Source organism: Octopus sinensis, linkage group LG5, assembly GCF_006345805.1.
Source record: "Octopus sinensis linkage group LG5, ASM634580v1, whole genome shotgun sequence".
In the NCBI taxonomy this organism is placed as follows: domain Eukaryota; kingdom Metazoa; phylum Mollusca; class Cephalopoda; order Octopoda; family Octopodidae; genus Octopus; species Octopus sinensis.
Window position 1 is genome coordinate 116,680,274 of NC_043001.1, and position 107,500 is coordinate 116,787,773.

Consider the following 107,500-nt stretch of genomic DNA (forward strand, 5'->3'; position numbering starts at 1 on the left):
TTAATGTGATTATTGTCAACAGGCGCAACCTAACAGCTTACTGTCTTGAGAACAGCTAGAAAAGTTCGGTCTAATAACCAGGTCTGAGCGAAATGCTTGGCAGCATTTCGTCCGTCTTTATATTCTGAGATCAAATTCTGCCGAGGTCGACTTTGCCTTTCATTCTTTCAGGGTCGATAAATTAAGTATCAGGGAAACACTGGGGTCGATGTAATCAACTAGTCCCTTCCGCCCCCACAAAATTTCAGGTCTTGCGGCTTTAGTAGATGTTATTATTATTATCATTATTATTATTATTATTATTATTATTATTATTATTATTATTATTATTAGCTTTAGCTCAGGTCCATTTCACCTTTTCGGGGTCGATAAAATAAGTAGCAGTTGAAAACTAGGGTTGATGTAATTGACTTCCCCTTCACCTCAAAACTGCTGGCCTTGTGCCAAATTTAGAAAGAAAATTGTTGAGAAAACAATTAGCTTAAATTTCGTAAATCGTTTCACGTTACCAATTATTCAAACTATTGAAGAAGGAAAGCTACGTGAAAATATAACAACAGAACAGGTTGAATATTTTTGCCTATATGTTGTCACGCATCTTCCCTCCTTCAATCGTTTGAATAATTGGTCACATAAATCTGGACATAATGACAGAAGAGGCTTTAACTTCGAATGAAATGTATAAATTCTTCCTCATACATTGAATACTTTTCTCTTCGTTTGCAAAGTTCCTTGATCTGTGTCTGCGCGCGCGCGCGTATCTATGTGTATAGGTGTGTACGTGTGTGTGTGTATAGACACACACACACACACGCATATATGTATAGACTGTTAGGTGTGATGTACAGAATGTGAATATTGAGAAAAAAAGTCGTCAGAATTTTAGAAAAAAAAATCTTTTTATTTCTTTATTATTATTAGCGCTTTCGTTCACCGTTGTTTACCTGTTGTTATCCGTAGATTTATTGCAGGAACTTCGAAGTGGCGGTTGTGGTAACAGTATTGATAAAATAGATGGAATGTATAACAGATTTAAGTTAGAGTATTTGGGATTAACATTAGATTTTGTCTGTGGTGCTTCATTAGTTCGAACGCACGCGTGTGTAAACGTTCAAGTCTGTCACAGCTTCTTATGCAGAAGTTGATCATTATTTTCGCTAATTTCTCAGTTTTTTCTGAAATCGCTATTTTATTTGTGTTATCGTAACTTTGGACACTAAGAAACAGGATTCAAAATAGAAAGCTACGAGAAAACAAACATAGACTGCTTATTACTGAGAAACACGTGAGAGGTTTTTACAGACAGATTGCAATATACTGAAGGTTGTTCATAAGAATGACGTAATGTAAGAATTATTGAAACAGCTGCAGAAATGAATGGTTTGAAATATCCCTGATGTTATTTTCTATTGTTCACAGTATATGCAACATTATACATGATATATATTTTACGTATGGTGTTAGGTGTTTAACACAGTAAACTATGTAGAGCTTTAATATAATTGATTTATTTTGCATATTCAGTACATCATAACGTTCTGTGTATGTCTACATACATACATACATACATGCATACATACATACATACATACATACATACATACATACATGCACACACGCACACACATATATACGCGCGCGCGCACACACACACACACACACATACACACACACACACACACACACACACACATATATATATATATATATATATATATATATATATATATATCGTCGCCCACGGACTCACATTTTATATTTCAGTTCTGTATTCAATGATATTTTAAAAAAATTTTGCACGTAAAATCATACTTTGCGTGTTTTTAAATCAACTTCTTAGAAACAGTAGCTGAACATCTGTCTGCTCCAATTTGGCAATCAATCGATTTATTTGTTTCACCATTATATATTTTTCCATCTATCTATCTATTTATCTGTCAGCCTGTCTATATGTTCATCTCTTAATCTACCTTCTATCCCCACCTTTTGTCTGACAATATATATGATGAAAGTTGAAATGGATCTTATCTTGAATGCCAGTTGGACATGTTTCGGTCTTACTAAACCTTCTCAGCAAGATATTTATTCCCACCTACTGCTTTCTCATTTCTGACATTTTTTTTTTTCGAAAATCTGTTCATATCTGTGATTTTAACATGTGAATATGATTCTGCTAATAAATAAATAAATAAATAGATAAATATATAAAATTAAGTTTTTAAATATTTTGTGTCTTCTTATTTTGCAGCAACTTTTTTGTATAATTCTTTTTTTTCCCCAGATTTTCACTGATATTTTGTATAATTCTCTTTTTTTTCCAAATTTTCACTGAAATTTTGATTTTTGTAGCCTGAGAAATGAGGTAAAAGGGGCAAAAAATTTATTTTTAATTCAAATTTTTCTTTTCTTTTTTTTTTCAGAATCGTAATCTTCGATTTTAAAACACAAATCCGAAGCAACTTTTGTGTTGAGGAACTAAATCATTTTCCATTCTGTTTTATAAGATTACCAAAACTTGCCATACTTTGGGCCATACCAATTCACGCAGACAGGTTATTGTCACGATAAAAATATTTCCTAAATGACATGGCAATTCTAACAGACGACAATACAATTCAAAAACAAACTGGGAAATCGTTCGCAGAATTTTAGAACTCAATACTGACGCAAAAATATATAGTCGAAGCTTCCACTCATAAAACAGAAACAAGCACTATTAAATAGGATCTTTATATTACGTTGACTTTTAATGCAAATTTAAAAAAGCACATACAAGACCAGATATTTTTGCAGAGAGTAGTGTCAATCTTATCAACCCCAGTACTTGTCTTCTTGTCTTGAGACAGCATTCACCCGGGGTGGGTTGAGCTGGCTTCATTCATTCTCAATGCTGCATCTCTCACAAACGCCGACCAGACCTGGCGATTTGAGGCTAACGACCGCGTGATCTCCAACCATTCCTTATTCCAGCGGCGAACGCCGTAGATATGGGGGACTAGGTTGGGTTCCAGATCAGCCTTGACTGTCATCAGCCAGGTTTTTCGTTGTCCACCACATCGCTTTCGCCAACCCTGAAGGGGAGCTGGGGCAATTGCTTCGTATATTCCTCAGTACTTGACTGGTACGTATTTTATTGAAGCATGTAAAAATGAGGGGTTTGAACCCAGAACGTAATGTAATAATGATGATGACAACGACGACTACATTGGAGTGGGTATAACATCTACAATTTCCCATCATGTCTTCACATGATGTAAGAACGAAAACTGAAATTAGATTTTCACTAGGATGTAATATGAAAAATAACAAGAAAATTAAGATTTTCACTGAAGCATTAACAAATTCAAAATGAAACACTCGTTACTTCCAGTTTTGCCCAGAAATGTTTAAAATGTCATACTGCAGTTGTTAGGTTGACTAGGTGAACTCGGCCATTAAGATTTTGGTGTTTTGACCAGCGGCATAATATTTCAGTTGATTGCTTGTTAGTCGATCAATTCGATCATCTCCAATCTCATAAAATAGATCGAAGTTATCGATTTTGAAGGAAAATCAATAGTAAGAGCCGCCGCGGGAAGAATAAATAAAATAGTCAGCTTATAGTGGGAAAATATACTTGATTGATGTCTGTGATATCTCAGACAGAGAGAGAGAGGGTTCTTTTTTATTCCATTGTTCTAAATAGAAGAATACTGTTGTTGTTGTTGTTGTCGTCGTCGTCGTCGTTTAACTTGGGGTGAGCAGAATGATCGGTGTTCCAACCATGACCACTCTAATTTTTTCAAGAATATAGGTTGAGATTTGATGCAAATGTACATACGTGTGTGTGTGTGTGTGGTATCCTGTCTGATGAATGAGAATGTGAAAATGTGAAATCTGAATAACTAGATGTAGGTTATATATATTATATATATGGAGGCGCAATGTCCCAGTAGTTAGGGCAACTGACTCGCGGTCGTAGGATCGCGGTTTCGATTCCCAGACCGGGCGTTGTGTGTATTTATTGAGCGAAAACACCTAACAGCTCCACGAGGCTCCGGCAGGGGGTGGTGATCCCTGCTGTACTCTTTCTCTCACTCTTTCTTCAGTTGGCCTGCTCGCTTAGCCAGCGGGATGGCGTCATTCGAAGGCTAAAACAATGCGAACGCATTGTGACCAGCGATGTGTAGCAACATCTGATGGTCTGGTCGGTCACGTGATATATATATATATGGTGTGTTGTGAATTTGTGGAAAGGAATCCCATAAAGCTCAACAATTTTGTTTAAAATGGCGAAGAGAAGGTGTTAAAATATATAAGAGAATTATAATTCATGCAGACGATCGTTTCGTACAGCGAAATAAAAATCATGCAAAATCATGGTTGAATAGAAATAATCAAATTGATTATATATAACTGTATTCTTCAGTGTAAGAAGTATAAACAAAATTTTTACAAAGGACTTGAGAAAGGAAATAACAGAATAGGATCTAGGAGATTCATATTTATCTTTATGAGAAAACAAAGATGTGAGTCCAGTTAGATATTAACTAAAACTAAAAGCTGTAAGAGTTATTTGAAAATATAAGTAAAAGAGTTTTCAGAGACGTTCCCTCTATAGATGAGTAAGGAGATTAGAAATTCTAACTCCAAATAAGTGGCGTAGAGTAAATATTGCATAGAAATGTCCAATGGAAAGTCATGGCTATATTTGAATTAAGATATGAGCTGACTGTTAGAAACAATACTAAGTGCGGTGTATATTTAAAAAACTGTCAGGTCATATCTTAATTCAAATATAGCCATGACTTTCCATTGGACATTTCTATACAATCTTTACCCAATGCAACTTATTTGGAGTTAGAATTTCTAATCTCCTTACTAATCTACAGAGGGATCGTCTCTGAAAACCTCTCTCACTTATATTTTCGAATAACCATTATAGCCTTTAGTTTTAGTTAATACCTAACTGGACTCACATCTTCGTTTTCTCATAAGGATAAATCTAGACATGGCGATTTGTCCCCAACGCAGCCTGATAGAACCTTTCCTACCTCCGCAGCTGTGATCGGCCCTTCACATCACTCCGCGAGTCATGGCAGACCAGCCAGGAAGTCCGAAGAGTCCATTTCGCTATCAGACCCACCACTCGTTCCGAACAGCTGAGCGAAATGATGGTGAAGGACCTTACACATTTTGTCGGGTTCGTTAACTGGGCATCTATTTTGGTCGACCAAATACCGTATGGTGGTTTTGTTGTCACATTGGGTCTCTACTACGTGGGCCCATCTCGCAGCGTTGGTTCCCTCTTTCTCATAGCATGTGACTTACCTCTGACAATGCAATCTACGTGCTTGGTATTGAGGCGTTGATCGTGGACCAATCTCACTGCCAGCACGTTAGAAGCAATGCCAAATTTTAGTGACTCTTCTAGGGCTAAATCCCTTTCTATTCTATCTTTTTCTAATGCTAAAACTTTGCTATATCTACGTGACTCAAATTCAAGGGCTCTTTTTAGAGCGTACCACCAGTTATTATTGATGATAGCTCCTGTTAATACCCTTTTCACTAATTCTCTAATGCGGTCACTGTGGGCTTTGCACGCCAGGAATGACGTGTTTAGCTTCCAGTAACCGGAGCCCTGTCCACAGAATGTAAGTCAAGCTTACAGATCACACACTTGTGATCCGTATAGCCGAGTATCTGAAATTGTGGACAACTAACTCTAGATTTATCACCCAACCTAATGAATACTCTAAGCAAGATCTGGAAGACCCCATGCTATTGGTCCATGTCCACATAGAAGCATCCGGGTGATCTATTCTAAACCTGCCACCCAGTTGAAAGCGACTGAGCAGGTTAGTGAGGCAAGTGTTCCTTTTTCTATTTAGAGTTGAGCCAACACAATCCACCCGTGACATCTCAAGGAAAGCCTCTAGGCGTCTGAAGTAGTCGGATTACCCCGTGTCGTTTGGGGCATAGACTGCAACCAGTCTGAAAGCGCTGCCGCTGCTATGCGTCGCGTCAAGAACGACCAGCTTGCCCTCTGGTTCCACAAAGATTTCTCGATTTCTAAATCCAGGCCTTTCCGGAATAAAACCACAATCCCCCCCGCCTCCTCTAGGCTGGCTTGGAGATATGTAAATTTCATAACCATGGAAGAGGGGCGAAAGAGCTTCTGACCCGGTCAGCCTGGTGACTATGACATCCAAATCCTATGATCCGAGATCGTTTAGCAAGCGTGCTTGCTTCCAAAACGATCCCAGGCCACGGACATTCAAACTGCCAAGCTTGAATAAAACCATGAAGAGAGAAAAAGGAAGATGTTTACTTACAGTTAGACGATACAAAAAAGGGCAGGAAAACACAAGGACGGATCATTCGGAGCTTTTTTTCTTCAGTCGAGTTCCAAATCATCGTTGCAGTTTCGGCCGGTTACACTCGAGACTGCTCCAATCTGGCCGGCCCCAAGAAAATCTAAGCTTATAGCACTAGATTCTTCGGAAGAAAGCAAACTGCAACGATGATCTGGAACTCGACTGAAAAAAGCTCCGAATAATCCGTCCTTGTTTTTTCCTATTCTTTTTTGTATCGTCTAACTGTCCGGATGCTTTGTTGTCACCTGTTACATTCTTGTTCCATTTTTTTTATATAGTGGCGTACGTACACTTTTGGTCTCCTATATATATATATATGGGGGCAGGGTAGTCTTCTACCTGGCTGGCTTCTGTTAACCGTCCTGCCCATGCATGCATGGAAGACGTACGTTAAACGATGATGATATGTGTGTGATCCACCTGTAACATTATACAATCTTTTGTTCAGACCCTCAGATCATTCTGAAGTATATAAAGAAAACGTGTCATCATTTGTTTAAACAAATCCCACTTTTTAATGTTCTACCAATTTCTGTCGTGCGTGGAGCCAAAGTCAAAACGTTTCTTGACATATGAATAGATTAATGGAAGAAAGCCTTGTCAACTAAGATACGGAAATTAGTTTTCACAAAACCTGCACCAAAGTTGGGTAAAATGTAATAGAGTGTAAATAAAAGTATGGAATGTCATTCAGATATGCTGGATGCAGCAGGAACGTTGTGTATCGGTGGAACATAGATTTTGTGCATGAGAGCACCAAATGAATGCTGCAGCCTTTTGCCGTGACGCCAGTTTGGTCAAAAGGTAAACCTCAGTCAACAGTGACTATTTGTGTGTATTATATCATTATTTTACTTGTTTCAGTTATCACAGTGGCCATGCTGGAACACCACCTTCAAGGGTTTTGTTGAACAATTTGACCCCCAGGACTGATTTTTTTAAAACCTTGTACGTATTCTATTGGTTTCTTATGCCGAACCGCTAAGTCATGTGGACGTAAACGCCGGTGGCAGGAGACAAACGCAGACACAACTTGGGCAAGTGACTTTTGCTATAGCCACAGGCTGACCAAAGCCTTGTCAGTGGATTTGGTAGACAGAAACTGAAAAAAGCCCATCATATATGTATGTGTGTGTGTGTGAAGTAATGTGTGTTTGCGTGTTTGTCCCCCTATCATCGCTTGACAACCGATGTTGGTGCGTTTATGCCCCCTTAGTGGTTCAGCAAAAGTAACCGATAGAATAAATACTAGGCTTACAAAGAATAAGTCCTGGGGTAGATTTCTTCAACTAAAACCCTTTAAGGCCACAGTCAAATAACTGAAACAAGAGTATATATATATATATATATATATATATATATACACACGATGGGATTCTTTCAGTTTGCATCTACCAAATTTCCTCACAAGGCTTTCGTCGACCCGAGGCTATAGTAGAAGACACTTTCTGAAGGAGCCAAGCAGTGGGACTGAACCCAGAACTATGTGGTTAGGAAGTAAGTTTCTTACCACACAAACAATGTTTCGAGATTTTATTTTGGGATATAAACGGTGGAAGTTCAAACTGCTGTCTTCATTGCTTAATATAAACCAAAGAATAAGTCCTGGGGTAGTTCTTGAGTGGTAGATTTCAGTCACCAAACTGTTAAACAAACCATTTGAAAACCGTTTTTGATTTTCTTTTTATTCAATCCTATTTTAAATTTAAACAGAAGTCAAATTAAGAAAAACAAGGCAGATGTTTCATTTCCTATTTTAAATTTAATTCAAATTTTTATTTATTTTTTTATTTTGAAAACACAATTTTAAAAGCTGTACAGGTATGTCATTATTATAAAAAAATTTTCTTTTTTAAAATCTTTATGATAGTCTTTTATCAATTGTGGGGTTATAAGGGAGGGTTTTCCTTGTGTGAAAATTATACACATAATGAAATGCTACCTGCTTCCAGTCTTAAAAACAAAACAAAATAGCAAAACACGTCATAACTCAAGAAAAAAAAATGGAAAAAAAATTAATTAAAATTTTTTATTGTTTACTTTGTTTTCTTTTTTTTAAGACATGCACAAATTAAAAATCCACAAATGGATCGTACATAACTTGGAAATACTCCTCTAGAGTATTGGAGTTTTAGGGGAAACTGCACTTGTGCTGGAGCCCGTTACTTTCCTCTTACCCACACCATGGGTTGAACTAAACATTACAAGTTACCAATAGCATCATCTCCCTATTGTATCTTATTTCTTTATTGCCCACAGGGGGCTAAATATAGAGGAGACAAACAAGGACAGACAAAGGGATTAAGTCGATTACATCGACTCCAGTGTGTAACTGGTACTTAATTTATCGACCGAAAGGATGAAAGGCAAAGTCGACCGCTCCCTATTGTCCCTATCTACAGTAAGGTTGTCTGAGCTAGTAAGAAGTGTTTTCACTGAGCAGAACAGACTAATGAACATTAAACTTTTGGATTGTAATCCAACACACTATTGTTCCAGTTAGTTAAAATCATTTTAGAGTAACATAGTTCATGTCATTATCATCATCAGCTGATTGCAGCTATTTCATATCAAACAATCAAGTTATATGACCACACATATTTGCTTCCTAAACCAAGGTTTCTTTTTGCTGTTTTCATACAGTAAAATAAAAACAAAAATCACACACTTAAGAAATAAATCCTTTCATCACACAAGAAAATTTTTAATTCTCTCTTCACAAACACATATATGTGTATATGTATATATATATATATATATATATATATATATATAAGGTGGTCCCAAAAGAAGTTTGGACCCATAACAAATTTACTGCTTTCTAAATCAAGGTTTCATTTCATTTTTATATAGTAAAAATATTTTTTAAAAACCCTCATACTTAAGAAATACACATGAAAACTTCCTCTCCCTATACATACACACATTATAAATAATATAGGATAACCTCAAAAGTTTGGATCCATAAGATAGTCATTTCATCATCATCATCATCGTTTAACATCCGCTTTCCATGCTAGCATGGGTTGGATGGTTCAACTGGTGTCTGGCAAGCTCGAAGGCTGCACCAGGCCAGTCAGATCTGGCAGTGTTTCTACAGCTGGATGCCCTTCCTAACACCAACCACTCCGAGAGTGTAGTGGGTGATTTTATGTGCCACCGACACAGGTGCCAGACGAGGCTGGCGAACAGCCACGCTTGGATGGTGTTTTTTATGTGCCACCGACACAGGTGCCAGACGAGGCTGGCGAACGGCCACGATCGGATGGTGTTTGTTACGTGCCCACAGCACGGAGGCCAGTCGATGCGGTACTGGCTACGGCCACGTTCGGATGGTTTTCTTATGTGCCACAAAGATACAAATTCCATTGATGTTCATCTATTTTGATTTGGTTTGATTTTCATATATATATATATATAATGTATGTATATTATTTTCTTCAAACTAAATTACTGTTTCAATAAGAGTCAAAGCTAATAGTAGATAGTCACAGTGGCTTCCTTCCAGAACATACCATATTTGGCAGCTTAGAAAGTGCATTAGTATGTCAGATGCACCTCAGTTTTAGAAGGTCCTTTCTAGAACCATTATATACCATTAACCTAAACTTTGATCTTGTGCTCACAAGATAAGCTAATTTTTTTTAGGAAATTCTATGGAGAAAAAGAGGAACTTAGAAACCATTAAATGTGGTATTTGAGAATAATGAAAGTAACATCCCTGTAAATTTTATAAAATATTATCATATTTATCAACACATAAGGGACTAAAGCCATCTGAATATGGCTAGGGACAGGGCAGGGTGGTGGGGGTGTTACTGTTGCATTTAGCCCCAGGCGAACATCAACGTCGCCATATAGGCTTGACACCTGCAAAGGGAGATAATTCCCCGATGAAGCGGAAACCACACACGGACCTAGGTTTCAAGGTGTATTGCCTATCATCAACGTGTGGTAGGCCCCCGCTTCCTCGACGAACAACCCACTCTGCAGGATATTTATATATAGATTTTCAAGCAAAATACATTTGCTGATTTCGAAAATCTGTTCGACAGCAATAATAATTCTCTAAATGAGATATAGACAGTAACTGCTCCATAACATAAGGGACTAAAGCCATCTGAATATGGCTAGGGACAGGGCAGGGTGGTGGGGGTGTTACTGTTGCATTTAGCCCGAGGCGAACATCAACGTCGCCAGATAGGCTTGACACCATCACGGTGTCCTTTATCCTGCAAAGGGAGATAATTCCCCGACATATTTATGTTTTATACAAAATCATAAAATTGATAAACACACCTTTATCTACTATTTTGTACAGTAGTTTAAGGTTAGTTACATGAAACATTTAGATATGGATTTGTAATCTTGGGATGGGTTGAATAAACAGGATCCAACAAGCTGGAGGACAATGTTGTGTTCCAATGCCTTTGCTTTGGCACGGTTTCAACAGCCAGATGTCCGTTCTAATGTTTCTGTATTGACAAGATTTCTAAAGCTGGATGCACACTTTATAAAGTGTACGGTGTGAATTTTATGTGGCACCAGCACCATAGAGGTTGTCTTTTCCCTGGCAAGAGGAAACCCATCAGGTACATTAGCCCCTGCTTAATTGAAGATGTCTAACTAGACAAACACATCTTACTTACTGTACCCTCCCACCACCACCACCCCCAAAGTCAGACTAACTACTACAATGCATTATCCTGTTCCCCATCATCACCACAAAGAATTTCTAATTGTGTGGTTGTGTGGTAAGAAGCTTTCTTCCCAACCACATGGTTCCGGGTTCGGTCCCACTGCATGACACCTTGGGCAAATGTCTTCTACTAGAGCCTCAAGCTGACCAAGCCTTGTCAGTGGATTTGGTAAAAAGAAACTGAAAGAAGTCTGCCGTATATCTGTATGTGTGTGTACGTGTGTAAGTGTGTGTGTGTGTGTGTGTATGTTTGTGTCTGTCCCCGCCATCAACACTTGACAACTGGTGTTAGTGTGTTTATGTCCTCATAACTTACCAGCTCAGCAAAAGAGACCAATAGAATAAGTGCTAGGTTTAAAAATAAGTCCTGGGGTTGATTTGTTCAACTAAAATCCTTCAAAGTGATGCTCCAGCATGGTTGCAGTTAAGTGGCTGAAACAAGTAAGAGAATATAAGAGTTATCTTTCCCCATTCATTACAGGTGATAGGTAGGTTGCCATACAGCTGAATGGTTAAGACATCCACTTTGTAACCACACATTTCTGGGTTCAATCCCATTGCATGGCAACTTGGGTAAATGTCATTATTTTTTTTTTACATCCTTAGGTCAACCCGTACCTTGTGAATGAAACTGGGTAGATGGAAACTGCATAGAAGCCCATACCTGTAATTAAAATGCCACAGCCAAATTTACTGGTTGACTTGTGGTTGAATGCTGAATGCCAAAGTAAAATGTATATTTGTAAAGACTAATCCTATTAGAGAAAATATAAATTTGAGACCCTGGTAAAACTGAAAAATCTCAATATAATGATTACTATACTACATAATCTCAATAAAATATACACCTCCCAAATTAGCACCTTTATATCAATATATATCAAATGTGGAGATCATTTTCAGTTCTACTGCATGTACAGATTGTCTAAACTGTGTGTTTTGATTTTTAACCAATGAAAATTACGTTGGTCAATATGCTGTTTAGTAAACTAAAGATGGAATTCTTTAAATTGGTCTGAGAGAATTGAATGAAATGGGAAGAGGTTCTTTGTTGAAATCATGGCACACTTGCAAGACATGAAATTCTCATGTGCCAAGATCAAAAAAAAATAAAAAAAAAGAAACCACTCTCAAAAATTCAGTATTAGTTGGTGTAGGTTTTATCTTCAAATGTGTGTTCTATAGAGGACCCACAGTAGAGTGGTCCTTTAAATGAAGACATCAACAAAAAGAGAGATCAGTTCAACTATGCACTTTTACAAGGAAAATTGCTGAGAGTAATTTTGAAGTTTCAGTTTGCTTGCCTTCATCAGACAATTTTATGAAGGGAGGCAAGCTGGAATTTTCAAGTCACTGTTAATCTTTTCCCAGGAAGAGTTCATAAATGTACTCAAATAAAAAGCATTGAGAAATCTTTCAGTTTAATGTCAAATTGTTTTTATATATAACTTGACATAAAAGCAAACATTAATGTATGTATGTGTGTATGTATGGGTATGTATGTGTATATATATATATATATATTAGGTAGGTAGGGTAAAATCCCAAATGTTTCCCCTTGAAGCATATTTGTTTATTCCATCATTACAATCCAGAATGTAGCTGCTGTCTTTGTTGTATCGATGCAGAGTACATATTAAAGTTGAAAATTCTGGAAATATTGTTTGACTGGCACCCGTGCCAGTGGAGCGCTATCACTCCCTTTATCTTATTCTCTAATTCACTTTCCTTTGTTTTCCAACTGAGGAATCCATTTATCTACTCTACAGTAAGACACCTATATCTGTCCCCTCTATTTCAAGGTCCTAGTAAGCAAGAAATTGGATAGGGCCCTATCCCATTCAGATAAATGGTCCCGTTCAATATGTAGAAAAGGTGCAAGCGGGAATTCCATTTGGTGTACCAGGTGCAAGTTATAGACACACAACGGGTGCAGTGGAATAGTATGAAGATTAACAGAAAAAGAAGACCAAAGATACACAGGAAACTGATTTCCTCAAATATCTAGAAATAGTATATTAAATCTCTGAACTGGCACAAAGCCACACCCGCTCAATTCTACTCCCCCAATCCCAGTTGAGGGGTTTTTGTCTTGCAAGATACTAGATGACCCTGTTGGTGCTGGTGCCATATAAAAAGCACTTAGTATACTCTGTAAAGTGGTTGGCGTTAGGAAGGGCATCCAGCTTTAGAAACCATACCAAAACAGACTATGAAACCTGGTGCAGCCCCTGCCAGCTCCGTCTAACCATCCAACCCATGCCAGCTTGGAAAACAGATGTTAAATGATGATATATACATATACACACACACACACAATTTTAATGTTTGTTATATATGAGGGGAAGTCAAAAATCGAAAAGTTTAAAAGTGGACAGACAAGGGTGACACACGAAGAGTCAACCTCCACTACTGACAAGAAGATTCAACAAGCTCAATAGACGGTAATGGTGAACCGGCAAGTTATCATCGATGAAGTAGCTCATTCTCCGCAGATTAGTCATAGTTCTGCCTATCAACTCATCCATGATGAGCTGGGTTTCCATAAAGTTTGTGCAAGACAGGTGCCAAGAGAGCTTAATGCAGAGCACAAGTGCAAAAGTCTTGAGGTCTGCCAACATTTACTCAATTGCTACAACAATGATGGCAAGGAATTTTTAGCTGAATAGTTACAGATGAAACATGGTTCCATCATTTTGAGGCAGGATCCAAAAGAGAGAGTGTGGAGTGGAAACATCTTGGCTTGCCAGCGTCAAAAAAATTCAAGACTCAGTCTTCGGCAGGAAAGGTGAAGCTAACCCTTTTTTGGGGACTCTGAAGGGCCTATACTGGAAGACTACCTGGAAAAGGGGTGTACGATCAACAGCGCAAGATAGAGTACTTTGCTGGCCAACAAACTGAAGCCAGCAATTCGCACCAAATGCTGAAGCCTATTGTTGAATAAAGTTTTGATGCTGCATGACAATGCATGCCCACACACAGCCGTCCAGACTGTTGAAACCATTAGCCAATTGGGTTTTGAGGTGCTGGAACATCCTACAGACCAGATCTTGCCCCTTCCAACTATCATATCTTTGGACTGCTCAAAGATGGTTTACAAGATCGTCAATTTCCTATGGATGAAGATGTGAAGGAAGCGGTGCATAAATGGATGCACGACCAACCAAAACCTTCTTCTTGGAGGGAATATGCAAGCTTGTGGACCGCTGGACCAAGTGCATCGGAAAGGAAGGAGATTATATAGAAAAATGACATACTTGTTTATCCCCTGCTCTTGTGTAAATACATTGAAAAAACAAGATATATATATATATATATATATATATGTAGGTCCCGGGTTGAGTCGGGGTTAACCACAGTAAATAAGGTACTCAATACATAGCAGAGTAAATTAATTTATTATATAGAAGGAGCTTCTACAGGACTAGAACTGTTTCATTCAAAAGAAATCATCAGGAAGCTCTGATGAGCTTCCTGATGATTTCTTTTGAATGAAACAGTTCTAGTCCTGTAGAAGCTCCTTCTATATAATAAATATATATATATATACATCTAATGTAGTATAAAATTTTTTCGAAAAAAAATTTTATCAATGGCCAGCATAATAAAAACTACCTTTAAAGGTTAAATTTATAAACAACTTATAAATAAGGGCAAACGAAAAAATTTCTAATGCCAAATATGCCAAAATTAGGTGTCTAATTTCGGCATATTTGGCATTAGAAATTTTTTTCTTTAGCACTTATTTATAAGTTGTGTGTGTGTATATATATATACCGGAGTAAACACATAAATGTGAAACAAGGTGGAAAAAAGAGTACTCAAATACCAGTGGTAGAGTAATATGCTTTATTTAAAGCAGCAGAAAATTCAACAAAACCTGTTACTCTGAGTTTCCTGTTGCCGTTCATTGGACAGTTTCTGCTAGCAAAAACTGTCCGATGAACGGACACCTTCTTCATCGACAAAGAAGACATCAGTGGAAAAACTATTGGAATCGTTGGAAAGCAATGTTGGTTACATATGTGATGGTTCGTGATGCTACTAGGTCCATTGCCTCCCACTTCCTCAGGGTTGGCACCCTCAACGTTGGCACACTGAAGGGCAGATCTGGTGAGATCGTCGAATTGCTTGGACGGAGGTGTGTAGATATATGCTGTATTCAAGAGGTGAGGTGGAGAGGAGGTTCTGCTAGGTTCCTCACAAGTAAAGGACAGAGGTATAAGATTTTCTGGGCTGGGAATACTGAAGGGGTCGGAGGAGTGGGTATGCTTATTGCCGAAAAATGGGTAGATAAGGATATCGAGGTAGTCAGAGTATGTGACAGAATACTGAAGATTAGATTAGTGCTCCATCATAGTTTAGCAACTATTATATCGGCCTATGCCCCTCAGCCAGGGTTACCCGATGGACAGAAAGACCGTTTCTATGACACCCTACTGCAGACCACCTCATTGATGAACAACAGGGACCATCTCTTTGTGGCTGGTGACTTCAATGGGCATGTTGGACGATATGCTGAGGGCTTCTATGGCGTTCATGGAGGCTATGGTTATGGTTCTCGCAATGAGGAGGGAACCAGGCTGCTGGAGTTCTGTGATGCGAATAGTCTTATGGCTTGCAACACTAACTTCAGGAAACCGACAAGCCACTTGGTCACCTACCGTTCGGGCCAGCATATTAGCCAAATCGACTACATCCTTGCCAGAAAAAGAGAAAGATGGCTGCTTATAAAATGCCAAAACCTTCCCAGGCGAAGAATGTACCCCACAACATAGAATGGTAGTCAGTGACTTTAGGATCAGAACTAAGAGGACGACTAGAAGACGACCAACATGGAGAAGAAGGGTCTGGAAGCTTAAAGACCCTGCAAATGGACAGAGATTTAGAGACATGTTACTTGAAGCCTTCGACGAAATAGAAGGGGGTATAGCTACACATGGGGTAGAAGATAACTGGGCGCTTCTAAGGGACAACCTGCTGAAAGCCACTGACCAGATCTGTGGCTGGTGCAAAGTCCCCACAAGACCCAAAATAACGTGGTGATGGAACAATACTGTTGACAGGGCTATTAGACAAAAGAAACAGGCTTGGAAGGACTGGAAGAACAGTGGTAGCAGGGAAGTGTATCAGACTGCAAGAAGGGAAGCTAGGAGGCAGGTGTATTTAGCCAGAGGGGAAGCAGATAAGAAAAAATTTGCCAATGTCCTGCGCTGTGAGGATGAAAGACTTGAGGTATTTCGTATAGCAAGACAGTGTGTGAGAGAGAATCGTGACGTGGTAGGAGAGAAATGTGTTCGCAAAGATGATGGTTCACTTGCGCTAAATGAGGATGCAAAGAGAGAGGTTTGGAGACGCCACTATGAAAGGTTGCTGAATGAGGAAAATGAATGGGACAAAGAGAGTCTGCCGAATGTTGACCCAACAGAGGGACCAGCAATCCGAGTTGACAGCTCCTTAGTAGTTAAGGCAATTACAAGCATGAAAACAGGGAAAGCCCCAGGCCCATCAGGAATTACTGCAGAGATGCTCAAAGTTTAGAGAGCTCTTACCCCTGCTGGTGACAAAAGGCCTTTCGCTCAAAGTAAAAGGCAGACTGTATGATGCATGTGTACGTACAGCCATGCTACATGGTAGTGAAACTTGGGCTGTGACTGCTGAGGATTTGCGTAAGCTCACAAGAAATGAAGCTAGTATGCTCCAATGGATGTGTAATGTCAGTGTTCATAATCGACAGAGTGTAAGTACCTTGAGAGAAAAGTTGGACCTAAGAAGCATCAGTTGTTGTGTGCAAGAGAGACGTTTGCGCTGGTATGGTCATGTGACGAGAATGGCTGAAGATAGTTGTGTGCGAAAGTGCCACACCCTGGCAGTTGAGGGAACCTGTGGAAGAGGTAGACCCAGGAAAGCCTGGGTCGAGGTGGTGAAGCACGACCTTCGAACTTTAGGTCTCACCAGGGAAATGACCAGAGACCGAGACCTATGGAAGTATGCTGTGCGTGAGAAGACCCGGCAAGACCGGTGAGAACAGTCAAAATCAAAATCAAACCAAATCAATTCATATATCAGAAAGCAGAACCAAAATTGAGGTCGATCAAGATCAGTCGGAATTGCAGCTGTGGTTAAGCGAACCATCCGATCATGGTCGTTGCCGGCGCCGCCCCGTCTAGCCTCCGTGCCGGTGGCATGTAAAAGCACCATCCGTTCGTGCCCGCTGCTAGCCTCGCCTGGCCCCCGTGCCGGTGACACGTAAAAGCACCATCCGTTCGTGGCCGTTTGCCAGCTCTGTCTGGCCCCTGTGTCGGTGGCATGTAAAAGCACCATCCGTTCGTGTCTGTTGCCAGCCTCGCCTGGCCCCCGTACCGGTGACACGTAAAAGTACCATCCGTTCGTGGCCGTTTGCCAGCTCTGTCTGGCCCCCGTGTTGGTGGCACGTAAAAGCACCATCCGTTTGTGTCCGTTGCTAGCTTCGCCTGGCCCCCGTGCTGGTGACACGTAAAAGCACCCTCCGTTCGTGGCCATTTGCCAGCTCTGTCTGGCACCTGTGCGGGTGGCACGTTAAAAGCACCCACTACACTCTCGGAGTGGTTGGCGTTAGGAAGGGCATCCAGCCGTAGAAACACTGCCAGATCTGACTGGGCCTGATGAAGCCTTCCAGCTTCACAGACCCCAGTTGAACTGTCCAACCCATGCTAGCATGGAAAACGGACGCTAAATGATGATGATGATATATAATATAAATTAGAGAAAAAACCCCACTATTATGCAATTCAAACAATGATTAGACATAAACCAAATCATAAATAAAAAATAAAATTTTTTTTTTTAAAGTATAAAAAGGAATAATCAATATATAATATTATTTATATTTGCTTATTATATATTGATTATTCCTTTTTAGACTTTTTGTGATCTAGTTATATGTTTTAAAAAAATATATTTTATTTTTTATTTATGATTTGGTCTATAATTGTTTGAATTGCATAATAGTGTTTTTTCTCTAATTTATATTTTACATATTGTGAAATTTGATTTAATACCAAATTGAATTTTTCCATATAAGTTTGGAGTTATACTCCCTAATATTGTTATTATTATTATTATTATTACTATTATTATATATATATATCCTGTTTTTCTTTTGATAAATATACCCTATCACCTACACCACTAACTGGCATATACAGGTGCTTACAGTTATCAAGTATCCACCCTGAATTTTTTTGGTTGGCGTTAGGAAGGGCATCCAGCTGTAGAAACACTGCCAGATCAGACTGGAGCCTGGTGCAGCCTCCTGGCTTCCCAGACCCCGGTCGAACCGTCCAACCCATGCTAGCATGGAAAACGGACATTAAATGATGATGATGATGATGATATATAAAGTATAGGAAAGAATGGAGCTGAATGAAGATTTAACAAAATAAAATAAAATAAAGGAATTTTGTTAAATCTTCGTTCAGCTCCATTCTTTCCTATACTTAATATATAAAACTTCAAATTTCCGCACTAAGGCACGGATTTTATGCCCTATGGTCGTAACTTCAACCGTGCCCTTTCTGTTGTGAGTTTGCTACCCAGGTATCGGTTATCTTTCGAATTATCCGTAATAAGATAATTCATTGTCTACTTATATATATATATATATATATATGTGTGTGTGTGTATGTTTAAAAAACACTTTTAGAAAGCATTCTTGATACTGTTACAATATTTGAAGAAAGATTTTCTTAAATTAAAAATTATTAATTATATAAAAAATCTTTAAAACAACTGAATAACATAAATCTTTTGGAAAGATGTGTTTGTTACGTGTAAGTGCTTCCAATGTTTACAGCTTTTCAAACACATGTTACTGAGTAATATGCATAGAGTAAGTTCTTTTCCTCTAAAATGGAATATTCTGAATTTTTTATTTGCACAAATGTCTAAGAGTTCACTTCATGGAACCTTTCTTAAAGATGAATCTTTGATTTGTGCAAAGGAGAATTCAAAATATTCCCTTTTCTTCAAAATAAAGACAGTTAATGATCAACTAGAAAAGATAGAAGAAGGATTCTTTATAAGAATTCTAATTTCAAAACTAAACTCACTGCTTTAAAACACAATTTCCTCTATACAGATTATCCCAACACTTATTTGAAAAGCTGTAATCAGCAAAAGTGCTTACACATTATGAATGCTTCTTTCCAAAATATTTGTGTCATTCGTTTAAGATTTTTTTAATATAATCAATAATTTTTAATTTAAGAAAATCTATTTTCAAATATATATATATATATATTTATATATATATATATATATCAGCATAAATATTCACTGTTTTGTTTTTAAAAGAATTACAGAATTAGTTGAGGATCACATATGTAGAATCTGAAAGCAAGTAACTAGAATATTTGGGTTGAAAATTCATATAAACATATGGACAATATGCACTCAAACACACAAAATATGCTTGGACAATTGAAATGTACACGTATATATCAGTATGTATGTGTGTGTGTGTGTTTGTGTGCGTGTGCATGAGTGTATGCATATATGTTTGCGTGTGTGTGTATGCATATATATATATATATATATATATATACACATACACAAACACAGATATATAGATATATATATATAGAAGGGAATCTTTTGAGAAGTAATCACATTAAAAAGACTGTGACAGACACTCAAGATGATATACCAAAGTGAAAAATAAATAAACTCTAAGTGTGTATATTTGTTGCATCTGAGTAAGTAGGCATGCACTAAAATACGTATTTTTTTTATTGATATATGTCATCAAAGAAATGTTTACACATGAACTGGTGATAAAAAGTGTGTTTGTGTGTGAGTATGAAAATATGTAATCAAATGAGTGTGCATGCATATATATGCAAAGGAGCGATAGTAAAGGTGTTTGCCAATGAACGTGATTGAATGTATGCATGCACATATGAATGGAAATGAGAAATGGTGTGTATGTGTATGCATAAGTGGTTATATATGCTTGCGGTCGAAATGAGGAGAGCAACAAGATTAAAAGTTGCATTTTTGTGAGTGTGTATCCATGTATATGAAACTTTGTTTTTATAAGAATGTGTGAATGCGAGTGTATGAGTAACTTTCAATTAAAAAAAAACAGTTTTTAAAAGTATAGTTAAATTTACAGATTGTAGCCTGTATATAAATCCAGTCAAAAGAACCCAAGCCTCTGAATAGGAGTATGTTACATAACCCCTAAACACACAAGTTTTCAATTTGGTCCCCTATACTTGCCGAATTAAATCTGATGCTGGAAGTTGGAATAGTTCGAAATCTATCTCTTGTCGCAAGACACCAGTTAGGACGAATTCTGAATTGAAGACAGCTGAAAATGAGAGAAACCAGAGAATGAAAATAGCGACAATCGAGGAAAATACTTCACAAATTGATATTTAAAATCAAATATTTTTTAAGGCTTTTATTCCAACATCCCTAATGGATAGACTATTACCCATCTGTTTTCATTTTCAATGTTAAGTTGTATTAGGTTATCTCTGTTCACTGAAAGAGTATCAAGGTAATGAGAGTTCGCCAAGCAATACCATTCTGAGCTAAATTGCATCCTTCTTGATCAAGTCTTCCTGCACAACTCTTTGTCACGTTTCCCTACTTCAACTGTCCACTTGATGGTTGTCCTTGCTGGATTCGCCAATGGTAAGCGCAATGTGTGACCAAGCAGCTTCCATTGTTCTAGTTTTATGGTATCCTTCAATTTAATTTGGTGAGTTCTTCTCGTGATTTCACTGTTTGTGACATGGTCACAGCAGGTGATTTTCAGGATATTTCTAAGGTTCTAATGATGGAAAACATTCACCATATTGCAAATCTTGTCTGTATACCTCCATGTTTCATTAATGCCGTAGGAATGACAATAGATGTGTATAGACAAAGTTTAAACCATTCATGAATGGAGGAACATGACCATATGGGTCTCGATTTTGACAAGTCTAGACTTAGCATCGATTTTTGCTTTTCCATTTCTGCCACTGCCACTACCTAGGAATGTAAAACAACTGATAAATTCAATATTCAATATAAACATGATTTTGGAGAAGTGTAGTAAAAAAGTAGTAGTCAGCTTGAAGTCATAGTAGAAGACATGTAGCTCTAGATATGCAAAAATTTGTTTACACCAATTTAGCCAGCAGTCAATAATGAAAGGCATTACCTCTCTATTCACAATATTCTTTTAATCTCACCCTCCACCAAAAACTTGATTTTACTAACACAAGAAATCATGTCAAAGGAGTAAATGAAATAAAATGGTTCAAGTAGGAATCAAACCTGCATCACAGGCCAGCTTGTAGAGATCTGAAACTGAACCAATGACAGAGCCTCTATGTAGTCATTTGACCTGCTAGAAATAGCAATTAAATTCACAAATCAAGCCTCGCCATCTTAAAAAAGGACATATTTGATAATATGATCCTGGGTTCATTGCACATAGGAAGAACAGAGAGGTGGTCATGACTGGATTACTTTTGGTCATACATCCACTCAAAGAGAGGTCAACAAGGGCTAAATAACAACAAGAACAACTGTTTCCAAACAAATAATATAAGGGTCTTACCAAGTCGACGAGCCATAAGGTCCCGGCACAAATGCACATCATTGGGGCATGTAATCACAATAAATGTAGGATTTCCCTGAGGAAGAGAATTTAATAAATTATGAAAATGATAAAATTGAAAAGAGTTAAAAGTAAAAGAAACCTGTGCTCAGACGAGAGAGAAACCGAGAGAGGGACAATGAAACTGAGAGAGAGAGGAGAGAAGCCGAGAGAGGGACAATGAAACTGAGAGAGAGAGAGAGAGAGAGAGAGAGAGAGAGAGAGAAAGAGAGAGAGGTGGATCCCAACCTACCTTGTCATCCCGCAACGATGCAATTTGCTTAGCTGAGAGGCGCCGCTTAATAACGCTGCCACCAGCACTTTCAATAATAGCCTGAAGGTCTTTGGGAGAAGGCACAACACTTGGTGTAATGTAAAATATAAAACCCTGTGGAATAAGATGAATAAATAATTTGAAATGACTGGAAGAGATGAATAAGGGTTCAAGCCTACATGAAGCATCTATCTCATCGTGTTTTAGGGAGGAGTACTTCAGTCTATAAGTGCCTAGAGGAATGAGAAACCAGACCAATAATCTAGGAAATATTTCAGATGATGCAACCCAACAAGATTACCCTGATGGAGTCAAGCTGCTAGAAATAGCAGTTGAATCTCCCACAAATCACACATTATTTCAAGTAACAAAAGGATACGTTAGATTATATAGTGCTAAATGCATTTAAAAACAGAGGACAGTCATTGTTAGAATGTTTGATCATGACTGATCTGGTATAAAAAGAAAATGCTGTACTTTCAGAAGTTTTCATCTCTGAAAGTCAACTTCAATATTGAAAAATTTTCATCAAAGTGAAACAGTGTATGCAAATTTTGCAGTGCATAATTTAGGATACCATTTAAAGAACTGCTCTATGAATATTCCCAAAGTATTCATCACAACACTCTGGGTGTAAACCCATGACTCTCTATTTTAATTCATCTGATCACTATGATCACTCTTTGTGGAGGCGCAATGGCCCAGTGGTTAGGGCAGCGGACTCGCGGTCATAGGATCGCAGTTTCGATTCCCAGACCGGGCGTTGTGAGTGTTTATTGAACGAAAACACCTAAAGCTCCACGAGACTCCAGCAGGGGATGGTGGTGATCCCTGCTGTACTCTTTCACCACAACTTTCTCTCACTCTTACTTCCTGTTTCTGTTGTACCTGTATTTCAAAGGGCCTGCCTTGTCACTCTGTGTCACACTGAATATCCCCGAGAACTACGTTAAGGGTACACGTGTCTGTGGAGTGCTCAGCCACTTACACGTTAATTTCACGAGCAGGCTGTTCCGTTGATTCGGATCAACCGGAACCCTCGTTGTCGGAACTGACGGAGTGCTTCCTTCATGATCACTCTTTGGTGTCCAGAGTTGCCACTCTGACCAACCTTATGCTCTCAGGGTTGCCACACACACTATTGATCCTTACACATCAGTGCACATGAAGAGACAACTTATCCTTCTACTCAACACAGTGTATGCAATGAGCTTAAACCAATGGGTTCTCTATTCTCCAACCCACTAACTTCAAACTGAGACAATCGTTTAATCCATTTGTGTACCACTTAAATGTAAAGCGGCAAGCTGGCAGAAACATTAGCATGCCAGGCGAAACGCTTGGCAGTATTTTGCGTGTCTTTACGTTCTGAGTTCAAATTCCACTGAGGTCAACTTTGCCTTTCATCCTTACTTCTTTTAAATATGTCAGCACAGTAAACTCTGGTGCATTTCTGTTGATAGTAAATACCAACAGAGTTCATTGTGGATAATAGTAAACTTTTCCAGCACCCACTAACAGTTGTCTGTTGCAAACATTGAACTAGGAACCGTCAGTAATATCTTTTGCTTGTTTCACTTGCCCTGGTTTGCCTTGGAGGTTTCATGAAAAAAAATTGTCATTACTGAACAACCTACAGACCTACCCAACTCTCTCTTCCTAATTGTGTAACCTGAACTGGTGCACAATGTACCGCATGCCTGACACAAAAGGATGCATGCTAGGGAAAGTATGGATGTAAAACTGAAGTAGATTGATGCTGATCTCCCTTACTGTCTTATTCCAATATCTTTTTGTGATCTAGTTATATGTTTTTAAAAAATATATCTTATTTATGATTTGGTTTATGTCTGTCATTGTTTAAACTGTATAATAGTGGTTTTTCTCTAATTTATATATTATATATTTATATTGTGAAATTTGATTTAATACTAAACTGAATTTTTCCCTGTAAGTTTGGAATTATACTCCTTAATATTAGTATCATTATATATATATATATATATGAGTGACTTGTCGGTAGTTAAGCACATTTGGCTAATATCAGCTCCCAAACATCCAACTAACGCTCCACATTTACACATGTATTCTACATTAGCAACAAATGTAAAAAATGCTGAAAGAAACCCCAAAAAGCCCAAACACATAATGAAAAGAGAAACAAAATCAAGTGGTTACCTTGAATAGAGGACGAGTCCTGGCTCTTTGCAAAGAAAATGTCAGGTCACACTGCAAAGCTTTTTCAGCCTCTCCATCTTTCAGTACATAGAGTTCTTCATCTGGGTGAAAGAAATAACCAACAGGAATTAAAATTAAAATATGTACATACAAGAAATCTGCATATTGTTTATAAAATATACCCACAGTTACTTGTAAACTAATTGAAACTCAATAATTTTGAGGGTGGCTGAATAAGAACTGGATTCAAATATTCTTTTCTACTCTAGGCGCAAGGCCCGAAATTTTTGGGGAGGGGTGGCCAGTCGATTAGATCAGGCCCAGTATGCAACTGGTACTTAATTTATCAACCTCGAAAGGATGAAAGGCAAAGTCGACCTTGGCAGAATTTGAACTCAGAACGTAAAGACAGACAAAATACTGCTAAGCACTTCGCCTGTTTCTGCCAGCTCGCCACTTTACTGGACTCAGATGTCAAAGCAACATGATGCAACCCCAGAGAGGTAAAGTGGGGTCACCAGAAGGGAGGTAATTAACAGTAAGAAAAAAAAAAAAAAGAAAATTAAATCTGCAAGGAAAAAAAACCTTAACCTTTTCATTACTGTATTTCTGTTGAGATGCTCTCTGTTTCTTTCAATTACTTTAAATATAACAAAGAATTTAGTAAAATAACTTAATTATCATTCAGTTAGTGTTAGGAACATTAATTGTGATTAAGGTTTGGTGAAAGATTTTAATTCAAAACTTATGAAAACAAGACATTTGTACTCAGAGCCAGAGCTGGTTTCAGCCGGGTTGATAACAAAAGGGTTAATAAAGATGTAAAAAAAACTATAAAAAAGAAAAGGCTAAAAGGGCATCATTTATTTATAGCCGTGGTTAACAACTCATGACACATTTGAAGAATCTGTAATCCTTGGTGAGCCCAATCTTTTTAAGAATTAACCTTAAAATTTTTAAAAAATACAATTGATATTTTTCTTGTGCAAATTTCCTTCAGTTTTTAACAGTAAATGTATCTAATTTCTTGTGGCTATGGTCTATTATAGGTGTAAAAATCCATGTACAATATGTGTGTGTGTGAGAGAGAGAGAGAGAGAGAGAAACATACATTTCCGTTGGTAGGCCTAACTTTTATTTACCCTTTTTGTCACCACATTTCTGTTGAAATACATTGCATTATTTCAATTAATTTTGAAAAAAATGAAGAATTTAATAAATAATTTTGCTAATGTTCAGAATTTAAATTTATATATTTTAATTCAGATCATTTTAAAATAGGAAGCTTGAACCACACAACCAGCAGTGCTCTCAGGTGAGTTGGTATTAAAAGAATTAAAAGCCCTCTAAGACCATAAACATGCAGTGTTGTACATCTGCTACAAGAGTAGATAAGTTGCTGAAATCCAATACATTACTTTTGAATATTTCATTTTACATTTCATTATCTGACACAAGATCACCTCCACCAGTGTCCCCTCCCCTTTCAAAAGATCTTTGTCTTGTAAATTATTTGGTGACCCGGCCAGTGCTAGTGCCATGTAAAAAGCATTCGGTCCATACTGTAGAGTAGTTGGTGTTTGGAAGGGCATCCAACTGTAAAAACCACGCCAAACCTGACCTCGCCTGTGCTTGTGCCACATAAAAAGCACTCAGTCCTCTCTGTGGGGTGGTTGGTGATTGGAAGGGCATCCAGCCGTAAAAACCATGGAAAAACAGACACAGAAGTCTGGTGCAGTCTTCTACTTGGCCAGCTCCAGTCAAACCATCCAACCCATGCAAGCATGGAAGGCAGATGTTAAATGACGATGATGATGATGATGACCCAACAAATTACTTTTTAATATTTCATTTTACATTATGGTGGTGTGCTGATAGAATTGTTAGCACACTGAGCAAAATGCTTAGTGGTATTTCGTCTGTCTTTGAGTTCAAATACCACTGAGGTTGACTATGCCTATCATCTTTTAGGGGGTCGATAAAACAAGAACCATTGATAGCTGGGATCAATGTAATCAACTTCCACATTTCCCCAAAACTTCAGGCCTTGTGCCAAAATTTGAAACTAATATTTTATTTTACATAAAATTTACTGATAAATGATGAGAAAAATAATAAATAATAAAATTACTGTTTTTCTTAATAAAAGTAGGCAGAGAAAGTATGTAGATGTTACAAATACAAATATGCACACACACACACAAAAATTGCATGTTATGTTGACAAGCATATGAACTGATTTAGGAGCCTGTGTGTGGTCACTTGATCTGCAAAGAATAGAACCCAAATCTCCCTCATATCACATCCTATGTCTTTAAAAAGGATACACTGAACAATTTACTCTCTGATATATCAAAAGCTGAGACAATCACAGCTGGAATGTCTTTGATTGTAGGTATTCACAATCAGGGCTGATCTGAGGCAAAAGAACAACTTTACACACGAACACATGCACAGAAAAACACATGTTTGGATACACACATGACTGGTACAACCATCTGGTTCTCCAGCCCTCAGTGAAAATCGTCCAACCCATGCTAGCATGGAAAGCGGACGTTAAACGATGATGATGATGATGATGATGACAGACATGCATATATATAAACATGCTTGCAGGTGCACATATCCATATATATACAAACGTGTATGCACACATGTACACATACACACACACACACATGATGAAAGACAATTTCAGAAAGTTGTGAAACATCTATAAACAAGCAGTTACAAAAGTTGGAACTTACCAAGGAATTTATCTTTGGTAATGCTGTCTTCAAGCCAGTCTTTGTTCACAATATATTTACATACATTAATTGCTATAAAGAATTTCACAGTTCTACATAGGGACTTAGCAACCAGGTGAGTACATTGGCGTGGATTATCAGTAACACAGCCACCTAACTTCTCCACCATCTGCAAAAGAAAGGAATGTTTTGGTTTAATTACTCTTTTACTTGTTTTAGTCATTTTGACAGCGGCCATGCTGAAGCACCGCCTTTTAGTTGAGCAAATCGACCCCGGGACTTATTCTTTGTAAGCCCAGTACTTATTCTATCGGTCTCTTTTGCCGAACCGCTAAGTGACAGGGACGTAAACACACCAGCATCGGTTGTCAAGCAATGCTAGGGGGACAAACACAGACACACAAACAAACACACACACACACACACACACACACACACACACACACACACACACACACACATACATACATACATACATACATACATATATATATACGACAGGCTTCTTTCAGTTTCCGTCTACCAAATCCACTCACAAGGCATTGGTCAGCCCAGGGCTATAGCAGAAGACACTTGCCCAAGATGCCACGCAGTGGGACTGAACCCGGAACCATGTGGTTGGTTAGCAAGCTACTTACCACACAGCCACTCCTGCGCCTATGTTCATAACTTTTTCTTCTTTGTTTTTCAAAACAGGTAAATTGGTTTCACATGTGGTTGGATGTAGCTTTCTATTGCTAACAATTAAGTATGAAGTAGGAGTAATCAAGGCCCCAACCCAGTTTTTTAACCAGTCAGGTGAAGGAGAACAAGCAGAGTTATTGTGTAGAGAAGTTTCTAAATTTCAATAAGATTATATGCAGTGAGAGAGAAGAGCATCCAGACGTTTATATTTGAGAATTATCATGTAGCCCTACATGGGGTTCCTCTGAAAGATTTCTAGAGTCATGGTAATGTTGCTTGACAGGATGGACAGCTCAAAGGTCAGAGAGTATCTCCAGGTCAAAGCTGCTTCTTCTCCATATTTAGAAGTCAAAGCTCCAATTGTTAGAATGTTGCAACAAAGGATTCTAAGACATATTCTACAAGCCAAACGAACAAGCAAGACAGCTACAGGTAGACCACAGGTGAAATGACTCAATATCTGTAGTCTCGCTTGGTCATGCTTGGGAATCCAGCAGGAAAGTCTAATAATGGTTGCATCTAATATAGAGGAGATGTCTGAGGATCCATTCATCCATGTGTGCATCTGCAAACTTCTTATCTACCTACTTATATGTATATATAAACATATATACATTATGGGCTCCAGCAGTTTCCTTCTGCCAAATTCTACAATTGAGTGTAAGTCACTTACTTGCCCAAGCTTCTACACTGTGAGACCGAATCAAGAATCACATAGTTGCAAAGCAAACATCTTAACTATACACACATTTCTGCTGGTAGACTACATCAGGCATTGTATATGATTGATGTTACTAAACCTATCTATATCCACAAGAAGCTGAAATACTATGGAGTCCAAAGATTATAGACCAGTATTTTTTTAAATTGCAAAAATATAATATATACTGGTTTCAGTTACTGGGTATCATCAATGAAATGCTATCAACTTCAATGTTTTTAGTTGATAATATTGCTCCCAGTTTTTTTTGTCAGGTATGTGACTCTATCATATTTCATTAAAAATAAATGGTGAACAAAGAGAAAACTCACTGACCCTGCAAGGTATTTTTGTCACATGTATTAGTTCTGTTCGCTCCACATGTAATATAAACATGTGTGTATGTGTATACATATGTATACCACAATCATCATTTTAATGTCCACCGTTCCATGTCTGTATGGATCAGATGGAATTCAATGAGGCAGATTTTCTGCAGCTGGATGCCCTTCCTGTTGCCCATCCCCATATATATATGTTTGTTATGTACAACAGAAGCATTATAAGTTTAAAATAGTAATCTGTGTATCATACATAAAGCAGATAAAAATTGTCCAGCAATGGTGGTGGCATTGCTAAATGCACCCAAATAAAGTACAAGTCCAGAGCTGTGGATTGGTAGAGATTTAGAGTGTCAGATGAGATACCTTGCAGTATCTGTGCTGACTGTGAGCATTCTGAGTTCAAATACCCTGTAACACTTCTGGCAGGAATTGTGCCAACGGACAAATAGCCGCAGCAACAACAGAAAAACCAATGGAAACATTGCTTCCTTGGTTAGATTGGGAGATCAGTGGTAATATGAAACAATACAATACACTAAAAAGCGAACATCAATATTGAAATGCGTTCTGAGTTCAAATTCCGCCTAGGTCGACTTTACTTTTCATCCTTTCAGGGTCGATAAATTAAGTACTAGTGACGCACTGGGGTCGATGTAATCGACTTAATCCGTTTGTCTGTACTTGTTTGTCCTCTCTATGTTTAGCCCCTTGTGGGCAATAAAGAAATAAAATATTGAAGGCGACAAGCTGGCAGAATCATTAGCATACTGGGAAAAAATGCTTAGCAACATTTCACCCATTTTTACGTTTTTAATTCAAATTCCAAGGTCAACATTGGTTTTCATCCTTTTGGGGTTGATAAAGTAAATGCAAGTTGAACACTGGGATTGATGTAATCAACTATCCCACTCTCCCAAAATCACTGGCCTTGTGCTAAAATACCAATATTTAGCCTTACAATAATCAACCTGCTAAATATAGCAGCCAAAATTCCATTAAACCACACACAACATTCTTAAAAAAGGAAGGACATAGATAATGTATCTTAGTATACATTATGTGGAGGCACAATGGCCCAGTGGTTAGGGCAGCGGACTCGCGGTCGTAGGATCGTGGTTTCGATTCCCAGACCGGGCGTTGTGAGTGTTTATTGAGCGAAAACACCTAAAGCTCCACAAGGCTCCGGCAGGGGTTGGTGGTGATCCCTGCTGTACTCCTTCACCACAACTTACTCTCACTCTTTCTTCTGTTGGCCTGCTCGCTTAGCCAGCGGGGTGGCGTCATTTGAAGGCTAAAACAATGCGAAGTGCATTGTGACCAGCGATGTGTAGCAACATCTGATGGCCTGGTCTTAAAAAAAAAAAAGTATACATTATACCTGAATAAAAGACAAGATAGGCACAACTAGAACAGCTTACATCAAAGGGGTCTGATAATTCAGGTCTGACCTGAGGTTAAACAACATAATATAAGGTGTGTCAAAAGTAATACTCACCCCACGGAACCTTCTCACAGTATTATTCCCAAAACCAGTAAACAATATTTTGGGGTTTGTAGTCACAGATACAGCTTCATTCATTAACCTAAAGGAATACAAATTATATTGTACATATATTGGACAGGTCAGATAGTAAAGAAAATCAATATTAAGAACCAATTTAGGGCAGGGAGATGGCAGAATCATTAATGTGCCAGGAAAAATATTTAGCAGCATTTCTTCAGACTTTACATTCTGAGTTCAAATGTTGCCAGAGTTGATTTTAGGGGTCAATGAAATAAGTACCAAAGAACATTGGGGTTGACATAATCAACATATCCGCTCCCCCAAAATTGCTGGCCATGTGCCAAAATTTGAAATCAATATTAAGAAAACAATTAGGTTTAAAATAGCAAATAACATATCATGTCCAATACTATTTTCAAATTGTTACTATTTCAATTAATTTTAATTTACATTCAGAACCCAACTGGGTTGTTCCATATCCTACTGGGATCAGAGAGGACAGTGTAAAAGGAGGCAGCATGTGATTTGTGGGAATGTCTAACATGCTCAACTAGGAATAGCAGTCTAATTTCCTCAAATCGCACTCAACATTGAATAATGTTGTATGAGATACAAGGGCTGAGGTCTGGGAAGCCAGCGGCTGTACCAGGCTCCAATCTGATCTGGCAAAGTTTCTACAGCTGGATGCCCTTCCTAACGCAAACCACTCTGAGAGTGTAGTGGATGCTTTTATGATGTTTTAATGTAGTTGTGGACTTATAGTATATTCATTTACCAACTGTTCAAATCACCAACACATAATCCAATGAAGTCTCTTCTTAAATAACTTCTACGACTCTCTGTATAATATATGGCTATGCATACGACACTCTTCTTCTATCTCCAGCATGCATGCGTATCTATACATTTCAGAACCATTTTTTCATGGGGGGTATTCAGATTCCACCACAACATCTCCCCTTTTTAAGCTTGACTTTCCCTGAGAGTCAATACTTTTATTTATCATCATCTTTCTCCCACCACCTTTTGTTTTCCTTTTTACTTCCTCAGGGAGAAATTGGAACATTTTTTTCCCTTTTTGATTCAATTTTCAACATTTCTGTCTGTTTTCTTTTTCTAGTTGATGTACATGCTGGTTTAACCGTTTCTTGCAGTACCGGAACATCAATCATGTCATATAGAATTTCCATCAGCTCTTTCTGCCTTACTTTTTCATTTGGTTCCGATGTCTCTTATGTTCCCATGAAAGCCCTTTTACCATATATGTTACTCTCTTAAACATTTAGCTATTTTTCCTACTTCCCAACTTTGTTTGCCATTTTTATATTTTTAAAAATCACTTTGTCACCTATATTGAAATACTGCATTTTATTTTCAGTGTTTCTCTGTATTTTTTGTTTTTTGTTTTCTTCCCGTTAGTAGTTTATCAAATACTGATTGGACTTTCCTGGCAAACATTAGTTCGGCTGGTGACATACCCAACTCTGTGTTGGGGTTAGGTGTTATTCTGTAGACATGCAAGAATTGTGTCACTGTAGTATCCAGTAATAATTCATTTCTGGTTTTCCTCATAGCTTTCTCCAATGTGTCTACGAAATGTTCCAGTAGTCTGTTAGATCTTGGATGGTATAGCAGGGTGGTAACATGCTCTACTGAATGCATTTTACCAAAGTTTTTAAACTCCTTTGCCATGAACTGCATTCCATTATCAGACACTACAGTGTCCGGGACACCAAATCCTGCAAAAAGCTCATCCAAAAATTCTATTGTTACTTTAGAGGTTGGCTTTCTGCATTTACATATTTCCAGCCATTTCATGTAACTATATAAAACTACAAGATAATACACACCATTTAATGGCCCTGCAAAGTTTATATGCAATCTAGACCAAGGTATGTCCGTCTTTGGCCACGACTGAATTTCCTCAATTGAATTAGCTACTCCATCCGCAGAAAACGAACCTGACATGTTCTTTGGCTGCAACAATAATTCTAACAACAACTGCTGAGTTTACTGTTGTTGTTGTTTCCATTGTTCTTGTTGCAGCTGTAAAAGTTGCTGTTGCAACTGTTGTTGTTGTTGTTACTGTACCACAGAGGCTAACAGTTCTCCCATGCTAAGAACTCTGAATGTCTCACTATTATGAAGCAGGTGGTTTTACATTATTTTTCGTTGTGTGAAATTCGAAGCCACACCTCCACTTCTGTGAAGTGCATGGAATTAGAATCTTTATCACCACTTTTGCATGTAGTTTGAATCCTTGTCGCCACTGTTATGATGTATTAATGTAGTTGCGGACTTATAGTATATTCATTTATCAACTGTTCAAATCACCAACGCGTAATCCAACGATTTCCGTGCCGGTGGCACGTAAAAAGCACCAATCCGATCATGTCTGTTGCCAGCCTCACCTGGCACCTATGCTGGTAGCACGTCAAAAGCACCCACTACACTTACGGAGTGGTTGGCGTTAGGAAGGGCATCCAGCTGTAGAAACTCTGCCAGATCAGACTGGAGCCTGGTGCAGCCTTCTGGCTTCCCAGATCCCAGTCAAACCGTCCAACCCATGCTAGCATGGAAGGCGGACGTTAAACGATGATGATCTCTTCTTAATGGCTTCTACGACTCTCTGTATAACATATGGCTACGCAAACAACACTTTTCTTCTATCTCCAGCATGCAAGGATATCTATACATTTCAGAATCGTTCTTTTATCCTTTCACGGAGGTGTCTGGACTCCACCACAACAGAAACAGACCCCACGTAGTGGTTAGTGCAAGGCCTAGAAGTGGGTTAAGGGGCACACAATGATAGGAGAGATAGGTAATGAAAGAAGAGATGTGGGAGTCGTGAGTAGTCTGAATGGAGGCAACACAAGACCAGTCAGCCAGCAATTGGCGGAGAGGCCATTCTAATAGCAGGAGAGAAAAAGAGAGAAAGTGGGGAGAGAGAGGCTATCCATCTGTGGACTAGAGACTGAAGTGCAAAACAATTTCATGTCATTCAGTCAAATGGGTTTTCTTTAGACACAGTCAAGAACGTGTGTATGTGTAGCAGCAACACTGTCCCGGATGTGTGAACAGTGTTCCATTGTAGGTTTTACATGAGCTTTGTAGAGAAGTAATTATCAGCAGCTGAATTTATTTTCTGGCTCTCAAGAGGAAAGCCAGTTTTTGACTTGCAGACTTTGCTATGTTGAATATATACATTTTCTAGAAGAGATCTTCAGGGATAGTGGGGCCTTACATCTGAAGTACTGCATGATAGAACTGAACCCATGTCATATGGCTACATGTGTGTGAAGCAAACTCTTAACCACAAATCAATCAAATCACTTAACACTTTATCATTTAAACTGGCTATATCTGGCTCAAAAATCCCACCTATTTGGTGTTCAGACTGGCCAGATCTGGCATCTCACACCAAGCCTACAATGTCATTCTGAAAATAAACAATCAATCATAAAAATCTTGATGCTATAAAAATAATGTATGATTAATTCAAAACAATATAAATAAATAACAATTACATTTGACAAAATAATCTGAATGCTAAAGGGTTAAATCATTTCACAAACCTTGCTTTCTTTTTGGCAGGTGCATCAATATCGGATGAAAGAGAATTAGATAATTCATCTTCAATAGTGTTCTCATGAGAAATCACATTCCTTTTGGGGACAGAAGTAAATTTCTGTGAAAGAAAAAAGTTAAAAAACATGAATTAAAAAAACCAAAAACCTCATTTTTATAAGTAATAATTATTTCTTTTTTTGGACTAAGAAATCAAATCATCATCATCGTGACATCCATTTTCCATGCTGGCATGGGCTGGATGGTTTGACTGAGGTCTGGAGAGCCAGCGGCTGTACCAGGCTCCAATCTGATCTGGCAATGTTTCTACAGCTGGAAGCTCTTCCTAATACCAACCACTCTGAGATTGTAGTGCCAGTCAAGTGGCACTGGCATTGACCATGCTCGAATGGTGCTTTTTATGTGCCACGGCACAGTAGCCAGTCAGGGGGTTCTGGCATCGGCCATGTTCAGAGGGTGCTTTTTACGTGCCACCAGCAGGGGGGAGGGGGGCAACTAGGTGGTCCTGGCATCGATCATGTTTGGATAGTGCTTTTTACATGCCACCGGCATTGGAGCCAGTCAGGGGGCACTGGCATCGATCATGTTTGGATAGTGCTTTTTACATGCCACTGGCATTGAAGCCAGTCAGGTGGTTCTGGCATCAATCACATTTGGATAGTGCTTTTTACGTGCCATCGGCATGGGAGCCAATCAGAGCCAGACAAAGAAATCACTATTTAATCTTAATAGAGATGTAGGGTTGGCTTATAGAATCAACTTCAGTATTGATGAAACATAAACAAATGAAACTGGTCCTGATAAAATAGATGGCAATAGAGTCAATGAGTGCCAAGTCTAAGAAGCAGATCTCTCCAGCAAAGCAAGTTATCATAAGTTAAGTATAGAGACTTGCCTAATAAGTTAACCCTACTGCCAGAGATCAGATTCACTTCCCATCACATTCTAATTTTAAACAATGTAAATTCAGGCGCTTGCCTCCCTTACTATATTTTCTTATGAAATTAAAAATAAAACAAACTATTTCTTCAATGAATTTCAAACATTAGGTTAGGCTTATATATTAGACTTATTTCCAGTTTCCATAGTGTTAAACAAATAAACAGCTGCTGTCCCTTTGCTGGAATTAATGTAAATTTTTTTTTTTTTTAAGGTTGTTTTAAAAATAAAATAATCCTCTGAATGCATAGAGCTTTTGTGAACTAATGCTACATACTTTAGCTTTGTGAGTTCATTACAGTTTGATAAGCAGTCTCTTTCTTACATTAAACTTCATGTCAGCAGTTTGCAATAACCTTCCTATTTATGAGACTCCAGTAAGGTGGAATTCTTTAAGGAGGTATCTGAACTCAAAATGCAAAAGAACCTGAAAAGATAACACAGGACGCTCTGTTCAACACACTAACAATTCTGCAATTCCATTGACCCAGACTGTATTTTCAAAATTGAAATCAATCAACATCAATGGAAATTGTAGCTGTGATACCAGTGCCGGTGGTACGTAAGAGAACCACCTGAACGTGGCCATTGCCAGCGCCACCCCGACTGGCCTCGTGCTGGTGGCACGTAAAAAGCACCATCCGATCGTGGCCGTTTGCCAGCCTCATCTAGCACCTGTGCCGGTGGCACGTAAAAAGCACCCACTACACTCACGGAGTGGTTGGCATTAGGAAGGGCATCCAGCCGTAGAAACATTGCCAGATCAGACTGGGCCTGGTGCAGCCTTCTGGCTTCCCAGACCCCAGTTGAACCGTCCAACCCATGCTAGCATGGGAAGCGGACGTTAAACGATGATGATGATGATGAATTTGACATTAAGAAAAGGCATTCAGTAAAATAAACTATGACAAAAGCAGGCATAGGAACCCAATGCAGTCCTCTGAGTCACCAGCTCCTGTCAATCCATCCAACCTATGCCAGCATGGGAAATGGATGTTAAATGGTGATGATGAAGATGAAAGGATAAAGGTAAAGTTGACATGAATGAGTTTTGAACAGAGTTGGAACAAATACCATAAAGCATTCTAGCAAATGCTCTAATGACTCTGCAAACTTGCTGCCAAAATTAAAAATAAAATGAAATAGCCCTTACCTTCCAAACATCTCGAGATATTTTAAGTGGGGTACACCAACCGACTGAAAAAGTAAAAATAAAAGTAATCTATATATATAAAACTGAGAATGTGTGTCTGTATGTGTGCATCACTAAAACTCGAGAACTACCCAACAGATTTAATTCAAATTTTACACATGCCTTACTTAGGGACCATGCAGTGTCATGGGCCCCAAATATTTTCAACTTCTGGCTTAATGTGAGCCTGGAGCAATCTCTAATCTTTTACACTGTTTCTGTATTACGTGTCAAAAGTGAAACAATAACATCTCTATTAATACTTTCACTTATTATATGGTTTCAATTTCAGTTACTTTCATTATTTATCTATATATATTAGTTTCATTTCTATTACTTACAATTTGTATTTATATACATGTTGTATGTATATGTATTTATGTATGCATGTATGTGTGTGTGTGTGTGTGTGTGTGTGTGTGTGTGTGCATATATGAGTCCAACCCATGGTAGCATGGAAAGCGGACATTAAATGATGATGATGATATGTATATATATTTCATCATCATCATCATCATTTAGCGTCCGTTTTCCATGCTAGCATGGGTTGGACTATTTATGTTTATGTGTATATATATATATATATATATATATATATACATATATATATATGCATATACGAGTATATATATGTGTGAGTATGTATATATATATGACAAAAGCAGTGGAAATTTGTGAGAGGGTTCTCTAAAAAATTCAATGAGGAAGGCTGTCTGTGCAGGACAAACAGATTGGACGACCACTGACATCGGAAGAGACGGTCAAGTGGGTTTGCCAAAAACTCTTGTGAAGCCCCAAGAAATCCATAAGAAGAACAAGTCTGGAAACCCAGATTCCTGCAACGACAGTTTTGTGCATCCTGAGGAAATGCTTGCTAATGAAACCCTACAAGCTGCAACTTGTTCAGGCAATAACAGCAGATGAGAAACAAAAGTGCAAACAATTCTGTGTTGATATGCAAGAGGGACTTGAGGAAGCCGACTTCAAGGAATGTCTTATTTTCAGTGATAAGGTCACATTTCATAGGAATGGCAAAGTCAATGAGTTGATATTCACATTTGGGGCGAAGAAAATCCCCATGAGCATGAGAGGGACTCACCAAAAGGGAATGTGTTCTGCACCAGTTTTTGTGAAATCGTTCATGAAATCCACATACCTTTGGAGGAATAAATCTTATGTTGCTCAACATTAATCCTGTTTAGTTTCATTTGCTTTGACTATGTAGTTTCTGTGATATTTACACTTCAAATGATATAAAATTTTTCGAAACACCCTATATATATATATATATATATATATATATATATATATATATATATATATATATATATATATATATATACATATATATATATACATATATATATATATATATATACATATATATATATATATATATATATGTATGTATATGGTGCCCCACCATTGCTTGACAACTGACATTGCTGTGTTTACGTTCCCATAATTTAGTGGTTCGGCAAAAGAAACTGACAGAATAATTACTAGGCTTACAAAGAATAAATACTGTGGTCAATTTTTTTCGACCAAAGGTGTCGCTCCAGCATGGTCGCAGTCACAATAAAAAAACTACGCCATTTTAATCCTGAGCAAGGCCAGGTATCTCTGCTAGTATTATACTAAATTATAATTTTTATCATAGAAAAATGTCATTAAAAAAAAATGTTATTTTAGACTTTATACTTTTTTAAACATTTCTTACCCATAAGATGAGATACTCTGTTAAGATCTAATTTGAAAGGGTCTGATAGATTTAACTGAAGATATTTGGAGGGCACAGGGAGTCTTAGTGCATCAAGATCACCCAACACCAAATCTATCAACCACTGAGGATTTACAACTGACACTCGCCATTCTTTTGCTTTCTCAAACTTCAATCCTTCAGGCCTAAAACAAAAACAAATAAGAAAATATATTCGTTAGTTATAATATCTTGTTATTATAATTTAGGTTATTATAGTTTTTGTTATTATAATTCTGGTTATTACAATATGATTTTGTTTTCATGTTCAGCAGAATAATTTACTAATTAATATCAACATACCAAATTTGTTTAATCAACTGTGTGTGTGTGAGAGAGAGAAAGAGAAATTAAACAGATTTAGGCAGTTAGAACAAGGCACCTCAACTTCTGAGCAAGGACCATGACAAAGACCCACTCTCTTCAGTGTAGCCTTTGGAGAGATTGGTGAGTGAGCAGAAGACAGTAGAGCAGAGAGCTCTTTTAGTCCTGTCACAGTCAGGACTTGACAACTGCTCCAGTGCTGGTACTGAGAAAAAATGCATTTAGTACACACTCTAAAGCAGGTGGCTTACGAGTGAAAATAACACAGAATTGAGAGGCTATCTTAATTCTGCCTTACCAAGGACTAATGAATCACTACTCTAGTGCTGGTACCACAAGAAAATTCACACGGTACACTCTGTAAAATGGTTGCTGGTAGGAAGGGCATCCAGATGTAATGAAAAGTAAGAACACTAGTCTATGAGAACAGTGAATGTAAAATAATTATGATAAATAGATTTAAAATCACAGTATAGTAATGGTTGGAATGCCTTTAATTATAGGTCTACTGCCGGTGGCATGTAAAAAGCACCCACTACAGTCTCAGAGTGGTTGATGTTAGGAAGGGCATCCAGCTGTAGAAACTCTGCCGGATCAAGATTGGAGCCTGGTGCAGCCATCTGGCTCGCCAGCCCTCAGTCAAAATCGTCCAACCCATGCTAGCATGGAAAGCGGACGTTAAATGATGATGATGATGATGATGATGATGAGCTAGGTCTGACTTAGAACTAAACAACACATTCACATAAACACAAAGAGAAAGTGAAGAGCTACTAACTTTTTACAAATCAATACAGAATTACAATGTGTTAAGTAACCGGTGTACTTGGCGCCAATGGCATGGATCATCTGCTTCACCCGCTGTCGCTCTTCTCCATCAAAGTTGGTCAAAGTAATGATCTTTAATACAAACAGAAACCATATCTTAGTCTTGATAATAAAACATCAAATATACTTAATGAATAAAATAAATGACTAAATGAATTTTCTTTTTTCTGGTGAAGATATGCATGAAGCTTTTTAAAAAGTTATTTATTATTATAGTAATTCCTTGACTATCGCAGGTGTTACGTTCCAAAACCCACTGCAACAGGTAAAAATCCGCAAAGTAGAAACTGCTGTGCATTTTTTTAAATTATAATTATAATTTGTATATATTTATTTTATTATAAATGCAAAACACCACACACACGCCTTGCGAGTTTCTTTTTCCATACAGTATGTGAGAGTCATTGTTCACTCATCTACGGTACACTACGTATTTAATATAATTTGATTAATGCAGTGTAGTACAGTACTGTATTTTTATTTATTAATTTATTAATTTTGAGGCGTGAAAATGCTTATTTTACCACAGAAATAATTAAAATCTAAAAAAATATAAATATCCATCAGCTGCAGAAACCCACAATATACTGAGGAGTCTGCGATATAAATTTACATATTTCACCCTTTTTGGATAGACATGTGACTGGTGACGAAACATAGATCTTCTATCAAAATGTGAAATGTTGTAAACAGTGGCTTGGTAAAAGGAAAAAAGTTCAACCACAATCAAGAAGGGAACTTCATAGAAAAACGGTTCTTCTCTCTAACTGGTGGGATTGCAAAGGAGTAATTCACTTTGAATTGTTACCACCTAATGCAACAAGCAATGCTCAAGTCTACTATCAGCAATTAGAGCGTTTGAACCAAGCTTTGAAGAAAAAAAGACCCGCTTTAGTGAATCGAAAAGGAGTGATATTTCATCAGGACAATGTGCGACCCCACACTGCAAAGATCATATCACAGAAGATCGAAGAGCTTGGTTGGAAAAAAATTCCTCATCCACCTTATTCTCCTGACCTTGCTCCTTCAGACCACCATTTGTTTCATAGTTTACAGAATCATTTGGGGGGACATAACTTTTGCAAGCCAGGAGGAGGTCGAAACTGACATTTCTGAGTTCTTCGCTTTGAAACCAAAAGAGTTTTACATTGATGGGATTAAAAAGCTTGTAAATAGATGGAAGGAAATCATAGATAATCAGGGAAAGTACATTGAAGATTAAATTTCAATTAAATATAACATTTGATCACTTGTTTTCTTTATTCAAAATTCAGACAGAACTTATGGGATGACCTGATACTTATGCTCTTGTAGGCACTAAATTCACAAACCTTTATTTCTATAAAGAGGATTTGGGTCAAACGCACTGAACAGCTGCATCAAATTAAAGCTTTGAGAGGCCAATCCCAGTCAGAGCACATTAATATAAGCATGAATGAGTGAAAAGGATGTCTGATATGGCACTAGCAATAAACAAGGATGGAACTGTTTAAAACAGGAACAAGTGGTCAGGTTATCATTAAAATAAGTTAATTTTATTTAGTCAAGATAATATTAGTAAGATATTTTTTTAATAACTTCTATTGGGTGGGACTGCAGACCTAAATACTTGAAAAGAAAACCAGAACAAGTGTTAAACAATGGAGTGTTATTCCTAATGTTAGCAGCTTTGATGTGATGCTGAAAGTAAAGAGATCTTTATTTTTCAGTAAGGTTCACTTAAAAAAAAGGGGTACATGAAGCAATGTGCTTTGCTTTTAGAATTAGGGTTTTAAACTATTACTTCAAATTTTTATCAATGTCATTTAAAATTAATTCCCACTTAAACGTGAATGTTTTGTGAGAACCAACTTTACTGCAGTGGATGCCATGAGAGAAACTCTCATATAGGCGTTTGGTGCACTAAAAACCTATATGAGAGTTTTCTCATGGCATCCACTGCAGTATAGTCTGTTCTAACAGAACATCCACATTTAAGTGGGAATAAATATTATCTCTCGGTATTAATACTGCCTCTGCTGCTAATATATATCATTTGAAATTAAATATATTTAAGTATAACCTCAAGCAATTAGTAATTTGAAATCAGGACTTTATGGGTATAGGCATAGTTGTGTAGTGAAGAAGTTCACTTTGCAACTGGATGGTTTCTGATTCTGGTTAATTGCTTTCAATCATAAATTCAGGTCAACCAAAATCTTGAGGGTGAAATTTGGTAGATAGAAACAGTATGAACGTCAGCTGGGGTATCCCTGTTCTTGAATGGTAGACTTCATCTGCAGCCAGGTTTAATACCACAAACTGACCTATAAGGGGCTTTTAGTGAAATCTAGTATGCTGCAAGAATTTGGGCCACTTTCCAAAGATAACTTACTTCCTTTTTCCTGCTGACTAAGCTTTTAATATAAATTCTAACAAAATTTTAAGAAATAAACTTTAACTGAAAATGTGTAGTAAACATTGCTATCTCTCATTTCCCAGCATTCTGTTGTAAAATATATAATCAAACAATTTAATAGAATGTTCCAGTCCATGCTTAAGTAAAAAAGATTGAACAAATGTCAAGAGACGGATGAGGAAACAAAAACATATTCCTTAGACAGTTTTGTTTGTTTTGAGAATTGAAGTTCTGTATAGCTGCCCTATACAGAGAGCAGCAACTGGTGTTAGTTGATAGGTGTACTGACCTTCTAGCCCATTTCTCACCACCAAAATTAATTAATGAGATGCTGTTATCCAACCCATGCTAGCATGGGTTGGATAACATTTCATTAATGAATTAACTGTAATAATTAACTGTAATTAATTAATTAATTAATTAATTAACTGTAATAATTAACTGTAATTAATTAACTGTAATAGCTATTGTGTGGGCAGATGGAATGAACTAACAAGAGTTAAGTATTTTGTTTTGTAAGTTAACTGTGTTGCATTCAAATCCACAATTGGGTGAAATTTTGGAACGAAACTCCAGAATTTAACCCACAACTCACACAGCTTTAAAATAAAATAGCACATTGCCTAAAAAGAAAAAAAAGCACAACAAATTGCATCAAGTCAAAAGACATGCATATACACAGTTACTGATCCACAAAGAACATAAAAAGGCAAAACATGCAACTCAATGATATCAGTACGACATACTACAATTCATTTAGAACAAATAACAATGCATGTGGTCAAAGAGTGTAATGACAGAGACAACTTGTAATATATTGCTAAAAAACGTAATTAACCCTTTAGCATTTAAACTGGTCATATCCAGCCAAAATATGTTCAAACCTGCCAGATTTGGCCTCTCACACCAACCCTACAATGCCATTCTAAAAATGGAGGGTTCATCTCATCAAAATTTCAAAGCTAAGAGATAATGCATGGTTAATTCAAATCAAATAGAAAAGAATAAGCATTATATTTGATGGATTAATGTAAATGCTACGGGGTTAAGGATCTCACATCAGTAAATAAAATAACAACAACACATCAACAACTGTAAATTGGGATCAGAGAAGCCACTTACTTGGTTACTGCAAGGTTTCTTATCACCATAAATGATAGGTAAATGCATCACTTGACAAGGAGGGAACATTTTCTTTTTAACTAAAACATCATTTAACCAGTATGCAGTTACAACTCTCTTCTGATCTCGGAGAGCCTGTCAATAAAGGGGACAATAAATATACATATTCAGTGAGCAGAAGAAAAAACAAAAATAATTTAATTCATTTTATCAATCCCGAATGATGAAAGCACAGTCGACTTCAGCAGAATTTGTACTTAGACCGTACAGGGCAAAAAGAAACGCAACAAAACATTTTGTCCGACGCACTAACGATCCCTGCCAGCTCTGTCTTAATAACAATAAAGACTTATGTACCGTACAAGAATTTTGTTTGTATTTTATACAGGAATACAAAAATATATCGATATATCAGTAAACAAAATACAACACAAAATGAAGAAAGTAAATTCACTTAAAGTCTTCAAAAGTTGGCAAGATGCTCTCCATTTAAAGAGGAAAACTGATTAAAAAATTATCAGCCGAGACAGTGAGCAGAAGAAAAAATGAAAATAATTTAATTAAGTTTTATTAACTGTTTAGATTACATTTTATTATACATTAATATCATCATTGAAATGTCCACTTATCCAAGTTTGTATGGGTCAGACAGAATTTTGATGAAGCTGATTTTCTGCAGCTGGATGCTCTTCCTGCTGCCAACCCTAACCTGTTTCCAGGTGCAGAAATTTTTTTCATGATCAGACACGTTTTCACAGAAAATTGGAAATGAAGGATACAGCTTGCATGGTGGAGACATTTGTTTCCAACTATCACGCAATGTCAAGGCAAGGAAACAATCTCTTTCTCACACACACAACGGGCTTCTTTCAGTTTCTGTCTACAAGTTCACTTACAAAGCTTTTGCTGGCCTGGAACTATAGCAGAAGATATTTGCATTCAGGAGCCATGCAGTGGGATTGAACCCAGAACCATGTGGCTGAGAAGCAAACTTCTAGCCACACAGTCACACCTGTGCCCTTAGCCACACCTGCACCTATCAATATTTTATAAAATAAAATATTAAACTCTAGTATATTGGATTCTAATAAATTATCGACTCTTATAGCAGTTGTGTAACATGGCATATTATACTGTAATATTCCACCGAGTCCGCCGAGATCGACTTTGCCTTTCATCCTTTAGGGGTCGATAAAATTAAGTACCAGTTACGCAGTGGGGTCGATGTAATCGATTTAATCCGTTTGTCTGTCCTTGTTTGTCCCCTCTATGTTTAGCCCCTAGTGGGTAATAAAGAAACATATTATACTGTAATATGGGTTCTTTTCCTAAAGACAATTTAGGCCCCCAAATCAAAATGGCCTATTATACAAGTCAGCATATTATGCATGGACTTGCATAGTAATTAATAACAATTTTGAAATAGTGGACTTAAAAAAACTGAAACATAAAAGTGATATTTTAGGGGACACAAATAAAAATACTCTAATGCAACTTACCAAATGGAAAACATCACTCTGCTGACTGGCACATAAAACATGAGTGATACGATTGGAGTAGGAATTGTCAACTTGGCCACCCCGCTGTTCAATAATCTGAAAAATAGAAAATAAAATGTAAATAAATTACATGGGAATTATACAAGATACAATGAATGGATGTGTTAAATAAATAAATGTTATCATTTCTCATATCAGGGATAGCATGAACAGAACCCAAATGCCCCAGTTTAAAAGCATCGGTCAACTGACTTTGAGCAAATCATTTACTTTCCTTTATGTGCTATGAATGTAGACATGTGATATATTTTCCCATTTATTTATTTCCTACAGACACTGATCATAGCCCCTACTAATTTTTAATTAGTTGTAGAGCACTCTCAGAGAATAAATGCTTCAATTCAGACCTGGATGAGATGGTGAAATATTATTTTTGGATGCTGAGCCTCAAAGAGGCGATGACAAGTGACAGAGACTTTTGGCAATTTGTTGTGTTTAAGAAGACACGTCAAGCTAAGTAAAACTATAGTCATGGCCAGTTCCGGTGGCACATGAAAGGGCTCCCATGCCAGTGACACATGTGAGGCACCTGTGTCACAGACATGTTGAATGCACTTCTGCAAGTGACACATAAAAGACACCCAGTACACTCTACAGAGTAGTTGGCATTAGGAAGGGCCTACAGCCATATAAACCAAGCCAAAACAGACAACTGGGGCCTGGTGTAGCTCTCCGGCTTACCAGTTCCAGTCAAACTGACTAACACATACCAGCTTGAAGAATGGATACTTTGTTTCACTTGAGGCTGTTTAGCAACCTACCTATGATCAAAGACATTCCAGCCATAACAATCTTCTCTAATTTTAAGACAGTGTATATAGGATTACATTATCAAATGTAGCCTTCCCTTTTGAAGATGGTAGGCTATGACAAGGGCTACATAGCTGTCATTTTGGTAGATTGAATGACCACATAGAGGCTCCTTATTGGTTTGTGTTTGTTCAGTACTTCACTGTTCTGGGTTTAAACTCATCAACGTTTCATAAATTGTGGATTAGTAGTATACTAATCTACAATGGTTGATTCAGATGTATTTTCTCTCTATTCAAAAAGATCAGTGTATTTGAACAGAAGAAATTATCATTAAGTTAGGATTATATATTCTCTCACATGTGTAACAATGGTGTCCTTAACAATATCATTTAACTATTAATAGCCCAGTCAACTAAGCTGCAAGTAGGTACCATTGTGTGATATAATCTTTTACTTGTTCCAGCCATTTGACTACGGCCACGCTTGCACACTGTCTTGAAGGCATTAATCAAACAAACAGACCCCCAGTATTTATTTATAAGCCGGGTACTTATTCTATCAGTTTTTTTTGTTTTTTTTGCTGAAGTGCTAAATTATGGGGACATAAACAAACCAACACCCGTTGTCAAAAGGTGGTGTGGGACAAACACAACACAAAAACACATGCACATTATATAATGGGCATCCATCAAGCCAATTCAATGACAAGCCATTGGTTGGCCCAAGACTGTGGTTGAAGACTGCCATGGGGAACTGATGCCAAAACTGTATGGTTGCTAGGCAAGCTTCTTAACCACAAACTGTATGGTTGCTAGGCAAGCTTCTTAACCACAAACTGTATGGTTGCTAGGTAAGCTTCTTAACCACAAAGCTATGCTTGGGCTTATGTAAACAGAAAAAGAAAAGAAAACAAACATTTAGGAAGGAAAATATTACTTGTTTCCAAATTCCAACTGGTTCAGATCCCAGTATTTTATGATAATCTGTGATATAAAAGACACATCCTAACAAAGGGAGATCTGCAGTAACTGAAAATAAACAAAAAAAAGAAAATTAAAACATGTAATGGGTAGTAGTAGTAGTAGTAGTAGTAGTAGTAGGAAGGAGGATGGGGAGGAGAGGAAGAGGTGTGATGGGGGGGGGAAGAAGAACAAGAATAAGAACAAGGAGGGGGGAATGGGGAGGAGGAGAGGAAGAGGTGTGATGGGGGAGAACAAGAATAAGAACAAGGGGGGATGGGGAGGAGGAGGAGGATGGGAAGAACAAGGAGTTGGGGTGGGGAGGAGGGGGAGGCAGAAGAAGAAGAACTGCAAGTATATGATAGGTTTTTTTTTTAAAGTTTCTGTGTACCAAGGCTTTGGTTATTGTAGAGCTACAGTAAGAAATAGTTTCCCTAAGGCCCTGTGCAGTGGGACTGAACCTGAAACCACATGGCTGAGAAACGAATTTCTTAACCACACAGCCAATGCCTGTGTGCATAAGTGACTGTGTCTATGTGCACACACATGCATGTAGATGCAGACGTGTTTGTGTGGATAGTGTCCACTTTATAACAATGTGGTCTTGAGTTCTATCTCACAGTTTGGCACTAGAGGCAAATGTCTTTGACTGTAGCCTAGGGCCAATTAAAAAGCACAACTGTCTATTACAAAAGTTAGTTCTGAACAATTTATGTCTCTCACTTTTCATGGTTGTGAAATATTTTTTTAGCAAGATTTGATCTCCAGTTATGCCTGGCCTCTGAACTCAGTGAGGGAGCCATCTTTTCTGTTTTCATAATTTCTCATAGTGTATCATCCCTCCTCCTTACTCATACCTATTAGGCTTATACTGAACATGTCACCCAATCCTTCAACTTTATAATTACATTTGTCTAAAAACCCTTCACTTTTTCAGTCATGTTTTCAATTGCTGCTAGCTTTCAAGCGAAATTTATTATTGCTTAAACTGTTTCCACTCAAGAGCATTATCTTGTTTTCTTGCTTTCTTGGACTAACTGATGAAGATAAAACAAAAAAAATTTAGTTACTCATTTTGTTTTTATACTTTTCTATATTTTTGCTTTTGTTAAAACATTTCATGTAAAGACACAGAACATAAGCACTCACACTCAATCCTGCACAGGCACATCCCGCCATGTGTGTACAACACACACACACACACACACACACACATGCATATGGTCACAGTTTAATGACAGAAACCAGTACAAAAACAAAAGAATATTCACCATCAACTTTCAATGATGATGATGATCATCATCATTAATATTACAAAAAGAAGTTAATAGACACTCACTCTTATCTCCTGGGTCATGACCCCAATACTGGGGAGTAGCAGAAGCTTGGTTAGTTTGAGCCACTTGTGGGGTACCATAGGCTGGCATACGAGGTAGAACATTCAGCCCTAACATTTGGCTGATCTGAAATAAAAACAAGCAACATTCCAAGAATGTATAGACATAAACATAACAGGTTGAGCAGATCCAATTTATGAATCTTCATTGAGATATACCGTAAATCTTCGAGTATAGTCTGCCCTTGAGTATAATACGCAGGGGATTTTTAGGGGGTTGTACCTCTGAAAAACCTAAATTTTGTGTATAATACGCACTCCTTCTCTAACATGAGTCATGCGTAATTAAACCAGCGGCACCTAGTCGAACAAACACTTCCACACATGCATAATAAAATAATGGTGATGTTCTTAACTGTTATATGGGAATGTAAATATGTTTGAAAATTGTTTTTGTTCCATGTTATTGTGTGTTCTGAATACTTTTATTTTAATAAATATTGCTTACTGTAAGTTATGGATGGTTCTTTTATGACTTCATTGCTTTCAGGCTTAGCTTAAGGTATTTTCGCGCCCGACATCACAAAATGCATCTGAATAAACATCAGCAAATAGAGACTCGGACATTGCTTAGAAAATATTTTTCATTTTTAACCTCGTATATAGTACACAATAGGGATTTTGCCCTTTAAATTTTGGGGAAAAAATGCGGATTATACTCGAGGATTTACGGTAGCTAAATCACTTAACAGAAAAGTACAGCAGTTAGACCAGGCTAAAGTGCTACAACTAAGTTCTGAGTTTGAGACTACAAACTCTTGAATAAAAATGTCCAACATGGGCATCGCTGTGCTTCATTCAAAGATGGAAAGATTGCCTTCAATGCCTACTACTTATATAAAATTCTTTATTATATTGAGCAAGGAAGGATCAATATAATAAAGAATGTTGTTCTTTATGAAACCAAGGTGACTCAGAATTACAAAGACAAAGATAATCTGATGGTAACTGTGAGGGGAGTTGTGATACTGGTCTGAGACTTTGGATTATTTTTTTCTAATTTCTCAAGAAAGTGGCATAGCTGTTAAAAATGTTCTGCAATCATATTTCATCAAATTACATGTTGGACGAGATTTCCAAGACTGCAACTCTTTTGTGATATAAAATATACATGTGCATGTGTGTGTGTGTGTGTAGTTATACATACCACACAAACACACATACCACACTAACACACACATAAGCCCTCATATCAGAGAAGCTCTATCATCATTTTTACATCCATTTTTCTGCATGCTAGCATAATTCAGACAGGTCTCATCCCATCTTGTAGCTCTAGTTCCTGTCACAATTTCTCATCACCTGACATATGTAGTAACAGTAAAATCCATGTTTTGTTTCCTTTTGGCATGACTTTTTTATGGTTCTGCGACTGCAGTTTACCAAGCCACTAACACCAGAGAGGCTTTCTGTGGAAGGACTAAAAGGAACCCCTCTACCATAATTTTTATTTTAGGAAAGTTAACTTAAAATAGAGTCCCATCACATCTTGAGAGAAAATTTGTTAATCGTCTGTCATAGAAGACATTATACCTCTACAAAGAACAGAATTAAATTTAGCAAAAACATGGTGACACTTACTTTACTCATGCTTGGTCTTGGTGATACAGATGGCTGTGTATCAATGCTATTTGTTATGTTTTGTAGCGTCTTCCTACAGGTAGATGGCATAGCAGTGGACGGAATGGGGCTTGTGACAGTACTGCAGGGGGCCGATTGCATATTGTTTGCACTTTCAACAGAACCAGTAAGTTTCGTTGCCATTGTCTGTCCGGCAACAGGTCGGTTGTTTGGTGTAACTGCCCTATGATGGTTGGCCCCTGCTTGTAGGCGACTGTTTACCATTCTGGCTAGAGCCAACTTTGCAGATGGTGTCCCGGGACGGGACCCATTCAATTTGGTTGCTTGAGCAGTAGAATCCCAGCTAGTGCTCGTGTTTGCAGTAGGAGTGCTTGCACTGGTGCTAGGTGTCACAGTAGGAACTGCGCCAGTAGGACTTTTATTATTACTTGCGGTAGCGATGCTTTTGGGCACTAAAGATGCCAGCAGTTCTTTCTGATTCTCTTGGCTAAGAATCTGAGCAATGGTTTGGCGCTGGCTGCCAGTTGATTTCGCTGTGGAAGGTTCTGTTCGTGTTAGAGCATGAGTAAGAGGAACAGATCCAGACTGTTGCAGCAATAACTGCTGTTGCTGTTGTTGCTGTTGCTGCTGTAAATGTGATTGTTGTTGCTGCAAATGCAGCTGTTGTTGCATCTGATGCTGCTGTTGTAGGCGCTGCAACTGCTGTTGCGCTGTTGATTTCTCTTCAAAGAAATGTGCAGGCATCGATGGCGTGAGCTGCTGCTGCTGCGGCCCTAGATGGGGCATAGGTGAATGCAAAGGAGGCGTAACCACAGTTGGTATAGTATCCGTATGCTCTGGATGATCGGGGATAACGGGTGGGGGTGGTGGCGGCGGAGGAGGAGGAGGTGGGGGTTCAGGCTTTGGGTAGACAAGAAGCCGAGGGTGATAGATGACCTCATCTTGCTTGGCCTGCTTTGACAGTGAATCCGTAATCCAGTCTGGACTGACAATTTTAATTTTACTGGGATATTTCATGGCCGTGTCATATTTCACCTGAAGTAATAACGAAAACAGAGAAACAGGATAATTAAAAATTAATAAACGAATAAAAAGAAAAAGATGAAATCACATACAGTAAATGTTAAGTGGAATACCAACATATATATGCATACATGACAATAGATGCAGGTCTGGTAATATAGTTAATAATTTGCTTCCCAACGAAGTGGTTCTGGGTTCAGTCCAACTGTGTGGCACCTTGGGCAAGTGTCTTCTACTATAGCCTCAAACCAACCAAACCTTGATTTGGTAGATGGAAACTGAAAGAAGCCTGTTGTATATATTTGCATGTACTCTTGTCTAGACACCAGGTGATGGTTGTAAACAAGCATGATCATCATCATAAAAGCAAAGTTGTTTGTTTCCAGTCTTCCTTGGGAAAATATTACTTTCCTTGAAAGCTAGTGGAGAGTTGGCAACAAGAGGGTCATCTGGCCATAGAAAATCTGTCTCAACAAATTCTGCATGACACAATGACACACAGTTAAATGCGATGAATTGGCAGCATCATTAAAGCATCAAACAAAATGCTTTGGCTTACTGTGCTCTGAGTTCAAATCCGACCAAGGTCAACTTTATCTTTCATCCTTTCAAGGTTAATAAAATGAAGTAATCAGACCAGGATGATGGATCAGAGTAACTGCTAAAGCACGGGAAAAGATACTCAGTGGTATTTATCTATCTTTATATTCTTAGCCAGCGCCGCCTTGATTGGCTTCCGTGCTGGTGGCACGTAAAAAGCACCATCCGAATCGTAGCCGATGCCAGCCTCGCCTGGCACCTGTGCAGGTGGCACGTAAAAAGCACCCACTACACTCACGGAGTGGTTGGCGTTAGGAAGGGCATCCAGCTGTAGAAACACTGCCAGATCAGACTGGAGCCTGGTCAGTCTCCTGGCTTCCCAGACCCCGGTCAAACCATCCAACTCATGCTAGCATGGAGAATGGATGTTAAACGATGATGATGTTATGTGATGGATTTAATTTGTCTCATGGATTAACACCACCAACTAGTTCTTGGATGTCTTTAGCACAGTCTGCTCTGCTGCAAGCATTTAACCCTTTAGTGTTCAGATTATTCTGTCAAATGTGATGTTTGTTTATTTAAAATGGTTTGAATTAATCATGTATTATCTTGTAGTTTAGAGATTGCAGTGATGTGATTTTTTTAGTTTTAGAATGACATTGTAGGGCTGAGGTGAGAGGCGAACTCTGGTCAGTTTCAATATAAAACAGGTTAAATATTTTGGCCGGATATGGCCGGTTGGAATGCTAAAGGGTTAAGCCAAGTCTTTGGTTGGTGAATAACTTCATCCCTCTTGCTGACAACCACAGAGGCTGTGGATGATAACTTTCCCACTACAAAAGATTGAAGAAAGAAAAGGCTAGACTTATAAGATCAGAACACATATCTTGTTTACTTGAAACACATTTCATTGTTTTAGAAAACTAATAAGCTGTCAAAATATACCTTTCTCACTGTATATCACATTCTTTCACTAAAGACAATACTGACTACATGGTCATTTCCTAAATTTTTATTGTTTATTTCTGAAGTCAATTCGAGTTAAAATAATCATAAAAAGCCAGTTGAGTCTGTCTCAGTCTTTCTCTCTCTCTCTCTCTCTCTCTCTGTAACAGTTTCTGTCATTTTCCTCCTCAATACAAGTCGCTCTTGCTCCTGTTATTATTGTTTACCCCACCCTCAAGTTAGTCCTGATCAAACACATTCCAGTTTTGACAATCTTGTCTTCTATTCAGATATAGCAATTAAATATAATCTACAATTAAATATAATCCTTTGTTTAAATCAGTAAATTGTCTTTTGCAAGGAAATTTTACTGCTACACTGATGTTCCTTTTGTTCCTTCATTAGTTGTCACTTTTTGACACCAAGCAGAACCCCACCTCTATCTCTTTCTCTCTCTCTCACACACACACACACACACACACATTTTATTATCTAACAATCAAGTCAAGTCATTTACATAGCAGTTCTGCTCTGGATTTACTATAATTATTATTATTATTATTATTAATATAATTATTATCATCATCATTATTATCATTATTACCCACATTTTTCACTAATCTTGAACTTGGTCTTTTGAGCTGAAACTGAATTAACTCTATAGCATTCAAACCAGCCATAACCAGCCAAAATACTTGACTTATTTTTATGTTCAAATTCAACAGATCTGGCTTTTTGCACCTATTCTACAATGTCATTCTGAAAATAAACAATCACATCATCAAAATCTCGAAGCCACAAAATAGTGCACAATTAATTCAAACCATTGTGAATAAAAATGCATTACATTTCACAGAGTAATCTGGATACCAAAGGCTTAAATATTGGTGCAACTTCCAATCAAGCACTTCACTGAGATCAGTAATCCTCGTGGCATTCATTTACTCACCAACTTACACCCTAATCATTGGGGAAAGCCCAGCAGGAGACCCAGTTTAATTGCCGACCACCCAACCATGAACAGGTAGCCATGGATTACATAATTACCACTAGTAAGCATCCATCAGGCTGGGGTGGAATTGGTTCCTACTTAACAATGTTCCGAAGTAAAATGTACAATTTGAACAATAAAGAACTGAATAGGTTTTACTTACCCCAGCAGTGGCTGGTGTTATCAGATGAGTGCACCGATTATCTAATTTACGCTGGATATATCCTCCATTGTAGACAACAGCTGGCCAGATTTGTTTCATGTCTTCTTCACCAACCTACAAAATTATTTGAAGAATTTCCATTGGTCCAATGAACCTCCTTTCTCTAATCATAAATCATCATTATTATAATTATGCTTCTTTGTTTTTGTTATTTTACTGCTTAGATGCTTTCAGGCAACCCTGCAGCATATCATATTATACTGATTTTGAAATTGTTTTGTAAAACCTTAGCGTTTAATAAAGAAAGCATTCAAATTCGATGACTGGCGTCTGTGATAGCAGGGTGCAAAGAGCACCATATGAGTGTGATCATTGACAGAGCGGCTAACCAGCTTCCGTGCCAGTGACACTTAAAGGGCACCATTCAAGCATGATCGTTACCAGCGTCACCTTACTGGCACCTGTGCTCGTGTTAGTAGGGTGCCAAGAGCACCATCCGAGCGTGATCATTGCCAGAGCAGCCAACTGGCTTCCGTGCCAGTGGCACATAAAAGGGCACCATTCGAGCATGATCGTTACCAAAGTTGCCTTACTGGCACCTGTGCTGCTGGCATGTGTAAAAGGATTCGAGCGAGGTCGTTGCCAGTACCGCCTGACTGGCCCCCGTGTCGGTGGCACATAAAAAGCACCCACTACACTCTCGGAGTGGTTGGCGTTAGGAAGGGCAACTCTGCCAAATCAAGATTGGAGCCTGGTGCAGCGATCTTGTTCACCAGCCCTCAGTCAAAAATCGTCCAACCCATGCTAGCATGGAAAGCGGACGTTAAACGATGATTATCATTATTATTATTATTATTATTATTATTATTGAGCTGGCAGAAATGTTAGCATGCCAGGCAAAATGCTTAGCAGTATTCTACCCATCTTTACATTCTGGGTTGAAATTTCATTGAGGTCGACTTTGTCTTTCACCCTTTTGGGGTTAATAAAATAAGTATTTGCTGGCCTTGTCCCAAAATTTGAAATTATTATTATTATCATCAGGAGAGTAGCAAGCTAGATGAAACACTTGGCAGTATTTTGTCCAGTTTTACATTTTGAGTACAAGTTCTGCCGAGATCAACTTTACCTTTCATCCTTTTGGAGTCAATAAAAACTAGTCAAGGACTGGGGTCGATATAATTGACTAGCCCTCTCCCACAAAATTTTAGGCCTTGTACCTATAGTAGAAAGGTTACGTCTGACCTCCACACATACTAAGATAAATTGAAGACATAATCAAAATGTTAAACATAATGAAATACTGTTACTAAGTCCTATAAATTTCTACATCAAAATAGAAATCAACATTTATAAAGTGTAAAATTTATACAGGTTCTGCTCATAGTAGTGGTAGTCATAGTAGTAGTTTCTAAGGCAAGAAATTTGTTGGGCAGGTGGTTAGGCACTTAAATCAACTCCAGCACTTGACTGCAATTTTATTTTATTAAACCCAGCACCAACTCCTGCCACCACCACCACCACCACCACTACCATCATCATCATTATTTTTATTATTATCATAACTGTTAGGAGTCACAGAACATTAGTTAGTTCTTGATGAAATGATTTTTGTGACCAAGTTTCCTAGATTAGAAATAAAGGTTCTTAAGTTCAAACTGGGCCAAGGAACCTGTGTATTTGTAGAAATATGAGGTTTAAGGATGGTTTGAGAAGAGATTGATCAAAACATAAACAACTACACAAAAGATGAGATTATTATTGAGAAAATTCAGTAACAGTTTAAACATTTGTATCTCACCTGTGAAAAGCAGGCAACAATACCGGAGAAAACAAGGTCTTCAGGAGCAAACCTGTCTTTACTAAGAAGAGCTTAGTTAAGGAATAAAGATATTTCACATAGCAACTGTACCAATAAATGGCTTTCATTATCCAGCAACAAAAGTATCTACAGAAAAATTTCACAAAGTTTCTCTGCTATTGGACCGATTCCCTACCAAAAACTCTGGCTTTAAAACAGTGCTTCTGTTGGTTTGGCCATGCATTCCGCTGTCCATAGACGAACTTATTCAAAATGTAATCATGCCAGAACCCACCTGGGATGGCATAAATAGCAAGGTGGAGATATTTGGTTTTTGCATACACGGTGTCTGCTATTGGAATGGCAACTGTCTGATGATATTTGCATCTGACATTTGTGATCGTTGAGTGTGGTTGGCTTCTGTTTTTGATGCAGTTGATTGATAAATTCATTTACCCAGACAAAGGAAACACCCATGACATTTTTGAGAGCTTTCAGAAACTGTTTGGAGGAGGTAGGGGCGAGGAAGAAATCACAACTAGTAAGTTTATTTTCAGAGAGGATAACCTATATTTTAAGGACCAAAATATAATTGAGATTTTCACAAAGAGAGCTCCCATCACAGTTGCTCAACATGACAGAAATAGCAACTAAATCTCTCTCAAATCCCACCCTGCCGTTTTACAAAAGGAAGGACACATTTAGTAATACAGTCCTAGATATATTATGTGTGCATCAAAAACAGAACATATTTGGTCATACAGCATGTTCAATCAGTGGTGATCTGTACTGACAACATTAGTAAAATGTCTCAGTCAACTCTGTACAATAAATCTGTTTAATGACAACTGATTTAGATTAACCAACAACTGAAGGGGAGGAAGAGGAGCTTTTGAAATATTTTAAAATTGGTTATTTCATCAAACATCTCATAGCTTTTATTTTCTAACCTAACAAAAAAAACAATAAAAAGAAAATGGAAATGTGTACAATTAAAAGAAGCCATTAATTAAAAATAATAAACATGGTAACCTTTATTGTAGTAATATAAACAAAACAAAATTAAAAAACAGCAAGGAAAAAGTGTAAACTTATATTGCAAGCTTATTTTATTCATTTACTTAACTTACACTTGTAAGTTAATTAGTGAATTAATTGAAGGATTTATTTTCACAAATGACTAACAAAATATGAAATTAATAATTTAGTACTTGATATAAAGGATACGCTAATTGTTTTCCTGCTTTCACAGACAAAAGGACCCAGCTGCTCTGTAAAACAAAATATCAACAACATCAACAATAGCAAAAATATGGGAAAAAAATAGTAAAATAGCAAAAAATACAATTATTGAGTCTGGAAAGAATCAATCTCTTTCAGTTCCTTATTAATTTAACACACTCACTGGTCTGATTTCCACCAGACCGGTGAGTGTGTTACATTAACAAGGCACTAAAAGAGAATTACTCTCTCCAGACACAATTAAATATACTCCAATACACAAATTCACATAAAGAATCTTGCAAACCAAATACAAAAACGAAATACAATTATTGACTTTAATGAAAAGCTTTGGATTAGGTATAACATCTATACTATAATGGAAAAAGTTGCTTATTAATTAGGTATATAACAATTACTAAGTGTACTAAAAAAATGGAATTATTAAAGGATTGACCGTCTGCAAATATTTTCATAAATTCTTGTTCTAAGAAATTTCCTATAATTTTGATTTCTCAAGTTTACTTCATTTTTTAAACTCCAATTTCTTGCAAATTTAAATATTCATTGCATTCTCTGTGGAGTATTCCGTTTTCATTTGCAAAGTCTCTCATTTTCTCATTTAAGTTTTAATTCGCTATTAATGTATACGTAATCATGGCCAAAGCCAGTGCCGCCTCGACTGGCTTCCGTGCATGTGGCACGTAAAATGCACCAATCCAACTGTGGCCGATGCCAGCCTCGCCTGGCACCAGTGCAGGTGGCACGTAAAAAGCACCCACTACACTCACGGAGTGGTTGGCGTTAGGAAGGGCATCCAGCTGTAGAAACATTGCCAGATAAGACCGGAGCCTGGTGCAGCCTTCTGGCTTCCCAGATCCCCAGTCGAACCGTCCAACCCATGCTAGCATGGAGAACGGACGTTAAACGATGATGATGTAATGTAAAAACATTATTTATTGAATGAAAATTTTTTAAAATACCCATATAATTTTTGAATACAGGATAGGTGTGAGAAGAACCTAGAAAGTTGGCTAATTACTAATAGAAGACAAAGAGAGAAAAAACAAAAAGTTACCGACACGTACTTGAAACTCGCACCTTATTCACAGTTTCCAAACACACCTTCAATAATTACACACTCATGCACACACAGATACACATACATACAAATGAAAGGCAATGAATGTGTGTGCATGAGTGTGTGTGTGGGGGGGGGGGCTACTCACTGACAAAACTTTGTGCTGCATCACTTTTGTGAAGTTTTGTGAACAGATCGTGGTTTCAAAGTGATGAAAATATTTTATCACAAATGAAGTTTCAATGAAGTGGAACTAACGGTATTTGTGCGTTCATCTGCCGTTACGTTGTGAGTTCAAATTCCGTCGAGGTCGACTTTGCCTTTCATCCTTTCGGGATCGATAAATTAAGTACCAGTTACGCACTGGGGTCGATGTAATCGACTTAATACCTATGTCTGTCCTTGTTTGTCCCCTCTGTGTTTAGCCCCTTGTGGGTAGTAAAGAAATAGGTATTTGTGTGTTCTTGAATGGTTTACAAACATCTTCCATACTGCAACTGTTTTTGCTTCAGCACACCATCTCAGATCAGGTCACTTGCTGTACAAGTACACATCTGTCATTTTTTTAAATCACCATGGATAAATGCCAGCAATGACCTTCTCAGGCTCTCCAATATTTTAATTTCTAAACAGAAATAACTGGGGCAGGGAGTGGGTTTGCAAAGAATTCATAATTTCTCAAATTTTCTTTTTTATAGCCTATAAATGTATTTATGGGGGGAAAATATTGAAAAACATCAATACATGTAAGAGTGATATAGAAATGAGGAGGGTTGTCCTTGGATGAGCTAGAAACAACAGCTAAATCGCCCTTAAATCACTTTTCCCTCTGAAAATATTAACAATTTTTTTTACCAAAAATGCTTTTCCCATGGTTTTGAAGTGCAAAAAAAATTGGCCAAAATAGGTCCAGAGTGGGATGATGAGGGAGATGCACCTCCCGCAACCAACTCCATCATTTTGAAGGTTGTGGTTTAAAAAAGGAAACAGGAAAATCCTCAAAAAAATTTCCCCCACAAATTTCTTTATGCTGTTTGAAAGGGATTTGTATAAATTTTCATTAAAAGATACCCATCTTCCTGAAAGTTATGAGGGAAAAAAGTCAGATCATGTGAATTTTCTGAAACTTCTCTCTCCACCCCCTCACAAAAATTCTTTCTCATAAATCCCTATAAACTCTGAAGTCACAATCTAAGTGGTATTTATAGAAGATTTTGTTAAAAAGTATCCATTTTTCTGGATGTTATGAAGCAACAAAGTTGGAGGCATATACATCTGTAGTAATGCCCTTTTATTTATACGACATTTTTCATTTCATGTTTATCTCATCAACTGTTTGTAATGTTCTCTCTCTCTTTCTCACACACACTGCAAAGCTTACAGATAGGCTGCTGAATTGAAATCTCTATGTTGCATTCAGATGAAGGTAAAACTTGACAAACTGCTTCCCCCCCCCCTGTTGTTGTTGGACTACCATGATGTTTGTTTAAAAAAAGAGGGATTATGACAGTGATAAAATAATGAAAGCAATATTTACTAAGCATGTGAGCACTATCATACAAAGAAATAATTAGACGTAAAATATAAAAATTATTAGAAATGGGAATCAAATATAAAAATATCAAGGGGCTAGCAGAAAACTGCCATGAGGGCAATCTTTCTGCTGGTACATGTAATGAAGATATGGTATTCATAGCAATATACTGATGAATGATGGCTGTGTGATTAAGAAGGAAGTCAGCCCCACTGCATGGCACTTTGGGCAAGTGTCTGCTATTATAACCCAGGGCCAACACTGCCTTGTGAGTGAATTTGGTAGATGTAAGCTGTGAGGAAACCTATTCTTAGTGAAAAAAGTCTTTTTGCCCAGCCTGACTTGTCTGAAGAAGCAGTTGTATGTTGTGGAAATTCCAAAGTACCAAGCCACTAGACTGGCCTAATTAACTTTGAGTGTGTGTGTGCACGTGCACACACTTGCACATATGCGTAAATGTTTTTATTTCTGCTACTTCGCATGAGACCATCTGAACAAAAAATGATGTCGTGCTCACATTCTCTGTGAACAATATATTCTGTAGCTCCACACTTTTTTGAGTCTAGTGGAATAAAAATAAATCTTTAACTTAAAAGACAGGTTGACGGTAAGAAGAGCATGCAACCATGAAATAATACCGCTAATAAGTATCTCTCTAACCAATTCCAGTATGGAGAAATGAAGATAAAAATCAATAAATGATTAGATAAGCCACCTTTGACATATATCTTCATGTTTTTTTTTATGGGATCATAATTCTGCAATACAGCATTCTTGTTCAGTTTGATTCTGAGAACCCCAACACTTTGAAATAGGTGTGTCTTCCTAAGTCTTCATTGTTGTATTAATCCTACTGCTCTAAGCATGTTCCTCTGTAAATGGAAATTGGGAAGCTTGGAAATCTCTGCCTCATTTGGATTAAAGGGTTAAGTAAAGTAATGTGCTGATACAGACCCACCAAGTAGTACCTTGGGCAAGGGTCTTCTACTAAAGCCTCAGGTCAACATAAGCATTGAGACTGGGTTCGTAGACAGAAACTAAAGGAAGTCGAATGTGAGTGTGTGTGTATCTTTTTTCTTGACACCATATGACAGTTATAAAAAACATCACTGTTATTCAAGTGGTGTCCTTGTTTCCAAAGTTCCATCCCATCAAAATATGTCTAACCATAAGAAAATACTAATTTGCTAGGAGACAAGTGGTTTGTTAAAATTTCATCTCGTTAAGCTAATGGACTCCCGGTCACCTATATGCACGTGTAGTCTGCTCATTGTTTGTTGATCAAATTCCAGCTTTTTATGTAGGTTGCTTAGAGAACCATTTGAATAAGGGTAAACCTCACTGCATGTGTGCATATGTGTATGTATGTATATATATATATATATATATATATATATATATATATATCATCATCATCATCATCATCATTTAACATCCGCTTTCCATGCTAGCATGGGTTGGACGGTTCAACTGGGGTCTGGGGAGCCCGAAGGCTGCACCAGGCCAGTCAGATCTGGCAGTGTTTCTACAGCTGGATGCCCTTCCTAACGCCAACCACTCCGAGAGTGTAGTGGGTGATTTTATGTGCCACCGACACAGGTGCCAGACGAGGCTGGCGAACGTCCACGCTCAGATGGTGTTTTTATGTGCCACCGACATATATATATATGCTAGCATGGAAAACGGACGCTAAACGATGATGATGATGATGATGATGATATATATATAATGTGGAGGCGCAATGGCCTAGTGGTTAGGGCACGGGACTCGCGGTCGCAGGATCGCGGTTTCGATTCCCAGACCGGGCGTTGTGAGTGTTTATTGAGCGAAAACACCTAAAAGCTCCACGAGGCTCCGGCAGGGGGTGATGATCCCTGCTGTACTCTTTCACCACTCTTTCTTCTGTTGGCCTGCTCGCTTAGCCAGCGGGGTGGCGTCATTCGAAGGCTAAAACAATGCGAACGCATTGTGACCAGCGATGTGTAACAACATCTGATGGTCTGGTCGGTCACGTGATGATGATGATATATATATATATATATATACAGAGAGAGAGAGATCATCATCTTCCTCATCATTTAGTATTCATTTTCCCTGCTGGTATGGGTCAGACAGTTTGACTGGAGCTGGTAATCCAGAAAACTACATCAGGCTCCACATTCTGTTTTGGCTTGGTTTCTACAGCTAAATGCCCTTCCTAATGCCATTCACTTTACTGAGTGTACTGGATCTCTTCTACATGTCACCAGCACAGGTTCCCCTTTTATGTGTCACTGGCATGTGTGCCTTTTGCATGTGTCACCCTCATAACCTAGCAGTTCATAAAAGAAAGTGACAGTATAAGCACCAGGCTTCAAAAAAGAAAGCACTGGGGTTGATTCATTCGACTAAAAATTCAAGGCAGTGTCCCAGCATGGCTGCAGTCCAATGACTGAAACAAGTAAAAGGTAAAAAAAAATATATATCAACCGCATAGTTCTGAGTTCAGTCCCACTGCATGGTGCCTTGGGCAAATGTCTTCTACTATAGCTTTGGGCCAACCAAAGCCTTGTGAGTGGATTTGGTAGAGGGGAAACTGAAAGAAACCTGTCATATATATATATAAATATAAAATATTAGGCGGCGAGCTGGTAGAAACGTTAGCACGCCGGGCGAAATTCGTAGCAGTATTTTGTCTGTCGTTACGTTCCGAGTTCAAATTCCGCCGAGGTCGACTTTGCCTTTCATCCTTTCGGGATCGATAAATTAAGTACCAGTTACGCACTGGGGTCGATGTAATCGACTTAATCCGTTTGTCTGTCCTTGTTTGTCCCCTCTATGTTTAGCCCCTTGTGGGTAGTAAAGAAATATATATAAATATAAACATGTATGTGTCTCTGTGTGTGTGCTTGTATTTGTCCCCCTCAACATTGCTTGACAACTGATGCTGGTGCAGTTATGTCTCTGTAACTTAGCTGTTCAGCAAAAGGGACCGAAAGAATAAATCCTGGGGTCAATTTGCTCAACTAAAGGCGGTGCTCCAGCATGGCCACAGTCAAATGACTGAAACGAGTAAAAGAGAATATATACGTTGACCAACTGTCATATATTATGTTGGTGTCATATATTATGTTGGTGCAATTTCCAAATATCTTAACATTATAATCAGCTTTACCTCAAGATTTTAATTAAAAATAAGAATTAAAATAGTTAACAACAGATCAGCTGAAAGAATCTGAAAGACTGCATCAAAATGGATACGTTAGAGACACCAAAACATACAACCCGAAAATGATCTTGTACATCAAATATCTGTACATATTTGGAATGGTGCCAAGTATTGTTTGCAGAACTGTTCCAGCAAATAAAAAGAAAAAGAAAAAAGATGTGGAAGAACATGCTTTACAGTAAAGATGTTAGTGGTGGTGGTGATGGTGGAGGTGAAGATGGTGGTGATGGTGGAGGTGAGGATGGTGGTGATGGTGGAGGTGAGGATGGTGGTGATGGTGGAGGTGAGGATGGTGGTGATGGTGGAGGTGAGGATGGTGGTGATGGTGGAGGTGAGGATGGTGGTGATGGTGGAGGTGAAGATGGTGGTGATGGTGCCGACAGAGAAGGTGATTGTGGTTAGACTGGAAATAATTGTAAGAAGAAATGGCAATAATAAGTAACAGCAAATATGATGATTTTGATAGTGGAAGTAGCACCATATGGTGTTAAATTCCTGTTGTACAAAACAGGTTATAACTGGACAGTACTTCATCATCACCACCATCATCATCATTTTAATCTCCACTTCTCTATGGTAGCATGAATAGGATGGAATTTGTTGAGGTGGATTTTCTACAGTTGGATGCCTTTCCTGACACCAACCTTCACCTGTTTTTTCAAGTAAGGTAGAATTTCTCCATGATCAGACATGTTTTTACAGAAGGCTGAAAATGAAGGACATTGTTTGCATGATAGTGACACTTATTTACAACTATCCAGCTATGTCAAGGTATATATATATATATAAATATATATATATGGTGTCATGCAACTGGCACATAAAAGCACCCATTACACTCTCAGAGTGGTTGGCGTTAGGAAGGGCATCCAGCTGTATAAATCATGCCAAATCAGACTGGAGTCTGCCACAGCCCCTCAGTTTACCAGCATTGGTCAAACCGTCCAACCCATGCCAGCATGGACAACAGACATTAAAAGATGATGATGATGGGCTTCTTTCAGTTTCCAACTACCAAATCCACTCAGAAGGCTTTGGTCAGCCCAGGGCTATAGTAGAAGACACTTGCCCAAGTGCCATGCAGTGGGACTGAACCTGAAACCATATGGTTGGCAAGCAAACTTCTTATCACACAGCCATTACTACCGAGCAAATTAGGTTGTCTCATGAAATGTCATATTTTAAATGGATTTCTTATGAGTTATTATCTATAAATGGACTTTTAATGAGTTTCTATGTATATGCTTGTCTTTACTCTTAACTCCTTTTTTTCTAGACAATTCTTTTATTCAGAATTGCTGCCCACAGCACTTATGACAATGTTGACAACTGAACAACACCGAGTTATTTTCTTGTACGAATACAAGTTGGGTCACTCAGCCACCGAAGCTCTACGAAACATCAAGCGGGCTTTTGGTAATGATTCTGTTGACATTAGAACTGTTCAGAGGTGGTTCCAAAGACTTCGTCCAGGAAATGAAAGCCTTAAAAATGAATCAAGAGGAAGACCAAAATCAGTTATTCGGCATGATGAATTGAATGCTTTGGTTAAACGAAATCCGAGAACAACAGTCCGAAAAATCGGATCAGAACTCCAGAGACCTTCTGCAACTGCTTCTCGACACTTGAAGAAAATTGGAGAAGCCAAGAAGATGGATAGGTTTGTTCCCCATCAACTTAATGGGATTCAAAGAAATAGATGCCTTTCAGTGTGTTCCATGTTGATTTCTCGGTTGGAAATAGAACCATTTTTGTATCGACTTATTACGTGTGATGAGAAATGGATACTCTTTGATAACAGGAAGAGGACAGGACAGTGGTTAGATGCAGGAGAGTCACCAAAACACTACCTAAAACTACCATTGCACCCTAAAAAGTTGATGGTCACTTTATGGTGGTCAACAAAGGGGGTTATTCAGTATTCATTTTTGCAACAAAGAAAAACTGTAACAACATCCTATTGTCAGGAAATTGGTTGCATGCATGAAAAATTAATAAAGAAGAAACCCAGATTAGTGTCTAGAGATGACCCAATTTTGCTTCATGATAATGCACGGCCTCACACTTCTCAAGCTACGGTCCACAAGTTGCAAAGCCTGAATTATGAAATTTTGGCACATCCTCCTTATTCTCCTCATACCTCTCCTACTGATTATCACATATTTAAACACTTCGAGCTTGCTATATGTAATAAAACATTCTTAAATAAAGAAGAGGTAATTGAAACATTCGAACAGTTTATCAGTGTAAAAGATGACAAATTCTTTGAAGATGGAATATATGCCTTAGAGGAATGTTGGATGAAGGTCATAAATGAACAAGGATCATATTTTGATTAAAAAAATAAATATTCTGAAATTTAAAAAATATATTTAATGTTTCCTTTTTCAAATGCGACATTTCATGTGAGACAACCTAATATTTAATTCTCAAGGCGTTGATCAACATGAAACTATGAATGGTAGCAGACACTTGCTGTACATTGAGACCAAATACAGTCAGACATTCTTAATTTAAAGAAACAAATATCTCAACACTCACAATACATTTATGGTAAATTAATAACAGAATAAATGAAAGCTTGCTTACAGTGACAACAGGTAATTCAAACAATTCTCTCGCTTCTGAATATTCATCATTGTCAACATCATCAGCAATGACATGGCTAACCATCTCACTGAGATACGTATCCTTTTTGGCACCACCAGCATTCAGAATTCTTTGAACCTGAAAATATGGAAAAATTAAATTTAAATAATCACACAGGGGTCAAACAGAAACGTTCTGGAATCATAATGTCTTTAAAAAATCCTGAAGTATGATAATAACAAATTTTTACCCAGCCCACCAGTTATTTGTTAATCACATTTTTTTTTTATATCAGTGGACATAAAAATTTGTGGGTGCTGGTGCCAAGTAAAAAGCACCAAGTACATTCTATAAAGTGGTTGGCATTAGGAAGGGCATCCAACTGTAGAAATAAACCAAAACAGACTATGGAACTTGGAGCAACCAGTTCCTGTCAAGCCACCTAACCCATGCCAGCATGGAAAACTAATGTTAAATATTGATGACGATGATGATGTGGTTGATAGTGAATACTTGCTACCACTGCTACCAATGATGTGCAAATATGCAGAAATCCTGGGACCTAGCAATTCCACCACTACTGTTTGACACTTTTCATTGGCTACTGATACTCCTTTGTATTACACTTCTACACAAGATGCTTTCTTAAAACAAATATTGCCATATTGTGGCTTTCTTATTATATATCCATGTTAAGTAGGATAAACAGATTGCTGTTTGGAACAAAGACTGCTTCTATCACTTATAATGAATAAAATATGGTGTTTTATTTTTTGCACAACATGCTATAAAAAGGTAATTAAGTCAGTTTAATTAATCTTAGTAATCACAGGCTTTATTAACACAACTTGCATGGTACCCTCGAATATCTACAAAAATCCAAGAAGGCAGCATGCGTAAAAACAAAAGAAAGAGTAAGAAGTGAACAAAACTATATTTATTAGTACTTTTCTTCATGACTGCAGGCTATTGCTAGTGTTTTGAATTAGATATGTGTTTAATGTCTAGATTTCATTCATTCATACATACATACATATAGTCGAAAAAAGATTAGAGACCTATACAAATCAAATTTTTATATATAAAAGATGGAGGTGGAAATAATAGAGAAGTAAATCTAAGACATTTCAATTTAAGAGGGAATTTAATTAAAAATTATATAAACAAAATATTACCGGTTTCATGTGTCCCATCTTATCAAATATACTCTTTTTTATTATTTTACACATTTCAGTCATTTGAAAGCAGCTATGCTGGGGCACCGCCTTTACTAAAAGAAATTGACCCTAGGACTTATTCTATTGGCCTCTTTTGCCAAACCGCTAAGTTTCAGGGACATAAACACAGACACAAAGGCATAATCATCATCGTTTAACGTCCGCTTTCCATGCTAGCGTGGATTGGATGATTTGACTGAGGTCTGGTGAACCAGATGGCTGCACCAGACTCCAGTCTGATCTGGCAGAGTTGCTACAGCTGGATGCCCTTCCTAACACCAACCACTCCTAGAGTGTAGTGGGTGCTTTTACGTGCTACCGGCACGAGAGCCAGTTAGGTGGTACTGGCAATGGCCATGCTCAAATGGTGCTTTTTATGTGCCACCTGCACAGGAGCCAGTCCAGCAGCACTGGTAACGACCTCGCTCGAATGTTTTCTTTTACGTGCCACCAGCACAAGTGCTAGTAAGGCGATGTAGGTAACAATCATGCTCGAATGGTGTTTTTAACATGCCATCAGCACGGAAGCCAGCTTGTTGCTCTGGCAATGATCTCACCTGTATGGTACTCTTAGCGCTCCACTAGCAACGGATGCTAGTCACTGAATTTGATTTCGACTTCGATTTCGATTTCACTTGCCTCAACTGGTCTTCGCAATCGAGTTTGATTTAGATTTCACTTGCCTTAACAGGTCTTCGCAAGCAGAGTGTAGTGTCCAATGAAGGAAAGGCATGCATAATTGGACTGGTTACACCCCTGGCATAGGCCACAAGGTTATGGTCTCACTTGTGCTTGCTGAGAAGTTTATGGTCTCACTTGCACTTGCTGAGAAGGTTATGGTCTCACTTGCGCTTGCCAAGTCTTCTGAAGCACAGCATATTTCCAGAGGTCCCGGTCACTAGTCATTGCCTCGGTGAGGCCCAATGTTTGAAGGCCATGCTTCACTACCTCATCCCAGGTCTTCCTGGGTCTACCTCTTCCACAGGTTCCCTCAAACGCTAGGGTGTTGCACTTTTTCACACAGCTATCCACATCCATTCTTGCCACATGACCATACCAGCGTAGTCATCTCTCTTGCACACCACATCTGATGCTTCTTAGGTCCAACCTTTCTCTCAAGGCACTAACACTCTGTGAAGTGTGCACACTGACATTACACATCCATCAGAAGATGCTGGCTTCATTCCTTGAGAGCTTACGCATGTCCTCAGCAGTCACAGCCCATGTTTCACTGCTGTTCGTACACATGCGTCGTACAGTCTACCTTTTACTCTGAGCGAGAGGCCCTTTGTCACCAGCAGAGGTAAGAGCTCTCTGAACATAGCCCAGGCTATTCTTATTCTAGCGCACCCTCCCCCGCTACTGACTTGGTCACCTAGGTAACGGAAGCTATCAACTACTTTTAGTTTTTCTCCCTGGAATGTGGCGGAAGTTGTTCTCTGCACATTTTCAGTGTTATTTACAGCTCCCGAGCATCTGCCACATACAAAGGCTATCCTCCCAGTTAGCTTTCCTTTGATATTGTTGCACCTCTTATGTGTTCATAGTTTACACTGGGTTCATCTTACAGAGTTTCTACCTACGCCTTTTCTACAGATCGAGCAGGGCCATCTACCTGAAGGGATTTGTGGTTTGCCTGCCTTCCTACTGATTAGGACTTTGGTTTTAGCTAGGTTGACTCTAAGGCCCTTCAATTCTAATCCTTGTTTCCACATTTGAAACTTCTCCTCTAGTTCTGATAGTGACTCAGCAATTAGAGCTAGGTCAACAGCATATAGAAGCTCCCAGGGGCATCTTGTCTTGAATTACCCCGTTATTGCCTGGAGGACTATGATAAATCGGAGGGAGCTAAGGACTGAACCTTGGTGGACCCCTACCTCTACCCGGAATTCTTCACTGTACTCGTTGCCAACCTCCACCTTACTGACAGTGTCCCTGTATATGGCTCTCACTAACCATTCATCTATCCCTAGTTTCCTCATTGGACACACACACATAAATGTAAGAACATATACACGAGGGGCTCCTTTCAGTTTGCATCTACCAAATCCACTCACAAGGCTTTGGTCGGCCTGAGGCTATAGTAGAAGACACTTGCCCAAGGTGCCATGCAGTGGGACTGAACCTGGAACCATGTGGTTGGAAGCAAGCTTCTTACCCCTTGACCCCCAGATAGAAGACAAGCTGTTTTTACTTAAAATTTATATAAATTTTTACTGATATTTAGTAAGATGAGATACATTGAAACTGGAAATATTTTCTTTAGATAATTTTTTATTAAATTCTCTCTTAAATTGAAATGTCTTAGACTTACTCCTGTGCTATTTCCACCTCCATCTTTTATATATATATAAAGAAAAAGAAAGTATTTCAAACAATCTATGCACACACACACATATATATATATATATATATATATATACATGCATGTGTGTGTGTGGTAAACAGTAGAATCCCAGGAAATTAAAGAGTCTGCATCAGCAAAGCATTCAAACAGTGGAATATTGTAACAATCACCACCACCACCACCACATACATTGTAGGAACTGAACCAAAACCAACATTCATGAAATACAAGTCTTCACGGGGTCGCTCGACCTGCTATAAATAGCAGCTAAATCTCCTATAAATCCCAATTTACTTTCTTAAAAAAGTGAGGGGACATTTTTTAAAATTATTTGTCTCAGTCTTGAAGTGGCTTCCAGCCATGGCCTTCACAAACCCTCACAATTTTAACAGTTGGAATGTCTTTCGATCACAGACCTGTTCCATCAAAGCCGAAGTGGGGGCAAAACAACAAATTTGGGATACAAAAGTAAAAATAAAGTGAAGGATAATGATAATGATGTTGATCTGCAATGGTTATATAAAATAAGAAACACACCATGATGAATTATGAAGTAGAGTATGAACATATCTATATATACAAAAGTGAGGTTGTGTGCTGTCTGTCTCCTACGATTTAGATTCCTAACTACTCCCACATTTTGCGGTGCAGTCATATAGTCATGATACATATCGAGCCCTTCTGGGTATTAGCGCGCGTCTACGATGAGTCTACGATTTTAAAAAAATTTTAACATAATTTTTTCCCATTTTTAATGCAATTTTTTGCTATTATATAAGGGAAGTAACTCTCTAAAAATGTATTATTAAATCTCAGAACGTTAAAAGCTACAGTAACATCCACCACCCCCTTTGTAGTTAGCCATATTGAGATGGCTATTATACTTTACATCTCTAAAAATGCTTATATAGTTATTTCCCTTACAAACCCGAGCAACGCCGGGCGATACTGCTAGTAAAGTATAGAATATAAATAAATCATACGTTCTGACATCAGGAACAGAGGGACCTAACCCAAGTTCGACATCACGTTCTGGGAACCTTTACAAGGTCGCTAGACCTGCTGGATTCACGGGGTAGCGTTCTCTACATTTGTTGAGAAACCGAATAACACGCAACCATATCTGAAACGATGGTCACCGCTGGAGTGCTTTTGATCATATGTCAGCTTGATCAGGACTGAACAAGAGGTAAACAAATAAATATAGGAGACCAAACCGAGGGAATGTCTGCCGGGGTGGCCGAACAGCTAAAAGTAGCAGCCAAATTTCCCTCCAATCACAATGTTGTTTAAAAAAAGAAAACACACTTTGGACAGCGTAGTCCTAGATAAACAAAAACTCAAGATTGTTACGGTTGGAAGGATTTTGATCATTGATCCGTTCGATCATGACTGACTCGAGGCTAAACTACAATAACAACAGAAGCTGGTTCTCTCGATATGTTTAAGAACCAAAGCTATAGTTTCGACAACCAACATCGCTTTATTCGATAAAAGCTGAGGTGCCCTTTTAAGTTTTTCAAGCAAAACTAAGAGGCAGTGGATCCTCACTTAAAATATAAATTGTTGAGTTTATCACATTTTAATATTTTGTCAACAATTTTTGATTCAGTTACGAATATATTTTCAAATTATTCAGTGAATCCTACAGAAAAAGTCGAAACATGGTAAGTTGTGAGACTCGAGACGGAGAGGGGAAGAAATCTTCTGATACTGACCGGCCCAAGGATTTCTTAGTTTAACAAAGAAGGCCAGAAAACATAATTGAGTAAATCGATCTTTATATATTACAGTTACACATTGTATCGACTCTGGCGTTGGTCTCAGCTAGATTTGATCTCAGAACTACCACAATGTTTTCTTTATGATTTCTAACATTGGTACAAGATTACAGATCGTAGAAGGAGGGAATAATCGATGTGATCGGTTCCAATTCGTGATCGATACTTTATGTAATCGCCCCCCCCCCCATGGAAGGATAAAAAGCAAAGTTGACCTCAGTGGGATTTGAACCTCTGAACGTAAAGGGAGGTAACTATATACTGGAAGGTATTTGGTCCGACGCTCTACCGTTTCTGCCATCAACAATAAATAATGGTTTCGTTTTAGAAATCTTAACTTGGACATTTTTTTTCACAGACAAACACCGCAATACACTTCTTTCTCAAGCAAACTAATATTATGTAATCAACTTAGTAACCAGTTTATGCGGTTCAAATTCTTAAAATAAATAAATCTATATTCGTATTTTTGCTTTATATCTTTACATAAATCTTAATAAATCCAATAAATCTTCCTAAATACACTTGTTTTATTATTTTCATTATGAAGAAAATATCATCTGTACTTTTATTTTATCCTTATGTTCTCAGAACAAAATCTACGCACTATATATATATATTTAAGAACCTTAAAGATTCTATGAAATTAAAGAAGCTACATATCAAGATGATAAAAAAAAAAGGTATCGGTAGAAATATTTCACATGAAAAACAAATGTAGAATCTCCATCCACACTTGACAAGATTCAGCACAAGTGAAGCGTGAATAACTGTCCACATGTAAAAGACATCTCAACATCTTGAACAATATTAAACGGAGTTTACGATTTTCCATAAAGTGACTTATTATAAATTACTGATCGTACAAAATTTTTATTCAAATTAAAAACCAGAGAGAAAGATAGTAGGAAATTCTGAAGGAAAGATCTCTTGTAAAATAAGAGACATTTTAGATGGGAAAAACAGGGTTGATTCCAAGAAATTTATTGAGATGTCTATTGCTGTCTAACTGCGAAATATTTGATTTCCTTAGCTAAGTTACTAAAATAATCATATATATATATATAAATTATATATCTATCATATATATATATATAATCATATAAATATATATACCTCACATATATATACATATGTATATATACATATATAGAGATATAATATAAATATATATACCTCATATATATATATATATACATCACATATATATACATATGTATATATACATATATAGAGATATAATATAAATATATATACCTCATATATATATATACATCACATATATATAAATATATATATATACATGATATATATATATATACCCACACATCGTATATATATATATATATACACACATCATATATATATATACACACATCATATATATATACACACATCATATATATCATATCATATATACACATCATATATATACATATACATCGTATATATATGTGTGTGTGTCTAGATAGATATCTTCGCCTCAAAGAAATCAGTCAAAATTATATAAGGTATTTCAACAGGGTTGCTGCTGATCACCTCAAAATACCCAGCTACAACTTGGATCAGATCATTAAAAAAACCAAGCTTAGATTATTGATAAATCGAAAGTAAACTTTTAACTGCTTTAAAATAAAAATTTCAACTAAAGGAAGTACACCTAACATATTAATATATATATATATATATATATATACATGGCTTTAGTGACACATCGTTTTAATTTTCATTTTTCTACTCTTTAAAAGCTACAAATAAAAAAAATTAATAGTAAGTGCTGTCCTATCGCTCAACCGAAGTATTAATGTCAAAGTAATATGAAATAAAAATCGATAATACAACTTCGGTGGTGAAATTAAAGTTAATTCTGTTTGTGGTTGGATTGCAATTATAAATTGATCCCTGACTTTGTGGCCACAATTATCTCGCAGCGAGCACCGGCGGTGAATATAAATTAGTGGAGGGAGGAGGAGGGTATAAAAAGAGAGCGAAACGACATCAAAGACCAGAACTCTTGTTGATTGCAATACTTATAGGTGATAAAATGAAAGAATTGACCAAATACGATTATTACCTCTTCGCTGATGTTGCCGACAATATAATAGGTAACATCCTTAAACAAACGTTCAGGTGGTTCCAAGGCCATAGCGGCTTTGGAATTATCCTTGTTTGTGTCGACCGTCATCGCTGCAGCCGGCAACAATGTGGTTATTTTCCCGCTAAATCGCCAAACTCTCGCTCTTTCTCGCTACTCGACTTATACACGCAGTAGTTGCTTGGTAATAAATAAGTCGGCCTCGAAATAAATTATGTTATTCGTTTGGAGTTTTATTATTATTCTCATCATCCTGAGTAACAATTTTTACTAACAATGAATTAAGAATTATTAATACAACATATTCGTGTAATTTCTAACTACTAAAAATAGTAGTGTAAGAGGCTTATTTCATACCATTTGAACTAAAGATACACACACACACATATTGTATATATATATATATATATAAACACAGACCTCTCTCCCTCTCCGCTCACAGGTATATATATATATATATATATATATATATATATATATATATATCAACAAACACGGTCCTCTCTCTCTCTTTCTCTCCCTCCCTGCTCACAGGCGTGTGTGTGTATATATATATATATCAACAAACACACACCTCTCTCTCTCTCTCTCCGCTCACAGGTATATATATATATATATATATATAACTGTATACACGCGCGTGTGTGTTTGTATGTATACGTACCTATATTACATATATTCAGTCAGAAATTATTTAGTGCGCCAAAATTCGAGTATGTTTTCCACGTCAGAAATTTGAATTCTTCAAAAATTATTTATAATTTCTAAAATCACATTTGAAATAATTTTTGTACAATAGACAAAACTGAAAAATTACGGAAAAGGGGAGTCCCCCTTTAGATCTTTTTCAACATCGTAATCTATGATACTTATCCGAAGAAATTAGTTTTTAGGAACAACACACACACACACACACGTATCCTGTGTATATGTGTGTCCTTACTTGATTGACTGTCAAAATTACAAAACAAACACCTACAAAATCATATATTATTAGCTACCATCTCTTACTGAAGGTGTGTATAATATTTATTCAATTTTATGCAGATTGTTTGAAGTGAATTGTTAAAATATTCGTAAACATGTAATGTTTAAGAATATATTAGAAGTGATTGGTTCAGTAAATGATTTCTCCTTCGTTGGTCAGTCAAATAAATCACCCATTCTCTCTCTCACACACACATTGTGTCATTGGTAAGTCAGTTGAACAATTACAAAAATAGATATTGAAGATGGACAAAAAACAAGTTATAATAATGGTAAAAGATCTTTCCAAACCCACAAAGTAAGGAAACTGATGGCAGGGGATAAAAAAAGAAAGGAAAAAAAAGTGAATGCCAATCCTGCCTCAATGCTGATACTTCTAAATACGCAAAGAGCAGGCAACAAACAAAAAGGGTGACATAAAGCATTGTATGATAGGCAGGCCTTCACATTCAACAAGGAACAGGTAGGAGGAAAGCAAGAAAGAACTTCAAGAATATCTCAATATTGATGCCTTTAGGTATTCTATGACTAGACAAGAGTCTGCTGTGGAAAAACAGGCTTTCCATTTATTACAAACAAAAGCCACCAACCAAAGGGCAGTAACAATTTGCTGCAGCCAACTTGCTAAATGTCTCTTCGATAGCTGAGCTAATGTAAACTATTCTATCAGTACTGTGGCAATTGTTTACATGTGAGAAATGTTATTATTGTGGAGCAAAGAAACAGAAAGGTAATACATCATCGTTGTGTTGTTCTAATGGCAATATTAGCATAACGTTATTGAAAGAATCTCCAGAACTACTGAAAATGTTATTGATACCTACAACACCTAAGTCTATACATTTACTAAAGCTGATCAGAAGTTACAGCTTAACAAATTGGAAGACATCTTTCAGAGCTAACACCATAAGAGAAGAAGGCTCTATGACAACATTTAAATTATAAGGAGGAGTCTACCATTGTATCAGACCACTTGAAGTCCATGTTGATGAATCTGCACAATTCTTGCAAGTTTGGGCATATGGAAGCTCTCCATCGGTTACGACGACGAGGGTCCGGTTGATCCGATCAACGGAACAGCCTGCTCGTGAAATTAACGTGTAAGTGGCTGAGCACTCCACAGACACGTGTACCCTTAATGTAGTTCTCGGGGATATTCAGCGTGACACAGAGAGTGACAAGGCCGGCCCTTTGAAATACAGGTACAACAGAAACAGGAAGTAAGAGTGAGAGAAAGTTGAGGTGAAAGAGTACAGCAGGGATCACCACCACCCCCTGCCGGAGCCTCGTGGAGCTTTAGGTGTTTTCGCTCAATAAACACTCACAACGCCCGGTCTGGGAATCGAAACCGCGATCCTAGGTCCGCTGCCCTAACCCCTGGGCCATTGCGCCTCCATTTTGGGCATATGCCTATACAGGAAATACAACATTGAAATTACATGAAAAGCACAAGACTTAATAATCATATCATGGCTCCAGGAGATGACTAATTCCACAAATAATTGTTTAAAATGTTTTAAATATGCATTTGAAATTTTCTTGGAGGAATTTCATATTCGTTATTGAACCAGATAAGCACAAGAACAACATCATGGCCAATTCAGTGAACAAACCTGCAACACAAGTGCATTGATCATGGGATGTATTGGAAAAATCATACATTTCCATAAAACTGAGAACCTCCAGAAGATAAGATGCAGTGGTCATATGATGACCTTCTGTTTCTGTCTATGAACATGGAAAGAATGGAAACCACTTAGAGAACAAAAACTCTCATGTTTGTATTTTTATGTATAACCTTTTATTGTTGATAATTACTACTTCAACCATTTACAGCAACATCACCAATATGTTGCTGATATTTATGTCAAAGAGGAGACCACTCAAAACGCCAACCACTCTGAGAATGTAGTGCGTGCTTTTACGTGCCACCGGCACAAGGACCAGTCAGGCGGTACTGGCAATGGCCATGCTCAAATGGTGGTTTTACATGCCACCTGCACAGGAGCCAGTCCAGCGCCATTGGCAACGACCTTGGTCGAATGCTTTTTCACGTGCCACCGCACAAGTGCCAGTATGGCACACTAATAACAATCACGCTGGAATGGTGCTTTTCTCAATACATCTATGTAGTAGTTGTTTATCATAGCCAAGCTGCAACAGCTTTACAACTTTAAAGTTCCTCTGAATCATATCTGGAAAATCCTTTGGCTCCTCTAACCAACAAAGCAGATTTCTTTGTGAGGCTCCTACAGCCATGAATCCATGTAACCATCTTAGAACAAAACAAAAAAATAAAGCTTAACTTTTGCTAACAATATTTAATTTATAGCTGTAGCACCCCAAAAGTCTAATTGAAAACTTGAGCCAGTGAGTGAGCCTCTACAAAGTCAGTCAGTCTGTTAGAAACAGAAGCTAAATTTCTCTCAACTTGACACTTTACTGTCTTAAAGAATGATACATTAGACAATGTAGTTCCTAATATACAGGAATACAGGATGGTTGGAATACCTTTGATCATAAGTCTGTTTCATCAAGATTGACATGAGGCTAAAATAAAATCATAGGAAGTGAAGGTTGTGAAAACTGAAAAGGTGGTGGCAAAATAGCATTTAAGATGGTTCCCAACTCTTAAAAATTGCCCAATATCATGAGGAATAAGGAAAAATTATTAGGCTGTAAACTCTATTTTGTCTTTTCATGACAGATATATATCACTAATATTTTTGATAGAGGTCTCAGTATTTGTCAGAGTCAGAACTACAGTGGCAAATGATTAAAATCTTGCTCTCCAGGAATGAGAGAAAAAAAGTAAATTACTAGAATAATAATTTAAGATAAACATAGTTGCCCACTTGCTAATTACATAATAAACTTATATATATATACTCTCTTTCTTTTTTCTCTCTTTTACATGTTTCATCCATTTGACTGCAGTCATGCTGGAGCACCACCTTTAGTCAAGCAAATCGATCCCAGGACTTAATCTTTTGTAAACCCAGTACTTATTCTATCGGTCTCTTTTTGCCGAACCGCTAAGTCACGGGGACGTAAATACACCAGCATCGGTTGTCAAGCAATGCTAGGGGGACAAACACACACACACATAGATATATATATATATATATATACGACAGGCTTCTTTCAGTTTCCGTCTACCAAATCCACTCACAAGGCATTGGTCGGTCCGGGGCTATAGCAGAAGACACTTGCCCAAGATGCCACACAGTGAGACTGAACCCGGAACCATGTGGTTGGTTAGCAAGCAACTTACCACACAGCCACTCCTGCGCCTATATAAATTATTATATATAATTTATAATTTTGTTTTTATCTCTTACTTGTTCCCGTCATGGAACTGTGGCCATACTGAAGCACTGTCTTAAAAAGTTTAATTGAACAAATTGAATCTAATACTTATTTATTTTTTTTAAATTCTGGTTCTTATGCTATTAGCCATTTTAGCCAAACTACTACTAAGTTGCAACAATATAAACAAACTATCACTGATTGTTGAGTGGTGAGGGGAGGCAGACACATACACATACATATATGCTTCTTTATTGGCCACGCAGGGCTGAACACAGAAGGGACAAAATACAAAGTAGAGCTTTTCTTTTGGAGAGGAAGAAAAAAAGAAAAGGTGGGTCGAATTCTGATCAAAAGGGATCGTGGAAAAAACAGGTGGGGCTGATCAATAGGGCTTGTGTATCACAGAAATGTCAATGTAAAAAGGGGAAACAGATTAGGTTTATCCGTGGAAAGAAAAGCCTATGGAAAAGACCATGGTAATCTTGGGCAATAGCGTCATCCAAAAAACACATTACAATAACTGGCTCTCTTTTTTCCTTTCCTATTTTTTGGGTTTTTTTGGTCCATTGGATCATGCTGAAGCTGGCTCCATCTTTCACATGTCATCCTTGCTACATTCACCCATCTGTTTTTGAAACATTCACTAGACAAAACTTCCCTCTCAACTCTCACCTTCCTCTTCAAGTGATACTTGAAGAAGTTGATGAGAGATTGACCAGAGATCTCGTTGTCAAAGATTATGTGCTAAAAAAGTGGGTTATACTTCAACAAAATATTTTGACAATTTCATTTCACAGATTTTCTAATAATATCTAAATATATAAATATTATTTGAAAACATTAAATGACTAGTGGATGCCAGTAGAGTGAAATAGGATTCAAAGAGGTCCATAGGTACAAAAATGGTTGAGAACCACTGGATCACTGGTGTATACAAGAGAAAACAATAATGCCATAAAGGTTTTTAGTTGTGTCAAAATTCCTGTGATGCCCAGTGCCATGTATAATTGAAGGAATGTACAAGCTGTTTTACTAATTTGTTCATTTCTTTTTGATTGATTTTTGCTTACTGAAGCCCATCATATATCATCATCATCATCATCTTTTAACGTCCATTTTCCATGCTGGCATGGGTTGGACGGTTTGACCAGAGCTAGCAAGCTGCCTCTGATTCCAGTTGGATTTAGCTTGCTATCTACGGCAGGATGCCCTTCCTAACTCCAACCACACTACGGTGTGTGTGTGTGTGTACGTATAAATATAAGTGCATGGGTCGCTGTCACATTGCCTTGACGTAGCGTGATAGTTGTAAACGAGCGTCACCGTCATGCAAGGGAAATATACCTTACTTGGAAACAGGCGAAGGTAAGCGACAGGAAGGGCATCCAACTGTTAAAATCCACATCAACAAATTCCGTCCAACACATGAAAGCATGGAAAAGGACGTTAAAATAATGATGATGATGATGATCATCATCATCATCATCATCATCAACTTTGGTAAATTGTATTCTCTGGCAGTATTATATTTAATTGCAATAAAAAAAGAAAGAATAATACAAGAAATAAATAATTTGGTCTCCCTAAAAAAAAAAGAAAGAAAAAAGAAAAATATGGAGATGAAAAAGGGAAGTTGTTTGTTTACTAAGATCTAACGTGAGTCAATATTCGCCGGAACAAGTAATCTTTATATATAAAAGAGAGGTTGTGTGTCTGTCTCCTACGATTTAGATTCCTCACTATTCCCACATTTTGCGGTGCAGTTTAACCAAAAGCGAGAATCTTATAGTCGTGATTCATATCGAGCCCTTCTGGGTATTAGCGCGCGTCTACGATGAGTCTACGATTTAAAAAAAAATTACCATCATTTTTTTCCATTTTAATGCATTTTTTCGCTATTATATAAGGGCAGTAACTCTCTAAAAATGTCTACGATGAGTCAACGATTTAAAAAAAATTATCATAATTTTTTTTCCATTTTTAATGCATTATTTTGCTATTTTTTGGCTATAACTCTCTAAAAATCCTTATATAGTTATTTCCCTTACAAACCCGAGCAACGCCGGGCGATACTGCTAGTAAGAAATAAAAATAAACAGCTTGCTGTGTGAATTAAATTAAACAAAAGCTCAGGCTAAAAGAAATACTGGGGTTGATATAACTGACTTAGGAAAAAGAAAATAGAAGATGGTGCTCCGGCATTGCCGCAGGCCGATAACCAAAGCCAATTAAAAATATAAACCAAGGAATAAGTTTTATAAAAAGAAGAAAAAAAACTAAAAAAATAACCTCGATGTATCCCCCCTCCCACCACCACCAGCCAATACCATCAAAGAAATGTATCTCCCCCTCCCCCCCAGTCATACCATCAAAGAAATGTATCTTGTTGATAGGAGAGACTGGAATTGTCTCCCTTGAACGTCGGTGGTCGGCCATATTGTTTAGCAATCATTAAATGCAAGTTTTTTGGTTTATTTAAGACAGAGAAAATATTCCTGGACAGAAGAGACTCCTTGACTTGATTTATTTATTGCCTCGAAGTTCAATTGTAAGTAAACACAAACATTGTTCATACCGCTCTCGGTTATACATTTACTTTGCGATCGTCGTACTTTAACCTTTAATCTTTAAACATGTTTAGTCAACATGAGTGAAAAATAACAAACAATTCTAGTTTTTTATGTTAAAAAGTCGGAATATTTTCTCTTTTTCCCCTTTTTATCGCATTTCATTTTACTGCCTCGAACGTGTTTGTTATGCAAATTAAAATATTGTATTATTGTCGCCTTTTAATTGTTATTATTGACATTTAGGCGATCTTTCGTTTCTAGTACCGACATTTGCAGTTTCCGTTTTGCTTTAAAATGTATTTTAACCACTTAAAAAATTCAACATTATTTTTATTAGGAAAAAAAAAGAATATAGTGTTTGGGGTTTAGGAACTTAAATGTACCCAAACCGAAAGATCGGCCTATAAATATCTACATAAATATGACAGTTCTCCACCCCCCTTATCTTGTTTGATTGTAGTTAATTAAAGACGGCGGTTTACATGCGTCAATTAGTATTTTCCTCTTAGTTTGCATTATGTCTTTTCTTTCTTTCCTTTTAAATTGATTTGGTTTTTGTCTCGACTTAGAAATGTCTAAAAGACTTGGATTATGCAGATTCCATTGGCGTCGGACAAAGTTCGTAGTAATTAATTTGTTCTCGATTTTTATATATCTATTTCTGTACTACCCACAAGGGGCTACACATAGAGGGGACAAACAAGGACAGACATAGGTATTAAGTCGATTATATCGACCCCAGTGCGTAACTGGTACTTATTTAATCAACCCCGAAAGGATGAAAGGCAAAGTCGACCTCGGCGGAATTTGAACTCAGAACGTAGCGGCAGACGAAATACCTATTTCTTTACTACCCACAAGGGGCTAAACATAGAGGGGACAAACAAGGACAGACATAGGTATTAAGTCGATTACATCGACCCCAGTGCGTAACTGGTACTTAATTTATCGACCCCGAAAGGATGAAAGGCAAAGTCGAGCTCGAATAACATCGAAGTTAACTTTGCCTCTCATCCTTTTTTCCCCCTTTTTTTGAGGATCGGAAAAATACCCTACCAGTCAAAATTTAGGGTCGATTTAATCGTCTGTACCCCTCTTCCAAATCTCTGGCCTTGTTCCTCTATTACAAATCATTATTGCTAGTTGCGGCTTCTTTCATTTCGAGTTCTATTCTCATTGACGTCAACTTTGCCTTTCATCCTCAAGTTGATTAAAAAAAAAAAGTACCAACCATGTATTAAGGTTGATTTGATCGTCTGAATTCTCCTTATCAATTTGGGTACCTATATCAGAAAACATATTATACTCTTATTTTTATTCTGTGTTTTCACTGCCCAACCTAGGACAGCTGATTCATAGTGTATTGTTTTGGGTTTTTTTATAGTATTGAAAGTACTCTACGTAAGGTGTGCAGTGAGTGTCTAGTAGTAACTATTTTCTATATGTTGCGTCTGCTTTGTAAGTCCTGGTGTTTTGGTTATATATTGGTCTTTATGCATTTTTTTAATCATTCTTACAACACCTATTATTATAGGGATTACTGTACCTGTTTTCAGTCCTATTCAAATTACAGATCTTTTATATTTGGAAAATTTCTTAATTTGAGAAATACATCATCATTTCTTAGAACTGATAAATCAAGGCACCTCTTTCCCTGGTACTTCTTTACAACAATATCTGGTCAATTATCCTTGATATCTCTGTTTTTGTGTTTTGGCATGTTAGAGTATGGTCACTGTTATTCTCTAAGGCTTTTTCTGGTTTATTCTTATACCACCTTGTTTCTTTCTTTCTGTCTTTCATAATAATGGTATAAATCTAGATGAAAGTCCCAATTCTGTCATACCTGTAGATGTATTCTTTCTTAACTAAAGACTGGACAACGATAGAGTTTTTTACTGCAAGGCCCCTCTTCTAAAATTCACTTGTCCATGACAAAAAATACTCCTCCACTACAGTTCTGACCCCATATACAGAATTCATATTTTTTCTGTCCAAATGATTTTGAAGACTGCGGAATAGATGATAATCAGATGAACCAATGTCTGGCGAATATCGTGGGTGGGGCATTGTTTCCCATTCAAACTGCTCCTGCCTCTGAATGTCATCCAAAGATGGTCACTTTTCTTCTAGCACTGACTTGAATGACTGGTTGAATGACCAAAGCTTCTCTGATAATTCCTCAACAGTTACAATGGGAATTTGTTCCACCAGGATTTGCAGGATACGCTTGTCAAGCTCTACAGATCTTCCAGGCGAGGCTTGTCTTCTAGGGTGTATTTTCCAGCTCCGAATTTCTGGAAACACTATTGACACTGGTTTACGCTTATTGTCAGATCCCCATATACTGCATTAATATTCCTTGCACTTTCTGCTGTGTTATTGCCTTTATTGAACTCATAAAGCAAAATATGTTGAATGTGTCCTTTGTCACTTCCATTATAGCTTTGAAAAAAAATAAACTGTTAAAATCGAACTGCACTCTTCAAAACTTGCACTAAGTATAATAACAAGGTAAAATTACTACCTGCTTTTATAGCAAGTTGATGCAGGTAGTTTATCCCGTATCCCTCTGACTTTTAGTTCATGCATTATTTATGGGATGACCCAATATATATATATATTTATATTATATTGAGGGTACTACTATTCATAGATACCGCACGCTAAGAGGGACCAATGTGGTCAAAACTACTAAAATAAACAAAATTTTACCGAATGCAAAACTTCAAAGCAAGTCATTTAAAAAAAGAATTTAGTTACATATCACCTGTGATTTCGCAATTAATGCAGAATATGCATTCCATGTTCATCAGTGCAACAAACTCAAGACATAAGAAAAAACATAACTAACACGCTAACTACTGATAATTTCTTATAAAGATTTTATCCTCAATTTTAAATATATATATATATATATATATATATATACTCATGTGCAAGTAAAAGTGCCCATGCGGTGCCACATAAACACACCCAGCACACTCTGTAAAGTGGTTGGCATTAGTAAGGGCATCCAGATGTAGAAACCATGCCAAATCAGACTGGAGTCTGGTGCAGCCCCCTAGCTTGCCAACTCTGGTCACACCATCCAGCATAGATGATGGACATTAAATGGTGATGATGATATATATATATATATTAATATAATATAAATATATGCATATATATGTACATACATCTATATGTATACATACATGCATAAGAACAAAACAAGACTGGTGCAGGAGCCATGTGTTGAGAGGGATTCTTTGGGGTTTGAGTAATTCACCTCTGGAAACATATTTTGTTCAACGTCCTTAAACAACCCTTATTCAGGAACCTTTTGAGCAAGATGGGTTACTTGACCAGAAGAAAATTCTAACTGGGCCCCACCTGCAAGGTCATGTGCTGTTTATTTTGATATGAGATCACCATGTCGCTCACATATGGTTGTGATGCATGTGCCTGTGTACCCTTATCAGACGGGTAGTCATGATGGGTATACTGGGCTTTGTATATTTTACTCCAGTGTCACTTTGATGGCATGCACTGCTCTTTCACTCAATAATAATAATAATAATAATAATAATCCTTTCTACTCTTGACACAAGACCTGAAATATGAGAGGAGTTGATTACTTTGACCCCAATGCTCGACTGGTACTTATTTCATCAACCTTGAAAGGATAAGAAGTAATGTTGATCATGACAGAACTTGAACTTAGAATGTAAAGGGGAATAGAATGTTACTGAGCATGTTGTCCAGTGTGTTAACAATTCCACCGTTTTGCTGTCTCAATAATAATAACAGTAATCCTTTCTACTCTGGGCACAATACTTGAAATTTGGGGGAGGGGTTAGTTGATTGCATCAATCCCAGTGCATAACTGGTACTTAGTTTATCAACACTGAAAGGATGAAAGGCAAAGTGAACTTCAGTGACATTTGAACTCAGAATGTAAAGTTGGACAAAATGCCACTAAGCATTTTATATAGCATGCTTAATGATTTAGCCATCTTGTCACCTTTATAATAATTATTATTGTTTCTAGTATACGCACAGGGCCTAAAATTTGGGGGAGGAGGTTAGCTCATTAAACCCCTTTCACTGCTTGATTGATAATTTATTTTATTGACAAAGGCAATGATGATGCTGGCAGGATATGAATTAAGAACTGCTAGGCATTTTGTCTGATGCTATAGCAATTCTGCCAATTCACCACCCTAAATTTTTTAATAATAATAATGTGGCTTTCTAACAAAGACAGAATTTGGGTGAAATGAAATTGACTCCAGTACTTGATGATATTTATTTAATCAACTCTCAGTAGGATGAAAGTTAAAGTTAACTTTGGCAAGGTTTGAGCCCAGAGTGCAACAAAATACTGGAAGATGAATCCATTGCTCTATTGGATTGAGGCTCTTTCAGACTGAGTCAATAGTCATTAAAAAAGTTGCAAATGGCAACAAAAGAGCTTTGACAAGCAAAAACAAAACAAATTAAATAATCAGTTAGTTAGTTGGCTATTTAACCAATTGACTAATGATAAAAGAGTGGGATTGAACCAGTGCGTATATTAATTATATTGGCATAATGACTATCCTTAGACACTACAAGATTTGTTTCGAAACACAATTCACATAAAGAATCTTGCAAACCAGATACAAAAACGATTTTGTGTGTCATTACATTTTTCTGTATTTATTATAAATATAATAGTTTGGTTTCTATTTCTTTCTTTTTGTTTAGTTACCATGTGTGCTCTACCTGCTGCACCTCCTGGCAAGAGGAAAGAGATCTATAAATACGAAGCACCATGGACTGTATATGGAATGAACTGGAGTATTCGTCCAGACAAGCGGTTTCGATTAGCTCTCGGTAGTTTCATGGAAGAGTACAACAACAAGGTAACCTTTTATGTCTCCCCACCATTTTCAGTGAACCAAGCAGTTGAGTAATAAATGACATCAGACATAAATAATCACCAATTTCATACAGAAAGGACTAATCAGCTCCACCCCGATAAGACTTAAACTTTGTATTTTTCATTTCTGGATGACAGCATTATCAACTACATTAGATTTTGGTTCTGCATTCATCAGAAAGCAGAACCGAAATCGAAGTCGATCAACATCAATGGAAATTGCGGCTGTGATACCAGTACCGGTGACAAGCAAGCGAACCATCTGATCGTGGCCATTGCCAGCGCCGCCCCGACTGGCCTCTGTGCCGGTGACATGTAAAAAGCACCATCCGTTTGTGGCCGTTGCCAGCCTCGCCTGGCCCCCGTGCCGGTGGCACATAAAAAGCACCATCCGTTCGTGGCCGTTGCCAGTCTCACCTGGCCCCTGTGCCGGTGGCATGTAAAAAGCACCCACTACACTCGTGGAGTGGTTTGCGTTAGGAAGGGCATCCAGCCGTAGAAACACTGCCAGATCAGACTGGGCCTGATACAGCCTTCTGGCTTCACAGACCCCAGTTGAACCGTCCAACCCATGCTAGCATGGAAAGTGGACGTTAAACGATGATGATGATGATAAGATGATGATGATTACAAAGTGCCAACCATTCCATCTTCTCAAACAGGACACTATAAATTCTGTCTGCTGTTTTAACTACTAATTTATGCCTACAAGATAATTCATTAGTCACTTAGTGCTGATAAGAGATGGTTATTTACAATGTGAATTTACCCAATGAGTCAATTCTGAATTAACTGCTAAGATTTTTGTATTAAGTAACTTTTGTATTCACCAACTTGAGAGACAGAAAAGAGAAACGAATTTCTCTCAATGGTTTTGTTTCTCGTTTCTCTTCAAAACGGTGCTTTCAATGTTTAATATGATTTATATGAAAATATTGATTTCAAATTTTGGCACAAGGCCAGCAATTTCACTTTGGAGCCTTAAAGTTGCTCAAGCTACTAAAAATGGTAAGTTGAGTATATCAACACTAGTACTCAACTGTTCTTTTATCGACCCCTAAAAACTGAATGACAAAGCCAACCTTGGTGGAATTTGATCTCAGATTGTAAAGACAGATGAAATGCCACTAAGCATTTCACCCAGTGTGCTAACGATTCTACTAGCTTGCTGCCTTATTTAGATGAAAAATATTAGCAATTCCTTCACTGGTAATAGTTTTATTCTGGTTACATTTCTAGTATTTTGGGTTTTTTCCACACAAAAGTATGTAAGCTTAGCAAAATAAGATAATGAAACTTAGAGTAGTGAACTGTACTATACCACCCTATGCTACTTATTTATAGTGAAAAGGTTTCGGAAACAGAATAAAACAGAAAAGGTTTCAGAAACAGGAGCACACAGTTTATAGGTGTTTAATTCTGGAAAGAAGAATAAATTAATTAATTGTCCTTCTTCAAGAAAAAGCTCAGACTAGAAAGTATTACAGATTTGGTTATTGTAACTATTGTGTGGAATGAATGGTGGATGAAAAGGGTGGAAAAAGTTTTAGAGCTAAGAGCAAGTTTGTCAAGGGAGACAATTAGTAGGGGGAGTAGTTCCTTAGCAGGGAAAATGTATTTAAGAGTTGGAGTGCCCTTTGGAGCCTTTAAGTTGCCCAAGCTACTTGAAATGGTAACCAAATTTCCCTCAAATTACTCCCTATCATGTTAAATAAAGAGCTTATTAGATAATATAGTCTTACATATTCCTAAAAAAAAGTAGTCATGGCTGGAATGTTTTTGATTATAGATCTGCTCATACAGGTTTAATCTGGAGTAAATAACAACACTTTAATTGTGGCTTTCTTGACTGATTCATTGAAAATTAAAGTGATATTGTAATAGTGCACCACATGACATATGATACTAACGCTTCATTTAGCTACACCTCTTACTAATTTGACAATGTTGTGCAATGTTTCTGTGTTGTAACATTAGTGGAAAGAACCCAAAACTTATTTCTCAGTTTATCTAGATGCAGAGGTTATCAGTACAAATGGAGAAAAATTCAGATGCAATCCACGTCGTCACTTATTGAAATACGAGAGTTATCTTTCTTCATCTGATATTTAATTGCTTTCTTTGAAGGAAGATTATTTCTCTCAACTGTCTGTATATTGTTACTCCCAAGATTTCCAATTATATATAAGTAGAGAAACCAGGCTGTAGAACTCGCCTGCTAAATTTTCTGATTCTTTTCAATTAACTGAATGATGTCATTTACTATAGCATAGGGATTTTCTTAAACCGAAGTGAGTAGCATTCATTCCTTCTCTGGAGATATTACCTAGAAATGTGACATGAAAACGTGTGACTGAAAACAATCAATACCTGGCTATGAATTCAGCTCATCAAAAGTTTATACTTGGTTCACTCACCATATTCTCCTTTAATTATTTTGAAGTGTGGTGTTCATTTAAGTATAACAATTGAAATATTTACTTTCAGTAGAGAGACACGTCCAATCAATCTGTGTTGTGAGCAAAAATACTCATATTCAGAAAAACTCTGCAAAATTCTTAAATTGAATAAAAAAGTAAAAGTTTTAAAATTTCTGTTTTCAGTTTCAGCAACAAAGTCTCTTAAAATGTTGACATCTATTAACACTCATTGTTATACTGTTTTGATTTATGTTTCTAGGTGCAAATTGTGTCTTTGGATGAAGAAACATCTGAATTCACATCAAGAAGCACATTTGACCATCCTTACCCCACAACTAAAATCATGTGGATCCCGGATGCTGTAAGTTATAATTTATCATTTCTAGCTGTTCTTTTTTTTCCCTATTCTACATTTTATTGTTTCTTTGAAATGCAATGTATCATATTTTATTTCTCATTTATATTATTCAGATGACATCTTGCATTTGCTTCTGTTTTTGATTTCTTTTCTCTAGAAAGGTGTATTTCCTGATTTGCTAGCTACCAGTGGAGACTACTTGAGAGTATGGAGAGTTGGAGAGAATGATACAAGATTGGAGTGCCTCTTAAACAATGTCAGTAACATTTCTTTATATATGTTTTCTTGGACAGTGTCCTTCAATGATTTAAAAAAAATTTTAAGAATGCTTTTATAAATTTTTTATTTTAACAGTTGAATAGTTGAGCTACAGTTTAGAAGCTGCTGGAATTAAAACTTGTTTTCCAGATATTCCATTCTACCCAATTTGTCACTGTGAATCTTGTAACTTTTGATTCATCTAAAGGATTATATTTTCCTTTGTGTGTTATTTGATAGTGAATTATCTTGATCAAAGACATAGTACTTTGTTGCTAGTGATCCCATAAGATTTAAGCATCTATGACTCTCTCTTCCAGTTTATAATCACTTTGCCTGATAGAATTGAGAGAGAGAGAAAGAACACCCTCTCATTCAACCTATACCTGCTTGAAAAGTTCTCTTCAAAAGTATTTTATTTTTATTTTTACCTGCTAAGATATGAGGTACCTCACCAAAAGAGCTGTAAATCTTTTATTTTAAATAATTTGTAACAACATAAAATATTGAAGTAGTTTGAAAAGTGCAGTGCACAAAACTCAGCTCTTGAGTCACTTATATAGTTTTACAGCTAACTAAAAATAACATATGCATTTTACATTTGCATTTTGAGTTTCTCCTGTTTGTACCACAAAACCTGTAAAAACTTTATGTTCTGAGGTCAAATCCTGCTATGGTCAACCTCAACATTGCCTTTCAAATATTTCTTTTTATTTAGATATTGGACAATGAGTGAAGTTAGACATCAGCAGAAGGAAAAAACAAACATTATTGAGACAATCATTTAGTGTTCAAGACCCCACAAATATCTTAGAAACTGGTGTATCTAATTAAAAATATCCATATATTTTGTTGGAATCCTTTATTTCAAATTATTACTCCACATTGATTATTGTTAACTACATAACAGATATATTTACAAGATATTTCTGGATTGTAAAACCTCATGGAATTTTGGTAATTTTCCTGTGTTGTTTAACATTTTTCTTTTAATATTTCAGAACAAAAATTCCGATTTTTGTGCTCCTCTGACATCATTTGACTGGAATGAAATTGACCCTAATCTATTGGGAACTTCAAGTATTGACACTACTTGCACAATTTGGGGTTTAGAGGTGAGAAACACATTTCCATTTTGCTCTCCATTAATCTCATTAGTGTCTGTATTATTGCGATCTTGAACGAACCACACTAATTAAACATGACTGTTATAATGACCCGGATGCATTAATTGTTGAATATTTTAAAATATGAAATTTTTATTAGACGGCTTGTTAATTGATAAATTTAAGTGTATTGTTTCAGTATTGTTTCTGGTTGTATATTTCTAATTAATGTTTGTGTATGTGACACAGGTGTGGCTGTGTGGTTAAGAAGTTTGCTTTCCAACCATATGGTCTTAGATTTAGCCCCACGGCAATCAAAGCCTTGTGAGTGGATTTAGTAAACAGAAACTGAAAGAAGCCTATATATATATCATCATCATCATCATCATCATCGTCGTTTAACATCAGTTTTCCATGCTGGTATGGGTTGGATGGTTTGACTGAGGATTGGCAAGCTAGTAGGCTGCACCAGGGTCCAATTTGAATGACCCCTGACTGGCTCCTCTGCCAGTGGTACATAAAAAGCACCATCTGAATGTGGTCAATACCAGTGCCGCTTGACTGGCTCCCATGCTGGTAGCATGTAAAAAGCACCTACTACACTCTCAGAGTGCTTGGCATTAGGAAGGGTATCAAGCTGTAGAAACCTTGCCAGATCAGATTGATATATATCTACTTATATATATGAAGGGCTTCATTTTAGTTTCTGTCTATTAAATTTCTTCATAATGCATTAACCAACCTAAAGCTGTAGTGGAATACACTTACCTCAGGCATCACACTATGGGATGGAACCTGAAACTAGTGGTTGAAAGTGAACTTCCTAATCACATAGCTATGTCTACACCTTCTACATCTGTATAAAATTTTCATGGATCAAGTTTCATATGCATAATTAAATTTGTTATACGGAACCGCTGGCATGTTAAAAGCTCCAACCGATCGTGGCCGATGCCGGACCCCCCCTGGCACCTGTGCAGGTGGCATGTAAAAAGCACCCACTACACTCGTGGAGTGGTTGGCGTTAGGAAGGGCATCCAGCCGTAGAAACTCTGCCAGATCAGACTGGAGCCTGGAGCAGCCCCTTGCTTCCCAGACCCCGGTCGAACCGTCCAACCCGTGCTAGCACAGAAAACGGACGTTAAACAATGATGATGATGATGATTAAATTTGTTATGCTGAACAGTTCCTCAAGATTCACAGTTTGTGTTTCATCATTGATAAGAAAGTTTAATTTTTTTTTTATTATAAATTTTTAGCCTTATTTTATCCTTAGAAAAATCACTGGAGTAAAGTTTCATTATTTTTATCCTTTCTATGTAATGTGTTTTAGATAACATTTTTTTCTTGTTTCGTTTGTTTTGCAGACTGGTCAGCTTTTGTGCAGGGTAAATTTGGTGTCGGGCCATGTGAAGACACAGCTTATAGCTCACGACAAAGAAGTGTATGATATTGCTTTTAGTCGTGCTGGTGGTGGAAGAGATATGTTTGCTAGTGTTGGTAAGATCACCAAGTACACGTTAATCCATTTTTGTTGAAATACTTTTTTTCAGTTTTCTCATTTTTAGTTAAGTACCTACTTTCAACCTATATTTGTTGTTGATGTTATAAGGTAGTGCGCTGGCTGAATAGTTAACATACCAGACCAAATGCTTAGCAGCATCTTACCTATCTTTATGTTCTGAGTTCAAATTCAACTGAAATCAATTTTGCCTTTCATCCTTTTGGGGGTCAGTGAAATAAGTACCAGTTGAGCACTGGGGTTTGATGTCATTGCCTATCCCCATCCCCTAATATTTCAGGCCTTGTGTCTATTGTAGAAAGGATCATGAGATAGCAAGTTGGCAGAATAATTAGCATGACAACAAAATGTCTTGGGGGGTATTTATTCCAGGTTGTCTATGTTCTGAGTTGAAATCCTGCTGAAGTCAACTATGCCTTTAATCCCTCCATGCTTGATAAAGTACCAGTCAAGTAGTGAGGTCAATAGTATTAACTAAAACACCCCCTCCAAATTTCAGGCCCTTTGCTGTTATTAGAAACAATTATTATTAAGTGTTGGGATAAATGCTTTGTTGTATTTGTTCTGACACTTTATGTTCTGAGTTCAAATCCTGCTATGGTCAACCTCAACATTGCCTTTCCAATCTTGAGGTTTGATAAAAGTACCAGTCAAGTACTGGGGGTCATTAAAATGAACTACCTCTCTGCCCCAAAATATCCAGGTAATGTGCCTATAGTAGAAAGGATTATTATTATTATTGTCGTCGTTGTCGGTGGCGACGAGCTGAACAAAATGTTTAGCTGCAATTTTGTTTGTTTTTACACTCTGAGTTCAAATGGCACAAGGTCAACTTTGCCATTCATTTCTTTGGAGGTCAATGAAATAAGTACCTGTTGAGCACTGGGATCGATATAATTGACTAGCCCCCTCCCCCCAAATTTCAGGCCTGTTATACAAAGGATTATTATTATTATTCTGGCAGAAATGTTAGAGCATCAGAAACAATGCCTTGTAACATTTGTCACTGCTCTTTGCATTCTGAGTTCAAATCTCACCAAAGTTGCCTTTCCTCCCTCCAGAGTTCTTAAAGTAAATTACCTGTCAAGTACTACAATCAGTGGTATTAACTAACCTTATTTCATAAAAAACTGCTGGTTTTGTGCTTAAATCAGAAACCATTATTACTTTTATTACTTATTAAAGCTACAAGCTAGCAGAATCATTAGCATGCTGGACAAAATGTATAGTGACGTTTCTTATTTGCCTTTCAATCTTTTGGGGTTGATAAAATAAGTATCAGTTCTATATTTCTGAGATGAGGAATTTATATTATGTATACTGTTTATATTAGTTATACTCCTGTCCTTATTTTGATTGTTGTTTTTACTACACTTTGGCCGTTGTATTCTCCAGCCGTCTTCAGGTGTTTGCATTGAACTTGGTTGTTGTATCAGAATTTTGAATTTTACCCTTTATATGATCCATGGGGTACACTGTCCTCATTTTGCTCTATGTTTTAAGGGTTTTTTTTTTTGTGAATTATCTTAATGCTTTGCTTGAGATTGAACTCAAACCTCTAGGTGACTGCACAGCGTAGTAGATAAGGACATTTGTTAATCCCAGTCAAGGGATTAAGGTAATTCTCAAAAAGATCAACTGAAGCAAGAATTGTCATGGAACACACAGAGAGCAGAATGAAAACAGTATACCCCTGTGTATCAAATAATGAGTTAGGCTTGAAATTCTGATACAACACCCAATTTCAACACAAGACACCTGAAGAAGGCTGAAGTATACAACAGCCGAACTGTAGTGAAAGTAACAATCAAGAATACACCAGTCTGACTAATATAAACAGTAGGCATAGAATAAGCATAAGTTGAGCATTGAAGTTGATGTAATCAACTAACCCACTTCCCCTAAAATTGCTGGCTTTTCACCAAAATTTGTAACCATCATTATTATTACTTTGGCAGGGGCTGATGGATCTGTGAGAATGTTTGATTTACGACATCTGGAACATTCCACTATTATATATGAAGATCCCCAACATCATCCACTTCTACGGTTAGCATGGAATAAGCAGGATCCTAACTACTTAGCGACAATGGCTATGGATGCAATGGAGGTAATGTGGATTTGTTAAAAACATAGAGTGATTCAAAAATCCATTTAGTATGGTTTGTTTTTTATTATGCACATTAATAGAAAGACTGATCTGAAGTAGATGTACAGATCTCTAAGTGGCTCTGTTGTAAAATTTGATTTTGACATGGTTATGAGGGATCAATTTATTTCTTATTTCCACATCTTTCATACTTGTATGTTTGAGTTGTTATATTGTGCAATTTTTTAAGACATTGAATATTCTCTCATCTTTTAATAGTGATATTTTTCTAAAGTATATATGTGTGTGTGTAAATATCTCAAGGTATTCACAACAAAATAGCAAGATAGTATTAAAAATATACAAAAGCAAAATTATAGCAAAATAAAAATTTCATATATAGTTTGATTGCTAAAGAGACCTCTGTATCATCCTCTGTTAGTGTTCAACTGAAAAATGCAGAGCAATCTGCAAAAGTTCCTTTCTGCTCAGTAGAATTTGTTCAAATGACATCACTCGTATTGGTCTCAGGAATCAAACACCCATTACACTTTGTAAAGTGGCTATCATTAGGAAGGGCATCTAACTCCGGAAACAATCCAAAACTGAGACACTGGAACAAGACATGGCCCTCTGATGAGTTGGATCCTGTCAAAACATCCAACCCATCCCAGCATGAAAGGCAGACATAAAATGATGACTAATGTCATCAAGAAAAGAGTTTGAAAAAAAAAGATGATAGAAATACTGGTGTTTATTTTGATAGTTATAATGGCTTGTTTTCATCAAAACAACTGATACCATCGGATCACTATTGTAGTTGCTGATATTGCACATGCAGTATGAGAGCCATTCCTATACGATAGTTAAGTTGTGATATATCTGATGTCTAACAGAGCTTTGCACATCCTTGATATTTTACATCTGATAAATATGGTCAGTGGGCATAAATGGTAGTGTTATATTAAATATCTTACAGCATCGTAATCCTTTTACACTGGGAGTTCAAATGCTACCAAAACAATTATGCCTCCTCCTCCTCCTCCTTCATCAGAAGGACAGGTGATAAGAAAATAAAACTGAGGCAGTGATCTGGGAAAGAGTGTGAGAGAGTAATAGAAGAGAACCAGAATTCTTAGATTCGTCTTGTAGAACTAAGTCCCCAGCATTCAGGAGTTCCCATAGATAGCTGGTCTGAAACTCCTCTGTTATGACCAAGGGGGCTGTAATAAATGGAAGGAGGCTGAGAACTGATTCCTGAGATACACTTATTTACATCCTAAATTCTTTCTCAGAAACTCAGTTAACTTCCACCTTGCACATGCTATTTGTCTATCTCTAGTTCTCTTAGAAACCACCAGCCTACAGAGCATTGAACTCTGTTGAAGTCCTTTGCCAAGTCAACAAAAGTTTGGTAGAGTGGCTTATTCATAGTTGAGTGCTTCTCCTGTAGTTGTCTCATAAAGATGAGGGCATTGGTGATACCTAGTCTTACAAAACCCAGAACTTGTCTCCTCTAGGCTAAATCCCTTCCCAAACACAGTCCATCAATTGGGTGCATCTGTTGTTGCTTGTCTTTAGATGAACATATCAGCATATTAACTACCATAAATGTCATAAAATGATTTGGGCATAAGAGGCATGACTGCATTAGTTTGGTCAAATGATGTGGATGAATGTGGACAGCTGTTTGAAGAAGTGCTGATTTCTAACAGTGGAGGGAAGCTGTGGAAGAGGGAGGCCCAGGAAGACAGGACAAGGTGGTGAAGCATGATCTTCAAACATTGGGTCTCATGGAGGTAATGACTTGTGTCCAAGACCTTTGATGATATGCTGTGCTTGAGAAGAGACCTGTTAAGCCAAGTGGAATCATAGTTGTGACTGTTGTTGGTGTCGCGTAACTGACATGTAAAGATCACAATGTGGCTGATGCCAGTGTCATGTAAAAAGCAGCTTTCAAGTGTTGGGCCTCACAGAGGCAATGACAGATGACTGAGACCCTTTAGCAATATGCTGTGCTTGAGAAGAAGACCCATCAAGTCAAGTGGATCCTGATTATGGCAGATATTGGTGTCATGCAACTGGCACGTAAAAGCAGCCATTACACTCTTCAAGTGGTTGGCATTAAGAAGTGCATCCAGTCATAGAAACCACACCTAATCAGACTGAAGCCTGGTGCAGCCCCTCAGTTTACCAGCCCTGGTCAAACCATCCATCCCATCCCATGCCAGCATGGACAACAGACGTTAAATGGTGATGATGATGATGTCTACCACCATTTGTGTTATGATTGATTTTATCAACATACCTCTTACCATTAATGTTTGGAGGTATGAGATGTTTTGGCACAGCTGTTTTGACAATGCCTATTTGGCATTGCTAATTTGACGCTGACTTATTCAACATCAAACATTTTGTCCCCAGGACTTTTTGGCACCTTGAAAATTTTGTTTCACAACTATTGAACTTCATTTAGCTTTCTGCTTCATTTGATGTATATGATGGCTGGTGAAACTTTGACAAAATAGGGAAAAGAAAAATCTTCTCATTGGCTTTATGAATGTCTTTGACAAAATAGAACTAACAGAGAATTTAAATAATTTTGGTGCCGTGAGTAGAAAAATCAGAGAGAGAAAAATATTAAAAGAATCTTCAAAAACATTACAAAACTATAAACATATTTGGACATACTTTTCTGAACTAATTTTTATTTTTTCATTCATTTATCCATACTGACTTAGAAAAAGTATTTTTTGTAAAAAGAGACAGTGCGTATATAGCACTGGCAGGCTATTAGTGTATGATGTCAATGTAGTTGATTTCCTGTGTGTTGTTCAGGAGTAGAGACTTATTGTATTGCAGATATTTTCTGATGTGTCTTGTGATTGTGTCTTGGTGCCATTGAATGAGGTTATAATTTGCTGTTTTCACGGTGATATGGACGAGATGAATTGGAGAACTTTTATATCTTCTTGCAGATTGTTGAAGCAAGTAATTTTGCAATTAAATTGCTTCTATACATTAATTTTCAATACATGAACTGATAATGGTATCTATTTAAGAAAGCAGGATGGTAATCAATATTGGTCATGTGTGTTTGTCTAGAGGCATTGTAAAGTTTTGATATTAGAAGTTGGGAATGAATGACAATATGTTAAAAATATGATAAAAATAAATAAATAGTATAAATATATAATAAAAATAAACCTCTTATTTCTTGCAGGTTATCATTCTTGATGTAAGAGTGCCATGCACCCCTGTGGCTCGACTCAATAATCACCGTGCCTGTGTGAATGGTATTGCCTGGGCTCCACATTCCAGCTGTCACATCTGCACAGCTGGTAAGTTCATTCCCTTCTCTTGCAACTTTGTTTCTGTTTGCTTATTAAATAACTTTTATTTATTTTTACGTCATTTTCTGAAGTTTTCTCTTCATTGCTCTGAGAGTTAGTTCACAACAAAATACCATTTCTACACTCAAAACTTTGTATTGTTGACAAAGCCAGGGTTGTTTCATATCATACCAGGCTGAACTTTGTCTTTAACAATTCTGCTTTATTTGATGTAAATTTTATCTAATATGCAAACAGCACTTACCATTGTTCCAGTCAGAATTTTTTTCAGCTGTTTATATTCTCTGGTGTTGATTTTACATTATTATATAACATTAGGAATCAAGAATCAAAAATTCGTTTAGATTTTAAAATAGAATTATTTTGAATTCTAACTTGGGGAGATAGTAAGGGGTATGCCTCTACCAAATTGAAGACCAAGTTGTTAGATTGTTAAAATAAATATCATTGGTATGGGCATGACTGGATTGATACAGATTTACTTCATAACCATGTGATTCTGAGTTCCATCATGCTGTGTGGGACTTCGGTCAAGTGTCCTCTACTATAGCTTCAGGTTGACCAATGCCTTGTGAGTGGAATTGGTAAGCAGAAACTGTAAGGAAGCTTGATATGTGCATGAATGATTACATCTCATGTATTTGCATGGAACCATTGAGTGGAACCATGATGATGTGTTGACATTTCCTTTTAGCAAATTGCTATTTGGTTCTGTTGAATAAAAATATTCCTTACTTGAAAAACAAGTAAAGTTCTGTGACAGGAAGAATATCCAGCTGTAAAGTAATGTCTCCCAATAAATGTTTGTCTAATTCATGTTAGCATGGAAAATGGATGTAAAAAGGACCAATTTGTACAAAATGTCAAATTTGGAATTTTAGATTGTATTCGACTTGTTATTGTTGTTATACGAAAACCATTTTCCTTTGTTATTTTCTTGCAGCGGATGACCATCAAGCTCTGATATGGGATATACAGCAGATGCCTCGAGCTATTGAAGACCCTATCTTAGCCTATACAGCAGCTGGTGAGATTAATCAAATCCAATGGTCATCGACCCAACCAGATTGGATTGCTATCTGCTATAACAACTGTTTGGAGATTCTGAGAGTTTGAAGTAAAATACAGAAGCACTGATACAAAACATTATTTAAGGGACTACACACTTTTTAAAAAAAACAAAAAATTCCCCTCTCCCTCCTCCCATATCCTTTGCCATCCTGCTTGTTCTTTCTTTAAAAGGAAGAATGGAAATTAAGTCCTCTTTTTATTTATTCTATCTCTTCGGCAGACTAATTCCTATCCATTCATTTTGTTTTCTCATTTTCTTTTTTAGTCATAATCTTATTTTTATTTTTATAAAAATGACCATTTCATAGTCATTCTGAATTTAATTTGTTTGCATGAGTGTGTGTGTGTGCATGGCTGATTGTGTTTGGTATGTGCGCATGCGTGTGTGTGTGCATGGCTGATTGTGTTTGGTATGTGCGCATGCGTGTGTACATGTGTGCATGAATGTTTGCATGAGTGGTTGACGTGTTTGTGCATGTATGTGTGTAAATATATTTATAAAAGTTGTTTCCCATTTTTTTAAAAGCCACATTAAAGTCAAGCGCCAAAAATGAAATAAGAACAAATAATAGCCAGGGTATTCACATATTTTAATCTGTATGAGTATTTGTCAACTATACAATTCAAAAGTTAAAAATCACTTCAGACTGTCTTAGATTCAAAGAAATATGCCAAGCTGTATTCATACAAATTTACTAAAACAAATTCCAAGTGAATCTTGTGGTTTGTAATGACTTGACAAGCATTTCTATCCTTAATTCTAATTATAACAATGCAATGGTGAATATATTTTGCTGGTGTGTGGTTTTTCTTTCCCACGTAGAAATCACTGTTTATTTTGGAATTTTTTCTAATGCTCATTCCCATTGAAGATTTTTCTGTGGAAATTGATTCAATTTGATCCTGTTAATTTTTTGATTAACTTGGGGAAAATACAGTGTATTTGAATATCTTGGCCCATAGGACAGTGTAAATTCCCATATGCTAATGTGTATCAGTGATACAGTGCTTCTACCTTGAACATTGGTAAACAGTACTTACATTTGATAATATTTACAGCTTGGTGGTCTGATGTAATAAGTTTGAGACTAAACACAACTAGTAATGAGATACAAAGACTAAACACTTTGGCTGGTTGATTGACTCCCTGTTGAGTTGGATGGAGGTCACTCCTACTTTTGAATTGTTTAGTTTGCAAAATTCTACTGATTAAATTATACAACCATCCCCTAATTTGCAAAAGCAGTGCAATCCTGAAAATGTTGTAAGCTGAAATTCTCTAACATAAAATGTATTTGCCATTGACTTCCATTTTCCATGCAGGTCAATGGGAAGTATGTTCCATGTTGGAGAATTCCATAATATGACAACATTTATCAGGAATATAACACGACCATTATATCAGTTATTCTCTATGGACTGTAACATGGAGGATGCCTGTTTATAAAAGTTATACACACATAAATATTGTCTTCTGTCTTGTTGTTGATTAAGCTAACCTCTTTTGTACTTTAGTATTGACAACAAAACAAAGATGTCCTTTAATGAAAAATAACCTCTACATGATCACTCAAACCGTCTAACTTGTGTATACCAACACTCATCTGTTTACTCATATACACTTGTTTAACCTAAAGAAAAGAAAAGTGTGTATATGTGTGTACACGTCTTAAAACTCACTTCTGTCAAACTGCAACTGTGTATATCAACATACATTTCAACATACACATTTCAAGGTAAGTCTTAAAAAAAAAAAAGAAACATATATATGATTGTATTTGTAATAATAGTTAAAACAAAAAGAATGATGATGAATAAGCTTTCTTCTCATGACATTGGAACATTAAACATTATATGATCTGCTATATTTATTATATTTTAAACTACCCATTTTTTTTTTTAAATGAAACTGCTAATGCTGCTATTTATCATTGTCTTCTGTCTTAGCTGTACCACATCATGTATTCATGTTTATCCTTCATGCTAAGATAAACTTCATATGAGACAACAAACATCTTTACAAAATCAAGAAAAAGAAAATAATTAAAATTTGGAATCATTTCAATTTGAAATATACATTAAAAGATATCAAAATATGAATACCAACAAAAAGGCTTATTCTTATTATTAATAGCAGTGGAACATTGCTGGATATTGTTGGTTTTGATTGTCATGGTCCTGGTAAGAACGTCTGTTGATTCCTCTCCAGGACTTCCAAGTTTTATAGGCTAAAAACAGGGTTTCTTCAGTGTTCCAGAATATGAAAATGCTACAAGTGAGAAGTGTCTACTGTCTACCAATCAATCCCAGTTCAGGCCTTGTATTTCATCTAAATAACTGTGTTGTGCTCCTGTGCAAGGCATAACCCTGACTGTTATTAAAAGTTCCATGGGAAACATTGCATCTATGACCGACCTATCCTTTTGAATGCTTATAACAGCAATGCCAAATGTGTTCTTGCTTCTTAAGATGGTACAATTGCAATTGAGGAAGATTTTGACTTCTATTTCTAGAAGGTCAGCAACTATATAGAAACTCTCACATTTGTTTCAGTAACTGGCAGTAGAAAAAAGAAAAAAAAAAAACGGGGCAAAAAGTGAAGTCCTTGAAGAAAACTACTTGTATAAATTTTTATCTTTGATATATGAAGTCCATAACTGGTAAAATGTAAGGGTACAACTGATGATTTGTCTGGGTGTAGACGATCTTTGTTGGCTTTATAACAGAAAATTAAATGAATTTCCATTGACCTCAACAATAAGTATTCAGTTTTTCATTCAACTGAACTACCTACTCATTGAATTAGTGTGTAAGTGGCTGTATATTCCACAAATACCTGTACCCTTAATGTAATTTTTAAGCAGAATCTCCCTGTATGACACAGTGATAATGTTGGACACAGTTTCACTTACAAAGACTGGACCAGGCAGAGGCTGAAGTTAAAGACAACTGCACAAGATGCTTTGTAGTGGGATTGAACCTGGGACCTTATGATTGCAAAGTGAACTTCTTAACCAGTATTTAAGCTGCCCTCAAATGAGGCACAGTTTCTGTTTGTCTCCTATTCAAAACAGATGTCTAAAACCTTCAGAAATGATATTATCACATATTGCGATTAACTTCTTTTATGTCGTCTCATTGATAGTCATATCAGTACCTTGTTTAGGCAGCCAGCCAAAGTTGATGCTAGGATATCACAGGGAAGTAAAAATCACAGAACAAAGTATACAAGTGGACCAAGCCTAGCTAACCTCTATTATCATGAGAGCAGCTGTTAGTCATGGAGAAATGTTATCACTCATTTTAACTTCTGCTATTAGTTGGTATCAATTTGAATTTTTGAAAATATTTTGATACTTCATTTGTGAAATTTGGATGAATATTTTAGAAAATATGACAATTTGAATGACAATTTAGCCTAAATGAATAATTGGCCATATTTGTGATGTCATATCTTTGAAACTGAGGTGATAATCACCTTCAAATTACACAAATTAATAGTGTCCATGGGATAGCAGTTGCCTGTTTTTATCAGGTTCTTGAAAATTAAACTTTTTTTCTTTGGGGCAATTTTAAAGAATTTGTGTCTGAAGCCTATTTTGTTGCATGTAACAAACTGTTGGTTTTGCAACATGATTCATGCTTTACATGAATTTTTGGACCTAGCTAAATCCAAAAGTACAAGCCACATGGTTTTGGCACATTTGTAGTAGATATAGAACTAAATGAATCCTGAAATTTTGGGACATGATACCATTTCAATAAAATCTTAATGGCTATAGACAATTAAATGCCAGAATTTTATATCAGGATGCCTACATAAGTTTGATTTTCTCTGTTTGATAGGGATTTTTCCAATTTGTTTTCACCACACCCTTGGAAATGAAGCTTTTTATGAAAAGAATTTTGGAAAATTTATTTTTTTCATCTCCCACTGCCAGACTGATTTTGGCCAATTTTTTTCCCCACTACACACTTCAAAACGATGGGAGAAGGCTTTTTTGGTAATAATAGTACAAAAAAAAAATTTTTTGAAAATATTTTCAGATGAAACAGTGTGTGATTTAAGGGTTTGGTTCATTGAGAATTGTTTATCTGTAGAACAGACCTACATTATCTAATGTGTCCTTCCATTTTTGAAACAGTAGGCTGTGATTTGAGTGGGGCTGGGCTTCTATTTTTAGTGGATTGAGTGATCAGATCAAGGTACTCTTCTTAGCTTGTAGTTCATTGAATTACAAATACTGCACAACTTTTGTGCTGAACCACAAACTTTTTTTTTTGTTTGTTAGTCTAGCATTGTATTGAGTCAACTAGTCATATCATGTAAGAAAGAAGTTTATCACTTTGTTGCAGAAAAGGTGGTGAGCTGACAGAATTGCTAGAATATCGAAAAGAAAAATGCTGGGTTCAAATCTCACCAAGGTCAACTTTGCTTTTCGTTGTTTCAGGGTCAATAAAATATAGTACTAGTTATTTACTAGGGTAGATAGTATTGGCTAACTCCCATTAAAATTGTTGACTTTTTACCTAAATTTGAGGCAATTATTTTGTTGCAACTGCCATGATAAGATGGCAAGATTTTTACGAACCAGTTTTCTTTTACATTGAAAATGGCTTCCACGACTTCCTATTTGTTTTTATACCTGATAATTGAGATTTCATGTGTATGTAAGCAATGTAATTGCTAATCCTTTTTCACATAACAATGCTGTTATGTGGAATTATCATTATCTAAGTGTTCTAAGATATTTGAAAAAAGCAAAAAGATACCTGAAACTTTGTGTTATTTATATCCCATTATTTGTATCTCACCTGTTTAACCCTATTGATATCAGTTCCTCTTTAGTTTATTGATACCACCCCTCCCTCCTCTTCTAATTTATAATTTACTATTAGAAACTTTTTATGTTCCGAATATCATCTTAATGCAAGTGTAAAGATGATGATTGGAATATTATGAAGTTTGCAGATAACTAGTATTATTTTTATGAATATTTGTTTCTTGTTTTTTTTTTTACCCATTTACCTAGTTACCCAGATATTTCATTGAGTATGGTGGAGTCATTGTTTGTCATCATCATTTGTGTCTGGGTTATATTTAACTTGACAAATATTTTCTCTCAGCAGTTTATGTTCAGCATATATTTAGCTTAGGCGACCTCTTTTCAAACAATTATAACCTTGCTTATATTTAACTTTACAGAGCATCTCCAAGTAACTGATACTTAACTTTGAGCTAAAATAAAGCCACGACTTGTTGTTCAGTAAATGGATTAGAATAGCCATTTGGCTGTAAAATGTTTGTAAAATAGATTTTAAAATAATTATTGAGCAGCTCAATTACATGTAAGATTCTGAAGATGTAAGAACCATTACACATGTAAGTTGTGTAATGGTTTTTATTTTATTCATGGCTGTAGATTGGTTTAGTTATTAGAGAACTGGGTTCTTGAAGTTGAAATTCTGCTGAGGTTGATTTTGCCTTTCATCCCTTCACGGTCAATAAACCATCATTCGACCACTGGTGTCATTCCTCCTTTCTCTTCCATGGATGAAAGCCTTCATATAGTGGTTCCCACAATCCTTTCTGCAGATTCTGTGATACAGAAAGATAAATTTCCCGGACAAATGCACCATACTAGTTTCTGATACTGCCTTCCCCCACTCCCCTTTATTTATTTATTTTTTTTTTTTAGATTTTATGGAAAATATTTTGGACCTTCATCAGGCTACAAAACCTGCCCAAGTCAGGCCAGAATTTTCAAACAAAATTTAAAAAAAACCCCATCTCACCATATTTTTAACTTTCTTAGGGTTATTATATATCCTGGCTTTGCTTTTAATCAGCCTGGTCTTGAGGTGGGGGTGTGCCCATGGCCTTCACAAACCCCCTGAAATGAAGCTGATTTTGTTAGCATTCTACTTGAATCGTTGTGAGCTGAAGACGACAGGCAAGATGCGCCAAGAGAGAAAACCAACATTCTAGAAAGAAAAGTCTTATCATATGGGTGACAAGTGTTGGTACAAGACTAATCAGTCAGCTCTTAAGAGCAGAGGCTATTGTGGTAGTAGTTGAAAATACAGAGTGAGGAGGCAGCAATTGGAGTGTATTTGTGAATGACAGTTTAATACTGGAAATATTTTCTCTAGGTTCTGATAATTATTCTATGGTAAGGTAAACTGTGTAATAAAAAATTCTCAGGGAACATATCTATAGTGGAAATCATCATCATCGTTTAACGTCCGTTCTCCATGCTAGCATGGGTTGGACGGTTCAAGTGGGTTCTGGGAAGCCAGGAGGTTGCACCAGGCTCCAGTCTTATCTGGCAATGTTTCTACAGCTGGATGCCCTTCCTAACGCCAACCACTCCGTGAGAGTAGTGGGTGTTTTTTACGTGCCACCCGCACAGGTGCCAGGCGAGGCTGGCAACAGCCACGGTCGGATTGGTGCATTTTACGTGCCACCGGCACGGAAGCCAGTCGAGGTAGCACTGGCTTCGGCCACGATTCGGATCAACTCTTCTATTTGTCCCTCTATTACAATATTAAGGGTTTCTTGGATTAGCACAAAAGCCATAGATATGGAAGGAGAAAGGAAGGGCTACAGTTGACCATCAACCTTGATACATGCAAGTATATAAACAGTGGAAAGATGAAAAGCAAAGAATTTGGTTTAAGTGAACAATAATTGAAGGCAACACTTAGTAGTATTTTATTAGTTTTAGTTTATTTGACTGTAGTTGTACTAGGGTACTGCCTTCAAGTGTTTTTGTAATTTATGTTTTCTATGTTCAAGGCTAGCAAAGCAAGTGTAAACTTGTTCAAAAATCTCAACCATATTGAAGCATAGCCATAGCTGAGTGGTGAAGAAATTTGCTTTGTAACCATGTCATTTTAGTTTCAGTCCCTCAGCATGGCATCTTGAATTAGGGTCTTATGTAACCCTGGGTCAATGAATGCTTGTGAGTGAATTTGGTTGATAAAATGTGCACCCATTGTACACACACACACACACACACACACATATATGACTATGTGTATGTTTTGATCTTATAGAATGAGAAACGGTGTTGGTTTGTTGAAATCCTCATAACTTAACAGTTCTGCAAACAGAGAAAAAACAGCAATAAGTTCCAAACTGAAAATGAGTTCTGAGGTTGATTTAATCAAGTAATTAAACACTTCAAGATGATTGCACTCCAATGACTGAAAGAGAAGTAAGAGAATGCCAGCAGGTGATTTGAGGTATCGCATTGTAGCTGCATATTTTGTGCATGCTACTTAGAGTTATGTTTAATCTGTTTTGGTTCTGCTTCCCCACTTGCTAAGCATGCATTTTTCTGAGGCTGTCAGTTATACAGCCCACTGTACACTGATTTATGTTTCACATTAAGGAAAGAAGGAGAGTTGAAGTGGGCTGTTGCACAAAGCTACCCCACTTGAAGCAAGTTCTTTACACAGGTTGTTCGGCAACTGCATACTTTAATCTTTTTAAGTATTCTTCATTGCTGACACATTCTCTGATTAGGGTGGGTCCCAACATCTATCAACTTGTTAGCCATGCTTGCTCACCCATCATGACAATGTGGTTAACAAGTTTACTTTTCAACCTTTGAGCAAAGTCTCCAGTGTGAGGGTACATTCTTTCCTTTCTCCCACCAGTCTTGGTGGCCCTGTGAAAAAACCTTTTCAGCCATGTGGTTTTGGGTCCAGTTTCAATGCACAAGTGACCACAGCCTTAGTAGGAACTGAAAGAATACCTATTTCTTTATTACCCACAGGGGGCTAAACATAGAGGGGACAAACAAGGACAGACATAGGTATTATGTTGATTACATCGACCCCAGTGCGTAACTGGTACTTAATTTATCGACCCCGAAAGTCGACCTTGGCGGAATTTGAACTCACAACGTAATGGCAGACGAAGTACCGCAAAGCATTTCGCCCGGTGTGCTAACGCTTCTGCTAGCTCGCCACCTTTAAGTACTGAAAGAATACCATTGTATGGAACTATGTATGTGTGTGTGTGTGTGTGTGTAAGTTTGTTTACAATTACAACCCTGCATGCAAATGTTGCAAAGGGTGGTGGTGTCCGTTCTGTCAGTATTATCTGCTCCTTTTATACCTGCAAAGCTGAGTGGAATAAAGAAAGTAGTATCACAAATGTGCTACTAGTGAGTCCTGATCATTTCGATAACCAGTGGAATTGTTATATCAATCAACATGCTAACAATTAGTTCCAGGTTCAGTACCACTGCATGACACCTTGGGCAAGTGTCTTCTACTAGAACCCTGGGCCAACCAAAGCCTTGTGAGTGAATTTGGTAGACAGAAACTGAAAGAAGCTCATCATATATACATACATACATACATACATATATACAAAAGTGATATAACGTTTACATAAGTTCTTGCAATACTAAAAGAAATTTCGTCCATCATCTCATCACAACTATTAAGACGATGATGATGATGATAGGTAGAAATAACAATATAAACACAATGTGTAGGAGTGGCTTTTTAAACATCACCACAAAATAGTGTTAGTTTGATATTCAATGAGAAAAGCTCAAAAGTAAAAGAATCAAGAAGACCGAATGTCTTGTTAAATAATTTTTATCAAAACAATCGTAATCTCTTTAACTCTTTTACTTGTTTCAGTCATTTGACTGCGGCCATGCTGGAGCACTGCCTTTATAGTTGAGCAAATCGACCCCAGGACTTATTCTTTGTAAGCGTAGTACTTATTCTATCGGTCTCTTTTGTCGAACCGCTAAGTTACAGGGACATAAACACACCAACATCGATTGTCAAGCGATGCTGGTGGGGGGGGGGGAACAGACACAGGAACATATACATATATGACAGGCTTCTTCCTTGGTCAGCTTGAGGCTATAGTAGAAGACACTTGCCCAAGGTGCCACACAGTGGGACTGAACCCGGGACCATGTGGTTGGTAAGCAAGCTACTTACCACACAGCCACTCCTAATAAATGTAATACCACTATCTTAATTACTTTGATTGTTTTATTTTATACTCTTATTGATGAGCTATTCTTATAATTAGTACCTTCACTGGATTCTAAGATTGTACAGAATACTTCAGATTTACTGGATGGATCCTGTTAGCCAAGATTTCACCTTCAGCACTGACAGGTATTTGCCTGGATTTCCTGCCTGACCACTATTTTATGATGTGTGTATATATATGACCAAAGCCTTGTGAGTGAATTTGGTAGACGGAAACTGAAAAAAGCCCGTCGTATATATGTATGTGCGTGTCTGTGTTTGTCCCCCCAACATCGCTTGATAACCGATGCTGGTGTGTTAACGTCCCCGTAACTTGGCGGTTCGGCAAAAAAGAGACCGATAAAATAAGTACTAGGCTTACAAAGAATAAGTCTTGGAGTCGATTTGATCGACTAAAGGCGGTGCTCCAGCATGGCCACAGTCACATGACTGAAACAAGTAAAAGAGTATATATATATATATATATTCTATTTGTTTCAGTCATTTGACTGTGGGCATGCTGGAGCATTGGGATGATTTTAGTTGAACAACCTCGCAAGGTTTTGGTCGGCTGAAGGCTATAGTAGAAGACACTTGCCTAAGGTGCCATGCAATGGGACTGAACCTGGAACCACGTGGCTGGGAAGCAAGCTTCTTACCACAGTCACTATATATATATATATATATATATATATATATATATATATGGTATTCAAGTGTAGAAACCATGCAGGAGCTGACAATGGTGCTTGGGTGCAGCCTCCAACCTTACCAACTTCTGTCAAACCATCCGACACATGCCAGCATAGAAAATGGATGTTAAATGATGATGATTATATAGTGTATCATCATCATCGTTTAATGTCCGTTCTCCATGCTAGCATGGGTTGGACGGTTCAACTGGGGTCTGGGAAGCCAGGAGGCTGCGCCAGGCCCAGTCTGATCTGGCAGTGTTTCTACAGCTGGATGCCCTTCCTAATGCCAACCACTCCGAGAGTGTAGTATGTATGTGTGTATATCTATCTATCTATCTATCTATCTATCTGTCTGTCTGTCTATCTATCTATCTATCTATCTGTCTATCTATCTATCTGTCTGTCTATCTGTCTATCTATCTATCTATCTATCTATCTATCTGTCTGTCTATCTATCTGTCTGTCTATCTGTCTATCTATCTATCTATCTATCTATCTGTCTGTCTATCTATCTGTCTGTCTATCTATCTGTCTATCTATCTGTCTATCTATTTGTCTATCTATCTGTCTATCTCTCTCTCTCTCTCTCTCTCTCTATCTGTCTATCTATCTATTTATCTCTCTCTCTCTATCTATCTATCTATCTATCTATTTTACCTTTTGCTTGTTTCAGTAAACTGTGACCTTGCTTGGGCACCAACTTGAAGAATTTTGGTCAAGTGAATTGACCCTAGTACTTATTTCTTAAAGCATGGTACTTGTTCTTTTGGTGTCTTTTGCTGAGCTGCTAAGTTACAGGGATGTAAACAAGCCAACACTAGTCGTCGAGCAGTGGTAGGGGACAAACACATAGACACATACACGTATGCAATGGGTTTCTTTCAGCTTCCATCTACCAAATTTGCTCACAAGGCTTTGGTCAGCCCATGGCTATACTCTTTTACTCTTTTACTTGTTTCAGTCATTTGACTGCAGCCATGCTGGAGCACTGTCTTTAGTCGAGCAAATTGACCCCGGGACTTTTGTAAGCCCAGTACTTATTCTATCGGTCTCTTTTGCCGAACCACTAAGTAACGGGGACATAAACACACCAGCATCTTCTACAGTAGAAGATACTTGTCCAAGATGTCATGCAGAAGAACTGAACCTGGAACCATATAGTTGGGAAGTAGACTTCTTATCACACTGCCATAATATATACAATGGATATGATGGAATTTCACATAATTTCAGTTTATCAAATTCCATACTTAAAGTATCGGTCAAACCAAGGCTATTGCAGAGGACACTTCTTCAAGTTGCTGTGAAGAACCACATAACTGCAAAGTAAACTTCTCAACCCACTAATCATCATCATCATCATCATCATCATTTAACGTCTGCTTTCCATGCTAGCATGGGTTGGACGGTTCAACTGGGGTCTGGGGAGCCCGAAGGCTGCACCAGCCAGTCAGATCTGGCAGTGTTTCTACAGCTGGATGCCCTTCCTAACGCCAACCACTCCGAGAGTGTAGTGGGTGATTTTATGTGCCACCGACCAGGTGCCAGACGAGGCTGGCGAACGGCCACGCTCGGATGTGTTTTTTATGTGCGCCAACCGACATAGGTGCTAGACGAGGCTGGCAGACGGCCACGCTCGGATGGTGTTTTTATGTGCCACCGACACAGGTGCCAGATGAGGCTGGCGAACGGCCACGATCGGATGGTGTTTGTTACGTGCCCACAGCACGGAGGCCAGTCGATGCGGTACTGGCTACGGCCACGTTCGGATGGTCTTCTTGTGTGCCACCGGCACTGGTACCACAAAGATACAAATTCCATTGATGTTCATCTATTTTGATTTGTTTTGATGAAAATTATGTAATAAAGAATATGGTCCAGAAGCTCTAATATATTTTAGATTATACACTATTATGGTTTCGTATATCAGAAAAATATATTAATATATTTGCTACTTGTGTTAATATCCAAACATTTAAGTGTAATAAGAGAAACAAACAACTGTGAAAAACATTGAATGCAGTTTGATTTGATTACATAGAGTGCACCAATAATTCTATATAGAATTTGGTAATTTGAGAAAACTCAAGATTAAATACTGTGAATATTTTTGTATATATTACACTTATTATGTTTTATAACACTTAGAAAAATACTAGCTGGCTTAGTCCAGAGCAGTGGTTCTCAAGCTGAGTCCACACGGCTCATATAAATCCATGAATGAATTTGTTGTTAAAATTTATCTGCAAAAAATTTGTTATACAATTCACAAAATATTTTAACAAGATGCAGGAGCGGCTGTGTGGTAAGTAGCTTGTTTCCTAACCACATGGTTCCGGGTTCAGTCCCACTGCGTGGCACCTTGGGCAAGTGTCTTCTACTATAGCCTCGGGCCGACCAAAGCCTTGTGAGTGGATTTGGTAGATGGAAACTGAAAGAAGCCCATCATATATACATACATATATATATATTTATATAAAAAATTACAAAATGGGACAAGAACGCAAAACATTGAAATAGATGATACAAAAAACACGGACGGGTCATTCGAAGCCTCTAATCTTCAGTCAAGAACCGGATCATCCTCGCAATTTCGGCTGATTGTGTCTGTGTTTGTCCCCACCACCATCGCTTGACAACTGATGTTGGTGTGTTTACATCCCCATAACTTAGTGATTCAGCAAAAGAGACCAATAGAATAAGTACTAGGCTTACAAAAAAAAATCCTGGGGTTGATTTGAGTAAAGTTGGTGCTCCAGTATAGCCATAGTCAAATGAC

General features: G+C 37.3%; 2 protein-coding genes and 1 long non-coding RNA gene across 3 annotated transcripts; 1 reads left to right on the top strand and 2 right to left on the bottom strand.

Moving 5' to 3' along the window:
* Positions 1-19,601: 19,601 nt before the first annotated feature.
* LOC115212365 (PAX-interacting protein 1-like) lies at positions 19,602-71,221 on the bottom strand. Its single transcript, XM_029781240.2, has 20 exons — positions 71,042-71,221; positions 63,623-63,760; positions 55,217-55,260; positions 53,990-54,050; positions 52,189-52,302; positions 48,524-49,558; positions 46,886-47,009; positions 45,524-45,615; positions 43,775-43,870; positions 42,276-42,410; positions 38,706-38,827; positions 37,565-37,749; positions 35,806-35,849; positions 33,701-33,813; positions 30,114-30,201; positions 26,891-27,059; positions 24,144-24,244; positions 21,945-22,079; positions 21,653-21,728; positions 19,602-20,407 (listed from the first exon to the last, which is right to left on the bottom strand). Exons 1-20 carry the CDS (start codon positions 71,150-71,152, stop codon positions 20,307-20,309), a joined length of 3,084 nt encoding a protein of 1,027 aa, XP_029637100.1. The 5' UTR covers positions 71,153-71,221; the 3' UTR covers positions 19,602-20,306.
* Positions 71,222-77,750: 6,529 nt separating this feature from the next.
* On the top strand, positions 77,751-95,122 carry LOC115211780 (DDB1- and CUL4-associated factor 7). The gene is made up of 9 exons (XM_029780458.2): positions 77,751-77,909; positions 82,663-82,820; positions 85,517-85,618; positions 85,773-85,871; positions 86,875-86,988; positions 88,347-88,479; positions 90,460-90,611; positions 93,814-93,931; positions 94,887-95,122. The coding sequence occupies exons 2-9, from the start codon at positions 82,668-82,670 to the stop codon at positions 95,057-95,059; spliced, it is 1,044 nt and encodes a 347-aa protein (XP_029636318.1). The 5' UTR covers positions 77,751-77,909; positions 82,663-82,667; the 3' UTR covers positions 95,060-95,122.
* Positions 95,123-102,555: 7,433 nt separating this feature from the next.
* On the bottom strand, positions 102,556-103,636 carry LOC118763412. The gene is made up of 3 exons (XR_004999165.1): positions 103,385-103,636; positions 103,016-103,243; positions 102,556-102,777 (listed from the first exon to the last, which is right to left on the bottom strand). It is a non-coding gene; the product is annotated as an uncharacterized LOC118763412 (long non-coding RNA).
* Between the last annotated feature and the right edge of the window lie 3,864 nt (positions 103,637-107,500).

Excerpts from the sequence above, each read along its gene's own strand:
- LOC115211780 (XM_029780458.2), top strand. The coding sequence starts at position 82,668 with ATGTGTGCTCTACCTGCTGCACCTCCTGGCAAGAGGAAAGAGATCTAT. Across the intron at positions 85,872-86,874 it reads TGGAGTGCCTCTTAAACAAT|AACAAAAATTCCGATTTTTG; the intron begins GTCAGTAACATT and ends TTAATATTTCAG. Across the intron at positions 93,932-94,886 it reads CTGTCACATCTGCACAGCTG|CGGATGACCATCAAGCTCTG; the intron begins GTAAGTTCATTC and ends ATTTTCTTGCAG.
- LOC115212365 (XM_029781240.2), bottom strand. The coding sequence starts at position 71,152 with ATGACGGTCGACACAAACAAGGATAATTCCAAAGCCGCTATGGCCTTG. Across the intron at positions 54,051-55,216 it reads AAAGCAGGAAAACAATTAGC|TAAAGACAGGTTTGCTCCTG; the intron begins GTATCCTTTATA and ends AGCTCTTCTTAG. Across the intron at positions 45,616-46,885 it reads TCATGACCCAGGAGATAAGA|TTACTGCAGATCTCCCTTTG; the intron begins GTGAGTGTCTAT and ends GTTTATTTTCAG.